The sequence below is a fragment of the Crassostrea angulata genome, chromosome 5 (assembly GCF_025612915.1).
Source record: "Crassostrea angulata isolate pt1a10 chromosome 5, ASM2561291v2, whole genome shotgun sequence".
NCBI classification, from domain to species: Eukaryota; Metazoa; Mollusca; class Bivalvia; order Ostreida; family Ostreidae; genus Magallana; species Magallana angulata.
The window spans coordinates 10,957,656-11,095,008 of NC_069115.1; the positions used below are offsets into that span (position 1 = coordinate 10,957,656).

The 137,353-nt window shown below is 33.4% G+C and overlaps 6 protein-coding genes and 1 pseudogene across 6 annotated transcripts; all 7 read left to right on the top strand.

The window, feature by feature from the left end:
* The first annotated feature begins 46,474 nt into the window (after positions 1-46,474).
* LOC128185019 (uncharacterized) lies at positions 46,475-47,221 on the top strand. Its single transcript, XM_052854688.1, has 2 exons — positions 46,475-46,529; positions 46,719-47,221. Exons 1-2 carry the CDS (start codon positions 46,475-46,477, stop codon positions 47,219-47,221), a joined length of 558 nt encoding a protein of 185 aa, XP_052710648.1.
* A 1,853-nt stretch (positions 47,222-49,074) lies between these two features.
* On the top strand, positions 49,075-63,604 carry LOC128183808 (uncharacterized). Its single transcript, XM_052852964.1, has 13 exons — positions 49,075-49,209; positions 49,432-49,630; positions 52,077-52,393; positions 56,674-56,767; positions 59,191-59,280; positions 59,313-59,580; positions 59,756-59,952; positions 60,165-60,335; positions 60,677-60,964; positions 61,454-61,624; positions 61,852-62,118; positions 62,416-62,574; positions 63,204-63,604. The coding sequence occupies exons 1-13, from the start codon at positions 49,075-49,077 to the stop codon at positions 63,446-63,448; spliced, it is 2,601 nt and encodes an 866-aa protein (XP_052708924.1). The 3' UTR covers positions 63,449-63,604.
* Positions 63,605-65,265: 1,661 nt separating this feature from the next.
* Positions 65,266-76,722, top strand: LOC128185000 (uncharacterized). The gene is made up of 5 exons (XM_052854673.1): positions 65,266-65,719; positions 71,403-71,499; positions 72,572-72,742; positions 73,547-74,335; positions 76,042-76,722. Exons 1-5 carry the CDS (start codon positions 65,393-65,395, stop codon positions 76,266-76,268), a joined length of 1,611 nt encoding a protein of 536 aa, XP_052710633.1. The 5' UTR covers positions 65,266-65,392; the 3' UTR covers positions 76,269-76,722.
* An 8,742-nt stretch (positions 76,723-85,464) lies between these two features.
* LOC128185031 (lymphocyte antigen 75-like) lies at positions 85,465-98,204 on the top strand. The gene is made up of 10 exons (XM_052854700.1): positions 85,465-85,884; positions 90,620-90,713; positions 90,845-90,919; positions 91,074-91,238; positions 91,415-91,654; positions 92,226-92,264; positions 92,853-93,017; positions 93,736-93,975; positions 96,678-96,842; positions 97,444-98,204. Exons 1-10 carry the CDS (start codon positions 85,537-85,539, stop codon positions 97,680-97,682), a joined length of 1,770 nt encoding a protein of 589 aa, XP_052710660.1. The 5' UTR covers positions 85,465-85,536; the 3' UTR covers positions 97,683-98,204.
* Positions 98,205-102,943: 4,739 nt separating this feature from the next.
* LOC128185003 (uncharacterized) lies at positions 102,944-113,692 on the top strand. Its single transcript, XM_052854676.1, has 7 exons — positions 102,944-103,122; positions 103,836-104,135; positions 105,035-105,160; positions 106,562-106,660; positions 110,022-110,117; positions 111,981-112,198; positions 113,186-113,692. The coding sequence occupies exons 1-7, from the start codon at positions 103,065-103,067 to the stop codon at positions 113,444-113,446; spliced, it is 1,158 nt and encodes a 385-aa protein (XP_052710636.1). The 5' UTR covers positions 102,944-103,064; the 3' UTR covers positions 113,447-113,692.
* A 494-nt stretch (positions 113,693-114,186) lies between these two features.
* On the top strand, positions 114,187-120,299 carry LOC128185010 (sushi, von Willebrand factor type A, EGF and pentraxin domain-containing protein 1-like). Its single transcript, XM_052854681.1, has 6 exons — positions 114,187-114,253; positions 115,315-115,482; positions 116,347-116,508; positions 118,143-118,301; positions 118,567-118,728; positions 119,149-120,299. The coding sequence occupies exons 2-6, from the start codon at positions 115,386-115,388 to the stop codon at positions 119,433-119,435; spliced, it is 867 nt and encodes a 288-aa protein (XP_052710641.1). The 5' UTR covers positions 114,187-114,253; positions 115,315-115,385; the 3' UTR covers positions 119,436-120,299.
* A 14,677-nt stretch (positions 120,300-134,976) lies between these two features.
* The window catches only part of LOC128183811 (uncharacterized), a 3,452-nt pseudogene continuing 1,075 nt past the window's right edge, over positions 134,977-137,353 (top strand).

The following is a 137,353-nucleotide window of genomic DNA, read 5'->3' on the forward strand; positions in this document are numbered from 1 at the left end:
AAACGTTTTCAAATTTAAGTCTCCTTAGAATAGCAAGGTAAAAAACAAAGGCAAGTCAACACAAACTGTATTTTCAGGCTCACTCATAAATAACACTAGCTGTATTAGATATAACAAAGATTTGATTGTCAAAATTAAAAGTTCACTAAAATTTTTTACCCAAACACATTTTATCAGAACAATTTAAGCTCAAACGTCTAATGTCGTAGTGCTGAGCTTTGGGATTCGACTTATCTGCTGCTTTTCATGGGTGCTTATGTGAAATGTTCTCAAGAATTGATCAAAGGAGCTGCTCAAGAAATATTTAACAGAATTACTTGAAAATGAATAGGGTTCGTCCGTTTAACGTGCTAAATAAGTGTTCAAAGTTTGATAACGTGTGTGGGAATTTTCTTTGAATCTTGCCCATAAGGATGTAATAGACACATACACACACATGCACATATGCTATATCCTCTTCGCAACAAGTTGCGCGAGGGGTTAATAAAAAGATACAAACTTAGTAACTTTTCTTTTCATTTTAAAACCTAATTTTTTAACAATGATACCATTTGTTTACGTAGCCATCACTTTTTCGTTTTTAACCGGGTTTTCCAACGGAAAAATCCGGTTATTAAAATGGTGAAAATGGCGGGCGGGCGGCTGCCAAAAGGGTACCCTCATTGTACGGATAACTCCTCCTACAGTTTTCAAGATAGGAAATTGTTCTTTTGCAGATCAATTGTACATATATCAGAGGTGTGCATATTGCTAGGATTTTGATTTCCGATAATTTATCGAAAAAATACCAGCTTTTGAACTTAGTCATTTTTTGGCAAAATGTTGCATAAAGGGTACCCTCATTGTACGGATAACTCCTCCTACAGTTCTCAAGATAGGAAATTGTTCTTCTGCAGATCAATTGTACATATATCAGAGGTGTGCATATTGCTAGGATTTTGATTTCCGATAATTTATCGAAAAAATACCAGCTTTTGAACTTAGTCATTTTTTGGCAAAATGTTGCATATAGGGTACCCTCATTGTACGGATAACTCCTCCTACAGTTCTCAAGATAGGAAGTTGTTCTTCTGCAGATCAATTGTACATATATCAGAGGTGTGCATATTGCTAGGATTTTGATTTCCAATAATATGTCGAAAAAATACCAGCTTTTGAACTTAGTCATTTTTTGGCAAAATGTTGCATATAGGGTACCCTCATTGTACGGATAACTCCTCCTACAGTTCTCAAGATAGGAAGTTTTTCTTCTGCAGATCAATTGTACATATATCAGAAATATGCATATTGCTAGGATTTTGATTTCCGATAATTTATCGAAAAAATACCAGCTTTTGAACTTAGTCATTTTTGGCAAAATGTTGCATATAGGGAACCCTCATTGTACGGATAACTCCTCCTACAGTTCTCAAGATAGGACGTTGTTCTTTTGCAGATCAATTGTACTTATAATAGAGGTGTGCATATTGCTAGGATTTTGATTTCCGATAATTTATCGAAAAAATACCAGCTTTTGAACTTAGTCATTTTTTGGCAAAATATTGCATATAGGGTACCCTCATTGTACGGATAACTTGTCCTACAGTTCTCAAGATAGGAAGTTGTTCTTTTGCAGATCAATTGTACATATATCAGAGGTGTGCACATTGCTAGGACTTTGATTTCCGATAATTTATGAAAAAAATACTAGCTTTTGAACTTAGTCATTTTTTGGCAAAATGTTGCATAAACATGTAGGGTACTCCATTTCACTGGATAAGGGTTGACATGGATTATGGATACAGTTTACATAAAAGAAAACCCGGTTTGTTGTCACATTGACAGCTTTTCACTTGTTTATATATTTGAATCCGATTATTGCTATATTAATGCTATGCTATATTATACCTACTTATGACATTGACATGCAGATCATCTAAATAAAAAAAATATGAAAATATTTTTGGCATATCTAGTTTGATGGTTTTCTCTCAGTTTTATTTTAGAGCTATTTCCCTTATACCCGACCTGGCGTGTATGCGCGTGCCGGGACTATATAGTCACGGTGTATTCAGTCAGTCTTTAACTTTCTTAGATCAGATACAGACGTACTTTCGGGGATCGGGGCTAAATTTCATATTCAACTTTTATTAACGGTATATATCACACTCCCTTGGATTTTTATATGATACTGTTCATACCAGTTACGTTTATATTTTATGTCTTTTGCTTATTATAAAGTATAATTATTTTCAAACACTGAATATACTCGCTATCCTTTTGAACTAGGATCACACAGATGTACGGAACTTAACCCCTAGATGGTCCCAGTACAATACTCTTGAACACAAAGGCAGTGCAAACAACGAATACCGCACCGTGCGTTAGCCAGGTCGAATAATTTGTCCGAAAAGCTAAGGTGTTGTCAACATGTAGGACCGACGCTGTCTAGAAATAAGCATTCAATACACATACTCATATTCTGCTGAAAAAATCACAGGAACGATAACACATTTCTTATGGAGATATTGGGAATGTTAACATCTTTTCTCCATTCGAAAGTCAATCTGAATACCTCGCTCGTTCAATTTTTCAACGAATTCATTCTGGTACTTGCATCCCATTTGTAATGAAACATACTCGTATACCTTTTATTTTAAGTCCTGTAATAAAATCTGACAATCTAGGGGGTGCATTTTAAAGGGGACATCTAAGATTGTTCATACTAATTAATGAACTTTGTTGGAACCTAGAGGTATTTAATATTTATCAATATCGAATAATTTTACATGTACACTAGACTTGACATTGCATATCGGACATTTAAAAAATTGATACATGAACAGATTTATATTGTAAGGTACTTTTGAAATAAGCAATGAATGCGAGTATAATTCTTGTATTTTTGTTTTTTTTAATTTGAAAAATTGTTGCGTAACGGCTTGGCGCAGAATCGGTTTGATCCCCCAGTTAGCTATAAATCAAGTCATGAGTTCGCATCACGCCCCAGCTTAATTTAAGTAAGCTCTAAAGACTGCACACTAAAGAGTTTGTTAGACTACTTTACGGTAGTTGTATGCACTTAGATTGATCTGCCCTTAGATAAAGATAGAAAAAAATTGTTATTTACAGTTGCATGTAATTACACAATTTATTATAGATTCAAATATTCTAAGAATTATATATTTGACTAAAAATAATTAATTAAATTCATTATTTTCCCCAAAGTAAGTGAACACCAGTGATTTCTGATCATGGGTAGTCCAATGTCTGAACATTTTTCCTGCACAAATGAGGCAGGTACCTCATGTTGAAAATGAATTATAAGACACAATATGCACATATTTATGCGATATAATTTTCTTCAAATCAAAAAAGCACTTTTTGTTAGTGTTTACAGCTTCCTTAATTTCACTTTTCCAAAAAAATTTAAAAAAAGAAATCAGGATATTTATTGAAAATATGACAACAACAACAAAGAGTTGGGCACTGCTGATGCATATCAAGAAAGTAATGGAAATGAAAAAATGTGCTATGCTGCATAGGCGTCGGAACCAGGGGGGCTGGGGGGGGGGGGGCTTAGCCCCCCCCCCCCCCCACTTTTTTTGCAAAGTAAACATAAATTTTAGAAACATAGCATGATAGAGGGTTCAGCCCCCCCCCCCCACTTATTCTCGCAGGAAAGATTATTGTTCCTTAATTTACATTGAATTGAAAGATTGATAAGTTGGATTCAGAAGCATACTAGCTCCCCCCCCCTCCCATAGCTTTTAGAGCTCTCTATTTCGATTGTATCATGTCCCATATGATTACCCCGTTTCACAACCCGTTTTTGGTAGGTCTGAGATCCAAAGCTGGTATTTGTACAAAATCAGTTATTCAAAGGAATATGAGCTGTATTTTTTAGAATTTTATTTTGCAGCAAAAACCTGCAAGTATGATAAGTCTGACTATAACTTAAATTTTAATGATAAATAAGATTTGAAAAATTATTAATTTTTGTCAAAGGAAATATTTCTCTTCTATTAAAGGAGTATATAGCAAATCAATTTTTGTACAGGACGACAAAAATTCAAATCTGCTCCAAATAAGGCTTCTTAACGGCCTTTTCCACAAAAATATTGCTAACAGATATTTAAAAACCATGATATTTTTGTCATTTTAGTAGAAAAGAACATTTTAGTAAAAAAAAAAAATTCAACATGAAAATTGCAGCTCATATTGCTTTAAGTGAAGGTGTAAAAAAAATTGTAAGTCTAAACTTGTAGGGCTAAACTTGTTAAACACATGACATAACCAAACAAAAGAGTTAAGCACTTCTAGTACATACAATTTATATGTACATAGGTAATAGACATGCATAAAATCTGTAAAAGCAGAAATGGAAATGGATGAATGTGCTATACTGACTCTATAGTGGTATTTTTAAATAAATAGCAGATGTGAAACAGAACAAATTATCTTGCAAATCCCCCCCCCCCCCAAAAGGGCATTCAACAGATCATTATTAAAATGAAGAATATCAAATGTACTTAATACATGTTATAAGAACATTCTCTCATGACTGTCCAACTCTCCGTTTTGTTAGAAAGTAATGTAATATCCTTGAATTAGTACATATAGATATTAGATAAAAAAGTAATAAAAAACAGAAATAGTAACATATTTCTGGTTCAAAACTTTCTTGTAAACAATGTTTTGAATAGTGCATTGTCCATTGCAAGATGATCTCTTTGTTAAAAGAATTGTGACTGCCTTGAAGGAATGAACCCTCGACAAAGCTACATACACCTGACCATGTGAAAAAACCGGGTCTGAAATATCTAGTCCCATGTAGTCAAGAGTTTGGCTTTGGGCTTTGTTATTGGTCATAGCAAAAGCAGGACGAACTGGAAATCGTCTACGTTTAAGATCAAAAGGTAATCCATGATTCTTGGTTGAAAAACAGAATTTCCTGTATGCAGACCTGTTACAATTTTGGCTTGAATTATTTGCCTTCCCAAGTGAATAATGGACAGTCTGGTTCCATTCAGTAGTCCTTCTATTGGATTAATATTACATAAAAAGAATTACTGATTACTGGAGCATTCGTTTTCAAGTGCAGTCTGTGTGGTGGTATTCCAGAAGTTGATAGTGAGTTTAGAAAATTAATTGGGTGTAAGCCTTGTTGTTCTTCATCACTACACTATCAGCACTTCAATATGTTCTTGTATTTTCTGGCAAATCAGGAAGTCTGTCCATTACCAATTTGTTTATTTTGTCAACATGTTCATTTGTTGTTGTTAATATTGCTCTTCCGAAGTAGGACTCGTCTTGCTCATTAAACGTATTAACTGTTGAAGTCCATCTTCATTGGGTCCAAGCAAATTTCTTCAGGAAGTTTAATAACGGACATTCCATTTCCAACATCCAAAACAAATTTTTCAAACATATCATTTGTATGTGATGCACGATTGGTACCCGCATGTTAATTGTTAAATGTAAAGTTTTCACAAAGAATGATAGCGGGTTGCCCACCATGTCTTATCACTGGCAGAACCTGTCTGAAGTCACCACCTAGTAAGATGACTTTACCTCCGAAGGGATCTTCACAGTCCATGATATCAAAAAGAGTTCTATTAACACATTCTAAAACATATTTGTAAACCATAGGAATTTCATCCCAAATGATAATAGATGTATCATGTATCAACTTTGCAGCAATACTTTGCTTTCCTACATTACATGTACTCGTTTCCTGTATTGGAATAGGTATCTTAAACATTGAATGTGCAGTTCTCCTACCAGCTAGCAATTCTGCAGCTATTCCAGAAGATGCCACTGCTACTGATATATTTATTTGAGAGCGAATACGTGCTAAAATTGTGTTATACAAAATGTTTTTTCAGAGCCACCTGGCCCATCAACAAAAAATGTCCTTTGTTTTAAAAATCCACGGACTGCATTAATTATGGTGTTGTAAACAAAAAATTGGTCTTTAATTAAAGTGACTCATTTTTTCTGTTGACTGAAACCGCTCATCGAGATTGAATTGTACATGACAGGAAAGGGTAGATGTATGTGACGGTTGCGGTATTCCAGGGGAGTCGATTTTCTATGATGATGTAGTTGTTCATCTAAACTATAGAGGAGCAGATTAGTAACATATCCTTCTTTAAAATGGTCAGGAATGCCTTTTGCTTGATACTTCTGACATGTATGTATTGAATTTTCCCCAAAGTAGAACATGATTGGCTTGCTCACATAAATATAAGTATAGTTATAAAGAGAGATCGCAGCTGTGATGGTGTGGCAGTACAGGTTGCTTCCTGTAGACAGTCTATCCATTCTTGGTCATCGTGTATGAATTCACGTTTTAGGGCCGCTTCCATAAATGATGTGCAAATTGTACCGTTATTTTAAGTTCTCAGATCTTCAAAAGATTTACATCCAGGTATATGGTGCAAAGGAAGTCTCAAGTAAAATCTTTCTCCTTCAGTGGGATTAACTTGGTAATGTCTACCTATAACATTCCCCTTTTCCATTTCGATACAATTGAATCCCATGTAAAGTGTTCAGAAAAACTATGCTATAAGATTTCTCTTGCAGATGGGTCATGTGTATTTATTTCGAACCAATACTCTCGAGAAAAAATAAAGCTGATTTCTAGTTATGAAAATAGCATGAGCTTTGATGACAAAAAACGTAAAATTGTATTACAACGAACACATCAAACAATCAGAATTTACGGCAGTATTTAAACATTTTTAGATTTTTCTCTTATTCATTTATCATCTCTACATTCTCATATACTAAATGTTTCTAATAGATTTCTATTGAAAAAGACACCTAGTGCTTCATTTAAATCAAACTCATTGATATCAGGATTATTCATTACTTTGTGCATCAATCACATTGCACCATCGTTGTTCACCAATCGCAACTTCTCGAGCCTTTCCGGCAAGCTCGGAAAAACACCTCGAATGTATTACCTAGGCGTCCATGACAACCCCCTTTTTCATAAAACTTGATATAAATACAACACATTTTCCGATCTGTTGAGATGTGAGCTAGATTTCATTAAAGTAAACGATATACACTAAATTATAACACAGAAGCGACATACAACACTGTCTAGCCGATACTTATTTTAATGGGTAGCGACTCCATTTTGTATAAAATATTAACATCCGGTGATGTTAATACATTCGAGGTGTTTTTCCTAGCCTGCCGGAAAGGCCCGAGAAGTTGCGATTGCGTTGTTAACTTCTCATTCTGGCAGAGTGAAACATCGTGCCCGATGAAAATAAAATCGTATAATCGATAATCTAATTTACAAACAAAATCTGTTGCGCGAGGTCCGCACCGAAGACAGTTAGCCTAGATATGTATCTTGCATCACTAAAATTACTGATTTCATTTATTGTGGTGTTAGATGCATCTTGTACAATACCGGCAATGACTCGATCAGGCGACCGTTTCACTAACAATTCGTAGATCGTAAACGTACGAGTACACTTACGATTTCCGGGCATGCACGTATCCGAGCGTTTCACTATACATATCATAAACGTAGCAGTTACGTCGAACATAGCGGAACTCTTCAGTCAACAGAGGTATTTTCGATTTGTTTACATTGGATTCAACGCGAAGATGGAGAAAAAAGCTAATTGGACAGAGGGCGAAGTAGAGCTTCTTGTCGATCTCGTGACAGATGAGGAGCGTTGGTCGGTGATTAGAGGGAAGTCCGGCCCCATGCTCAAGAAGAATGATCACCTTAAAGAAGCATCAGCAATCACGTGTACGTTCATAGCGTGGACGCCCTTCCGACAGACGTACTCTGGTTCATTGTCTTTGGGTGCTATGATAGGAATTAAAGTCCCATCAACGGCGCCGAGGACGTTTGGAAATCCCGCAATCTGATAAAATTCGTGTTTTGTACAAATTTTATCATTGCCTACAACAGTAAACATGCTGATTTTAAAGAGCGTCCCATTCATATAGATGTATATATACAAAGATGTACTAAAATTCAATAGATGTACTGTAATAATTATATTTAATACATCCAAAATCAGTGGTACATGTGCTAGAAATTTTAACTTGTACACACCAGTTGGAAAATTGATGTTATGGAGCCTAATGCAAATGCTTTTGGTCACGTTATCAATTGCTCTAGAAACACTAGCTCTAGAAATCCCGTGTAGGTCGCCGCACTCTGAGGAAAAACCTTCGACAAGTATCTTACTGTCACTAGAACCTGAAAAAAATGTACGTACCATAAATAATTGAACCTCTATTTCATACGTGTCTGAGAGAGAGAGAGAGAGAGAGAGAGAGAGAGAGAGAGAGAGAGAGAACTTGCCATACAATTACATGTAGATAGGAGTGGGGTGTTGGAAGAGAATCGAGACCTCGGTTTCGTTGTAATTACTATTCAAACATAGATTCACTTACAGCAAATATTCATATATATATATATATATATATATATATATATATATATATATGCGTATGTATCTTTCTATTGTATTTAAACACATGAAGATGCCGAGTTATTGCTGTCGTTTTATACTATTTTTTTTTTTTTAAAGCAAGTTACTTTTTAGAGTTACCGGTGTTATTTGCATTTTACGTGATATATATTTACGAAAGTTTGCATAATATTAAAATGTTCTTATATTTAAAAAGATGCTATATCGTTTGTGAAATCGTACCTAGGCCTACTTAAACTCTCTCTCTCTCTCTTTACTGCATACCTAATCCTAGAGCGAATATGTGTCAATGTGTAATTTAATAAAAAAAGGTGAACAAAGTTAAAGGTATATAGATTTTTTGGTGAGTAATGTCTTTGTATCATAGTAATTGACACTAATACATTTCTGTGTCTGCATGTTGTATTTTCCCTCCGTGTGTACATGTACCATTCATTAAATGAAATATATAACGGCAGATAACTCTAAATAAACATAGTTCAAGTAGGACTCGGTCTTCGGTAAATTTATTCTCCTGTGTGCAAGCTAATCCTGTGATTGTCCGGCTCAACGTCCTCTCTGACAATATCTATGAGGCGGAAAAGAAATTCCCTTGGTAGACGATACCGCTCGATCACCTCCATGTCATTCAGAAAGTCTAAGGGGTTTGTTCTATCTCGAAAAACACGTTCTCTTCTTATTAGTTTTCTCTGCTCGTCGTCTGCTAATAAAAACACGGCGTCCATTTTTATTTGTTTACGTGCACGTAAAGCAATTTAAGAGTGCCCCTGACTGCTCGTAGACTTGAGAGCAACTTCCATCGTAACTCGCAACTCGTAACTCTTAGTGAAACGCACTTACGTGCTACGTTCACGTTTACGATCTACGATACGTTAGTGAAACGGTCGCCTGGTCCTATATAAATATATTTATAAAGATATTTATCAGCAGGAACGCTGGTATCTCGGGACAGGCTATAGATTTGAGGCATTGTGAAAATAATATCATTTTTGGAAAGTAAAACTGAAAAATTTCTACGTTGCAAGGAGACTCCAAATTATTAATATACATTTTAGGAACATGAACAATTACATATATTCCTAAGAGTTGTTATAACAAATCATCTTAAAGACTCGCTGTAATAATAATTCGTTATCATAATTCATTATACTGTAAGCCTCGTATTTGCACGACAAAATCTATTTAAAAAAACTATTACACTAGTAACAGCGTCGCGACAATGTATGCACTGGCACGATAAAGGTCCCTGAATGATTGGTTTGGATCTATTAATACATGCACTTCGTCAACATAGCTCTCTGACGTCAATGATGACGAATATTAATAAGAACGCAGTGTAGGTCGGTTCTTCATCATGATCAAAACAGGGTTGATACCGTAATTTCGGATGCACATGTCAAAGCTAGCACTTAATTCAACATACATTTCTCACGAAAGCGATATGAATCTTAACAAGTTACATTTCAGGTCCCGAGAAATCCAGAGAATTTCGATAATTAATGAAATGAAAGAATATTGTATAACAGGAAACTCGCGGAGTCAATTTCGCTATATTCGTTGTTATATTTATAAAAATTCCGCAAATTTAAAGCTGCTTGGTCCGATTTTATATCAAATTTTATGCACGCTTTTAAACGATGGCTATGCTTAGTATATGTATAATAATAGACATTGCAGTAGTTTTACCCGTCATTAATGCTAAAGTTCAATGAAGAAAAATACGTACAAAATTTGCTAACAAAACAAAACGACATTAAAGGTACCGCGTTATTTCGCCTCATGTTAAATTTCACCCCTGACGACGAAACGGGTATGGTTGTATTACGAATTTGACATCGCTTTAAATAAAGGTCGAAATGATTAGACAAATTACAAATAAACATGTGTATGTTTTGTTAGCCAATATTTCTAAAGTGTGCTTTCTTTACAATCGATGCATAGTATGCGGGTTGAATAACCCCAATCATTCGGGGGACGAAACCATCCGGTTTCCTTTTCTAAACATTCCCGTGATGCATTTTGGTTTGTTTTTTCGTTTGCCCAAAGAGAAATTATTTTTATTTACTTTGAATATTTCTAACTTTGAAAGGAGACTGATTCTGCTGGTGTAAATAGGAGAAAGTTCATAACTTTGTAACATAAATGATTTGTATGAAAAAAAAATTGATACTGTAATTACAAAAAAATCGGACCAAGCAGCTTTAAAATCTAGTAAATAATTGTTTGATTATAATGAAGAGGAAAAATAAGAACTCTTCATCATTGGAGGTTCAAATGAATGTGGAGATGAATAGAAAAATAAACAAAATCATATTTAGTTAATTGGATTTAAATCTTTTAACGGTAGGAAACTAACATTTTATTTGGGAGTTTGAAGGATGTGCAAAGTAAAAAGTTGAAGCGGGCCGTTGATTTAATTCGGCGTATTTCTATCGTAGCAACCGGTCGAAGTTACGGCAAATTTTCCCGAATCACTTCGTGTGCATTAGAAAGAGACGTCCGTCGTAAATTTTTAGTCCCGACGAATCTGGCTGAGATAAGGTTTTTGCCGAAGGCTGGCGGCCAAGGGACATACCTTTTGGAATGTGTCACAGGGGTAGATGAACAGGCGAGGAAGTCGCAGATATTATTATTGACGACGTCGTATCCGGGCAACTTTAATTTTCCGGATTGCTCGTGATCAGCGATGTAGGCACTGCATAATTTACCATCCGAGGTTATCAAACTAAGCACTATTGTGTAAATATTTTTTAAGTTGTGATAAGTTTCTGCATTGTAATAAAGGCATCTTTTCTAATCATTTGGTGGCCTTGTACAAGTCCGTTTTGACTGGATGATGTGGTCAACAGCAAAGGTCAGCTAACAGGAAACCTATCTGTACCCATCTGAACAGAAAGGAGGCAGCTGTGCGTCAAAGGATCAACTGATGGGCTGAAAAAATGCTGTGATAGAAATAACTGTTTCCATTATCATTGAGGTGAACTTCATCACTGTAAAAGTGTTTCTCTCTAAAGAATCTGTGGGAGAAGAAAAAGACTATTCCCCTGCTCGAAAGCATCCAATTCTTTAAGAAGAAATTTATTGACCCGTTTCATTTTTCGGTCAAAGATCCCTGGGTCGCCTTCGACCAAAGATGGAGGTCACTACATGTATGATGGTGGAATCCGGGTGTTTCTCCCTCAGCACGGTAATCAGCCACTTTAGCTTCACCAGGACATCAGTGGCGCAGGTCGTGTCGTTGATGTCACCCCCCTCCCCCAAGCTGAAGCACAATAACGTCAGGACTGATCCTCTCTACCATGTCAAGGTGGCACACCTTGCAAATAAACATCCAGGTTTCCATGCATCATCACTCTGCCGTTCATCCTCATCCAGTCTCGGTCGCCTGATAAAGCTATGCCCACGAACAAGTGCTCTCATAGTCTTATAGTGGCAGCTTCTCTAAAAGCCGAAGAGCGGCGGGCGTCTGCGAATGCAGTTATGGAGTCAACACACTAGACAAGTAGTTGTGCCCCTTGGAGATGAGCCGATATGCTTTTGTGTTTCTTTGAATAAAATTTTTTTGAGTAAAGTTTAGTGTTTCCTCTATTAATTAAAGATTGTAAAACACTCTGTACATAAGAAGTATCACACAATGTACCGAATATACCGAATACTTATTATAGATTATTACATGCATGCAACAGAGAGTTATTTCAAGGGATCCACTTTGATGACATTAAAATATATTTTTTTTAGTGAATAAACGATAAAATTTATTAAGTCGTTTCGACTTTAAATTGTTTACATTTGTTTTCGAGCGACTTATAAATCGTAACAATTTCTTCTCTCCTACAATAAATTATTTTTAATTTTTTTTTAGTTATATTTACAAATAAATTGTGCTTTTTCCTGATGTATATATATATAAGTAGAACTAAATCGGAAAAATAAAACGTAGTCGGAAACGCTTTCCGGGTCGCATGTAAATCTCGCGCGATCACAGCTTCTGTTCATCTGCCCTTGTGACACATTCTTTAATAAACAAAACACACGTGTTGTAACTTTTCTTTACTTATTTACTATCTACTTATAGAAGCATGAAAAGTAAACGATATTCATTATATTTGTTGAAGCAAATGGTCTGTTTGAATATTTGCATCAATATACATGTAAGCATCTTACTGATACTTTCCTTTAGACGACAAAATTAAATAACAATTGTGGAAAGAATAGTTGTAAAGTGGTAGCAACTGTTTCCGCGTCTATGTATGCACTGGCACGATAAAGATCTGAAGCATTGGATTTTGTGGCTCTCGTCAACAAAGAAGTGTCTATGACGTCAATGATGACTGTTTTTGAACGTAGTGTAAGGTTGATAGTTCTTTATCAATGATGTTTGGAATTATAGGCACCTGACGTTATACCGAGCGTATATCACTCCTGTTGAATGGTATGAAACACCACCAGCAGGAGAATAGGCATTTGTCAGAATTTCTGTATGAAAATGTAAAGAGGAATCCATCTTTATTATGAAAAAAAAAATACATTAGATAATGGTATTCTACGAAGATCACTTTCAGTTACATAACACCACCAATATATATATAATAGACCTCATATCTCTGATGTCGGTGTGCTAAGCTCTTGGATCGGATCCTGAGATATATAGTTTTGTCCAAAAAAGACTTTCATAATCAATCTTATAAAACATCTATCATAGTAACATTTGTAAAAAGTGATGTAACAACACATGAATTTTATATTAAAACCAACTCCGCTATGTAAAGTAGCACAAGAATAAAAAATGTGTAAAATAGCTATTCTACCTGAAAGTATTTCACCTTCTAACTTAACGAAATGCCACTTGGTACTTTCGTGTCATATGACAGAGATTTGACAGCATACAACTCGCTTAACATAGAAAAAATGATAAATTAAGACCACCCAAAACAAACAAACAATAATTGGAGGGAATATAAAAACCAGCACTTGACTGTAAGTGTAAGAATTGGATACGTTTCAGACAAATTTTGTTACTTGCATCATTTTCTTCAACAACAAATGATATTCTACACAACTTGCATAAGTGACAAAACAGCTGATTTGCAAGATACCCCAATTCCACAATGCGCCGGCCTTCTCTCCACTCCGTCTCGGTTTCAACGCATACATCTTCCTCATCAGCAGGTTCAGAAGGCAATGTTTTAAAATAATTGTGGCCATTCGAAGTTACCGGTATTTATTTGCTTCCGAAAATGTGCGTCTCGATTGGAAATTTTCCTTGTTTGCACCTCCTGGAACCTCCCATGGAAGTCTCGCAGACGTAGCATAATTACAACTCATTTACATGTATTCTTACAGCAGATGAATAGTTATCGGCTGCACTTCTTTACCAACAGCGTCGTTTAAGCGCTTGAAAATTTGCATCTCGTAAACGTTTGACTTACGCGAGGATTTCCGAAGTATTTGTTTTTCGTTTACTGTTTTGTACTACCTAAACTTGTTTTTTGCATGTCATTTTGTCTAAAGAATGGTAATTCTCTACATTACGTATTTGGTAAATAACTAAGTCTCGAGCTTTAATTGTTTACATAACAATCAATTTTACCTCTGTATCTCGCTCGTAACTTGACTTTAACATTCAATATTTTGGTCAATCATTTAAAATGCACAAGTAAACCATTTTATATATATATATATAAATAAAAAAAAGTTGATCCCAAATCGTGTCCGAAACTAACATTTTATTTGGGAGTTTCAAGGATGTTCAAAGTAAAAAGTTGAAGCGGGCCGTTGATTAATTCAGTGTATTTCTATCATAGCAACCGGTCGAAGTGACGGCAAATTTTCCCGAATCACTTTGTGTGTACTCGGAAGAGACGTCCGTCGAAAATTTTCTGTCTCGACGAATCTCCCTGAGATTAGGTTTTCCCCCAAAGATGACGGCCAAGGGACATACCTTTTGGAATGTGTCACAGGGGATGATGAACAGAAGGAAGTCGCAGATATTTTTATTGACGAAGTCGTATCCGGCCAACTTTAATTTTCCGGATTGCTCGTGATCAGCTATGTAGGCACTGCATAATTTACCATCCGAGGTTATCAAACTAGGAACTATTGTGTAAATATTTTTTTTATATGTAATAATTTTCTGAATTGTAATAGAGGCCATCTTTTCTAATCATTTGGTGGCCTTGAAAAAGGCCGTTTTGACTGGATGATGGGGTCAACAGCAAAGGTCAGCTAACAGGAAACCTATCTGTACCCATCTGAACAGAAAATATCTAACATCCGTGCCAACGAGAGATATTAATATAAGTTGTAGAACTTGCTTATCAATCGTTGTAAAATAAATAAAGTTCAGTTTTTTTAAAACAGAAAATAGGCAACTTTGCATCACAGGACCAACTGATGGGCTGAAAAAATAATGTGATAGAAATAACTGTTTCCATCATCATTGAGGTGAACTTCATCACTGTAAAAGTGTTTCTCCCTAAAGAATCTGTGGGAGAAGAAAAAGATTTTCTTCCTTGCTCGAAAGCACCAAATTCTTTAAGAAGAAATTTATTGACCCGTTTCATTTTACGGTCAAAGATCCCTGGGTCGCCTTCGACAAAAGATGGAGGCCACAATGATGGTTCGCCAAAAGATAAAGGCCACAATGACGGTGGAATCCTGGTGTTTATCCCTCAGCACGGTAATCAGCCTCTTCAGCTTCAGCAGGACATCAATGTCGCTGGTCGTGTCTTTCATGCCATTTCCACTACGCTGAAGCAAAATAACGCCAGGACTGATCCTCTCTACCATGTCAAGAAGGCACACCTTACAGGTAATCATCCAGGTTGCCATGTCTCATCAATCTGCCGTTCACCCTCATTCAGTCTCAGTCGCCTGATAAAGCTATGCCCACGAACAAGTGCTTTCATAGTCTTATAGTGGCAGCTTCTTTAAATGACCGAGTGTCACGTTTATATAGCCGAAGAGCGGACGTCTGCGAAAGCTGTTATGGAAGGAGTCAACACACTAGACAAGGAGTTGTGCCCCTTTCAGATGAGCTGATATACCAAGCGTATATTATCACACCTGTTGAATGATATGAAACACCGACAGCAGGAGAATCGGCTTATGTCAGAATTTCTGTATGAAAATGTTTAGAAGAATCCATCTTTATGATGAAAAAAAAATACAGTTGATAATGGTATTCTACGAAGATCACTTTCAGTTATATAACACCACCATTATATATAATATACCTCTGATGTCGTTGTGGCGGTGTGCTAAGCTCTTGGATCGGATCCTGATATATATAGTTTTGTACAAAAAAGACTTTCATAATCAATCTTATAATAAATCTATCATAGTAACATTTGTAAAAAGTGATGTACCAACACATGAATTTTTACATGAAAACCAACTCTGCTATGTAAAATAGCACAAGAATAAAAAATGTGTAAAGTAGCTATTCTACCTGAAAGTATTTCACCTTCTAATTTTCTTATCGAAATGCCACTTGGTACTTTCGTGTCATTTGACAGTGACTTAACATAGAAAAAAATGATAAATTAAGACCACCCAAAACAAACAAACAATAATTGGAGGGAATATAAAAACCAGCACTTGACTGTAAGCGTAAGAATTGGATACGTTTCAGACAAATTTCGTTACTTGCATCATTGTCAACAAATGATATTCTACACAACTTGTTGGACACACTCCACGTGCTCTCTTGCCCCCTCCTGGAACCATTTAAATATAAATATGTATATAACTATTAATGGGTAAATAAACATGTCCGTCTGGTGGAAAGTAATTTATTCCGTCAGCTACTGCACTCTTTCTTGTATTTCTTCTCGAGGGATTTGTCGCGCTTAAGGACTGAATTGTTCGCAAAAACTCATCCTGCACTGTAAATGAGACAAGAACGAAAGCATGATCTTTAATTCGGCATTAACAAACATGAAAATGTTTATAAGAATCCATGTTCATTATTAAGAAAAATACATTTGATAATGGTATTCTACGAAGATCACTTTCAGTTATATTACACCATCAATTAAATATAAAATAGACCTCAAACCTCTGGTTGCGATGTGCTAAGCTCTTGGATCAGATCCGGAAATATAAAGTTTTGTCTTTAAAAATCTTCACAATCAATGTCATAAAACATCTATCATTGGTTCCGTTTGTAAAAAGTGAGGTACCAACACATGAATTTCTATTTGAAAATCAACTCCGCTAAGTGAAATAGCACAAGAATAAAAAAATATATGTATCGGAGCGACCGATTTTACCTGTAAGAATTTCACCTTCTACTTTTCTTATTGAAATGCCACCTGGTGGTTGAATGATTTTCGTGTCATATGACCTGACACCATACAACTCGTTCAACATAGAAAAAGTTGATAAATTAAGACCTCCCAAAACAAACAAACAAACAATTGTTGGAGAGAATACAAAAAACAGCGCTTGACTGTAAGTGTAGGAATTGGCTACCTGAAAGTTTAGTTTCGGACAAATTTCTTTACTTGCATCATTGTCTTCAACAACAAATGATATTCTACACAATTTGTTGGACACACTCCACGTGCTCTCTTGCCCTCTCCTGGCACCATTTAAATATAAATATGTTTATAACTATATTTCTTCTCGAGGGATTTGTCGCTTAGGCACGGAATTGTTCGTAAAAATCATCATGCACTGTTAATGAGACAATAATGAAAGCACAATCTTTAATTCGAAATTAACAAACATGGAAATGAACAAATTTATCTACCTAGGGACCCGTCACCAAGTATACTTGTATATAAATACTGTTATGAAAATAAATCCTTATATACAATTGAACTACATTTTTTAGTTGGTTCGTGAGGGTGTGTGCATGTGTGAGCTTTTATATATATATTGTTTTCCTTGTGTGTACATTAAGAACTCACCTTAATTTAAATTACAAAATAATTAAGAACTAGAATGCAACTCGCCTACATGTTGGTTGATAAATCACTTGTTCATAGTTCATGTTTATAGAAGTGAAGTATTTGTTTTCTACAAAAATAAATTTTAAGAATCTAAACTTAGATAAATAATAAAACAGATATCATTTGAAATGATATTCTATCCAGCTCTATGTAACTACGAAGTACATTGATGCAAGTTAATGTTTAAATAATATTCTGTTATTATAGTGAATGTGTGCTGGTTTTATATATCTGTTCATACAAATTATGGACCTGTGTTATGGACTAAAAATACATTTCTTGCATGAAACAATCTAATAAAAAAATACATTATCATTAACACTTATACAAATAACTAAAAAAAATACTATTTATACGAATATGGACCAGTGTTATGGATTAAAAATACATTTCTTACATGAAAAAATCTAATAAAAATAAATATTATCATAAACACTTTCATAAAGGACAAAATATAATTTACCTTGAAGATAGAGACGAAACTCATCCTGATTTGTCCGGGGAAGCCAGGATGTGATTTTATCAATAATGTTCGTAATTGATTTTTATGCTTTTTATAAAAAAAACAACGTAAATATAAATAACTGATGAAAACCAGGATTTTTTTTATTTAGCTACATTCATCCATACCCATTTAGGCACAAAAGAAAGCTTTAATTTAATTTTCAAATAGCTTCCCACTTGTAAATCGGATTAGTCTGTCCCAGTTCTCCCATTCTCTTTAAAGATCAAAGATGCTTCATGCCTAAACGCATAAATTAAATTAATTACCAATAAATAACTAAAACATATCAATACTTGTATATCTATTCATTTCAATAAGTTAATATATAATTTATCTGAAAGAATCTTTGCCTGATTAGTTGGTTCCTGGCTCTTTTACCATCATTGTGCGGGCCCTGGTATACAGCTTCTTCGTTATCGTTTTCAGGCTGTTCTTCCGGATTCTCTAGACTGTTCTTCCAGATTCTCTATCACTAGAAGACACCTGTCTATGTCCTTCTTTGACCTATTCACAATAACATCTGTTACCCAGATGCATTAGCTCTTTCTTTTTCTGCAATGATTGCTACCTTCCTAGCCAACATAAATCACCAGAGAGAGCTTTTATTTTTTTGTTTATGCGTATATATGGTATCAAATGATATATGGGTGTAGTTTTGTTTGAAAACCCAGGCTCGTGTCCCGTTTTTATTTACATAGGATCAATATACCAGTAAAAATCTGTTACCAGCTTATTTGTCTATCTTTTATTTTAAGCATAGATAAACAGTTCCTAACGTTGAACACATTCGTTTTAGGTTTAAAATTGAAATTGTTACTTCAACGTTCAAAATGTAAACAAACGCTTTGTTTACATAGTGAAGAATTGCATGCTTTGTAACTCGCCTATAACTCAACAGATGAAACTCAAATTTTAGTTGCCTTTTTAAAATGCCTTTCTGAAGTATTGTAAAGATCAAAATCGGAAATATAATTTTTGACCAAAATCGTAACCATGCCCCTTAAAAGGTATTAACGTATGTTTGTTTGCACATGTATACGTTCAAGGCATGTTCTGTTCTTCATATAGCTATTTTACAAATGCATTAATATATATATTTTGGCTATCAAAAGCAATTCCCTACTATTGAAGCACAAAGTGAAAAAGTAACAAATGACATTAACTTGATGTATTGATGGATTAGAACACTTACCTTAAATGTATTAATTTAACAAAACGTCTTATCTATGAGTTACCAAAATAATTCTTTTGTCATTTATAGTGCTCACAACTAACGTTAAACAATTGCTCTTGATCAACTATGTAGGCAATCGCATGATTTACCATCCGAGGTGATCAAACTAGCTTAATTGTGTAAATATTTTTTAAATGTGATAAGTTTCTGTATTGTAATATAGGCATCTTTTCTAATCATTTGCAGGCACGTAGCATCGTTTTTGAAAGTGGGGGGGGGGGGGGGGAAGGGAATTTAAAGTTTTCAAAAATCTTCAAAATCCTAATCCGTGGTGTGTGTGTGTGTGTGTGGGGGGGGGGGGGGGGGGGGTAGACTAAACTATACTTCCAAAAATAAAATTCTTCTCTACCAAAATTGTTTACCCTCCAAATCATGAAATTCCTAATCCGTGGGGGGGGGGGGGGGGGGGGGGGGGGGAAGACAGCTTACTTCAATTTAACTCCTCATTTCCTTATTTTCATATCAATTTTTTACTTACTTCCAAAAAAGTGGGGGGGGGGGGGGGCAACTCCATTATAATTCATTTCTTTATATGTAAATTTTAAAAAAATTGTTGCACGAAAAAGTGGGGGGGGGGGGGGGGCAGGCCCCCCCCCCCCCTGATGCTACGTGCCTGATTTGGTTGCCTTGAAAATGGCCGTTTTGACTTGATGGTGGGGTCACAGCAAAGGTCAGCTAACAGGAAACCTATCTACCCATTTGAACAGAAAGGAGGCAGCTGTGCATCACAGGATCGGCTGAAGGGCTGAAAAATTCTGTGTTTAAAAACAACTGTTTCATCATCACTGTAAAAGTGTTTCTCCTTGAAGAATCTGTGGGAGAATAAAAAGACTTTCTTTCCCTGCTCATAAGCACCAAATTCTTTCAAAGATATTTATTGACCCGTTTCATCTTACGGTCATAAGACCGTGAAGAAAGGTCCCAGTGTCACCTTCGACAAAAGATAGAGGCCACTATGGGGGTGGGATCCGGGTGTTTCTTCCTCAGCACGGTAATCAGCCTTTTCAGCTTCACCAGGACATCAGTGGCACAGGTCGTGTCGTTGAAGTCATCCCCTCCCCCCAGGCTGAAGCAAAATAACGTCAGGACTGATCCTTTCTACCAACTGCATGTCAAGGTGGTACACCTAAGGGACAGATCTGCCTCCAACACCATGCAGATGGGCATCCAGGTTGCCATGCCTCAAGGACATCAGTGGCGCAGGTCGTGTTGTTGATGTCATTTCCCCCCTCCCACCAGGCTGAAGCAAAATAACGTCAGGACTGATCCTCTCTACCAACTGCATGTCAAGGTGGTACACCTAAGGGACAGTTCTGCCTCCAACACCATGCAGATGGGCATCCAGGTTGCCATGCTCATCTCTCTGCCGTTCAACCTCCAGTCTCTCGCCTGAAATAGCGATGCCCAAGAACAAGTGCTCTAAATGACCGAGTGTCACGTTTATATACCGAAAGCAGTTATGGAGTCAACACACTAGACAAGGAGTTGCGCTCCTTTCCAATTGGCTGATTTGCCTTTGTATTTTTGTTTAGTGTATTATCTCTAAATTGAAGGTTGTAAAACACTCTGTACCTATAACAGTATCACACAATGTACCGAATACTTTAAAAATAGATTATTACATGTATGCAATGGGGAATTATGTTCAAGGGATTCACTTTCATGAGCAAAAATATTCTATGTTTTGATTAATTACTTCCCCTTTCCATGAATTTTACATGAGATACACATCCTCAATTTTACACAAACATATTGCATCACCTTCACATTTTGATACAGATCCTTCGAAAGTAATTAGGTTTCTAAAAGTCACCTACATTAACCCTTGGATGTCATGGGATGGATAAAAAGGATATGTTGACATTTGAATAGAAAGAACGCCGAAAGTACACATGTGACTTAATTGAGGCGGGGGATGAGATCGATAGAAAAAAGTCGCTTTTGATCATGTCACAGTGACTAAGATAGGTCTTACTAATTTAAAAGCTGCGACCTGTTCCTTTCTGTTTTGGCATACGCAGCTCTGTTTAGGCTTTCAGACTTACCTCGTGGTCACACCGACCAAAACGTACGGGAAGTTTCAACTATGACAGTACACATAAGAAGTCTTCGAAAATGCTTAAAAATAATATAATCCCTGATTGTTAAGGGTACGAACACTTTAAACTACATTAAAATTCCTCTGTTTGCAATTTTGTAGTCGAATGATTCCAACAATGGTAAATATCACAACTGACTGTGACGTCATCCTGTCAATTTTGACGCATATTATATGTATAGAGAGGCAAATCAATCAATTATTTAGCACTGGAAAATGCATTTTATAGATAAATGGAACATCAATATTAAACAATTATAACACCATTAAATCGACTTGATTATGCTTGTTTTGATCCAATCATTTTTAAACGGGTTTTCTAACGGAAAAATCCGGTTATTAAAATGGTGAAAATGGCGGGCGGGCGGCTGCCAAAAGGGTACCCTCATTGTACGGATAACTCCTCCAACAGTTCTCAAGATAGGAAGTTGTTCTCTTGCAGATCAATTGTACATATATCAGAAGTGTGCATATTGCTAAGATTTTGATTTCTGATAATTTATGAAAAAAAAACCCAGCTTTTGAACTCAGTCATTTTTTGGAAAAATATTGCATATAGGGTACCCTTATTGTACGGATAACTTCTCCTACAGTTCTCAAGATAGGAAGTTGTTCTTTTGCAGATCAATTGTACATATATCAGAGGTGTGCATTTTGCTAGGATTTTGATTTCTGATTATAAATGAAAAAAATACCAGCTTTTGAACTCGGTCATTTTTTGTCCCCCGCCGCAACGCGGAGCGGGGACATAGAAATGCCGGGCGTCCGTCCGTGTGTCCGTCCGTCACACTTTTTTTGTAAGCGCTCTCATGCCTACAAATTTTGACGAATATTTATTAAATTTATACCAAATGTTTATACCACTAATACCTTGGTCAAGTTCGAAAATATAGCATTGGTCGATACTTTTTGTTGGAGTTATTGGACTTTGACAACAATAAAGACTCCGTTTTATCCAAAAATTGACCTTGTAAGCGCTCTCATGCCTACAAATTTTGATGAATTTTCATTAAATTTATACCAAATGTTTTATACTACTAATACATTGGTCAAGTTCGAAAATCAGCATTGGTCGATACTTTTTGTTGGAGTTATTGGACTTTGACCACAATAAAGACTCCGTTTTATCCAACATTTGACCGTGTAAGCGCTCTCATGCCTACAAATTTTGACGGATTTTCATTAAATTTATACCAAATGCTTATACCACTAATACTTTGGTCGAGTTCAAAAATCAGCCTTGGTCGATACTAGTATACTGCTTGACCGGCGGGGGGCCCAGGAATTCTATTCTTGTTGGCAAAATATTGCATATAGGGTACCCTTATTGTACGGTAACTACTCCTACAGTTCTCAAGGTAGGAAGTTGTTCTTTTGCTAATCAATTGTACTTATATTAGAGGTGTGCATATTGCTAGGATTTTGCAGTGTTTTTTCTCACCAATTTGGGACTAGGGGCTGGGGCCCTTTCAATTGGGAAAAATAGCGACAAAACAGGAAAATTGGGAAAATCCATATTCATTGATAATAATTAAATTTAATGGTTTCTATGACTATAATTTATTTAAAATGAAATACAAATTAAGGCACAATGCTTCTTTTTCCATTGTTTTTAAAGTTTTCTATTATTCTGTTCAGTCTTTCTTGAGATATAACTTCTTCTTCAAGACAAATTCTCATAACTGCATCCAAGGATGCTTGGCTAATGCGATTCCTCTTGGGGGTGCAGAGAGAATTCATAAGACTGAATATCATCTCATAACTGCATCTAAGGATGCTTGGCTAATGCGATTCCTGTTGGGGGTGCAGAGAGAATTCATAAGACTGAATATCCTCTCTACACTAGCTGTTCTTGATGGAATAATTGAAGCTAAATGGACAAGGCCCTCCATGGAAGGGTATGTGCTGGCTAGGATATTTTCTTGTAATAGTAACTGGTTTCTTGTAATAGTAACTGGAGAGCCTGAGATGACGGAACTTGGTTTCCATGAAATTGTCTGCCTGAAAATTATTTTTTGAATATCCTAATATTTTAAATTAATAATTACATAATTAAATAAATGTTAATTTCAAGTCTCACCCTTTTAATTTGTTATGACATTGGGTCTAATTCATCAATCAAAAAACTACTTGTTAAGATTCTACTAGCATTCATTAAACCATCCAAAAAATAAAACAAGAGGCCCATGGGCCACATCGCTCACCTGAGGAACAATAGGTATGATAAAATCAGCTTAATGGAGTCATAATACAAACTATCTGGACAATGTACAATAATACATGTTGATCCTGTATAAATAAAATCCATTTTCCCCTGGATATTCTTATGTTTATAATCATTAGTCCCTTTTCTAACAGGACGATTTTATAGTCATATCATATGTTGAGTATTGCAGTTCTCAAAAAGATCCTTAACAATTGTTTATATATGGGATATAAACGTACATAAACTCTGAACCTTCTTGTGAGGCCAAAGAATTGTCCTGGGGCCAAAGTCTTAACAATTATAAAGAATCATCTGGCTGATCAGTTTCTGAGAAGAAGATTTTTAAAGATTAACCATATATATTCCTTTGTTAAACTTTGAACCCCCATTATGGCCCCACCCTACCCCTGGGGATCATGATTTTCACAACTTTGAATTTACACTACCTGAGGACGCTTCCACACAAGTTTAAGCTTTCCTAGCTGATTAGTTTCTGAGAAGAAGATTTTTAAAGATTTACCATATATATTCCTATGTAAAACTTTGACCTTCCATTGTGGCCCCACCCTACCCCCGGGGGTCATGATTTTCACAACTATGAATCTACACTACCTGATGATGCTTCCATACAAGTGTCAGCTTTCCTGGCTGATTAGTTTCTGAGAAGAAGATTTTTAAAGATTTACTCTATATATTCCTATGTAAAACTTCGATCCCCCATTGTGGCCCCACCCTACCCCCGGGGGTCATGATTTTCACAACTTTGAATCTACACTACCTGAGGATGCTTCCACACAAGTGTCAGCTTTCCTGGCTGATTAGTTTCTGAGAAGAAGATTTTTAAAGATTTACTCTATATATTCCTATGTAATAAAACTTCGACACCTCATTGTGGCCCCACCCTACCCCCGGGGGTCATGATTTTAACAACTGTGAATATACACTACCTGAGAATGCTTCCACACAAGTTTCAGCTTTCCTGGTCTTATGGTTCATGAGAAGAAGATTTTTAAAGATTTACTCTATATATTCCTATGTTAAATTTCGACCCCCAATTGTGGCCCCACCCTACCCCCGGGGGTCATGATTTTCACAAATTAGAATTTACACTACCTGAGGATGCTTCCACACAAGTTTCAGCTTTCCTGGTCTTATGGTTCATGAGAAGAAGATTTTTAAAGATTTACTCTATATATTCCTATGTAAAACTTTGACCCCCCATTGTGGCCCCATCCTACCCTCGAGGGTCATGATTTTCACAAATTAGAATTTACACTACCTGAGGATGCTTCCACACAAGTTTCAGCTTTCCTGGTCTTATGGTTCATGAGAAGAAGATTTTTAAAGATTTACCCTATATATTCCTATGTTAAATTTCGACCCCCCATTGTGGCCCCACCCTACCCTCGGGGGTCATGATTTTCACAAATTAGAATTTACACTACCTGAGGATGCTTCCACACAAGTTTCAGCTTTCCTGGTCTTATGGTTCATGAGAAGAAGATTTTCAAAGATTTACTCTGTATATTCCTATGTAAAACTTCGACCCCCCATTGTGGCCCCACCCTACCCCCGGGGTCATGATTTTCACAAATTAGAATCTACACTACCAGATGATGCTTCCACACAAGTTTCAGCTTTTCTGGTCTTATGGTTCATGAGAAGAAGATTTTTGAAAAATTCTCGAAAATTTTCATAAATTCCTAATTATCTCCCTTTGCAAAAGGGCGTGATCCTTAATTTTCACAAATTTAAATCCCCTTAGGCTAAGGATGCTTTGTGCCAAGTTTGGTTGAAATTGGCCCAGTGGTTCTTGAGAAGATGTTGAAAATGTGAAAAGTTTACAGACAGACGGACAGACGGACGGACAGACAGACGGACGACAGACAAAATGTGATCAGAATAGCTCACTTGAGCTTTCAGCTCGGTGAGCTAAAAAATAGATAAACAAGATACATTTATGATTATATTTTAAAAATGCTTAATTCATATTGTTTTGATAAAAATTCAAACAGCACAGACCTGAATTTAGGACAAAGAGCATCTGAATATCCATAATTTCAAGAATAAGATCTGGTGCCCTACAGCTTAAAACTAAAATAAAATAATAATGAACATTGTGATAAGTTAAGTAACAAAAGGCGTTAAGCTCAAAACAACTAAATTTTGAAACAAAATTTTAAAATGATGACTGAATTAATTGAAAATCAAATCATTAATATTTGATAATGAAAGTTAAACAGTAACTATATAATATATTTTAAATTCAAAACACCAACTCATGAATCACTTACTTGAGTAGAAACATTTGATGCATAAAGGCATCAAACTCGGCTAATATTGCGTCATACTGAAATAGGACATGGGCTTCCTGTCTATGGCCAGAAAATGTATATATTTTTGATCTTCCATAATGAAAAGAGATACCAGGTCACGTGATAGCTTTATGATGCGACCTCTAAATATAGACTGACTCTCTGCTTGTCGGAGATGTACGGAACCAGCCGATGGTTGAACGAGACTATTGAACTCTGGCGTAGGAATACATACGACTGCAAAAAACTTTTTAAAATCTGACAATTTATTAGGTATTTATAAATAAGTTTCCTTTTAAAAAAAATGCTTCAGCAGAATTTATCGATTATTTTCAAGAACTAACTCTTGTCAGCGGCGATGATTTGTGCTTAGGTCCAAACATTGTTTTAGTTTTGGTTTGCCAGAGTAACTGCATAGGAGAGTTAATTAAAATCAACTTTGTAGGCAATCATTCCTTCGTCGATAGTCTGATGTTTGCGAGGTTTGTATACTTTGCTTATGTTATGCGTAAGATGGCTCATGACTGGACGGATTTTACACAGAGGGTCATCAAAATCGTCCGAGCCGCAGTGAATATACTGTCAGTGAGTTATCTTCTCATACCTCCTTACGGGCATGACGTCTTGGAAGCCAGCATTGACAAGAAATTTGTTCTTGGACCAATGTAACTTATAGTCAGGAAGTCTATTGACCCCCATGAAAATAAGAATACCTATATAGGCCATTATTTCGTCAGGAGTACAGTTGTACCACAAGGCATCATGACCTGAATTAATAAAAGTGCTCATCGGTCACCAGAAAATTGGGGTGAACATGTTTGAATAATAAATCACATGCGCGGGTATAGCGGAGTGGGGGGGGGGGGGCGGGGGGGGGGGGGTTTGTTAAGTGTTACCAAAGTAGGACCCATCCCCGGCTATTTCTCTCCTGCAAACACATTAAACCATCAGACATCCACCTATCCTCCCCCCCCTCCCCCCAACATACACACGGATATTTTCTTGCATGATTCGTGCATTAATTAGCCAATGTGAAAGAAATAGTATTTGATAATTGTTTTTGATACACATATTTGTATAATACATTAACAGACCTAAATGCTATGATTACTTTGTTTAACTATTCATTTATTTTTTTTTAGCACGGAGGGGTGGGGGGGGGGTGGGGCGCGATATGGTGGCAAAAATAGCCGTCATCGATCAATTTGTATAAACCCAAATTTTGCCAACAATTGAAGGATACAAATTCGATTTAAAATTCAGTACTGAAATTTAAAAAAAAATCTTTTTGTGTGTTCGTATGCATGCGTTAATGTTCTCACTCACTATGAGTAAAAATTAAATGTAAAGGCTGGAGTCTGAAACTGCAGCATAAAGGGGAGATGTTATCATTATGAATTAATTTTCCTTTCTAAAGATTTTCACAGCAAAATTGATTAAGAAAATATTAGTGAAGCCAAATCAGTGTTTTATTCCTAAGACTGTAACATATAGTTTAAATGCGGTAAACACAGGTGCGTGTATTAAAATCAGTGTGATTATAATCTAAAAAAAAAACTAAAACAATTTATGTTTATAAACAATAATTAGTGTTTATTTGTTTATATATATATATATATATATATATATATATATATATATATATATATATATATATATATATATATATGAGAGAAAGAGAGAGAGAGAATTATTACATGTGCAAAACCATGTCTTAATTTTATAGTCAAAATATGACGGTTTTTTCTATAGTGTTTCTAGTTTTTGCCATTTTTACAAAAGAAAAAAATTGAGATCTGTTTTATGGTAATATCTTTACGTAAAATAAACATTTTTTTTTCAAAAATTGGATTTCATTTGAAAAAAAACCCCAGTTTTTCTTCATAGATCCATAGATCGCTTTACGATTATACTGTTTGTTTCGCTTTCAAATTCACGAATATGTTACCATTTAATCATTTTTAGTCTAGGAGAAATGTCTTCAAATGTTTTGTTTTTGAACCGTGTGCTTATATTGATATGTGCGGTGTTTTGATTTTACAACGTGTATACATGTGCGGTGTTTACTCACAGATCCCTTCTATCTCACTTCCTTCCTTTTCTTTCGTTTTTTATCAATATTGATGCTTGTTCTTAATAAAATCTGTTATCTTCATAACTAATACTATTTTTATCAAACAACCGATTTATTTTACCGATACATTTCTAAATCCTTAAATGCCATATTTCCGCGATCTTAATAAAACGTTAATACACGTGTACACAAAGTATTTTCTAAAGATATTGATACATGTACATGTATATATCAATAAGTCAGAAATTAATATTATTTCAAATTAAAATTTAAGAATAATTTTGCGGCATTTAACAGCAGCTCTTAAATACAAACTATGTCCACAATGCCTCAAACATTTTCACTGGCCTGTCTTATACTTTTTTATGTGACAAAATAAATCAAATCAATTAAAATGCTTTAATTCCCTTTAAATGTAGCTCAATCATTATACGTACCGAAAAAGAAAATGATGTTTCTATTTCAAAAGGATAAGCATAATTCATTAATCAGCTGTTAATGTTGGAGCGTTTCTTTCGTCATCGTCGGAACCCACGGGTTTTCTATCCGTTACACTGGATAGAAAACCCGTGGGTTCCGACGATGTTAATTCCACTGCAGTACGGGATCTTCATCATGAAAGCTTATTCATTAACGGCCTATTAAAACTAAGTCATCTGTAGGCTACTACGAAATCAAATTATCTCATTTGATCAGAAAAACACGTTCATATATGCAAAAATTACTAAAATATAATCAATAAACTTCTTTAAAATTACACTAGTTTTAAAGCATTGTTTACATCGGTGGCTCTGTGTGACATCATAAATCCACAAAATCAAGAACGATAAGCGGGGAAGAATTTTTTGAAGTGCTCAGTTTTCACGGTTATTTCTCAGTAATGCAAAGACAACAAAATCTTACATCACGTATTTTAACATTTGTTTATACCAAGCTTTATATCTATAAAAGAAAGTCATAGCGTTAAAAATCGTTTCATATGACCTTTAAGGCAGAAAAAAATAAATAATTAAAAAATAAAATAGTGAAAAAGGATATCTTAATATGTATCTTGATTTTAGAATTCAATAAAATTATCATAAATCATTGTGTACGATATTTTAACCAAAATAAAATATGAATATTATATTTCAAATCCATATTTCAAAGAATGTACACAATACTATAAATCATTCAAAATTGACCTTAACTTAAAAACAAAGTTCATTTGCAGACACAGGCAGTGCAGTAATTAATCTCAATGTGACAGATAAAGATAAAACTTAGGATTTTCTTCCTGTGGAAGGTAAATTAATCCCAAAGGACAAATATTGCACAGCCTTCCATGTACATTCTCAGCAGTTATCTCTCTTTGCCCATTCATTCTCAACAAGAAATTTGTGGACGGAAGAGTGACAGACGGACGGACAGAGTGATTACTATAGGGCACCCGCAAATCCTTGTGGGGCCCTAATAAGTGTCAACTTTTTCATTCCATATGATTCCTGAACCTGTTTGAAAAGAGCAAACTTCTTTGGCGAGTAATGGAACATTTTTCACGCACCAATCAGCACGATATCTACCTTGTCAAAAACATGATATTTGTTGATCAGATGTTTTACACACAAAGCTAGCTTGTGATTTCGACAATTGATATAAATTTGATGGGGAACCAAATGTTTGAATCTTCTTTAAAGACCGACAAAAGATTTTAAAGAGTACATGGAAAGTTTCAAACTGAAAGACTTTAAGTTAACAAAAATTAGGATCAAATTATTTTACGTGTGGAATGAGGAATGGTAAAACTTTCAAAATTAAAATTGTTGTGATCAGTTCAGACTTCTCATTAATTACCTTTGTTCTGCCCACTCGTTGTCAAATCGTCAAATCCAACAAACATGGCATTTTCCATTCTGATACCTTTAGCAATAAGAAATTTCTCTATTTCTTTCATCAGGCTTTCTGTATCAGTGCGCTGAACTTCTATAAGTCCGAGATAGTGGTCTCCAACTTTTCCATTCCGTCTAAACCGTGCCAATATGGCAAACTCTTCCCTGCGACTCTAATCTGAGGACTCGTCAGCTAGCAAGGCATTACACTTTGCCTCATTTAGACATTTCAAGAGATCTTCCTCCAAAACTGTATTAAGGTAGTCCATCCATAACTATCATATTTCATATCTAATAGATTGCAAGTCTGATCACTAAAATCTTAGTGTGATTTTAAGGAGTTTATTCAATAATAAAGTTTCACCTTTGAAATCTTTTTTAAAAAATTAATTTTAATAAATTTATCATATGTTGAAGTTAACATTGAAGTCTATGGGAAAAATGCATTTTTAAATATATTTCTTTAGTACAAGTAATTTTCTCAAATTTCTCTTGGTAAAAAGTTGCAAAAGCTTTCTATGTCTTCGAATATGCTAAAATAATTCATAGTTTACCATACATATTTTCAGAAAATGATTTTTTAAATTTTCTTAAAGGACAGACAACTCTTAAAAAAGTTTTAAGTGCAAAAAGTTCATTTAATTGACTACATACATGCACCCACGTTTGGTTTATGTCAGCCTCATAATAGCTTCAAAATATGTATTTGATGTAGTATAGATCAATCAAAATTGTTAAATTTACCTTAGTTATGGATGGACTACCTTAATGCTACTAAGAACATCTAATACAAAAAACGATGAGGTGTATGTCAAATCATAATGTTTCTGCATGAAGTTTACAACATCCTGTGAATTGGTTTCTTTCAGAAACACTACAAGAGATGATACACTATCCAATGCCCACCTGTCTTTCACTGTGAAAACAACTGTTTTTATTACTGTTTCCATGTACTTTGTGTTAATAATTTTTTCCTCTGATAGGTTTCTTTCTGCTGCCTTTTGCAACATGATGATAACTGATCCCCCACTTGTTGCATTTGTGGACACATATTTTTCGACTGATTTGCAATGCGTTTTAGATTTTTCATGTTTCAGAAGTATTCGGATATGACGAGAACTCAGTGATTATACTCCCTCAACAAAATGTCCAATCTCACAGTCAAACAGTTCACAGAGTATGCAGCAGTACCCCCTTTTGCAACTCTGAAGTTAAGCCATTTAAATCTCTGTTCATATTTCATGTGAGTAAACAAGCGAGAATCCGGTACAGGCACAAGTTTTTTCAGAATTATCCGATTTACACTTAGTGTCACTTTCATAATTAATATCCGAGTCACACACTTGATTATTTGAATCATGTTGAACATTATCATCTGAACTACATTTATCAGGATCTATACTCACAGTTGCACTAGTACGAGTGGTTGTAGATTCATTATCAACCGGAATTTTCTCTGTGTCGCGTTGTACTTCTGTCGATTCGTGAACTTCGTCGTTTACTTTACGGAAGAAAGTCGATATATTTTGGCTTGATTTTAGTGTTTTTTGTTAAGTTTTTTTAACATTATATTTGTTGTTGTGAGACATGTCACATGTTGATTACAAAGTGGTCGTAGTTAAGATGTAAACACGAGGTATTCATTAGACTGGTTCCCCGTCATTGATTACGAGCGTGTATAATCATTTTAATTCCTAGCGGCAGCGTTTGAAATCAAGGGCAGGTTATTCAGTATTCGTTACCGTAACCGGAACATGCTAGATAAGACGTACGTAAAATTTTGACAACTCGTACAAAGATTTTTTAAAAATTACAATTGGGAATTTTCGGTCCGAAATTGGGAAAATATTTGAAAATTTCCGATTGGGACTGGGGCCGAATTTCGGCCCCAAATCAGCCCCCTCCCCCTAAAAACCCACTATTTTGATTTCCGATAATTAATGGAATTTTTTTTATGGATTATGGATACAGTTCACATAAAAGAAACCCGGTTTGCTGTCACATTGACAGCTTTTCACTTGTTACAGTGTGTATTATTTCTTTTCTAGAGTGTTTCATGGACAAGCTTTATGTTTGACATCGGGAAGCCTATCTAAATCCGCTTTTTACAAGGGCATAGACTTAACAGATCTTTACAATCCTGTAGGTATAAATTGAGATATCTCTTAACTCATGGCCACTTTGAGCGGAATTCAAAATGCATTCATGTTGTATTCCGATGAAATTATCGGCAGTTACGAAGTTATTTCAACGGAAAAAATGACAGTACCAAACCGTGAACCATCTCAAATATCCATAAAACGAAATACAAATTCAAAGCAGAGCAGCACGGAATTTCAAATAGATAGAGGTGTGATCAGGTGCCTCTGCTGACCGGTCTCACCCGCCGTGTGCTCTTTGTCGTAATCGGGGGAAAAATCGGAAAAGTCCGTAGACAGTTAAGTGATAAATTATGGTCTAACAATTAGTATGAAAAACGTAAGTCAGCATGCGACCGAGTGCACGTGTAAGATTGTATTTGCTGACATGTATCGACCATAGAACTTACGAAAAGATGACTTCAAGCGAGACTGTTGATGGTCCTGTTTTATCAACTTGTATTTCAGTAGCTTGCTTCGTCTCAGAAACTGTTCATACGAAGAGCATGCCCTTGCGTATCGAATCAACTGAGAGTCAAAAACACCATATGCAGGTTTTATTGCTACATAAGTAAGGAAGGAAGGCAGGAAGCTGCCTGTGCGAAAAGTGTGTTAACGTGCAACTTAAGGGGTACCTGCAGTGCCGGGCAATTTTTGATATAATGGAGATCTATGTGTAAAAACATCATCCTGAAAATTTTACAGCAATCGCATATGTAGTTTTCGAGATATTTGGGGAAAACCCGATTTCACACCTGAACGAGTTTTGAATCAAGCCGATTTGGCGCGAGATGAACTGTGACGTCACGGGGTCAACGCCGCTGTATGAGAAACAGGGATATCGTAAGAAAACTGTATTGTTTTATCGATATATGAATATTTTATTCTGTTGTTTTATTTCCTTATCAACCCTGGATGACTTATTATGCTGTTGTTTGAGTTTAATCCGTATTGTATCGAACAAAAATGCCGAATTCGGACAACTGTTTGCTACATGAATTTCGTCAAATGTGTAACACATTTTACATATAAATGCACACCATATGTAGCAAAATGACAATTAATCAAAGCATTATTGATATAAGAAACATATTTTGTTAATATTGTCATTCTTTCGAATGATTTCTCAGTGACATTATTAACTGATTAATAAAATTGATAATACATAATGATATTTCGTAAAAGGTAACTCGGGGTCTATTCCTCGTATAAGGCATAAAATTAAAAATGATGTCGCCCGATTATTCAAAAATATTGATATCGAACCAATAACAATCAAAATAGTATGCATTCTTAAACAAACAAACACGGGATTATAAACGGATCAAGGCGAAAGTCCAAGATGGCTGCATGATTAAGTCTGTCTCGTATTCTTTTAAAAATACGATAATGGAATTTAAATTTACATTTATTTACATCCTCCGCAAAATGTTCCAGTTTATTCAGATTTCATAATGATTTGTTTTCATTATTACAATTTAAGCTATACGGAGTTATAAAGCATTTATATAATTGCTGGCCATAGCGCACGAAAGAAAGTTGCACTTTATTAAATAATAAATGATAAAGACCAATGTAATTACTTCCGACATAATTACTTGATCACATAAAAAAGGTTTCAATTGCTAAATTGTAAATTTAGTCATTATTTAAAGCTATACACGCTATAATTTGCGTCAATTTTGAATAAAGGGGAAAATCTATGTGTTTGATTACTAATAAAAGTTACCTTTATTCTGTTAATTATAATGCTCATTTCGATCACGTAACAAATATATCAAATATCAAACAATAAAAAATATTTATTTTCCTGCCAGGAAAGTAATGCCTCCTCGTGAATATCAATCTATCACGTGATATCGACAGCTAAATTTAGCCTATCATACCAAAACTGGTGATGGGTCAACATCTTCATAATTGTGATAGTTTCACAAAGGAAAGGATATTTTTAGTAAAGCATAAATTTGTCCTATATACGAGTATAAACAAAAGAAAAAAATACAAGCCTGTGAGTAGATATGAATACTTCCTTTAAAAAAATGACGTAGACCTGTGTTTTTCCCCTATGTGCTATTTATAGATCCTATAAGTGTTAATGCAGAAGTAAGGGTATCGTGAATGACAAACAGAAGTAAGGGTATCGTGAATGACAAACGTATTTTACTCATTATACATGTATGTATTTCAAATTAACAACTGTTAAGCATATTAAAAATCAAGTTGGATATTTAATTAGGCAAACAATAACGACCACCTAATTCTCCGCGGACATGCGCAATGAGGTCGGTTTGCTCTTTCTTCATCAATATTCATGAAAAGGTATATTTTCCTGGCAGGAAAATAAACAATTAAAAATCTATATCTTTGTAACGAGATGGAATTCACCATTGTAATTTACAGATTAAGGATAACTTTTATAAGTAGACAAACACATGCGTTTTCACTGTAATTCAAAATTGACGTAAATTATAGCGTGTATAGCTTTAAGTGATTAGATAAGTAACAAAAAAGGCATTTACTTCGAACATTAGTTTTACTCTTTAATAGTATCATGCATGATTCTTTAATCACTGATTGACGGAATATATACATGTTTAAGCTGACGAATGGTTGATTTTACACAGTCTAATTTATTTTTCTGTTTTATCTTTTGACAATTGAGTAGCTAAGTATACACAAATCAATTTACCTGTCAAGAGGTGTGAAACCCTCTCTTCGTTCACCAGACTCGTGTACCTTGTGTATACATACCCCAGATACACGTGTGTCTGGAGCAGTGGCTTCGTTAGTTTACCTATGTCATTGTCTCGGATCACTCGTGTGTGAAAGGATATTATGTAATCAAAAAATGAATAATTAACATAAATTTGCCAATGTAAGCGTTTTAAGATATCGTATTCATCGGTAAAAAGGCGACGAGAATAACAAATTTTGAAATCCTTTAAAAAGAAATCTGATTCTAATAAAAAAAATAACGGATACAAATTTCTAGATCTACAATACTTAAAATAACAAGTTAAGTCAAAACATCAGACCTTTATCAATAATTTTGGCTGAAAAATCGAAATTAAGTTGTATAGCTTTGTAAGAAATTTTCCCTCCTGTTAACCTCGTGACGTCACTTCCGCTGAAGCCTCGTAATCGCCTAATTCTGTTTTCTCTTGATTAGATTTCCCAAAGCAGGTAAAAATAGCCACTTTGAAGAGGCGTAACTCCGTTATTTTTGCACCGATTTCGATGCGTTTTTTTGCATTAAATTTTGGTAAATAAACTCTTTAACATATGTTTCACATCGGCTGGGCTGCAGGTACCCTTTAAATTAAAACCTTCGAACAAGTTTTAGTCAGGAATCAAAAACAAATAGCAACTAAACAAAATCAGTCTTTGTAAATATGAAAGTGGAACAGAAGCAAGGCTAGAATGCATCAGGCGTCAATGTAACAGTTGTGGACCTGAGAAACTGCATGAACATCTTGATGCCCAAATCATAGAAAGTAGTGCGCAGGACAGGTAAGGCAACATTTTGCTTTAAAACAGCAGTAAAAGGAGGTCGTTTTTTTCTTTTGTCTATTCATTTCTGCATAATGAATAGTTCTAAACTATTTTGGGTGTTATTGTAAAGATATGGGTCTCCTTTACTTGACCATGTCAAAATTTGACGGTCACGTGACTTTTTAGGGTCACATGGGCGTCTTTTAGACAAAAATCGTCAATGCTAAATTGAAACAAAAAGTTCAAGGGCAAGGCAAAGAAATTTAAGAGTAAGTAATATGGCAACATATTCAAAATTATCCATACATCATAGAAATCAATGCTTATTCAGTTGTAAAGTTTACTAGTTATGTAAATTTCTTTAAAAACTGGCTTCTTGTTCCTAAAATAGTGCATTTTTGTATATTTTCATTAAAATTACAAAGTAAACCTTCATCTCTCAACAAATGAGCATCAGTTTTTATAAAGAACTCGTAAAAAAAAAGAAAATCACACCAAGTTTAATAATATCTATAGCCGTCTTGCACTTGAACTTTTGCATTTAATTTTTTCAATCTAGAAGTCCTCTCAAATCAATACACATTTCAAACGCACAAGTGATCCCAAAAGGGTAAGTAACTCTTTGAGCGATAACTCTTCTGATATAGGCGCGATGTCATTTTATCACATAATCCGAATTAATTTTAAGATATGTTTCAACAGTACATTATGTAAATGGTTATTTAAACATAGTGCTTCTGTTTTATTTATTTTAAAAGAGACAAGGCGGTTACGATGAATCGTCCGCATTTCCTCTGTCGTATCATGGATGTAAACTAAACACTGTTGTGTATCATGTCTCTTAGTTAACCGCATTCGCGGAGTTATTGGTTTCTTAATATTTTTTTTAGTAATGGGAGAAAAATATGTGAGCTAATTGTACACAATTATTTGAGGGATTAGATGTCAACAGAGACAAAAGAAGCCCCTGATATTAATATACTAACTAAATTGTTCTCATAATATATATTAAAAAATAAGATATGGAGTATTTTTTCATTATATATGATTTAATGTCAGATGAATGCATGTGCAGCCTTTGCCCAATGACTGCATATTCTATAGCACTGCTTGGGTCTGTTAATATTATTCTGGGGAGGGGGTTCAAAGGGATAACTTTATTCTGTTTGCCAGGGGCCAGGTACCATGGTGTTTTACTATGTAAATTGTGAATTGAATTAGAATTTGCTACGGGGACTATACATGTTGATCTGCCCATGTATGAGGCCTTTTCCCATCCCCCATAAGCAAACAACAGTATTCACCTTTGTATTACACATGTTACACTTGTAATTTAAACACTCATTAAAATTGACTTTTATTTTTATTAAACAATTGCAGAATGATTAAGATTAAGGAGAGGGGGGAGGATTAGCATATCTATTCATTCACAAAATAAATTCTAAACGCTCATTTCTCATTACCGAGACAGGAAAGAGAGTGTGTAAATCCTGCAACAAGGCGATCAAAAGCCATTTTTGGTTCACATCAATATATTGAATTTAAATAAGTCTGAATATTCACCTATATGAGTGACTCTCTCTCCCGCCCATTTACATACCATCCCCTTTCCACTTCTCAAACAAAATTATATATATAGAAACAATTATATTTGGTTCATTTGTTTTATTAATTCAAGAAGATAAAGGGACTTTCTGAAAAAAAATTATGTGACAACATTTAAACCTGACATATGCATGCAAACTCAAAATTGCAATTTATTTATATGATGTCAATGTGTTTATTGTATGACTTCTTAGTTCTGCTCCTCTTCTCTCTTCAAAAACACAGTCTTCCTGTTCCTAAAGTACAGGATTTTCTTTCCATCATTTCATCTTGTATATGACACCAGGATAAGGGTGCGGGTAAATGATCTCCAATAAGAACATCATTTATGTAAATCTCAAGACAAAGCAGGTACCAGCTAAAATGAAAATTATATGTATTTCAGTAAGTTTAACTTGTTATCAAAATGGCTGAAAGACTGAAATGGAGGATTTTCTACAATTTGATATTCAATGGAATTTATTTATCTTAATAAACATTTCATTATGTTTAGATGTGCATTTAATTTTGCACAAATTCAAATACAGCTTTTCGGTTTGATCGATTTGAAATTATTCGCATCCTCATCCCTGATATGTGCATGATATTAGTTTAATTGCACGTCTTTATTTTACCCGGCCTGACCTTAAAAATGCACCTCTCTCTCTCTCACACACACACACAACTGATTTGATTGATTGATAGTATATAATGCTGGTGCAGTCAGTGTGAATTAAAACATACCATGTATTGTTGATTTGTTGATGAGCAATATTCAAAATTGTAGATTAATAAATAATATAGGTTTATATCAATCATTTTAAAACATTAAATGAAACCATTCGTACCTGAAAATACTTTTTCTAATTGAATTGTCTCATAGAATAATCTGATTATTGAACTTGTACATGTATGTTATTTACTTACATTTTCTTCGAGCCTTTTTTTTCAAATTAGTGTGACACTTTTCAAATTACTCTGCAAATAACAAAATATAATTATGAGAAGTCATACAATTTAATTAACATTCATATAAGGACATATCAACAGTAATTTAAACATTTTTGTGAAAGGTCTACATATATTATGCGTGGATGGGTAAAATGACCAACACTTCAAATTTTATTTGAAAGTTACATATACACATTCTACACAAAGAAAATCTGATGGAGACATGCAGTCATTTGTTTATTATTATTTGGGGTTTTTTTTATTACCAATAGTACAGCATCATAAGTATGAACCCAGGTGACAAGATTTCAAACAGTGTTCTGGTATTAATATACTGAGTTCTAAAAACTAACTAGTAATAATTAAGAATTAATGTGCATAATTTACATCTTATATCAACTGGATAAATGTGTAAAAAATATAAATGAACTGTCATGGAAGAATTTTGAACACAGTACAAAGGTGTTATTGATCAGCTGTTCATCAATTTCCAGAAAATGAAATCAGAGCCTGCACTGTACTGATTTTCAGAAAATCAAATCAGCTGTTTTCACACAGTCTTTGTATTGTTTACTTACAAATTGAAAAAAAACCCAAACAGCTTTGTAAAGCCAAATATTGTCAGTACAAGTACTATAAACTGATTCGTGTCGATCGGTGAAAATGATCAACAATTTAACGGACTGGCAATTAAGCTACATGTACAATGTACATTTTATAGGCCTAAATGTAAACAATGCAGTCTCTCCTCATGTTTTGAACGAAACAACACATTAAGTCGATCAGAAATGCATCAACAGTATAAAATTACAATAAAATAGTTATTGAGCTATCTGGTACATAGCACATACACTGTATATCTATTCTACATACCTGATAAATCTTCAAAAGATCGCCATCATCGGGAATACCAGCTACACGTGTTTACATCGTCCGACGAGCACTTTTGGGACGCAGATTCACACCCATACGACAGATGCGTTATGGAAATTTTTCGTATATTCTGATTGTTGTAAACTTATAAAAACACACATGAGTGATTCGTAGTTATTTTTTTCTTATGAAGAATTAAATCAGCCGTATTTTATGCTTAAACTGCTGTTTTCAGTATATTTTCTATATATGGTAATACAGAGGTGGGGCGTATATTATGACGTCATAACTCATTATCCCTTCATTAGCATATCAAAACGATGTGTTGCCTTATCTGTCCTGCGTGGTCAGACGGTGCAATGGAATAGATGGGAAAATACAAAAATAAATGGGAAGCATCGAGATATTTTGGCATCACATCATAGCACGGTCAAAGACCTGATTGCAGAAATCGAGAAGGATCTCAAGACTCCACATCTGTTCTATGATACTTAGCAGTATAGACAATTAGCCAACCTGAAGTCTAACCTACCAAATTGAAACATGCTAAGTGTTATGGACTTCACTGAAACTTCACTTTTAGACAACAGGATGAATGTCAGAGTGCACACTGGTTTGCACAACAAGTTACCATTCATCCTGTTGTCTGTTATTACCATCAAGAAGACAAATCAGAACTTGTGACAAATAAGCTTGTTCATATATCAGCAAATCTGCTATATGATTCACACTTTGTTCAACGTTGCTTTAAAGATTCATTAAATTACCTTGAAAATCAAGGTAAAAGCTTTGGGAAGATCATTCAATATAGGGATGTGTGCTCTGCTCAAATAAATTAAAAAAAAACTTCATAGACTTAAGTTGTGCTGAAAAAAACTTGTAAAAATGTAAAGAAATTTCTTTGGACATGGAAAAGGGCCTGCTGATGGATGCAGTGGTGCAGTTAAATCGGCTGTTCACAGAGCAATGATCGCTTGTACAGTCATAACAGTGTCACATATTTCTTTGATTATTTTAAGGCTTATCTTACAAAGAATGAAAGCCACTTTAAAAGAATTTTTAAATTTTGTCCAAGGAGTAGACAGAACAAGACCAGATAAAACTGCTGCAAAGACTCTATAGGGAACTTCATAGTGTAAGAGGGGTTTCACGTGGTTTGCTTGAAGTTAGAAATTACACTTGTACCTGTCTAACTTGCTTGAATCCTGGACATGGAAGTTGTGTAAATGATGCAAATATTGAGTCCTGGGGAATTTGTAATATTGTAGTGCAGAAAAAGAAAGATCAAAAGATGACAAAAGCAGATGAAAAAAAGAAACCTAAAGACAAAGAAAAGATGAAAAGAAGTTCTACTAAGAAGAAAAGAGATGTAGTAAACAAGCTTAAAAACAAGTAGAACTAGACAGATCAAGAGAAGATAGGCGATGAAGACAGGGGTTCATCCGACCAAGAGAAAGTGACAGGTCGTAAGAGGCAAAAGAGAGATAAATTGGAGGAGTTAACAGACAAGGGAAAGTTGTCAGATCAAAAGAAGAAGGGAGATGAAGTGAGGAAGTCAACAGAGCAAGAAAAAGCGTCTGGTCTAAAAAAAAAAAAGGCCAAAAGAAGAAGTAGTGGAGTCCACAGAGAAGGAAGACATTGCTATGAGTTGAACTAAAATATTGTAAAACTGAAGGAATTCAAGATAAGTTGTTACTTGTTTAGACTGTTTTCCACTTCAAAAGCTGAAAAAGGTTACATTTGTCTCATGTGGAGAAGTGAAAGACAACAATGCTCTGGATTTGGTCCCTAGTGCAATGAATCCCAAGCCCTATATCCAGCCATTGTGTATGGAGATGGGAAATGTTTGCCAAAAGCTGCCAGTGTTCTTTTTTATGGTACAGAAGAACATCACTTTGAGATGAGGGCCAGGAGCCAGTTTTACTAAAGGTCGTATCTTACGTTTTGGCGTAGATTTACGCCAAAGTCTACGGGTGGCGTGCAGCAGACGTAGGAACGTACGTAGCGTAATAAAAATGGCGACGTACCTACTAATGCAACGCGCTCTTAGAAGAGAAAGGGTTTTACGGGATAGGAGTCAGCCGCTAGACTCTCTGGATGACGTGGATTTGATCTCACGGTATAGATTTCCGAGGAGAGTTCTTTTAGAACTTATTGATGCCGTTGATGCCACATGTAGACCGGCAACGAATAGATCCCACTCTATCCCAACACAACTGCAGGTATAATTTAAACAAAACGAAAGTTGATGAATTGTTGTCTCCCATTGGAGAGCTCCCTAATAAAGTTGTGCACCCGTTCATGAAATTATTCGTTCTCTGAAAGTTGCAAGTTGAGATGTTTAAACATATACTTTTTCCAAACTGACAGTAGTAACATCATTGAGTGACCAAACATGAACTGTATGGTAATATGAAAGAGATATACTATAGCAGAGAGAGAGAGAGAGAGAGGAGAGAGAGAGAGAGAGAGAGAGAGAGTTTCTTTTCGCATCAATATAGCCCTTTGCATTAAATTGAAATACATATAGATATAAACCATAAAAACAAAAAACGGATCAGTCTGAAAAATAAAACCTATTATACATATCATGTAATAAAGAGTGTACGCTTGAACTGCGGCTTACTCATTGAAACGATCGAGGATCCAAATTTTCATTTAATTGTGCGGGAAAACTTAATTATAATACATCATGCATAATATGTGCGTTGATGATGTTTTCTATAGAATTATGGGTTTGTTAATTATAATACATCATGCATAATATGTGCGTTGATGATGTTTTCTATAGAATTATGGGTTTGTTTTTTTTTTTACAAGAAAACACGAAAGTCCCAGTTTTTTTTCGGGGGTGGATCCGAGAGATATTTTTATCTGTCATATTATAGATCTAGCAGACGATAATGGGCTAAGCGAAAGTATGCAATACGCATGCGTAGCATTCGTTGTTAGGATAGTTTTTGTACCTCCTTCGAAAGAGTTCCAGACGTAAACTACGGCAGTCTACGTTTGTATCTAGGTTTACGTGTGTAGTTACTATCTTAAGTAAAACGCAATCTACGCACACGTACATTCGGACGTAAAGTGTACGTTTACGTCTTCCCAAAATTTAACGACTTTTAGTAAAACTTGACCCGGGGTTCTAAAAGAACTGGTAGAAAATGAAGACAGATACTTGAGCGATTTCCACAAGGAACTACTTATAATTCATGTACGCAACATGGAATAGTTAAACAGTTTGCTATGTTTTCAGAACAGTTTTCAGGAGAAAACTTACACCATTAGCTATAAGAAGAATTTATCGAGCTGAAGTTCAGAGCTTGCGTCAAAGATGTTCATACAAGGGGGTAATGGCAAGTTGCTGCACTATATAATGTTCTCCAAAAAGAATTTTTTTTCGCGGCTATATGTTAAGGCTGCCCGATTAATTTCACAGCGATATGTAGAAAGTCAATTGTCTGTACTTCATAAGATATAACGTCATAGTTAACTTTGACGTCACGATCTTCATTCCTTCCGATCGATCTTATGAAATGTATCGTAACATAATATAAAGTGATATTCATTGTGCATTATAAAACTGCGTCATTCCTTTACATAGTCACTGATGTTAATAATAGCGATACTAAATTCAATATCACCGATATGGAGTATAAAAAAATCAACAGTTTTAAAGCTTCGTAATAGGTAAATTACTATTCATAAAGTAATCGTTTTGAGACGCCCCCAGCTACGTGTAATCTAATGAATGGTGATATGTATATGCATATAAAAACGGCTTGGCGCAAGTGGAAGATAAAAACAATCTTAGTATATTTTACGTGAAATCGGGGGAGAAAATAAGTACCAATGTGAATCTTGCTGGGGGAAACCTACCGATTGACCCGATTTTGTGTAAAGAACTAGGTACGGTTGTAATAGTACACAGGCCTAAAAATTCGGACAATTTTTATGTTGCTTACAAGAAGAAAACTCTTATATAATAACAATAAAGAAGTCAAGTGCAAACTTTTTATCCGTATAAATTACCTTGAGAGCCGTTGCTAAGCAACGGTAACTTTACCTATATGCACCTTATTTACCGGAAATTCACATTTTCCTAATAAATTTGAGCATAAAACTTCAAATAAAATACAAAGCGCAGGCCTCGAGCAAAACCAAACATGATTTAAACAAATATACTAATAAAGAGAAACAAATCAAACATATATTCATTTTGCTCAAGGCCTGCGCTGGTAGTACAATTTCCCGTTTTGTGACGAGTTTTTGTTGCGGATTCAGTCGGGGTGTACCACGAGATGCAATTTTATTAGCCAAGTAATGATATATCGAGGAAGAAATCTTGTCCAGGTAAGATAAATGTATCTCCAGTATTTTTCACAAGTTTCTATAACATTTTTGGCAAAAATAAACATGTATATAATCATTTAAATATAACATTAACACTGATTAATATGCACGTCTTGATAACATATAATAATACAGCAACTTATACTATAGCAAACATGAATTGATTAAAACTGTTTTAATAAGCGTGTTCGAAGTACATGAATACATCCTATTAATTAAGGTGTAAATATGTAGCAATTATCGACTCTTTTGCAGGCAAAATATGTGCAGCTTTCAGAAAATAATTAATCGTCTGCACCGATTGATGGTTAGGTCATTTACGGATATCAAATTGGAAGTTTATACATAGAAATCTATAAATATATTATAATTATGGTGCTTTATTCCTAAAAATTATAAAATTGGTGAAAAATAAGCAGCGTGTGACCGTCTGCTGAGCAGTATAATGTTTTGTTTAGTTATCACTTGGGTTTGACTGGTTCCCATTTTTACATTGCGAACCTACACAACCAGTTTAAGAAAAGACAACTAAAGCTTACATATATCTCCCTAGTCCCTATCAAATTACATAAAACCACACAATTCCTCAAGTATCGATCTAATTTAAAATGTATGGTATGAAAAAAAAATGAATTTCTATTGTAACCTAAAAATTGGGGGGGGGGGGGTTACCGTAACATCGCTTGATAATAAATGAAGAAATCTCCCAATATAATGCTTTTCATTAGAATATTGTTAATACTTAATACTTAAAGCACAATTTAAAAGTATTGACTTACTAAGCTTACCTCACAGAAGTAGCTAGGTCATTTAGTCCACAGCAGAATCCTTTTTTTTATGTATGTGTACACGACACATTATTTCAACACCACAAATCATTGTAAACGGCATAAAAACAACAAACTGTTACTTCAACATCATAAATCAGATATCCTTTCACAAAACTTCTCAGATATTATATCAGAAACACTTAATCCATGTGCAATTTTTTTTATTAAAATACATGTGCTTGGAAAAGTTTGTTAGCATGACGTCATATATGTCGAGTAAGGCGGAGCAAACTTGTCAGTAATGTTAAGAATTTAGTGCTGTTATGGAATTCAATCAAGTAATGAATTCAATTTCATTTTTGCGTAAAATGTAAAATAATGTATTAAGGCATTTTATATCCATGTATTGCCGTATACATATGCACAGAGAGAGAGAGAGAGAGAGAGAGAGAGAGAGAGAGAGAGAGAGAGAGAGAGAGAGAGAGAGATGTTATGGAGTTCAATCAAGGAAAGAATTCAATTTAGATTTCAATTCAGAAAGAGAGAGAGAGATGTTATGGAGTCCAATCAAGGAAATAATTCAATTTAGATTTCAATTCAGAGAGAGAGAGAGAGAGAGAGAGAGAGAATATCTACACTGACTGTCTAGTATATTATCATTAAATATTATTATAAAGAAAATTAGAGAGAGAGAAAGAGAGAGAGAGAATTTCCCTTATATGTCTTGATTTTAAACTTTTTCTTAAATACACATGACTGTATTGATTTCTCTAATGCTGAATTATTTCAGAATGAATGAATCCAAACATTATAGTTGTGTACTGTGCAAAAGACGTCATACCCAAAAGGAAAGGAAAAAAGTTAATGATGAAACAAGAAGGCTCTTAGAAAATTTTTTTGCAATTTTTGATTTCTCGGAATCAGCAGTGATATGTAACAAATGCTCCCATCTTTGCTACAAGAAGAAGCAAAATATAAACACAATAGCACAAAGTCAAAGATCTGTCTCAGATGTTTATAATCCGCCGTGAAGGTACCAAGGCCTCAGAATCCAGACATAAGTCCACCGTCGGTGACACTAGCCATTCCAAGCACAAGTACAAGTCATTCATACTGTTTTGTTTGTAAGAAGCCTGACCGAAGTTAATTGTTGCTTCAACATATGCTAGATTTAGGGCCTATATTCAATGTGAATTATTTGTCCAATCCGGGTCAAGATGCTGTCCATGTCATATTGAAGATGGAATTCTTTCAAGAAATGCCTTAGAAAAATTAAAAGCCACCAAAAGTTCTTGTCATCTGAACAGAACATCGATACTTGAGCTTCTACAGCAGGCCAGAGAGGAAGTCCTTAAAAAGGAGGGTAAGCGAGTTGACTTCGATGATCCCACATTTTTGAGTGACTCTGACTACCACAACTTAACTGGACTCACTAAGGAGCAGTTTGATGACGTCCTCACTCATGTGAACAACATTAGGCCCACAAAGACGAGGTCAATCCGTACCTGCTTAGCCATCCTTCTGACAAAACTACGCTGTGGAGTGGACAACCAAATGCTCGTAACTATCTTTAATATGACAAAATATCAGGTTAACATTTCAATAAAGTTTTACATGTATTTGCAAATGGTGATATTTTCTCACAATACTGAGTATACAAATAATGAAAATATGATTTGTATCAATTAAGATATATTTTGCAGATTCGCAGGGCAGTAAGTCTGCAAGGAAGGCTCTTATGTCAGACTTCGTCCCGAGGAACATTGGATTTCCCCACATCACCAGAGAGGAGATTATTAAGACCCATACAAGGCCACTTGCACAACATCTACTTTCAGACATAACAACTGCCCCCGCAATACTGGTGCTGGACGGAACTTATATATATATCCAAAAAAGTGGAAACTACACCTTCTCCAGACGTTCCTTCAGTATGCATAAGCGCCGGCCGCTTTTGAAGCCGATGATGATGGTTTCAACGACAGGATATATCGTCAGTGTCCTTGGCCCATACCTAGCGGATCCAAAGAATAACGACTCCTCTATTCTGAACCATTCCATTCTTTTGAATACCGAGGAAATACAGAGATGGATCAAGGAGGAGGACATCTTTGTGGTATATAGAGGATTCCGTGACTCAGAATCAGTTTTAAACGACCTTGGTATTCGGATGGAGATGCCAGCGTTTATCCCGAAAGGCCAAAAAAACAACTATCAACGGAAGAGGCAAACAACTCCAGGCTCGAACAAAAGTAAATGAATGAGTAGTCTTAATGTTTTATTACTATCACTATTATAATATTATAAAAATACTTACAAAGTACATACCGGGTATGTTGAAAGATTATATCGATATGAGCATAAGCTTTTGTTTCACAGGGAAAAAATTGAAATGTTTAACTAGAGTTTGTTTATTATAGGTCAGATGGGTTGTTGAATCTGTTAACGGTCGGGTGAAAACATGGAAATATCTTGGCAAGACGCTTCCAAACAGTCAAATTCCATATATCGGACACTACGTCAGGATTGTTTGCAGTCTTTGCAACAAATATAGGCCTCCGATCACCTCAGGAACATTTGACGCTGATATTGCAGTCGCTTCTAAAATGACAATGTTGGCCAAGAAAACAAACGAACTCCAACAGTTTGTTCTTGAAAATGGTATGTTGAAAAAAAAAAAAAAAAAATAAAATATATATATATATATATATATATATATATATATATATATATATGCGGTTTTTTTTCTTATACTTGCAAATACTTATTTATAAGACATGTATACATGTATATACTATATACAGATATGTTCATATGCGTTTTGAAGATCGAAACATTTGAATACTGTAGGGCTGGATAAAAGATCGATGAAATGGACTTCCATCGATGCCGACAGCAACATCGTAAAGGATTTCCCCAGACTTGCTGAAGAGGACATTAGAGAACTCACCATCGGCGTGTATCAGTTAAAAACGGCGAAGTCTTATGCAGCAGAGCTCCTCACATATGATGGAATGTTTGAAATTCTGGTGAGCAATGACGTTCCCAATATCGTTTGTGCTAAAATTCAAAGCCGCCACACATCAGCAAAAAAGTACTCACTGTGGATTAAATACTGTGAAACTATCGTGTCCTGGTACTGTACTTGTAAAAATGGAGCACGAGTCGTTGGAATGTGTGGGCATATATCCTGCATTATTTGGTACCTGGCCTTTGCCGGACATCTTAGTAATGCAGGAGATGAGTCTCTTGGTATTCGGGATTGGACAGAGGATGTGGATGATGCAGCTCGAGCCATTGACAGCTCCGAAGAAGATGAATACGCTCTGGATAATCAGGGTCAGGAAGACTAGCAGACTTACACGTAGTTTGTGCGGTATATGTAATGTTTACAGTATGAACCTGATCAGATTTATGAAAGAAAATACGTTTCCATCAATTAAACTTAATTTTATAATTCAATTAAAAATGTAAATGCATGATTTAGATGATTTGATTTTGCTGATTTATTGATGTTGTGTTTATTAAAGACTTGTTTGTTTGTTGAATTAGAATGGATTTCCTTATTAATCTTTTCAGAAAAAATACGAAATATTAGGACTTTTATGTACTTTGAATTTATACTTGTATACATATATACATGATTAAATGACATAAATGCCACAATTTTACCTCATTTGGTCGTTAGGTTATTTTTAAAGCGCAATGCAGCCATGGATTACAATTATTATGTTATACATGTATATAATTCTTTTTTTAAAACCACAAATGACGTTGCACTGGTTCAAACGACGTCACTAAAACGTTATTAAAAGGACCCTACGTTGGAGTAGTGGTACAGATAAAAATAATGGTCTCATTATCAAAACCTTTCTATTTTATGAAATTACATAGTTGTGTCTACCTTTTGGTACAATATTGTTTAATTTGGGGATAGGGCCGTTTTTGGTGTTTACCGTACCTAGTTCTTTAACCTAAAAGGTAAAAATGTGCTTAATTTCGATGGCAGTGCGAAATGTTTTGACAATATTTCAAATAAACGAAATAGTTATATGAACCCCCAGCAAGAACTGAAAAATAGATTACTTATCGAAGGATTTATCATAAAAATATTTATGATTTAATGTCATTATTCACTTGCGCCAATGCGATTTTCATAGATTATTTACCTGTTAGAATACACCCGTCACGTGCTTAAGAAAAATATATGACGTCACAAAAATACATCAAATATAGTGTTGGGTGTCACTGTTAAGTTATGTAATAAAAGTTTTAAGAAACTCGCTCGGTTAAAGTATTTTTCGATAATTAAAATAGTATCATTTTTCGATATATATTTAGCTTCCGACTGCGTTAACATAGCCGCGTTTTGTTTACCCCAAATATGAAGGCCAATCTGTCCGCAAAGATCTAAACAGAAAATTCAACCATTTGATGAAAAATCAGGAAATGCTACTGTGTACATTTTATGGAGCAACAATAGGGGCATTAACATCCCAGAAAGAGAATGGCGTCTAAACCATTTTGTTACATTTTTCCAACATATGAACAAAATGATAGTTCCTCTGACATTGATCTTGATTCATTAAAAAAAACCCAAAATAATAGATATTTCTGACAGTCCCCTCCTGCCCAATGCAGGCATTCCTCTGACATTGATCTTAGTGATTCATCAAATAACAACATAGATATTTCTAACATCATTCAAAGTTTAGACGAATTTTCTGACAGTCCCCTCCTGCCCAATTCAGGCAGTCCCGTACAGATAAAGAAGTTGAATTCCGTAGTTGTTGGGCCAGGTCAAAATTTCAGGTACTTAAAAATGTTGAAACTAAAGAATTTAAATGTTGTAGCAGTGTAGAGTTTAAGCTATGCATGTGTATAAATGTTTAATATAATGTATGTTTGCATAAATTTCTTCAGCTCTTAAATAGCTCAGATGTTAGCAGAAGACTCGTCTCCAAATGATTCTTTCCTGCTATCTGGTAGTCCATTTGCAGAATTATCAAGAATGCTTCTTTCTGAAGATGGATCATCCTTCTACTAACAAGCTTTTTACCAGAAACGCCTGCGACACAAGATTCTGAGGGTGTTACTTGGCCAGATGAGGACCACATGTATAATTTTTAGGAGATTTTGATATTGCAAAGCTTTAAAGATAAATAAGTTAAAATAATATGTTTATTTCTTGAAGGTAAACAGGAGTATGGATTTATGGTTTGTTGCATTTCTTCAGATCTCCAGTAGCCTTACTGCCAAGCACAGGGCATATCTCCAGAGGACTAACCTCATGGCACTCCTTGTCCTGTGTTGTCCAGGAGGGAACTTCTCTCTGGGTTTGGTGATACATGTATTAGCTCTAAAGGACTGGGAAGAAGTTCAGAACCGGATATGTTAGAGTTTCATGTGTCCGAATGTGTTAGTAAACCAGATAAGGACCACAGGTTTTTAAATATAAAATTTTGAATTTTGCACTGTTAAAAATAGTAAAAAAGCACATTTTTTTCTTAACCGAAAGCAGATAAACAGGAGTATGGATTTATGATTTGCTTCATTTCTTCAGATCTCCAGTAGCCTGGCTGCCAGCACAGGACATATCTCCAGACGACCAACTTCCTGGCATTTTTTTCTGTGTTGTCCAGGGGACAGCTTCTCTCTGGGTTTGATGATAGTAGCTCTGAAGGACTGGGAAGAAGTTCAGAACCGGATATGTCAGAGTCACTTGTGTCGGAATGTGTTAGTAAACCAGATGAGGACCACAGGTATTTAATTTGAACGAATTATTGGGATCAAAACAAATTTCTAGAAAGTTTGATTAAAGCATGTGTATAGATCTATAATTACAAATTCTGTGAGGTGTGGATGGTTGGACATCTTACCTTGGGAATTTTTAAAGTTATTCTTCAAGAACATACCTTGCTGTTTAACATGGTTTAAATGTGATTCCGGCAGTTGTAAGTACAGAAATAGAAATCAAAATTTTACTGTTTATTTCAGTTTGTTTTTTGAGTGTTGCTCTATTTCCTTTAAAATTAATTAATTTGAAAGTTTCAATTTTATTCAGCATTTGGTTTTTGTTGCTCAAATAATGTATGGATAAGACTTAAGTTTTGAATTTTTACTGTTAATTGAATTATATTTATATATAATTATATTGTTCCCGGGCGTTAAAATACTGTATATATTGCTAACATATACATGTATTATAAGTAAATGAATGGTACGGGTCGATAAAATGCATCACATTATTGACATGTTGATCATTGGCCATATGTTAGATTCATAGAGTTTAAGATGCCTTTAAGGAAGGAGCAGTACTCCACACTTTGATCCCTTCAGATGTTATGAGGCCCATCTCTGCCGAGATAAAGGGATTCCGTGTATATAATCGTATGTCTACAAAATATATATACATTGTAGAACTTTTTATGTGTAGTGTCTAGCAAAATCGAATGCATTTTAAATTGATAACTCCTGATTCTTTTTAAATAAAACAGATTCAATATCTTAAATGACTTCTTTTTTACAGGATTTTCCAAAGAGACAGAGAAGATCATGAATGAAAATCATAGTTAATACATTGTATATGCTAATAATTATCTATTGAATCATTTTTTGGTGTTTTCCTTGCAGTTATATAAACGCACACAAACACTTAAACACAATGGTACCATAGGATAAAGTTCTCTAAATATCGTCGGTGTCTGTCCAGGTTTTTCCAACATATGTCTTTCGTTTGTCCAACATTAAATATGAAATTTCAAATTTTCATCTGTTTTCTGTAGCATTTTTCACATGTTTTTTTTTATTTAGTGATCATAAACTTCAAATTTTACCTGTTCCTGTTCATCCAACACTTTTATTTTACAATTTTTATGAGTTTTAATGATTTTGTACAGGAAGTTGGGGTTTGATTCAGAATATTTCAATAGAATGCAGTATATGAAGTGTAGATTTACAAACTGTGTTAGAATATATGGAAGATTCTAGTGTTTTGTCTGTCCTTTTTTATATATATAAAAACACATTTTTCCTTAGAAAGTTATCTTTTTAATGGTATAGTAAGAGAATATAAATTTATAATTTATACCATACCAAAAATAATGCTAATATTTAGTTAAAAAATTGTTCTGATATCCGTCACAGAAATTTAACACAGTACTGAAAAAGTAGCCAATTACTCATGACCTTTGACCTCAAAAGAGCTGTCAGGTCAACTTTCTATAACTACCCAACGAGATATCTTACACTACTTTAGCTCCAATCTTTTTTTCTGAAATATTGATTGGGTTATATAATTTTGTTTTATGTATAGAAAATGGTTTTTCTGCTTCCATTGCTTTGTCTGTGCCTTACAATTTGATTGAAATCCACAACTAATGGTATTTTGCTGTGACAAATTAGACATCATAGGTTGTACTGAATTAAAGTGTAGGATTTATTATAACATTTCATCGTTTAAATTTTAAAACATGTTATATGTTAAATGAAAATTAATATTTTAAAAATTACGTTGTCTTTAACTGATTTTTTAAAATGAATAACAGACTATGACTGTGTTCTTCTTATTCACAGAAAATAACAAATTCAAAAGAAAATGTACAAAATATATTGTATTTATTTGGAGATGAAATGCACTATAATGCCACATAAAAATAACAAAATTCAGTGATAATATTCTTTCTCAAACTCTACAAAATTAAGCCGACTTAAAATATATATTTATTACTTGAAAATCTACTACATTCATCATTTTGATGGTTTACACATTGATTGACTTTTCTTCATGCATACTATAAAAAAAAATTCAATGTAAATGCAATTGTTGTAACAGTTACAGAAAATTAAGGTTACTAATCTGCGTCATAAAAGTTTGTAGCCCTAGAAGAACTATATCTTGGACTGAATTGTCTAAATATGTAAACAAGTAAACTGTATTTGACCATCTGTATCGATGCTTTGTTTTTATCAGAATCTATTTGTTAACCTCTAATAACAATTCAAAAGACCGTCTTACAAACGATCGAGTGATTACGCAAACAATTGACTTCCTCATACATACCTAATACGGGACGTGAGTTTGAAACCCTCTATTAAATCTATTTGAATTAACTTTATATCAAATTTACTTTAGAAAGACGAAATAAAAATCAATAAACTAATTTTCTTAATAAATATAAAGTCATTTTGTTTCAACTGTTTTTGTAGAAATGGGGTCAAAATTACAAGGATGTATAGTTTTCTTATTTAATGTTGCTTTTTTAATGCTTTTATTTCATAAAAGCGACAGTGTTGTTTTGATAATATCTGATGCGGGAAAAAGTTTGAACACATCAGGAGAAATTTTGAACACCATTGGAAAGCAACAGTGTGTACGAGAATGCATGCGGCGGGGGGATTGTCTCTCAGTCAATTACTGGAGAAGCGAGCTACGATGTCAGCTGAACCCCTCCACAGTGGGCCCGGGGGCTGTCTTAGTACCGGACGTTAATAGTGTGTATATGGAGAAGGCATCACAGCCCCAGGTTGGTATTGCAATAAAAAAACCTTCCGTTTTAGGCATGAAATATTAATCCCAAATATAACTGAACATTTATAAGCTGAACGACTTGCAGTTCTTTATGTTAATTACGGCAAAGATAATAAAAAGAAATGTTATAGTGACTGTGGGAGTTTAATTTTCGCTCAAATTTGAAGATCGAATCAAGACTGGGATTCTTTTTACCTTTTTCTTCATGACGATAAAAGCTCGATATTGATTTTTAGTCAGAGAACTATTAACAATTATGATTATCAACTAGCCCTTATTAATTGGTACAGGATATTAAGATTTACAACACACTTATTGATACCGGTATCTCATTACTTTTTGCTTGGTTTCTCTAAAGTAACAATAAATAAAAATTCCTTTAAAAACCATAAACCATTTTTTTAATTATTAAAAGTGTTTCATTCTATGAAAATTCATTATGCAATAACATAACAATTCTAGTTCAACGGAATATATCAAACAACAGAACGAAATGGTTGATCATAAAATGGTTTATAACGGTTGATTAGGTGCGCGTCTTCTTTGAAATTTAAGTTAAGATCATTAAACATATGGAACCCTTCACGAATTTGCGTCATCCTATACAAAAGTTGCAATTTTTATATCGATTGAAGCATACCGCATAATGGGTATTTTTTGCGTGTCGAATTTTTGGCAATATAACCCTTAAAAGGTATAAAATTTTATCGTCTGCGTCTTCAGTTTCTCCGGCTTCATTAGACCGAACATAATTCAAAATTAAAAAAAATACATATTATTAAAATTACCAGATATGCTTTATGGAACAGAATATATGAAACCGAACTCACACAATGGTAGTGTTTTTATTTCCTTATTAAAAATTCAAAATACTGTTGTAAAATATAAGTATTCATACAAGTATGCAGACTGCCAAATAACTTTTAAAATGTCACAAGAGAAACAACACACATCAGTTGCTTATTCCCTTTGGAAATGAAAACAGTTTATGCACGAAAAACATGTATCTATAGTCACCGGTCACTATATCGCATACTGATTGTAACGTGTATACGACCACCTCAGCGATCCTGGTTTTCTCAAACCATTGAAGGTAATTTTTGACGGATTGAATGTCAGCGTGTACTTGCTCTTTCCACTACACAGACAACGGCTTTCGAAAAAAGTTGAGGATCAACGTTTTTCAATTTCGCCAGCTGTTATGACGTTTTGATTTTGCATACAAGTTTTGGAAACGGTCATTTAATTTGCCCTTGATGATGTTTAAGAACGTCAAATTTATTTGCTGTAGCCAGTCGGTACAGCTTGGAGGTACGTACACAATGCAGATACCCTACACTGTCAACATTTTATTTGTTGGCTGCTTTCTGTCTTAAAGTTTCGTTGTAGATGTACATCTCTATGCTATGTCATTTTAAATACAAAGAATTAAACACTCTCAGAACATTACATAAATAATACATGTTCCCTACCGGAATTATTCATCAATTTTAGAATATATGTCGTTTGAGTGGGTATAATAAATCATGAAAAGTCGATCTGGAAAAAAATAGGTGAAGTATTTTGTCTTTAAATGGACGAACCCATTAGTAATTAAATTCATGTCGTTTAAATATAATTTTCTGTTATCTGTTGATTAGTCCATTTAGGTAAATCGAGATACCGGTGTAGCACTACATTTAACCCGTAATGATAAATGAAAAAAAATTGTGGAACTTGAAGCGATAATTGCTATATTATATCCAAATCGGATGGGTGCTCGGTCAACTCTGCTCTCCATAAAACCTTGACAGGCCCCACTACAAAAAACAAGAGAATGGGCTCTGTAACATGATTGATCGTTGCTGCGAATATCTGATCCAATCGCAACGTTAGTAAATGCGCACATGGGACTATGTCCTGTCTGTATATGAAAGAAGAAGCATAATTAATTGCTTGAGTACAGTGCCTTCCCAACGATGACTTTTCAAAAAACATTGTATAATAGTGGATATTTAAGTTGCTTTACGTAGCGCGGTGAAGCTGCAATCGAGATTAATAATTGTTTGGTTTTCTTACTTCGTTTTGCATTTTCTATTAGGACGATACCTGACAAATCAACGCCTCCCGACATGCGGTGCAGGTCGCAACAAACACATTACAGTCTTGTTTATAACACCAAATACGTTCGGCTAACAGTTTGTTCTTGTCATTTTTCATTTGATCAGATAATTTGTTAATTTCTTTAATTCTACATTTAAAGTAGAACGTATCGTAAATGTTTCAGAAAGTTATTACAGTCGACATGCTTTTATTGTTATGCCATAGCGATTGCGTGTACAAGTAAACCGCATTATTTAATTTAAACCGCATTATTTAATTGGATAAAAATAGGAACTTGCAAGGGACGCAGCTCTTGGTTTTCTCGCTAGATCGTGCCAGCTCACCCCTGAATTTTGTTTTTGCTATGTGGGGTATAATTATAATGGAACATTATGATCTATACGATAAAGTCAAGTTTTCCCTTTTTTACCTTCATTCATTGCAATTGGAACCAACCTAAATAAACATTACCGCAGAATAAACATTTACAAAGACTTCAAAACTAGTTCAAAAGATAAACATATTTTAAGACGTTGACCTCTCTCGAAAGAACGGGACCTGAACCAATTTAATTTGAACTGAATAAAAAGAGGCTCCTCTAAAATATAAAAAGGAAAGTTCCATTGTATCTTCAGTTTGACGTGGAATTGGCAATGATGTCGATCATATAATTGTTTAGAACTTTAAGGCCAGTCATTGTTTATTTAGCAGGGGTTCAAGTGTTTGCAGACTTTGAAATGCAAACAACTTCATGGAAAAACGGTATCCTTGTTTATACAGAAGCGTATTAAGTATTTGCCGTTTGTTTTTCTTCACATGGGTGTTCTTGACTTTGATATCGATTCCTAGTAATCGAACTATAGAGAACATTGATCGAAAACCAGCTCCATATAGTGTCATTCTTCGTGACTTGAATCGGGGATAACAATATGCTATTCAATTAGAATACGGATGACCCGTTCTTTAAATAGGTTATATGTATTAGGAAAAATCAAGTAACAACAAAATTGGATCTGTATGATAAAGTAATAACATTTATAAATTGAACAGAAAACTAATACAAGTACATACATTATTTCGTGAAATTGTTTTCACTTAGTTATATTGAACTTAAGTTAAACGTTTTCGCTTGTTAGATGTAAAGAAGATATAAAAAAAAAACCTTAAAAAAACCCCATGAAATGTAAATGTTGAAAGCTGCCTAATGCGTTTTTGTGATCACGCATTAATGCATTTAAGATATTTTTAAGCAAAACAATTATATAACTGAAAGTTGTACAAAAACTTTTAATCAATTTCACCGGTGCATTCACATACGTTTGAAAATAAAATCGCAATTAAATAAAAGAAAAGTTGTTTGTTTACATCATAAAGAAGAAAAAAAGATTAAAATAGATAGCATGCTTTATGAAAAATTTAGAATATAAAATGTGTTTAATATCGTCATCGTGCAGGTTGGGTCATACTTACACACACAAAAGTGTACAGTTATTACTGTTTACACATACATGTAACTTATAAACTTAAAATTAAAAGATTTGTTCAAAAAGTGTTTACGTTGGTTTGTCAAAACTATTTAATAAAATATTTTAAAAGTCAGTCTAATCGACAGTCCTGTCTTTGTTTAAGTAGCCTATAAAACGGGACGAATCCTTAGAAAGAGTGACAAAAATATATATATTTTTTAAATATTTATAAGTTCTTCACGGTAAAGTTTGTTCAACAAAATAGTTTGTAAATATTTAGTTCATAAAAATATCACATACTGATTTATTCATTAACGTCTTTGCAAATGAAGATATAATTTTGTATCCATATACTTGTTTGACTTTATACATTAATCATAATCAGTATTCGATCGGATCAACGTTTTTATACATCCTAAAGTAAATTCTCCTTTAACTAAATAAATCAAAAAATAACTTGATTAAAAAATAGTTTTTATTTCATAGCTTACGAAACATTTTCCCCCATGGAATGGATGTATATTAATTTGAAGTGAAGGAATAACTTCAAAATGTGATTAACTGATGCAATAATAATGTGCAAGTTTATATATTTAAAATGAATTAAATAAATCTCTAATTTTTAAATTGATTTTTTAAACTTTTAAATCTGCTTATTATATCATACTTATTCGTTTTCATTTTCCCGCATATCGAAATGCTTATTAAGGCTTTGATTGTTTCCTAGGACTTACTTTCTGGACTTTGTTCTTCATACGCATGCGCAGACAAGTGTACAGAGTTGTCTAGTGGAACGACGTCCTGCATGGCTGTGTACAGCGGTATGAACCACATGTGTTTGTTCATGTAGACGTTTTTGTTGTGTTAGAAAAAAAAGAATTAAAATGTCCGATGATAAGGTTATAGTTATAAAAATCTATTTAACATATTTTGCTTTCACAGCTTATTATCAGAGCGCTATGGGTATACTCATATTACCGTTTGAAAAAATATGAGTATAATATATGTTTACTAAGTACTGTACTATCGATGATAATGAGTAGTACGAAATTGAAACATGGTAATATTGTCATGATAGACAATTTATAATATTCAGGTTATATATTTGATACAGATACATGTATAGGGGTTCCGGCACGTAAAGTCACCAACTCTCTCTCTATATATTTACATTTTCCAGTGTCTTTGCCAGTGATAACACTACGTATCGATTTTGTACTATATAACTCATAAAGCCAAATTGAGGCACCATCGGGGTTTGCTTATATTTATTTAAATATTTAATCGTACGATGGTTTAAAATTATATAAATATAAGTAATAAGGAATCATTCTTTGAATATTATGAGGTGATAATTTCGGTCAGGGAGTGATCAAATCTATCATAAAGCCCTTCGGGCTTTATTGGATTTGATCACGGCCCGACCAAAATTATCACCTCATAATACTCAAAAAATGATTCCTTATTCCTTATGTTATACCTTTATTTGTTCTGATTTAAAAAGTAGCAATATTTTAAGAAGATAACCATTGACATTTTAACGGAGACTAAAGATAGAAAAATAGCAAATTTTGGAATTTTAAAATAATAAAGAATGTAATTGCAGTTCATTTCAAGTAATAAAACGTACTATATGAAACATTTTGCTAATGTTTCCATTACGAAAAAAACACATTGATTTGCAAATTAATACCACATTCTGATATTCTTAGCGGCATAAGCGTAAACGCAATGGTCTTTTCTATTGCTGAAGTACAGCTTCAATTAATATACATGAAAGTTCAGGACGTGCCGGGTTATTCGGATATTTTGAAGTATCATGATAAAGTAATGAATATTCGGAGGTACCTTAGAATATGTGAATTTTCGTGATTTGTAGTACTGTTATCATAACAACGAACTTTATTCATTATATACAGTACCGATCAGACCCAACCTAATAGAAACTAAACCCTAACTAAACATTGGTTTTACTTTCGGGGGTTACTCTGGGTTTAGTCCGATTTTACTAGAGTGGACCAAGAGTAAACCAACAGTGGACACAGAGAGTGAACCCGGTCAGAGGTATACCACTGAAAGTAGACACTACATGTGTATTTGGAATAAACAAGGGGCGGGAATTACAGGCAGTAGGATGGTAAGATAAAATACGGATCTGCTTCACACTTCAGTACGTACAGTTTAGCTCAAAAGCAATTTCCAAGTTAACCCAAAGTAAACCTAAAGAAAACCCCGAGTGGACCAAATTTTTCAAAAGGTTAACCCCAAAAGTAAACCCGGGTTTAGTTGGGGTTTACTCTGGTGCTACATAGGCGTCGGAACCGGAGGGCTAAGGGGGCTTAGCCTCCCCACTTTTTTTGCAAAGTTAGACCTAACCATTAGGCATATAGCATCATAGAGGGTTCAGCCCCCCCCCCTCCCCCCCCCCCCCCCACTTTTTGTCGCAAAAATAATTGTTCCAAAATTTACCTTGAAAGGATGGGAAAAAAATGAAAAGTTGGAGTCGTAGGTATTATGGTATAATACTAGTAAGAATTATTTTTGGAACAATAAGTATACTACCCCCCCCCCCCCCCCCACCCCACGGAGATTAGGAATTTCATGATTTTGGGGAGGAAAACCTTTGGTACGAAAGAATTTTTTTTTGAACAATACGTATACCCCCCTCCCGCGGATAAGGATTTTCATGATTTTGGGAAATATTTTTTTTTTGTGTGTGCTTATCAAGATTTCTGAGGATTAGTTTAGCCCCCCCAACCCCCCCCCCCCCCACCCCCCCACACACACTTTCAATTTGCTTCCGACGCCACTGTGTTTGGGTTTGATCGGTACAATGTATTGTCATTGTGACCAAGTCAAACAGATAAATATTCATCCATTAAAACTTAAAGTATTTGAATTCATTGAAAAAATATTGTTTTTATATAAAGTTAACTTACCATTGTAATCTGCTTACAAAAAAGTTTGTATAATTTGAAGATTCATAATGTGATTATTTTATTTTATGTAACTGAAACTGATGCAAACACTTTCCAAATGTCTTAAAAATTGCTTCTGTTACTGGTAGCAAGGCTAACGATCCCTATATCAACTGCGTAGGGTGGTATACATACAACTGTATTAACCAAATACCAAATACTATGAAAAAGTTTGGTTTCTATGCGCGGACATCGACTTTTAATGATTTTTACATGGAACTGATTTTAACATTTTAAACCTTTTCATATAATTGGTTTCTTAAAAGCACCATCAATAGTATCGTCATCTACAACAACAAGTCAAACAACGACAACAAGTCCAACTACAACAATAAGTCCAACAACAACGACTACAAGTCCAACAACAACGACTACAAGTCCAACAACAACGACAACAAGTCCAACAACAACAAGTCCAACAACAACGACAACAAGTCCACCTACAACAAGTCCAACAACAACAACAAGTCCAACTACAACAAGTCCAACAACAACGACAACAAGTCCAACAACAACGACAACAAGTCCAACTACAACAACAAGTCCAACAACAACGACAACAAGTCCACCTACAACGACAACAAGTCCAACTACAACAAGTCCAACAACAACGACAACAAGTCCAACGACAACAAGTCCAACAACAACGACAACAAGTCCAACAACAACGACAACAAGTCCAACAACAACAACAACAACAAGTCCAACAACAACAACAAGTCCAACTACATCAAGTCCAACAACAACGACAACAAGTCCAACGACAACAAGTCCAACAACAACGACAACAAGTCCAAAAACGACTACAAGTCTAACAACAACGACAACAAGCCCAACAACGACAACAAGCCCAACAACGACAACAAGCCCGACAACGACTATAAGTCCAACAACAACGACAACAAGTCCAACAACAACGACTACAAGTCTAACAACAACGACAACAAGTCCAACAACAACAACTTCTACAACAACGACAACTTCAGCCCCATCAACAACTTCTACAACATTACCGACAACAACAATAGGTTTGGCATGTCTTTAAAATGTTTTTATTGCAATTTTATCATGGAGGAAAAAACGTATGTGCTCGTATTGTTAAATTAATTCCCCAAAATCGTGCAGTTTAATGTTTAAAAAAAGTTAAGGTTCAAAATCAGTATAAATTTTGATATATTTACCTACACAAGTTCCGCACTGGGCACAGAAAGTTATACACTTCAGATGCTTCTTTTTTTAGGAAGCACTATAAGTTGTCCATCAATTTTTGTTTGGAATCCCTCCGTCGGTTTGTGCTACAAAGTAGAGGAGGTTCCATTGCTTTGGCAAGATGCTAAAGTTCATTGTGAATCTAAAGGGGCACGATTGGCAGTTCTAGATATCCCGCCAAAACTTGATGTGCTCGCTGGAGGTATGTAAATTAATTAAAAAAACGTGGTCTACTTATGGGAGTAATTAGCAAAGTAATTCCACATATTTATGTACGTTTTAGTTCCTAAATTAAGCTACAACCCCAACCCCATCCCCTCATTCATACGCGGAATCTACGTACAGTGCATGAGCTTTTCTAACAAAACAACAATTTTTAAAACAGAAAAGTCTATGAAGATTCATCTGAAATTCTGACGACGATGAAGTAAAACAAGTAGTGATTGTTATTGTAAATGATTAAAAAAAATAGGCATTTACTATGAATTTATCAAACTGCATTGCAAAAAAATACATTACAGTTCCGTTAAATAACTTTTACAGATTACACCGCAGGACTTTTGTTGAACTACCAATACTATATAGGAGCATCGTACGATGCTTACCTCAGCGACTGGAAATGGGTTGATGGCCTGATAGTGGACCCCGTGTTCTTGATGAACTATCTGGTGACTGGAGGTTCCGGCAACTGTCTGGTTTGGGATGACACGTACGGTCTGTCTGACGTTCCGTGTTCCACGACTATGTCTTTCATCTGTGAAGTTCCTGTAACCACATCATCACCTCCAACGTCACTTCCGCCAATGACGCCAAGTACAGCATTAACCACAAGTAAAGTATAGTTAACATGTTCAAAATGTACTAAATGTCAACAACAGCAGGTTAAGTTTCAATATATGTATCAAAGGATAAATGAAAACCATAAGTTAAAGAGAGAAAAAAATACCAATAGTTGTTTATGTGGCATTTAACATGAAATTACACTTGCACAGCCTAATCATTTGCGTATTTTGTCTTTAATATATAAACATTTGAAGATGATACAATATTATAATGTTCTCTCAATTGTTTCTAGGAAGGTTGTCATTTTAAAGTAAAAAATCATAATACATGTAGGCATTTTCTGCAAGTTAATTACCGCCATATTCTGCGCTTAATTACATTAGGTCTAAGTCTCTCGACATACCTTGATACTTTTTAATATTGACACCATCTGCGTGCTATGATTTATCAGCGAAGTAACTTCAATACACTTTATCTTAAAAAGCCTGGTAGAAAACACAATTTACATCGTTAAATATGAAATACTATTTACTTTAGATCCAGGCTCTACTTGTCCAACGACCTTCACCTTGAACCCATCTATCAATCTCTGTTATCAGGTGGTTGAAATTGCAATGTTGTGGCTAGATGCAAAAGTGCATTGTGAGGCCAAGGGAGCCAGACTCGCGGTTCTGGACACACCAGGAAAACTTGACGCCATTTTTATTGGTTATTTTTGCTCTCTAATATTCATTGAATAAGTATGCCATTTCTTTCACTCTAAAAAAGGGAAGTCTTATCTATGCCGTTAATAGATTTTTTTTATTAATCATGATAAACAATAAAAATGTATACGAATTTTCTGCTCTTGTTCTGGATCTAGCTTTTAGAAAAAATTATGCTCGCAAAAATCATGCTTGCAGAAGGAAAATTAATTTTTGAAAAAAAAATTGCAGATTACACTGGCGGACTATTATTACATTACAACTATTTTATCGGAGCGGATTTCGACGACACTGCTGTTGAATATAAATGGGTCACCAATGCCTTGGTAGACTCCAGTGGATTTCTGTCTAATTATCCGGTTACCAGGGTAACAGGTCACTGTCTGATGTGGAGCGACCTGGATCTGCTGCGAGACTACCCCTGTAGCAGTCCCCTACCCTCGATTTGTGAGATCCCAATGGGAGCGCCGACGGGAGCGCCGACAGCCCCAACTGCTGGTAGACTAACGTTTTAACTTAAATAGTTGTGCCTATTAGAATGTTAATTCATTCAATTCAATTTTATTAAAAATATTTTTCAGTCTAGTAAAAGGTCAAACATTTAAGCAAATTTATCAACGTCTTATGAACTCATTGAAAGATTTGGTGAAAAATAAAAACCCACGATATTCATCGTTTTTATAGATATCTTCAATTGTTACTTAGTCTGGCAAATTTCATTTTTGTTTTATTTTAGTATGTATATGTAAAAAAGTAACTTAAAATAAACAAATCTTAATTATCAATCTGCTGCAGCGCCGTCTTGTCCGTTCATATGGAAACCGGAAGTATCATTGTGTTACAACAATGTAGAGGAGACTCATAAATGGTTTGAGGGCAACACAACGTGTATCAATAGCGGAGGACGTCTAGCCATTTTGAACACTCATGAAAAACTTACAGCCGTACTAAACGGTAAAAAATATATACACTTGCTTTTTGTATGCATTATTATAAAGCTCTTTTTCCTTTTGTATGCTTTTAGTCTGCTTAAATATTTGTTAACTATTTCTTTTTCAATACATCGAAGGACAATTTTACCTCAAAGATTATTTCTAAACAAATATCAATTCAAGTTGTGTTTTATCAGCATGAAGTAGATGACCAAGGTCGGGAATTTATTATTGATTATTGAATATAGCAATTTTCTCACTCGTTTGTTTCTCTTCTCTATGTGTATTTTCACTTTTATAAGATATTAAGATCTTTGAAACTGAAAGACATTAATACACTTATTGCTGTTTTTTTTAAGGAACTGTTTATTACACTAGATGATACTCAAGTTTCACACTAAATGATTTCTGAAATTAATCATTGTTAGATAGATTAAAAATCTTAGGCAATCTTGAAAAAAAATTTTCGAATGAAAATACTAGCATTATTTCGGCATTAGACGTTGATTTAAAAAAACGTCGAAAACAAAGTAACCGATGTTGAAAAGAAGTGTCGCTAAATGTAAAACTTAAATACTGATCAAACTTTTTTGTCCTACATCTAAATACAGTTGCATTTTTATGCATAACACATTGGAATTTGTCTTCCAGATTACGATTTTGGAGAAATTCTTTTTTCGAATCAGTACCATATTGGTGGTCAGTACGTTTCTGGGATCGGCTGGGAATGGGTTGACGGTTCACTGGTGGATCCAACATTGTTGGCATACTACGGCATCATTGGTGTGGATGGGGAATGTTTGATATGGGACTCGATGAATCTTCTAGCTCAAGATAAATGCGACAGTTCCTTACGGGTTCTGTGTGAAACTGTTGTGGCAATGGATTTCTCATAATAAGGACATCCATATACATGCCTTCTGAAGAAATTACTTGAAATTAAGGCTTAAATGATGAGCCTTTTGATTAAAATATTGCGTTTGCCTTCAACACTGATTTTTAACATACTTTTATTCCTTTCGGGAGAAATGGGGGGGGGGACTTTTATTCCTTTCGGGAGAATTGGGGGGGGGGGGGGGGGGGTTGTTCCCAGTTTTACCAAAGTATGGACCGATGTTCCAACGCAACAACCACTTTTTTATGCATGTTTTATTCTTATGCTAATTTTGGAACTAAGTCAACGCACTTTGAACGAACTTTTTTTTCAAATTGCGTTCATATGGTTCCAATATATTACACATAATTAAAAAACCCAGCTTAGATATAAAAAAAAACTTAAGACAATTACATATGACTAATACGTTTGATCAATTATTGTTGACATATATTTCATATAGCAATAATAAACGGGAAGTTAAAGATTTTGTTCACCTTTTAAACACTTTTTAAATCAATTAATTTATTTTAAAATTTAAATATTTATTCTTACTTAGCAGCAAATTCTTTTTGTTTTTTGACATTTTTGAATAGGACTTTGTTGTTTTTTTCTGAATATCAATGCAAGAAAGTATATAACTTTATTTGTCAGTGCTATTATGGCTATACAATCTACTCTCTTTTCATTTCTAATGAAATAATTTACGTGGTTTGAAGTTGAGAAGAGAACAGAACAGAAGAAACGAGTTTGTCAAGACGGTTTTCTAAATCACTTATTTACAGGAAATCTTATCTCTACAGTTCTTTTTACTCAAGATTGCTGAATATCTTATGTTAGGGGCATTAAATTGGGGGATAAGGGAGTTTATTCCTTTTAAAAATCAATTTAGATTATGTAAACAGGGTGTATCGTCGATTTTCCCTTCCCGGTTTCAACGACGGTAGGTCATATTAATCGGTGTTAACAAGTACATTCATACTGTAATTTAATTCTAAAAAAGCACAAGTTATTTTTTTTTCAAAGTACGTTGCCACATGTCACGCTTTCTGATATTTAACAAGAAAACAAAACTTTCAAAGAAATGTCATGATTCACAGATTTTTTACCTTTTTTTTCAAAGATGACGTTGTCGGATGGCATTTTATTCTCACAATAGAATCGTAAGGCTTGTTAAACGAAATGAACAATTTGTATTATTTGACTCGGCTTTTTTTTATATTGCTATGATGTAGAAACAGAATTAATGATAAACATTTATTTAATGCCTATCTGCGTTGTTTTGTATTAAAAAAGTCCTTTATTATACCAACAATAGAATTTTCGACAAAGAGTTTATACTTCAAAAAGAAAATCGTTATCTGGTTATTAACAAAATGCTGATCAGTCTCTACTCGGATAAATCGAATAAGTAGTCCAAATGGAAATGCAATACATCATTTTATATTATAGCAAAGAGTTAAATTTAAATCAATAGATCTTAAACTTCACATTATCCAGCAATGAACGCCGATCAAAATCGGTTTTACTCTTAGATCAAAGTCATTAGTTATTCCTAATCATATAAATTCACAGAAACACGGCGTCTTTGATCTAAGTTAAATACAATACGGTGCCGTTATAGTGGTCAACTATTAAATATTTTTGCAAATAGAAATACAGATACATAGAAAATAAAAGGAAAAACTTTGTTCTTCAGTAACAAAATGTTTTGTTTAATTCGATAGGATACCTCCTTAATAGTGCTTCATTTATTTAAAGTATTGATAATATTTTTGTTATTAATTGACGTTCTTAATTTAAATAACAATTGTAAAAACTTTATATCCAATGAACGTCTACAACCTTTCGCTTCGAAATGAGTTAAACTTTGTTCCAGCAGCGTTATGAATTTAAACAAAAGTATTAAGTACACTTAGACTTAAAAAAACAGACGCTTAAACTTTTTTACTCGTCCGAAGCTAATATGGAGACCCTTATGGTCTATCAGAGATACAGATGGATATTTCTGTTTATCAAGGTTATCTTTCTAATGGATAAATTGCTCAATTGCGATGGGGTTATGGTAAACATAAGCCAGGTAGGACATAAATTAGATGTTCCAGGACAAATATTAACTGCTACGGGAAAGAAACAGTGTGTACGAGAATGTATGCGGCGGGGGGATTGCCTATCGGTCAATTATTGGAGGAGCGACTTACGATGTCAGCTGAACCCCTCCATAGTGGGCCCGGGTGTTGTTCTAGTCCCGGATGTTTTGTGTGATTACATGGAGAAAAATGACCAACCTCAGGTACGTCTTATCACCGGAATAGAAATTTTAAAATTAAAATTTCCATAATTTTAAAAATCGTTGTTTCTTAGCTTTATTGTAAAATTAAAATATACTTCAGTTATATTCGCTTAGAAAGCTTATGAACTTCTAGTTATCTAATGGGTGATGAAATGAACGTAAAAAATATCATTTTGAACAGATAGCACAATCTCCATCTGCAACAGATAAATTTTATTATACATTATCTAATGTCGAGTCATGTTTTTTTTATGAATTGTTTTAATTTTCTAGTAGTAAAGAAGGTGATTAGATCACCGCTATATTAAGTTTATTATATTATAAAGAATAAAAAAAATAATATGAAGAAAGAAAAGCCATATGAAGTTTTGATTTAAAATACTGTAAAAGTGGTTATTAACGCGCGGGCAAATTTACATTAGTTACGCGGTACGCTAAAATCCGCCTAAAATACGTATGGTAAAAAATAAAACATTTGGTATAGAAAATCAGGCATCCGCGTATATAATACCCACGCGTATTGTTTGACAATAGAAATGCGTACATAACCACTTTTACAGTAGTGATACTAAATGCAGTTGAAAGGTTACTGTTGATGCTAGAAAAACGCGGGTAAATTTAAATTACAATTGTTTTGGAGATAATTAGAAATGTTAAGGTGGTTTATTCATACTGGCCATCTTAACTTATTAATGTACGTACAAGTAAAGTTATATTCTAAATATAATCAGTTTATAAACTCTTAAAATTACACAATGCATTTATAATATTCTTATAAAAGATAGTTAGATGCCGCGTTAGCCAGTAACAGCACACACATGGGATTAATGGACAATGCCATACCGGTACACGAGAAGACATTGTTATTGAAATAAAACGATGTTTTTATTATAATACTGATATGATTGTAAAATCACAAACAAGCAATAATACTGAAAATATGTTGATCTCTGATGATTAAAGAATAGAATTTTATTTGAGTAATGAATTCAATATTTATTTGTTTTATACAATATACTGTGGAATCATTTAAATTAATGGGGGCCAATTTTCGTGGATTATTCATGCGGATGTTATATTGCGAAAAAAAAAAGAACTGTTTCAAAAATTGTTTTCACTGAGGATGTAAATTCGTGGGTGAGGGCTACCCACGATTACCACGAAAATTGAGCCATTACGAATTCTAATGATTTCACAGTAAAATGGTTTGAAACAGTTTACGCGTTATAAACTGTTCAACTTTTTACCAACCTTTTAATATCGTATAAAACTAATAAAGATTGAATTTATTACCTATAATTTAATTTTTGGCTATAAATTGTAGATATAAACAGTCACATGACCCTTAAAATGACATCAATTTGTACAAATGTCAAACGTAAAGTCAGGTGGATTGATACGTTTTAAATTTGATGTTAGTCTCACTATGATGTAGCAAACCTTATTATTCGATATAAACAAACTTCAGCCAATGAGAAAGCGCGTTACCACCAGAATTATATTATAACCATTAACCCATCAGATCCGCTTTGAAAGAAAAATTATGATTTTCCTTGTTTAATAAACAATTGCTCTAAAATACGAACACGATTTAATGTAATTTTCAAAAAATATGTCTTGGTTTTTTAACGTTAATGTTGACCTTCTGCAGCGAGATTACACTTTTCATTCTTACGAAAGTTTGCAATGTTTGAATATAATTATATATAGACTTTGTTTGGGATATGCGTATCTTTAATTTTATCTTCAATAGTTTTGTTGTTATTATTCATTGACTTCAATTAGTTATTTACAAAAATTAAATTGCAATGTTTGAATATAATTATATATAGACTTTGTTTGGGATATGCGTATCTTTAATTTTATCTTCAATAGTTTTGTTGTTATTATTCATTGACTTCAATTAGTTATTTACAAAAATTAAAAACATATCGTTGAAATAATCAAGGTCTGTACTCCATTTGATCGATACAATGTACATGTAGGTCATTAAACATTGTTCATAGAATAAATAGTTGTTTAGTGAAATCTAGGTGGTCATATTGACTTGTAAATAGTAATTATATAAGATCAGACGCAAATATATTTAAATTAGAAAAGTTAATGTTAGAAAATGGTTAAGGAAACCAATAGGTCGGATGCTAAATTGATGTTCAAACCTATTTATCGATGGAATGGCGTTCCATCCGTATTTAATCATTGTATATGAAGAGCCGTATTAAATACCGACAGTTTTATTAATAATCTTGCAATGTTGATACCCCACATCGAAAAAAAGTTTTTGCTTTAAACATTCTTAATCCATTCAAAGTCAATAGAGCTTTAACTAAAATAACTAATATTTGTTCAAAAATGTTTTTATCTGATTGTGTATCATTAGGTCTTTACTTTAGTATTTTTTTTTCTTTCCGGTGCTTAAGATGACAAGGATATCAACACAATACATATTATACGATACTCAATTGAAAGACGGTGGCCATTTTATTTTTACTAGGTAAATTTTTTTTAAAATCGAAAAGCTCTTCATATAGATAAAGATAAAATTATAATTCGGATTTTTCATCATTTAAAACGTTTATGGCCAAAATATCACGATCATATGAAATATGATATGGTATGGGAAATCTGTCGATATTAATGTTGATTGAAGTAAATGAAAAGTTGAATTCTTTAACCGGTTTAGGATTATCAAATTTTCCAATATTTGACCAAAATACGTTTGAAAAAAATGTAGGAAAGGTAAACATTGTAAAAGCCTCAAGCGGTATTCGTACTCATGAGTTACAGATCCGTTGTGAACCCTCTAGCCTACTTCGCTACGCTGTTAGATGGCAATTTGGGAAAGGAAAACTTAAAAATTATACTTACATATTTTATAGTTTGTTTCGATAAATAATAAATTCGTCACAACATGGAAGTGTCTTATACCATCTTAAAGGCCTAACTGATGTGTAGTATGTTCACAATTCAGTCTCCTTAGCATTTAAAAGCTTTTGTTTATTTTTACCAGTATCTTCAGAAAAAATTTTCACACTTAATTGGATTTATCAATTTAAAAAAATTAATTAACAGGACTTGATAAGTATCATGGAAATTAAAAAAAAAATGATTTGAAACACAAATTCTATACACTTAAAATATTTGTATTACATATTTCAGTGATTTTCAAAACAAGTCAGATAGTTCACTCTCTTTTCTTGTATGCTTTAAAAGTCGGTGAATTGATTTACCTTTTTGTAAACTTCACAAGTGATGACAAGTTACATTAAATGTAGGCTTACAGTACCGATCAGACCAAACCTATCACCAGAGTAAATTCCAACCTGGTGATTTAACTGATTTTACTTGCTATTTGCTTTTGAGGTTCTCTTTAAACACTGAAATGTGAAGCAGAACCTTGTATATTCCAAATACACATGTAGCGTGTGCCTCAGGGGTCTACTTCTGATCTGGTATAAAGTTCTTGGTTTTATGTGGGTTTACTCTGCATAAATACCGTAAGTAAACCCATTATTTGCGATCGGTATGTAGGTTCTCTTGTATAGGGTATTTATTTCAAAGTTTTTTCTGAAACAATATATATCCAATTATTTTGAAATAATAAAGTAAACTTTGGAACTAAAATGAAATCAAATATTTGTAAAAAGTATACAATTCCACATATTCTGCCTTATTTAAAAAAAATAAAAAACCTTAGCACTGCATTTTTTTTGGAAAGCAATGTAAACAGAACTACAAATAGTGAAGAAACCCCTAGTGTAACATGTTTGATACCAAATATCAAGTGTTTGTAGTTACCTAGCTAAATTCTTAAAAAAAATCAAGAAACGCAATGTCAACAATTTCTATAATTTCGCTTCGAATAATATAGACTGGTGGTTTGAAAAGTTGGTCAAAATTTGAGAATGTGACTTCATTTGATGATATTAACGTAATGTATTTACATATAATATATGTAGTGCTATATACTGTTCAATAGAGCAGTTGATAAAAGATTTTTTAATCAAATTTAACAAAGAATAAAAATCACTTTAAAAATGTATAATTATGTGCTGCTGTCAGTGACATAAATGCAAGAACAAATTCAGAAGATAAAATCTCAGACTTTTGATTGAATTTTTATTGAAATTTAAGTTTTTTCTCACATTTAAGAAAACTCAAATTCTGTATTTTTAAGGAAATGTTTTTTACCATAATTTGAAAAAAAACCCTTAATTTAACCCTGTGCAAACTTTAGTTAAATCTTGATAATGAATATGACATTAATTGCATGAATTGTTAATAAGTGTATGTTGTATTGATAAATTAGATTAATAGTCAGCGAATATATAGTATGTTGTGAAAAAAAGCCAATTTTTCTATTCCTGAAAAAAAGAAAGAAAGGTGGATTTGTTACCAAAGGGAAACTATTAAAATTCATGTGTTAAATTGAGTTATTGCACATTTATTTTACTTTTGGTAACCATGATGTGATTTTTAAAATATGTTACATTTTTTTTAGTATGTTAACGTTGTATGAGAAGAAGAATTGTCATCTTTATTTAATAAAGCAAATCTTAAACAATCATGACCATTCAAAACTTAAAAATTATAAATTTAATTTGATTTTTTTCTGATTAAAAAATAATGGGGTCACTTTGACAAGTTGTAACGATAAAAAATTCTCGACTCAGATTAGAACTGAGATAGATGAAATATGCTTAAAGAAAAAATGCAATTTGAGAAAACATCAGCTTTGGAATTGTAAATAGTTTAAAATAAAACTAAGGTAAAACAGTTCTAGATTTTTAGAAAAAAGAAACTAGACTAGATTAACGAAAAACAATTAAAAAGTTGTTCAAACCAGGTTTTCCAAAGGAAAAAAAATCCGGTTATTGAAATATGAAAATGGTGGGCGGGTGGTACCCCGTATAACTCAATCTACATTTTAAAAAATAGGACGTTTTTGTTCTGCAGATCAATTGTACATCAGATGTACTTAGATTTTGATATTTGAACTATTTCTACAGTTTCAAAGTTGCACGTGGGAAGTTGTTGTTTAGCAGGTATATATATCAGGAATGAGCATGTTACTTAGTCTAAGAGTTTGATTTTCTGATAATTTATAAAAAAAAAAAAAAAACACCTGTTGAACATAGTTATACTTTAGCAAAATATTGCATATCGAGGAAGCCATTTCCCTGGATAGGTTTCGTAGTGTTTTTTTTCCAATTCAGTGTTGAAAAATTAATGACAGATTCTGTTCACACAAAAGGAAACCCTGTTTTCTGTCATATTGACTGTTTTTCTCTTGTTTTTATTTAGGAAATGATGTAAGGTCGCCTGATTCAGTCTATTGAACTTTTCTCATTGGTCTTTGTCTGTCGTTGTGGACCATCCGTTAATAATTTTCAATTTTGTTTTACGTCTTATTGCATTGAAAAGTTACGAATTTTTGTTTTAAGCATTTCTAGGATTAAAGGAAACTAAATTCATGTCTATATCAATTTTTACCTTATTTGGATTGATTTTTTTATACATTAAATACATAAAATAAAAATGGGTAACTGTCAGAAGAGTCTGGTTTTAGGGGGGGGGGGGTCAGACTCCAAAATAAAAGTTAAAAGGCATAACAAAATTCTGAAGCAGGTTCAACTATCGGCTAAGGTATTCTCAAGGTCTTGGGGCATTTTGTATCTTCTAGGAACTCATTCCTGCTGCCTGTCCGTCCGCATCATGCTCTTTAAGATGTACGGTGTTATCCAGTGGGGCTCCAACTTGTGTATCTGATCCAATCACACGTACGTATTTTTACTTAAAAATGCATACAGGTTTTCGTAGCAGTTAGAGATAGTTGACGCTTTAGACGTGTCGTTATACACAATCGATTTAGTCGACAGATCAATTCAAATTCTTATCTCCAACAAGAAAAAAACCCAAAATCGACCAGTTTCTAGCATCAACATATATGATAAACAAATTACTCAAACAACTGTTTTGTTTTGTTTGTATTGTCAATATATATACTATGCTACGTTTTATGGAATTATTTTTGGACACATTTTAAAATTAGATTTTTCAGTATGCTTGTCTGCCACTTATTTGAAATTATACACTTATAAAATACATATAATGTTACGAAAGAACTCACAGCCTTTAGTTTTGGATATTTGCGAAAGATTCAACGAGAAAAAATGAGGAAATGACCGAAATTTGTTTTGTATTAAAATTTATCTTCCAATGTTATTACACATTTTCCTAAAACAATCAAAACATAAATATCATAATAGACATTTAACTGTTAACTATAATGGCGGTCAATGTTGGCGGGTAATACTTTCCATCATTTTTAGTCATGTCCTAAGAGGTTTGTTCATGTTATTTCATTTCACGTTATTCAATCTCCTTTTTTGAAATTCAAAAGAAATCATGATAATTTTGATAAAAAGATTCAAAAATTTATGTTCGTTCTGCATTAAGTCATATTAATCTATATTCTTTGCATTTTGTGTGGATTCTTTTGACGTTAGTTGCCGATTGATGTCTGCTCTACCGACCTGACGACACAACATATAAATGTAGACTTAGCACGCCACCATTTATTTAGTGTAATGAATAAATAGATGGACGAATCAAACTTTGTACGTTTACAATGAATGTAGTGAAATAGTAAATAAACATATATCACAATCATTGGCTTTGCCCTTCAAAAGGTCACACAGTAAAACATATATCATTCATGCTACCCACTCTCGAAGATATTTTCTTTGTTTACATCTTTTTATTCGTTAATCTTCTAATAATATAACACCTTAAAGAGATGCTTATTTTAGATTTGAGATCCTCTTTCTCACTCTCTCCCTCTCTCTGCAGCCACCGCTGTGGAGTGTCCTTCGGATTTCACCTGGAATCCCTCAGTCAGCCTATGCTATAAGGTCATCGAGACCCCTATGCTGTGGCAGGGCTGCAAGACACACTGTGAGGCTCTAGGAGCGAGGCTAGCCATCCTAGACACGCCTGCCAAACTCGACGCTCTCTTAAATGGTTTGCATTGGTTCACATTTCATTCCTTGTTTTAGAGTGAATATGATTGTAATGTTTGATAAATAAAAGATACTGAATATTTTCATATTTTCTTGCATAAGATAAGGAGTTTATGCAAAGCTGTTTATCCAAATGCATAAATTGTCAAATATACATGTTACATGTAGTTTGTCAGGATACAAACTTAAAAGAAACTCATTTCTTTTTATAGTTTATATCTTTAAGTTTCTGTATGTGTTGCTTTGATATACATTATATTGCAGTAACTCTTCGTCTGATATCGTACCATTTAGTGGCCCAATAGTCTTGGCCAATTTTTGACTGCATTGATGTTAAGGAAAAAACTTTTTATAAAAAATAAGTAAATTAACAGATGACTGTCAACCTTAATCAAATTAAATTAAATCAAATTTAATTAAAAAAAAAAACGTGTTTTACTTCTGCAAAAAAACAACAACAACAACTTAACCTGCCTTTAATACATACCACACTGATTCAGTTAACCTAGCAGCATCGATGAAACTGGAATTTTTTTCTGGCCAGTTGAATAATAAGTGTTTGAGAGTAAACATGTTGCTAAAAATTAAAAGTGTACATGTAGTTAAAAATTGAATTATATTTGTAGTGGAAGCAATTTAGAATTCTTTTCAAATGATGAAAGGCTCCTTGACAAAAAATATTCAGCTAAACTTAATACATGACTATACATCATAAATGAAACAACTACAATGTGGCAATCAAAATGTAGCACAAAAACGGGCCTTTTAAAGAACCTGCTAAAAAGATGTCACTATTTCTTTTTAGATTATAATTCAGGATCTTTATTCAGTGTTCAATACTTTATCGGAGCATCATATAACAACATCACCTTGGACTGGAGGTGGGTGGATGGCCTCGCTATCGACCCTTGGTTCCTGACGTCATATCCTGTGACTGGCTCATCTGGAGTCTGTCTGGTGTGGAACGATGTTGACCTGCTCAATCAATATTCTTGTACCTTAACGCAACCTTTCATATGTGAAAAGGCGGGTGTTACACAGGGACCAATAACAACAACTTCTGTGATTCCAACAACAACAACAACACTGATTTCAACAACAATGAATACGACATCAACGGTATCAACAACTATATTCCCATCAACAACTACGACTCCAGCCACAACATTAACAACACCAATTTTATCAACAACGGTTCTAACAACAACACCGATTTCAACAACAATTCCAACAACAACAATTCCAATAACAACGATTACAACAACAATTCCAACAACAACGATAACAACAACAATTCCAACAACAACGATAACAACAACAAGTCCAACAACAACGATAACAACAAGTCCAACAACAATGAGTCCAACAATAACGACATCAACAATGCCTACAACAACAGTGGTACCAACAACGACCCTTGCACCAACGTCATCGCCATGCCCTAGTCCATATACATGGAAACCTGCTGTCTCCTTGTGCTACAAGAACTATGAGGACACTGAAAAATGGCTGGATGCAAAAACCATGTGCACTGGATATGGTGCACGTTTGGCCATCCTGGATACTGCTGCTAAGTTGAACAGCGTTCTTGATGGTAAGTGTAGTAAAATTCTTCCTTCAAATGATTTAAAAACAGTAACACTGGGCTGGATAATTATGACAGTGCCAAGGTGGCATTTTTGCACCCGCTTAAGATGCAGTTTCGGAGAAATCCATATATACATGTACCAAATGATAGATCATTGTCTAGAGAGTATATAACCACTTTTGTCTTTAGTGTGTTTCACCTGACAGGTGAGATATTAACCTTTACAAATTAATATCCCAAAGGAAAATGATAATTCCCAAAGGAGAATTGATTCTCCTACAGGAAATATTAACAATCCTATAGGATTTTTTAAAAAGTCCTATATGAATTATATTTCCTATAGAAGAATGGTATTTCCTGTAGGAATTTGATTCAGACATGTAGTTTTCCTAAAGGATATTAAGTTTTCCTATCGGATTTTATCAAATCCTATCGGAATTAAAATTCCTGTAGGAAGTTCTTGTATTCCTATAGGAAATTTTAAATTACCGATAGGAATATTGTTTTTCTTATGGGAAAAATTATTTTCCTACAGGAATTCATTTTTGAAAGGTAAATATCTCACCTGACAGGTGAGATACAATGATAACAAAGATGGTTGTTAACTCTTTAAGCAATGGTCTATCATATGACATTTTTGAATTTTTCGGTTTATGCTGCTTAGACGGGTGCAAAAATGCCACTTTTGCACTGGCATAATTATCCGGCACAGTGTTCAGTATAATATGAACTCTTACTTTAGGTATATTTATTAGAATCTTATTTTCAACTAAACCAACTACATTTATTTTTTTAAAAGTACCGAGATGCATTCATCTTGCTTCTGCGGTTCAATAGAAACTTCGTTTAAGGGTAATTTGACTTGGATATTAAATGTTTCATTCCAAGTATTAAACACAGATCGATGTTCATAAGCAGTCATTGAAGATTACAAACCTTTTTACGTCATAAAAAGCCTCAGTGCATAAATGCGTATAATTCTCTTTATCTCCGACTAACGCTATATTTGTTTTCGATTTATTTTGATACTCTCACTGCTACACACACTAAATAAAACCATAAAAAATATTAATGCCTCACAGCATTCAGATAACTCATTCACCCGAATACGCTATATTTAACGAAAAGATTTGTTTCAAAATGCGATTTCGAAGAAAATATGACAAGCACTTCACTAAAAATGCATATTCAGTGAAAAAAACATATTTAAATCTAGGCAAATTCAAGTATATGTATCCTGCAGTGGCGTCGGAAAAATTTGAAAGTGGGGGGGGGGGGGGGGGGGGGCTAGACTAATCAAAGGAAGCTTGACAAGCAACAACAACAAACAACCCTTTTTCCCGAAATCATAATACAAATCATGAAATTCCTTTTCGGTGGAGTGGGGGGGGGGGGGTAATATACCTATGACTCCAATTTTCAATATCACTTTTAATATTTAAATCTTTTTTATTTAATGCAAGAAAAAGTGGGGGTGGGGGCTGGCCCCTTCCTGATGCTATGTGCCTTATGGCTAGGACTACCTTAGGACTTACCCCCTCCCCCGAACCCCCCTCCCGGTTTCCGACGCCTATGTCCGGGTAGCAAGTTTTAACCGATCAAAAGTAATATGGCAACTAAAAGACTTATGGGTTTTCTTAAATATATAATGTATTATGCTATCATTTATACAAACATACAATACATCATAAATTTACCATTCTCCCTTTCAGATTATGATGCATCTTTGCTTAATAACACGGAATACCACATCGGCGCTCAGTATGTATATGGGTCAGGCTGGCAATGGGTAGATGGCACCGCCGTGGATCCGACATTTTTGTCGAACTACGGCATTACCAACGTCTCAGGCGATTGTCTTGTTTGGACTTACGCATCACTTGTTATTCAGGACAAGTGCGATGCTTCGGGGAAATTCCTTTGTGACATTAGTGTTTAAAAAATCAAATGAAAGACAAGGTTTAAATATATTTTCTGGGACATCAGTGCACAGGCAATCATTTAATATATTCGGTGAAAAGTAGAAAATCAAAATTGTCATTGATCAAATTATTATGTGACTGATTATAGACAATAAAATGCCATCAGTGTATTTGATTTTATTACTTGTTACATGTAGGTTTGCTACTGACTGATTAAGAAAAAATATCGGGTAGGTGGATTTCATAGGCGGCGGCAGAAGTCAAGCTGAGCAGTTGGTTCTGAGATTGATCAACCCGATGTATTTATTTTCGTAGGAAGTCAGTAACAAAACTAATAAGAATTTTATTTTCATTAGAGCTTTCAAGTAACACATTGACTCGCAAAAAGCTATCATCTACGCAAGTGCACATAAAAGGTGTCCTACACTTCGTCCGCTTTTTTTAGCTCACCGAGACGAAGTCAGGGGGAGCTTATGCTATATCCTCGGCGTCGGTGTCGGCGTCCGGACCTGGTTAAAGTTTTTGTTGCAGGTCCTGTATCTAAGCTATTACTTGTCCTATCCTCACCAAACTTGCATTGATGATGCATCTGGACCTACTTATGGACTTGAAAGACTTGGATGCTGAATCTGAGTCCTAAATTTCAGATGCTGGAGGAGGTTAAGGTTGTTGGACCAGGTTAAAGTTTTTGTTGCAGGTGCCCTTTGATAGCAATATCTAAGTTACCGCAGGTCTGTACTTCACCAAACTTGCATGGATGGTGTGTCTTATGATACTGATGCACCAGACAGACTTCAGTGCTGAATCTGAGCTATAGGTTTCGGATGCTGGAGGAGGTTAAGGTTTTTGGAGCAAGTTAAAGTTTTTGTTGCAGATGCCCTTTGAGAGCAATATCTAAGTTACTGCAGGTCTGTACTTCACCAAACTTGCATGGATGGTGTGTCTTTTGATACTGATGCACCAGACAGACTTCAATGCTGAATCTGAGCTATAGGTTTCGGATGCTGGAGGAGGTTAAGGTTTTTGGAGCAAGTTAAAGTTTTTGTTGCAGGTGCCAATTGATAGCAATATCTAAGTTACTGTTGGTCCGTACTTCACCAAACTTTCATTGATGTTGTGTCTTATGATACTGATGCACCAGGCAGGCTTGAATGCTGAATCTGAACCATAGGTTTCGGATGCTGGAGGAGGTAAAGGTTTTTAGAGCTGGTTAAAAATTTTGAAACAGGTGCCCTCTGATGATTATATCTTAGTTATTACTTGTCCTAACTACAACAGACTTCCATGGATGGTGCTTCGTATGATACTGATGCACCTGACGGGCTTGAATGCTGAGTTTGAGCTATAGGTTTCAGATGCTGGATATGGTTTAGTTTTTTGGAACAGGTCACATGTTTAATATATAATAGTACCATTTCAAACTTGCATAGTTGATTAAACTGTAATATGAATGAATCACAGAGGAAGCTTCAGATGCAGAGCTTGATCTCCATTATCAAGGATGCTAAAAATATATTTTAGTTATTACAGGTCCTAACTTCACCAAACTTGAATGGATGGTGTGTCTTATGATACAGATGCACCTGACAGGCATAGATATTGAATCTGAGCTATAGGTTGCGGATGCTGAAGCAGGTTAAGGTTTTAATTGCGAGTGCCCTCTGATGATGATATCTTAGTTATTACTGGTCTGAACTTCACCAAACTTGCATGGAGATACGTCTTATGTAGACTGATGCACCTGACAGGCTTGAATGCTGAATCTGAGCCAAAGGTTTCGGATGCTGGATGAGGTTTATTTTTTTGGAACAGATCACATGTTTTATAGATGATAGCTTGCATAATTGATTTAACTATATTATAAATGAAACGCAGAGGTTGCTTCAGATGCAGAGCCTGATCTCCATTATCAAGGATGCTAAAGAAATATCCTACCTCACTCAAACCTGCTCGATAGATAGATGTGTTTGTTGATAAATGATATAACATGATTCCTTTGATATAGTATTGTATGGTATGAAACAATATTGTTTAATATGATACAATATAATATCATATGTAATATTAAAAAAAAATATGATACGATATGATATTGTATCATTTTTTTTTTATATTTCATGTTATGATATTGTAACATGATATCGTTATGTATAGTATTGTATATTATGATAGAATATTGTATAATATTATATTGTATTATTAATTTATTATTTTACCACATGATACTATTACATAAGATATTGCAAAATATGATATTGTATCCTATGATACAATATTGTATATTCTATATAATATTGTATCATACGATATTGTATAATATGATATTAGTTTCGGTAATATAGAATTATATCACATGAAATTGTATAATATGATATGATATTGGTTTATAATATGATATATTATCACATCACATGAATTGTATTGCATGATATTGTAAAATATATCATTGTATCATATGATACAATATGTATAATATAATGTTGTATTATATATTATATTACTCTATCACATAATATTGTATCATTTGATATGATACAATGTTGTATAAATTTATATCAGATGATACAATATCATATAATGTTTCAAAAATGATACAGTATCATACAATATCATACTATATTATACATTATCATATCATATGTTTCAATGTTATGATGTATTATGTAATATGATACTGTAATGTAATACTATATTGTTTTGTATATTATGATATTGTATTATGTGATCAAATACAATAACACAATACAATGTCATATCATACGTTACAATACCATATCTCATCATTGTTTATTATGGTATTTTATTGTATTATATGATATATGTTGTAAATATGATAGGATGCAATATTTAATTTTATATTATTGTATTGATTAACATATGAACATATGATTATCATACAATTTTTTAACAGATGATATACGATATTTTGTCAAAACAGAATCCATGAATATCCAAAATCATAAAGAATGATTTTCATTTAATATGATAAAGGTGGTCTCATAAAGGTGAAGTCTCATAAAAGTGATGTCTCGTCTCGGTGAGCTTTGTAATCTGTGATTACCTATGTTTTTCTTTTACAGTCGAGCTCTTAACAATTATCTTTCTCACTTTTCAAACAGTCTTTGAAAATCTTTGCTGCACTACTTGTTGACCTTTAATGATTTGTTGCTATTAAATTTTAAACGTTTTCTCTTTTTCCTTCGCAGAGGTTTTAACAAATCTTGAGGCATTAGATACAACAAAGTGACGTAGCTTAAAAGGACAGTAACTCTAATTTAAAAGAACGTATACGCTAAGCAGTTTGTATATATTTATTAATAAAAAAAATATCGAGATCAGTAAGCGAAGCATTGCATATTGGCGAATAATATATCCTACTAGTCGGACATAGAAATATATTCGACAGTCACGCGCCATGATTTTAACAATAAAAGTGTGTCTTTTCAGTTCGAAGGAACCAATTAATTGTAGACAGACTCCATAATATGTGACAAATATAAAACTATGTGATAAATAAAAAAAATATTTTGTGACTGTATAGACATTAAAATTAAAATTAAAGATAAAAACATATTTCATATATCTGTGTATTATAAAAAACATTCATAAGATGGAAAAAATTGCTTTATTTGTGTAAAGATAAATAATGATAGATGATAAACGGATACTAATAAGCAGACGATTGGAAATAGTATATAGATGATGTTGGTACACCGACAATGAAATAATAGAAAAATTACACACTCCGTGACTCTGAGAAAAGACAATCAATTTTCAGCTACTATTAACTCTATTATTTATTTGTTTATTTATAACTATTAGGACCAAATTTTTAAAAATGATAAAGATTAATGTATTTTATTCATAGTCGTACAGCGCATGGCTTACAATACCATTTAAATCAGTAAACAGTCGTCGCTTCTTAAAAAAAGAATAGAAAAAAGACTATTATAGAAACATTTGATATACTGCAGTAGTTTTGTGCCCTTCTGCTTTCTGTTCTAAACGATACCAAAAAAAAAAAAATGAATTTTGGGCTTTTTAGTTGATGATCATTATTTCATTTTTAAGATCCTTAAAGTTTCCATTGTCCTAATAGTTTACTCCTTAGAATGGTCAATTACAGATCCGTAAAAATACCGTATTTTTTCATGTTGTACATGTACATGTAAAATAAGTAATAAATATTGAAAAAGAGTAGATTAAAACAAAATCAGGATTTTACACCGGAGTCGAGTAATTTTAAAAACTTCGGGCATCAGAATATATATGTATTAATATCAAATAACCATGTATGTACAGTCAAAAGGACTCCTGAACGCAAAAAGAAAGATAATGCAGGTTTTAAATTAAGAGGGCTCGGTAATCATGACCATTTTTAGACTCTATTGACCTTTTTCAGAAAAAAAAACCCATACAAAAATATAGAAAAATATCAAATTTAAAAGGTATAATATATGGAATTTTTCTTTACTTAAAAAAGTCAATAGCTAATTGAATCATATCTTGAAATGGTAGGCAGATCTGATGTTTAAATTGTTGACCATCCAGCCTCCTTAAGTAAGACTACCCAAGGCTTTACTGTTTATACACAATCTTTAAACAACAACAAGTGAACAAATTAACCATAAGATCTACCAAAAACTTTCAAAATTAATAGGATTTGTTTACCTAAAATAAATGTTTATTATAGAAAAAATCGATACAATTTTACAGTTTTAATTTGGATTTTTTCTTATATATTTAAGGATATCAACATAATCTAAAAATGACCTCAACAACAGAGCCCTTTTAAACTCTGTTTTGAGCTTTCGAACCCAATTCACGTAGATCCTCCGTAATTTACAAAAAAATAGTAAATGTTTTCCCAATATAATCCCCTTTTTTTGCTACACGTTTTATCTTTTATTTAAGGACTTTTGATAAAAAAGTTTTAATTTTCTTATTCTACAATAAAATTGAAATCTGTCAATAAAAATGCACATTGTCAGTAGAAACGTTAACGGAGGGGGAGGGGGGTAAAATGTTCCGTAGTTTGTTTATTTGTACAAAGTTTTTCTCCTAATATTTACCTAGGTGAATATCGCACTTTTAACAGATTCATCTTTAAGCTTCTTTAATACATGTTCTCTCGGCATATTATTTGTCAGTAAATATTTATTGTATTATGTTGTTTGTTTGTTAAGAAAATTCAAAATAGTTATTAGCTCAAAATTTAATCACAATATTTGTCTGTGCATGCTTTCGTAAATAATAAGTCGTTTAAAAAAAAGCCGAAATGGTGCGGTTGTCAAGGCTCAAGGACCAATTTTTGGGAGTTGATTTTAATCAACTCTCCTATGCAGTTATTCAGACAAACCGAAAGTGAAACAGTGTTTGGACCTCAGCACAAATCATCACCGCTGACAAGATTTAGTTCTTGAAAAAAATTGATAAATTCGATGTAATATATGATAAAGCATTGGGTTTTTTTTCAAGGAAACTTATTAATGCATGTAAATACCTTGAAAATACTCAGATTTTAAATGGTACGAACAATCTAAATATTTTTTGTAGTCGTATGTATTCCTATGCAAGAGTTCAATATAGTCTCGTTCAACTCGACGCTCGGCTGTCTCCGTAAATCATTGTCGGAGATTTACGGTGTCAGCCGAGCGTTTGGTTGAACGAGACAAGAGTTCAATATTGCTTGGATCCATGCAATTTTCGAGAAATATTTCTATCACTGATACATAGTTTAATTGAATTAATTTTATCTTTAAATATTATTTAACATGATTCATATGGAGGTTTCTCGACATTCTTGTCGAAAAAGTCCAAAAATTCATATTGTAAAAATGTGCGTAATTCAAATTAGAAACTACATGAACTTGTCATGCAAAATAGCATATCATTGATTTTTTTTTTAAATAAATAAACATCGACAAAATCAACTCCCGTCAGTTCGTCAGTACTTTGATTATTGATACAGCCTCTCGATGTAGAATAATGATAATGATTTTCTAAGTATTAAGACTAAGTATTAATTGATTTCTTCTTAAATGCGCATGGTACATATGTGTATTATTTGTAAAGTAATGATCTGTTTAACATTGATGTGTGCATGGTTGTATTTAATTAGATTGGCCAAGGTATAAAGTAACTATTCATTTAATACAGTGACAGACTACAGCCTTCTTTTTAAATCTATTGAATCATTCGAGAAACAAATAAGAAAACATGTCTTGTTGTTTGTAGGGATTGTGTAATGCTGGTTTGTAATAGTAATTGAATGTTATAAAAGGTTACAAATTTTAATGCAATTAAAAGTAATGTGTAATAGGCTTAATTGTTAATTACGGTATATTTAATTTTTTTTAATAAAAAGTATATAATTTTAATTACTCTTATATTACTTTTAATAAAACACTAGTACACATGCGAAAAAGAAATCTGACTACACACTGTCCATATCCTATCAAGGAGTCATTTCAAACAAATAATTTTGCTTTATTTATTTTTCCTCTACATATCTGGATTGAAGTAATTGATGTTTCTGACCATTATAATTGTTTGTTGAGAGCTGAATCGCTTGATTATAAAAACAAAATAATTTTTGTAAGACTGTGGTACTTTTTCTTAAGTACATGTATTACTACCAATAAACAAATTGAAAGTGTACTATTAACATCAGCACTGAGATGTTGCTTTTCACAAGAATATATTTACATCCGGTGTATATTTTTCCTAATTTTTTAATCGAAATATGATACAATTTTTATAACATATGCCACATAACGGCGTATGAACACAAGTACATGTAAACTTAATCACGCGATTTAAATAGATTTTTTTTGTTGGTAAGATTAAATGAAACATTCAAACTTTCATTACCGATATGATGTGTATTTGTACTTTTGAAAAATCAATATATTTTTTTATCTAAAAAAAAGCGTTCTAATTGATACCATTTGGTTGGGTTTCCAAACTTTAACGCCGGTGCAATTAAAGGATTGCAAGCATATTTAACCAAAGAAAATACTACACACGTGTCGGTTAGCAAACCTTTCTATAATTCCGCAAGGACAGAAAATGGATCTATATGATGATAACAGACTGTTAAAATTATTGACTATGATGTGTTGTACCACGACCTTTCTTGGCTCATTCGCGCATGCACGTGTTGTTTCTACTACACGCGCTTTACCTATCTATACTGTTACCTGAGTACATTTGTACGCTACTTTAAAATAACATTTTTTGTTTACTAATTAACGAATTTAGTGTATTTACTTGCTCACAATACTCTTTGTTTGCGTATTCCCTTTATACGTATCTCCTTTTCATATATATACAAATGTAGCACATTTATTTCGGAACAAAGAAAAATGAATGCTCAATCGATTCTTTTTAATGAGACAAAGAAAAGAGACCCCATTATTGAATTTTGTTTAAATATCCCGAGGACCAACTTCCACTGTATTGGTACACCTTGACTTTTTGATAGAAGTTCTTTTACTCTAAACATGCAATTTAATTTATTGAAAGAACTATCTTTAAGTTATTCAGTTAGGTTACTACAAGGTCGACTTGTTAAAAATGATGAGTCTATTGTTTGTAAACAAGTTCGAATAACTTATATGAGAAAAATACCGAAAAAAATAATTATATATATTTATCGTCATTTTAAACTGACTATGACCATAACATCGAGAAACCAAATGCACGATCAACGGTTACACATGTATATATCGGAAGCTGACCGGCAAAATTTGAAGAGATCTCTAACTCTCGTATACCTAGAGCGATATGAAGTTATCAATATTGTATCAGACAACTATGTACAGGATCTAAAGGAAAGGTAAAGGTGAAGTGAGGTCTCAGATTCTTCTCCGAATTAGCCAAGGTTATATTTGCAAAATTAACAAAACACCGAAACCAAGAGCGACCACTTCAGAAATGATCCAAAATGTCAAACAAACAACGTTTCTTGTGAAATAAATGAGGATAACATAAAAACAATCAATGGTATCGCACATCTGTTATTGTTGCATGATGAACACACATACCAGTGACATCATTAAAAAAAAAACAAGCGCAAAGAGTCGTCGGGTGTCGCTCCTTCGATTTTTGCGTCATTATGTTCGCACTTTCACTTAGAAATTGTTTTCTTTCTGATAATTACAGGTATTTATGCACAAGACTTTAATTGTCTAGATCTATTTGTCGGTGATAAACTAAAGTTTCGTTGCCTGCTGTTTGAACTGATATAATTCATATAAACTATTAGGTTATGATGCTATATTGGAAAATAGCATAAATCTAGATAATTACAAATATATAATCATGCATGGATAATGCCCAAGGTAATTTCATTGACACATGATCATCTTTCACTTGGAAAAATTCACAGGAACGAAAAAACATTCCTTACGGAGATTTATAATGGGGAATGTTTACATCTTTTTTCCATTTGGAATAAACTCGGAATACATCGCGCAGTTTACAACGTTATCATCCGGGCTTACTGCAAACAAAATCCCCGTAGACATAAAATGTTTTCGCATTGTATTGAAACCTGATAAGCTTACAGGGGCGTTTTAACTGAGAAATTTTGGAAAGTTTTCATACTTTTGAATGAACATCGTTTTAACCCTGAGGTATTTATAAATATCATGCAATTAAGCAAAAAGTAGTTCCCGGATATCTTGGGAAAGAGTATAGTGTAAATTTCCCCCAAGCATAAATAACCACTTTAGAGCCAATTAAACTTATACATAGACTGTATGAAAATGGTTTTGAGTGTATTGATATACACATGTATTATATCGACATGTAGAAAAAAGATTTACTTGTAACTCTTTTTATATCCAAAAAAAATGAACGAAGAAGAATTACTGAGATTTACACGTAATATTAAGACTTTCATAGAGTAGAAGAAATAAGAAGAAATACTACAAAACATCTCTATTTAATTATCTTATAAAACGTGCGTCATAATTCCTTATATTATAAAAAATCGTTACGAATTAAAGTTTTTGAATGCTTCGAAGTGTTCCATATGTTGCTGAATGTTTGAGAAGTTTTTTGAGGGTAAATGTTAAACTTTGATCCAGTTTTCCCTGCGTTTTCTTGTTTATTCAAACGCATTGGTCGATATAAGTATTTGCCCTGTGCCAAGTTACAGATATGTTTCTCGATTAAGTTTAAAAACATAAATACACAAACTTGCAATAGTTTGGTTGATAAAAAGTATTGTAACATTAATTGCAAGCAGACTTTCCAAATCTTGAAAGCAAACAGGAAATGAAATGTTTTAAGTCTTTAAACGATTTAAAAATGGGATTACAGTCACGAAAAAGGATTCATTCGTTGTCCATTTTGGCATTTTTCATAAACTTTTTTGACAAAAGCGCCAGTGTTATTTTGACTGTTGATCACGCGGGACAGAGCTTGAATTCATCTGGGCCAATTCTGTCCGACACGGGACAGAAACAGTGTGTACGAGAATGTATGCGGCGGGGGGATTGCCTATCTGTCAATTACTGGAGGAGAGACCTACGATGTCAGCTGAACCCTTCTACAATGGGCCCGGGGGTGGTCTTAGTCCCGGATCCCGCCTGTGTGTATATGGTCAAGTCTACTCAGCCCCCGGTAGGATGCATTTTGTTGTTAATAAGCTTCAGGTCTGTAGCTCTCGGTCGGTAAAGAAAATCGGAGGGATGACTTGTGATCTACATATTAATTAGTCCAAAACTAGCGCAATTTTTTTTTGCGTGTCGTACATTGGATCTTTTGAAAATGTACGGAACTGCATCCGAGATTTTTTTTAAAACTTGGAGCTACGGAGCAGCAATTTGTGCGTATAAATTTTTTTGTTTAAATTAAAAGTAATGTAAATAAATAAGATTGATTACAGGTGAAACTAAATTTTTTGTTTCAGGATTAGTTGTAAATGAACTGTTTTAATGTAATTTGATTTTAGATTAATTGTCTTTTTTTTCTTTGTTTATTTTTTTAAAATGAATATATATTATTTTTCAATTTTTCTTAGATAAATGAAATGAATTGAACAGAATTGAAGTTAATTTTAATTCAAGCAGTATAAGCAAGAAGGTGGAGATCGCTAGAATTTAAAGTATTTCACATTTGAAAGAAATTTTTTACGACCTAGTACAAAACCTGGATAAAATTATCAGAAGCCTCGGTCACAACTGGCCGTACGTGCTTGATGATCGTGTGTGTGTGCTACATGTTAGGGTTTGCCAGTAATATTACGGGGCGCTCTCTCCAATCAATTTAAGAACAGCTATTAACTAGTGACATTTTAGCAAAATGTACATAAAAGGATTAATAAGATGTCAATAAAACATAAACAGACATCAATTAAAAGATTAGCTGTCCATCACTGATTGTGCCTCAGGTGGGATTGATGCTGAGCGAAATTTAAAACGTTTTTAAAACAGTTGTTGAAATAGAGGAAAAGTTTTTGTACCAATTAACACAGGGTCCGAAATAGTTAATTTACACAATAATTAAAAATAGTCCGAAAGATTGAATTTACACCGTGACAGTAGCATTATAAGTCCCGTTGGAATAATTGAGAGTGCATCGTAAAACAAACGAACGTTTGATGTGAAGGTGATAGGAGTCACGTACAAATTTGTTTAAAGACGAATTGGCACTCGCACGTGCAATGCCCGTGAGTACCACACGTCCGTCTTAGGTTGTAGTCAACTCATATGATAAGCACGCAAAATACATGCTTACAAAATAATAATTGTGGTTATTTTAAAAACTTTGAACAACTATTACTTTGGAGAAGTAGAAAAGACATATTTTTTATCAACAAACATGTACTGGAGAATCTTCGCGAGCCCTGCATGTGTTTTGTTTACAGTAAATACGCATGCGTAATACTATAGAAGGCTGACCCCGTAACACATTGCGATATATTTATGTGATAAGTTATACGTAATTATTAATTTTATTGAAATACTTTAATTTATTTTTAATGGAGAACTTTGTAATTTTCCGAAAGTTTATACATTCATGAGTAGTAAAAAAATACCGAACCCCATCGGAGAATTTTTTCAAGTCGGTTTTTTGATAAGATGCGCCGTACTGTCTCTTTAATACTGGACGACACAAATAAATAATATTTTGAAAACAAATTAATTTGGGAATCTAATACCATAAAATATTGAAAACTTCTTTTAAATCTAGAGAAGTTTGTGCAAAAATATGACAAATTGTAATAAATGATATGATCGATGCATGAAAATGTCTTTCTTCCTTTCATTTACTTTCACACAATAGAGAAATAAAGATTAATTGCTGGAGTCAAGTTTTTGACGAAAGAAAAGAGCCCATGTTAGGCATAAAATCGATTTGAACAAGCATTCTGAGAGTATTGCATAAGCAATACACGTCCCCTACCGGTTTGTAGAAATTTGTGAAAACAATGCATTGTTATGCAGAATATCATTTCTTTCTTACCGTCTTCTTTACCCCGAATCAACAGATCAACCCGATAACGAACCCGATTGTAAAAATACAAAAACCGCTGTCGACTTAATTTACAACACAATGCTTGACACTATTTTACAGAACTTATTTGTTAGCAACAATAAAAGGAATGGTCCAAGTAATGCACGTTATTATTACTGACTACATACTGGCCTCGTTTATTCAATGCACATCGAACCCGATAACGAACCCGAACAGTAAAAAATTGGAATATAAAAAATTAATTTTCTCGAAAATATGTCAATCAGACGCTACAAAAGTGTAAACTTGATCTGTAGTTTGACATTTTAAAGCTGTTCAGCAAATTTCATATTATTCCTCAAACGCATAAAGAAAAAAAGTGTGGAAAACTGAAGTGGGACAGAGAGACCGACGGACAGACAGACAGACGGACGGACTGACGGACGCAGAGGAAAGCTGTAGACCCCTCCGGTGAAAACCGGTAGGGGACTAATAACAGGTTTATGTAGATCAAATAATAAATAAACGTTACAAGCTTCAATAATCGAACACGCATGGTGTCCACATTCCGTTTCAATTTGTTGGGGTCAAAAAAGAGTGTAGAAGACAAAACTCGCCCTATACATTGTAAGACACAAAAAAGCTGTCACTTGACAACAAACTGGGTTGTTGGTTTTTTTTTTAAGTTTCTGTAATCCATTTGTCGACCATATGCATGAATGAAACACCACAGAATCAAAAGCCGCGACCCCGACCAGAAATAAATTGTGCTACAATTCGTTTCAGTTTCTTTTCATTTAAAAAAAATTGAGGAATGATTTTTAGATCCATGGGTATAAATGTTCAATAGAATTGCAAATAGTTCCCTTTTTTAAAAACTTCAGGAGGAGTTTTCTAGCAAATGATGCCCCTTGTGTGCAATACTATGGAAAAAGTACCAAGTTCAATAACTGGCATTTAAAAAAAAAATCTCAGACAGAATATTCACGTGTTATACAACCTTGCAAATATGTACAGTTGAACTGCAAAGAAAAACAGTTAATCTTAGGAGCTATTCGGGGAAATCGGGTACTCAATATGCAACATTTCAATGAAAAACAAACAAGTTGAATATTTACAATTATATTTAATTAAAAAGTAAAATCCAAGTAATATTCACATCTTACAATTGTAAACAACAGATATGTAAAATAAAAAAATGCTATCTTAAAAACTGTAGGAAGAGTTATCCGGCCATGCAGTACCGTGTATATGCAACTCAAGGCATAAATAACAAGCATTCTGAGAGTATTGCAGAAGCAATACACGTCCCCTACCGGTTTGTATTATTCTATGAAAGCTTCCAAGCACACAACTATTTCAGAGCTATTGTAAACGTGATGTCATGCTAAATAATCAGAGATAAAAGAACAGAGGAAATTAAAACTAAATAGTTGATATAGAAATTAAATACAAAATAGGTAAACTAGTACTCTTTATTTCTGTAATTTCGCCAAGTCTATTCTGTATTCGCTGGTGAAAATTTGTGAAAACAATGCACTGTTATGCACAATATGATTTCTTACCGTCTTCTGTACCCCGAATCAAACCAAACAGTTAAACAGCCCAACCCGACAACGAACCCGATTGTAATAATACCAAAAAACCCTGCCGATTAAATTTACAACACAATGCTTGACACTATTTTACAGAATTTATTTGTTTGTTAGAAATGATAAAAGGAATGGTACAAGTAACGCACGATATTATTACTGACTACATACTGGCCTCGTTTATTCACACCGAACCCGATAACGAACCCGAACATTAAAAAATTGGAATATAAAAAAATAATTTTCTCGAAAATATGTCAATCGACGCTACAAAAGTGTAAACTTGATCTGTAGTTTGACATTTGAAGCTGTTCGGCAAGTTTTATATTATTCCTCAAATGCATAAAGAAAAAAAGTGTGGAAAACTGAAGTGGGACAGACAGACGGACGGACGGACAGACAGACGGACGGACATACAGACGGACTGATGGACGCAGAGGAAAGCTATAGTCCCCTCCGGTGAAACGTCCGTCTGTCCGTCCGTCCGTCTGTCTGTCACACTTCAGTTTTCCACACTTTTTTCTTTAGGCGTCAGGTTGACATATTTTCGAGAAAATTAAATTTTTCATATTCCAATTTTTTAATGTTCGGGTTCGATATTCTGCATAACAGTGCATTGTTTTCACAATTTCCACAAACAGGTAGGGGACGTGTATTGCTTATGCAATACTCTCAGAATGTTTGTTTGAATATGTTATCGTAAACAAATGATTTTTTAATTCAGCATAAAATTATGATTTTCTTAAATCCAGAAAATACGGGCGAGAGGCCCAAGAGAATTTTAACTCAAGATCTGTGGTTTACAAGTCCGATATTTTAATCGCTGGGGTGTAATATTCATGATATACAACCAAGTTGATTGATAAAATTTATATAAACCATTCAAAATCTGTTAAAGTGCCACCTTGGATCTAAAAATGTAATATAAGTCTCGGTGTAGTGTATCCATACAGATGTCATTTCATACATGTAATGTTTATGACTTTATAAACAAAACAAATAATTATACATACACATGTGATTACAGAATTCAATAAGTTTTCTTACAAAAATAATATGTAAAACACTCTATTCCTTTGCCCACGGTATGAACAACAAACTTTCAAGCATCATTATGATTGAAGAATTATTAAGTGAGATAAAATCTGTACAATGAACTGTAAGAAAACATATCTGAATTTCAAACTACACGTGGTGGACCTTTAAAAAACAACATAATTATACATGTATTATTTGGGAGTTGGGACTAATGTGATTTGGTCCTTCGCAATATAATACTTATGAATTCTAGTTTTAAAACTTTGCAGGAAATACTGTCTGGACCATGTTTTTCAACTTCCTGTTCTATGAGGTGCACGGACTTATCAAGCGGAAGTAGTTACTGTGGACCCGTTATCAGTGGTATGTATGAACTGTAACTTCAACCGCACACATTTACATATTAATCATTTCTCTGCATGAAATAAACTATGTTTCATTTCAATACACGATATTTAAAATTTCATTTTTTACTAATTTAGAACAAATCTTAGCTTTGCCGACAACAACTCAGCCACCACCAACCTCGCCATTAACAACAACAACAGCGCAGACGACCACAACTATAGGTAGTATATCGTGTCAAGAGTATTCTAAATAACATGTTTAATCTTTGAGCGGTGTCATGACATCACTACCGCTACTGTTATACATCAATATCCTCAGAGAAGCAATTTTTGGTGAAAAAAAACCCCGTTCACTTTATGTTTTGTGTCTTTTAAGCAACAACCTGTCCGTCAAACTTTAAATGGGATGCCTTCACCAATCTGTGTTATTTTGTGGAAGAGAATCACATGACCTGGCAAGATGCCAATAACTATTGCCAATCATTAGGGGCGAGGCTTGCAATTCTTGACACCCCGGCAAAACTTGACCTAATATCGAACGGTCTGTTTACAAACTTCTTGAATGTTCGCTAATTTTTTTGTTTTTATTTTTACAACAATCTGTGAACAAATGTATATCTGTTGAAAGTGATTTATCATCATGATTTTCCGCTACAAAATGCATCAAAAATAGAAATATTTTGGTAATGAAATAAATAAACAAAACTTGTTTTTTAGACTACATGTCGGCCCAGATAATGTACTTTGAATATTTCATTGGCGGTTCATTTGATGACATGGTCTTGGACTGGAAGTGGGTCAACGGTTCTATCATTGACCCGAACTATCTAATGAACTACCCCGTGTCCGGAGGCCCAGGGGCGTGTCTTATTTGGAGTGACATATATTACCTGTACGACTATCCTTGTTCAATAACAATACCTGCAATCTGTGATATTCCTTTGACAACAAGTTCAGGTGAGACCAGGAATGTAATTTCTCTGTGTTTTTATCAAAACCAAAGTTTCAATGATGATTACGGTTATTTTATTGGATTTAAATTTAAAAAAATTAAAATTTTACGCTGTATCAATCAAATATACAGATGTATTAAATGGTTTCGAGGACGAAATACCTAAGTATTTGCACCGAAGTGACAGGAAAGTGCTATATTGCCCTATAATGAAGGCACCTAGGTATTGTAGCCCGAGAGGACATGCAATTTTTAATATATATGTATATATATATATATATATATATATATATATATATATATATATATATATATATATATATATATATATATATATATATATATATATATATATATATATATTACATTTCTTATATTATCAAAACGTTGTTTAATTGATTTACTGGCAGTGTTTGAGATACGTAGTGGTGAACTGGAAGAGCTTGACGGCTCAAATATTACTATAAATTATTATTACTATATCAAAATTATATTAGTATTCATGAACCTTCTTCTTAAATTCCATTTTTACGAAATGATATTCTGCATTGCCGCCACAAACCTCACCGCTAACAGCAATGCCAGCAGTAACAGCGCCGACAACAACAACCATAGGTATTATATCTTGTCAACAATATTCTTATTAACATGTTCATTACTGTTCACTAAAAACATGTAAATTGGATAAGTTTCTTTAATGTACAACAAGATAGATGTACTATATGCAGGGAAATATTCGCCCCTTTTAATTTTTGCCTCTTTTGCCCTCGCTGTAGCGCATTAATTTAAAACTGGACGTATTCCAATTTCTTAATTATCTCTCTTACAACACAGAGATGTTTTAGCGAATTCAAGACGGGGCGTTTGAAACCGAAGAACAAATATAAAACGGGGCGAAAATAACCCTGTATACAGTAATCAAAATTGAAAGAAATTGTATAATTATGTCAATAAAACAAAATCTATAAGGCATGTAAGGAAAGCTTGCGTTAATCTTAAACCTTTGTTGAACCAATTTTCCAGTTCTTTTTAAGTTTTTCGACAATACTTTTCTGATGCTTTGAAGTTTTAAAGTAACAGTATTGAAATTAATCTATTTCATTAAAATTATTAACGCTACTTCTTTGCATTAAAATTTTTTGAGATACACTTTTGGAATGAAACAAAAAAAAGTTCAATCTTTTTTGTTTTGTGTGTTTGAAGCACCAGCATGTCCGTCAAACTTCAGATGGGATGCCTCCACCAATCTGTGCTATTTTGTAGAAGAGAATCCAATGACTTGGCAAAATGCCAATACTCACTGCCAATCATTAGGGGCGAGGCTTGCAATTCTCGACACCCAGGCAAAACTAAACTTAATATTGAACGGTCTGTATACCAACTTCTTGAATTACATGCAAATGTTATTCATATTACCCTTTTTAAGAAGACCGGGTAGTCAATTTTCAAACAAGTTAACCATCATATCATCCAAAAATAATTCAATGATATTTTGTATTGATATTTATTATCATTAAATAAAGATAAATCCAAATATGTTTTCATTAAAATTTGAATATTTTGCTATTTTTAAACATAATTTCTCTTCTTAGGAAATTGATATAGTAAAAAAATGGCCACGGCCATACAATCCTTTTAGGTACTTTAGTACACCTAGACTAATACTTTTTAAGAAACTATGTCACAAGATGGCAGTTTCAATGCCCTGTTCAATGTTTTGTTTCAATTGATTCGGTTGAATACCTTCATGGCTCAGTGGTTAAAGTTTCAGGTTTGTGAACCAAAGATCATGTGTTTGAATCCGCCTGTGGTTTTTGTTCATTTGTACTGAATTACATGTTTGAAAATACAAATTTTTAAATATAAATTTGGACATTTTTTTCGCCTGTTTGACTCATGTACTTTTTTTCTATCATGCTAACTATCATAATCAAGTAATTTTCTGCTGGTTTATAAACTGTTAAAAGGTGTAGTGGGTCACCTTAAATATAACACTATTAAACATGTGTATTTATATCTGTTATGTGTGACATTGTTTTTGTTACCTTAAAAAATATATTAAACGTATATACATCTATCATTTTAGATTACATGTCGGCCCAGATAATGTACTTTGAATATTTTATTGGCGGTTCATTTGATGATATGGTCTTGGACTGGAAGTGGGTCAACGGTTCGATTATTGACTCAAATTATCTAATGAACTACCCCGTGTCCGGAGGCCCAGGGGCGTGTCTTATTTGGAGTGAAATACACTACCTGTACGACTATCCTTGTTCAATATCAATACCTGCAATCTGTGATATTCCAATGACAACAAGTTCTGGTGAGATCAGGAAAGTAATATTTTGGTTTGTTCATCAAAACCAAAGCTACAATGATGATCGCATGTATATTCTATTGAATTAAAACAATTATCAATTCTACCTTGTGCCTAAAGGATATCATATACCTTTTAGCTCTTTGGATTTCGAACCCGATGTAAATTAAAGGCAGATTCATTGCACGCGAGACTAGTATAAAACTAGGGAAAGCATCGTCGCAAACCACGGCCAAATAAGTACAATCAGTGTTAGTTAAGAGAAAACTATTGAATTATTTCATTAGCAGCATAAAGAGAGATATTATGTTGAACAATATATTTAGATAAACGTGTCAGATATTAAAGGAAATGAGCAAATACTATGCCTTTATAATTACTTATCTAGTGTCAACAATGTAATTTTCTAAAAAGTGATTTAGACGCGGTTATTCCCTTTTATTTTTTAAGTAACAACGTGCCCATCTAATTTCAAATGGGATGTAACCAATAAACTATGCTATTTCGTGGAGGAGACTCTTAAGACTTGGCAAGATGCCAGTACACAGTGTCATTCACTTGGAGCTAGACTAGCAATCCTGGACACTCCGGAAAAGCTGGATCTTATATTTAATGAGCACGCTGGTTTAATTTTTCTCATTTGGGGTTGGCCAACCACTTTTCTTGGGGGTCAAAAGGTCGTGGGGTCTAACATTGAACCTTAGGGGAAAAATCGTAGACTCTATTGTAAGTGGTTATAACTTGAAAACGGACAAAGATAATAATATAGGGTTTTCAGAATCATATACTCACTGTTACAGGCAATATATAGGGTTTATCAGATCTGACCCTTGGGTCTCCCCCCCCCCGGAATTGGAAATGACCATATATATCAGAAACTGTTAAAATCCTGACCCCTAAACCATAAATATTCTTGTTCCATGTCTTAAGGGGAATCAAATGGTATGTAGGTCATGGGTCCAGGGGGTGGTCCTGACTCCCCTCAAGCAGGAAGTGCCCAAATATCTTGAAAAGGGTTAAGAACCCCACTCCTTAAGCATACATATTCTTGTTCCTTGAGTTAAGTAGCATCAAATGATATGTAGGTCAAGGGCCCCGGGGGTGGTACTGACCCCCCTCAAACAGGAAGTGCAAAAATAACTTAAAAATGGTTAAGAGCCCAACCCAAAAACCCAAAATATTCTTGTTCCTTGTGTCAAGGGGTATCAAATGGTATATAGGTCATGGTCCCCGGGGGTGGTCCTGACCCCCCCTAAAATAGGAAGTGCCAAAATATCTTAAAAACGGTTAAGATTCCCAACCCTAAACCATATATATTTTTGTTACATGTCTTAAGGGGCATCAATTCGTATGAAGGTCATTGGCCCTTGGGGTAGTCCTGACCACCTCAAACAGGAAGTGCCCAAATATCTTGAAAACGGTTGAGATCCCCACCCCTAAACCATATATATTCTTGTTCCTTGTGTTATGGGGCATCAAATGGTATGTAGTTCATGGGCTCCGGGGGTGTTCCTGACCCACCTCAAACAGGAAGTGCACAAAAAACTTGAAAATGGTTAAGAACCAAACCCCAAAACCATAAATATTCTTGTTCCTTGTGTCTAGGTGTATCCCGGGGGTGGTCCTGACCCCCCTCAAACAGGAAGTGCCCAAATATCTTAAGAATGATTAAGAATCCCATCCCTAAACATTTATATTCTTGTTCCATATGTTAGAGGCATCAAATGGTATGTAGGTCATGGACCCTGGGGGTAGTCCTGACTCCTCTCAAACAGGAAGTGCCCAAATATCCTAAGTATGGTTAAGAATCCCATCCCTTAACATTTATATTCTTGTTCCATATGTTAGAGGCATCAAATGGTATGTAGGTCATGGACCCTGGGGGTAGTCCTGACTCCCCAAAATAGGAAGTGCCCAAATATGTTAGAAACAGTCGAGATTCCCACCTCTAAACAATATATTCTTGTTCCTTGTGTTAGGGGGAATCAAACGGTATGTAGGTCATGGGCCCCAAGGGTGGTCATGACCCCTTTCAAACAGGAAGTGCCCGAATATGTTGAAAAGGGTTAAGAGCCCCACCCCTATACCATATATATTCTCGTGCCTTGGGTCATGTTGGTTCACCTGATATATAGTAAGGAAATCCTGGAGAACATTATGAAACTTCAGAAATAAAAAAAAATATTAGATCTTGTCTGTAAAGTTTGACATCCCTACTCTCAATGAAGGCCACGTTTGTTTGGGAGACTTTATAATCGCCCCAATTATAATTACATCTTGTTTTATACAACTTTTTACCGAATCTATTCTTAGTATTTTACTTTTTTATTTTCAAAAACTTGCTTGTCACTATTGACATCAATGAAAACTTCATTAATTAATTATAGCTTAGAGGATGATTTTTTTTTAAAGAAAATTTCTTGGAAAATCTTTTTTAACTTTGAAATGCTTCGAATAAACATCAAAGTATTTAATACATGATAGTCAATGTTGAAAAATTAGGTCCTAATATGGATTGCATACCTGAGCTTCAGTCTTTCTCTAAAGGACATGTAGGATCAATCTTCAATGAGTTTAAGGAGACCTTAAATTGTCACTTTTCACCTGCATATTTTTATGAATAAATTGTATTTGTGTCTGTCATTAACTGATTATGAACACGTAATTATCGAAAAATGTCTTCCTCACAGAGAGTTTGTATATTTTAGTCAGCACATGTCCATCAAACTACAGATGGGATTCCACTGTTTATTTGTGCTATCTAGTTGAGGAGAGTCCAAGGATTTGGCAAGATGCCAAGGCATACTGCGAGTCAATAGGAGCTAGACTTGCCATATTGGACACATCTTCAAAACTGGATCTCATTTTAAGCGGTAATATTCTGTTAAGGAGATTTGAAGGTCAACAAATTAACATTTTGATTTACCTTAACATTTTTCATCAATATATATTTATAACGTAAATAAAATTCTTTATATTTCACCCCTTTACCTTTTAAAATTTGAATATTCATAACGTAAATAAAACTCTCTATATTGCACATTTTAACCTATAAATTTTGAATATTTCCATAATTACATTTATCCTTCTACGATATTTTTCAATAAAAATGTATATTGCTCTAAAAAAAGTTAAAACTACCCTGTATTCTTTAAATATCCTTGTGTTTATTGATCCTTAAGCTTATGGTTCATTATCGAAATGATATTAAGTTATAAAGGTGAAAATTCACTATCTCACACGAGTAGGTAATGAATGATTTTTTTTCGATTTTTGACAACACATGTAAAGTGATAGGTAAGAATAGATATTGCGTATCATTCTTCTATTCTACAATTCTTCGATGCTAAAGGTATCATGATAGTGTCAATACTATCCACATTCTACAAGTATTCTATCGAGTTTTAATTTCGATTAGCAGCTATAAATATACATATGGTTATAATATAAGAGTGATATTAATGAATATTGTAGATTATATTTCGGGTACTCTTATGCATTTGGATTACTTCATTGGAGCGTCGTTCGACACCGGCATAATGGATTGGAGGTGGGTAAATGGCTCCGCCGTGGATTCCGGATTTCTCATGAACTATCCAGTCGCCGGGGGCGGAAGTGACGACTGTCTGGTTTGGAGCGACGTTGCGTATCTAGTCGATTTCCCCTGTTCGTTATCCCAGCCGTTTATTTGCGAAATTCAAGTCTCACCTTAGGCGGAATCTGTTAATTAAACATATGTAATATTACTACATGTACATAAACAAAGTCCAGTTTTGCACTATTCTTTTTTAATTTAAGATCCTTAGATTATTAGTTTAATTTTCAATGATGTCTTGTTTGAGCTTGTCTTAGAAAATGAATGTGTTTATAATATAAAAATTTTAAATGTTATGCTATTTTAAAGATATAATTAATATTATATATGTGTTATATAGCAATTTTGCTTTTGAGCCAATATATTTTTTTTTCTCCGGTTCGAGTCTCGGAGACAACAATAATGCAACTTCTTACGGATGGTCAATTCATTATTTATGCTTTAACTCCCTTGCCTTTTCAGAAAATTGTTAGTTTCTTACCGAAACTTTTTCTTGAAATTATTTTTTAAATGTCATAGAATAAAAATAACCCCAAACACTCTTTGCTATAGAGTTATGATTAATATTATAAATAATATTATGGCTATTTTGCTTATGAACCAAAATGAATTTTTTTTTGTCCTATAAACGATGGTTCGAGCCTCGGGAACAGCAGTCATACTATTACCAATAAATGATCAATACAATATTATTGGTTTAACTTTTCTGCCTTTTTAGTAAATTTGTAATTTATTCACACAATTTCTCTTTAGAATTTTTTTTTAAAAAGTTATAATATTAAAAAAAACAACAATTTTTTTTTTGATATCGAGTTTAAATCAAAGAAACAATTTCTTGTGAACATTCTTAGATGTAGCAGCACTATGTAGAATAAGATAATTTAAAAGCTTATTCAGCGATTGTTTATACACGGAAATAACATCAATGACAAGAAAAGAAAACAATTTCTGTTTATTAAACAACTGATATTTATTAGTGATAATAATAGTTTGTTGGTATATCATAATTTTGTATTTTAAAAACATATGTATTTATGGTATTCATCAAAGTAATGAAACTACTTAAGGGATATTATATTTTGTAAAAAGATTGTTTGACCATTTTTTACAAAAACGTCCGAGTATTGTTCATTTCGTGACACTTGTTAAACCTTACATGGATCTGAAGCATAAATACAAATTTACGTGTGTATCTTGGATACGCTCGTCAAATTTTAGTCACACTGTGAAATCAATAACTAATGATTTGGTTTGTCTGACAGTGCCTCAAACATCATGTTGTACTGGCCCCTCCTTTTTTTTGTTTCAAGGAATTCTATCACACAGTATACTTTACATATTATACCATTGAACTAAATCAACCTGTTTTGAAGAGGAAGAAGGAGGGGGAATAAAACATATTTTATTTTTATTAATAAAGTGGTTTAAATTATCACAAGTGGTCATGCTGTTTTGAAAATAAACTACAATTTAGGAATTATATTTACGTGAGGATGACATGATGTAGACCTCGTTTGTATTAAAAAAATAATAATAATTTTGACGTCACCATCTATTAGGGTTTGGTTTGCATATACAATGTATAGAGTGCTCTGAATTAAACAGGGATTTATGCCTTTCTGTTACAAAATTGATAATGTTTAGGTTCACGAAGTCGAGTTCTTCGATAACTAAAAAGTATGTTAATTGTAATCCGGGTGTTTAAAATACATTCCTTTAAGTCGGAATAATCTTGTCAAAATAACGATTAAAAAAATGATTTAATGCTTATATTTACTTTTTTAAAACCTTGCCTTGTCTGCAATTGTAAAAAAATACCATAAAATTCCTATTTTATGCTAAAGAAAGATTCATATTAAAGAGTTCCTACAGAGCCACAGGCATGAACTTTGATTCTCGCTTGCGTACCTTGTGTGTTACAGTGTTATAACTGCCGTAGCTTTCAACAAACTTTACATATAAAAGCAAAATATATGTGGAATGTAAATATAACCATATACACATTGCGTTTTAGAAGTAGGGTAACGAGCTGGCGAGAACAATAATTGCCACCTATGAAAATTGCACAGATTTGATTTAGTAACAATGTAAAGTTTATTAAATAAACTGCATATACGTGTTTCATCAAGCTGCCTTTTCCACAAGATGATTAAAGTTAATCAAAGTACTTAGGTACTTACGGGAGTTGATTTTATTGATTATTATTTATTTTAAAATCAACGATGTGTTAATTTGCATAATACGAAAGCAGACGGATGAGATGTGCTGAAAAGTATGTGTGAAGCGATTGACTTACTCGATACATATCTAGGGTCGATGTGGAATTTGGGGACAGCTGAAAGGTAATTATTTTTTTTCATGTTTAAAAACACATAATGTAAAACATTTCTTTATTAAGATATTTCATTTTTGTTAGTAATTTGTAGGCGTGAATATACATGATTGCATGCCAAGCTAGATATACAACAATAATTAATGAATGTATTCTTAAAAAATATTCTAGAAAATTGATTGCAGTCTTTTGATGTACTCATTAAGTGCATTATATAAAGAGCATTATGATATCAAAAGTTAATGAAAATATAAATTCTTTAGTTCACCAAAAAAAAAGATATACAACTACAAAATAGGAACTTTGCTAATCAATAAAGCAGGTTCAAAAGCAACATTTATGTATAATTGACATACAAAATTGAGCAATTCAGCACAGATGAAATGTGGTGATTACGAACAGTGTTCAAAATCAAAAGTCCATTAAAAAATGCACAGAGCAGAAATGGACCTTAACAGGGAGGAGTGAGCATCCTCTGCTGACCGGTGACACCCGCCATGAGCTCTTAGATGTAATCGGAAACACAGAAAAACAGTAGAAAATTCGGTGATTTATAATGGCCTAACAATAACTATGAAAAACGTCAGTAAGCATAAATTCTAATAAAATATATATTTCATCTTTGTTTTCTTCAACACGTTTTAAATTTGATATTAATTTTTTTTTATATTAAAATTTTCTCTTTAAAATGCACTTAATAAAAGGAAAAATGTGTGTATATATATATATATATATATATATATATATATATATATATATATATATATATATATATATATATATATATATATATATTAAATCAATAGGAATTATGTCTTTTATCTATATCTTATCATAAGGGGTACTAGTAACCTTATAAGGGAAATCGTTATCACTTAAGCATTAATCAAAAAAATAAATAAATAAGAAATGGTTAAAGGAAGTGAACATGAAAAAATTATCAAGGGCTCAAATTTGTCTGTTTGATGTGTATAATGATATCTGAAAACCGTTTAGACAGAGCTTTCCTCAGTAAAAAGATATACCACTTAGAGTAACTAATTCTTGCAATCCATGAGCGCTGCCATATTGTTAAAATCATTACCTCCCTGCTGTGTTATCTCTAAGCATCTAAGAGAGGGCAGCACTGATGCTGCCGTCAGTGAGACACATTGCATTTTTACACACGTTTAGTAACAGAGATAAAATGCCATCATCAAAATGTGAATGGAAACTTGAGAGGAATGTAAAGAGTTGTCATTTTAAACAGTGCTTATGGAGGAAGTTTTTGGATCTCAGAATAATGCATTCCCACCAGCAGTTAATGTGACATGTAACTAGAATGGAATGTCTGTGGATCAGTGTTATTGTGACCTATTTTTTCTTGCACTCGGGAATTTCTTGTTTATGAGTTTGAACATTATGTGTGCTACATAAATGAGCACACAAGGTGCATTGCACAGCATCCTGACTTTTAAAAAGTGTCTTAGTCCTGTTATTCTTCTGACAGCATAAACAGAACCGGCGTACTATCATCAAGATCTTATGTATAAAAAAAAAACAAACCAGAAAAATTTCCAGGGCATTTAAATAAAAAGTAACGGTAAGAAACCCCACAAAGAAAATGGAATTACAATTTTATATTAATTTAAATTGAAATCTAAAAACAGCATTTTATTTATGTAAACACTGACTGCCACATGCATCTCCGTAGTACAAAACATCTGGAATGTGATGGTCTTATATTTCACAAATTAATTTATCTATATTCAATTTTTGTACAAATCATAAATTTTATTATAGTTATCTGAGGTTCATTTATAGAAATATACTAAATCCTTGTCTTCTCATGACAGTACACAAAATTTTTCTTCACATCAAGGCATATTTTTTCTTCGTAACTTTTATCAACTCTGTACATAAACACTGGCCTAGTTCCAACATTGACCCAGTCACCAGCAGCAATGTGGCTTATCTACGTCAGAGAACAGATGCATGCTGGGGAATAATGGATTACCTCCATAAACCTTTCACTGAGAGTGTTAAATTGATAAAATCTTTTGATAGAAATAAACAAAAAGGTAACAGACCTCATTTTTAAGTTTCAAAAGGCTTTTAAAATTTATTAAGCAACAATTATATTTTTCATGTTCACTTCCTTTAAAAATATGTTCAAATAAGACTATATATGTCTCTCTCATAGATTTTAAAAAATACAGAAGAAGAAAAATCAAATGCGTGCTGAATTTTATCTTTGAGAAAAAATAATATTGGCAGGTTTTACAGTGCGTCATCGAAAATAGCAAGCCTTTACGTCGTTATCAAATCCTTCACGTGCAAGCCAATGTAGTCATGTGAAGATTCACATTCTATTTCCGAAAAGTGGAAAACTATTACTTTATTTGAAAATGTACGCTGAGTGCACATTTACTTTGCATTTCTCGTAAGAACAAACGATCCGCCGACTGCCATATATAATTGCTTGTTGCCTAACAAAAAGTGTCGTTCAGCATATTGTCTTTTATCTCTATTAGTTGGGGTTACTTTACATTTCACTTCCATCAATTTCATCATGATCATATGAACATTTCCGATGCTGCTAAATAGTGTATTTACATTTTTGCGATTTTGTTAATGTTATACACTTTAAACAACGATACAGGATTTGTGTTAAGGTCTTTAATATATCTAATTAGTTATCGATGCGCCGCCTTAAACGCTGAGGTCTTTTTATTACTTCTTCTCTCATTATAACGAGATAATTAACTCGTAATAAAGATCTCTTCTCGTATGTACGCGAAAAAAATTTTTGGGACAACAGTCGCAAATGCAAAATAGTTTAGAGTGAAACTAAACTGGTTCATGAATAAATTTAAAGTTGTATGTTCAGCTTTAAGATCATAATAAAGTAAATAAAGGTTCATGTGAAGCATTTCATGCAAGAACAATATAAACCATTCAATTTGAGCAGTCATCGTTATAATTACCAAATACAATAGCCCACGTTTCCTTTTTTCAGAATCGATAATATATCACTGAAAGTGTTATGCATCACATATTATAAGGGCGAGAACACGATCAATAACCATCACACAATAAGTATATAGATAAACTCTGTTCGAAGCTACAACGAAATAAAAACTATGTATTAAAGTCTCACGCTAAAGCAATCATAACGTGTTAATTGTGATGGCTTTTGGAACTTGGAAAATGAGTCTAAATGAATGGATTTACGTATTCGTAGCAGGTTAGGTTTATTCAACATTGCTTTATTCAGAAAACTGAAAATTTAGATAACTACATATTATTTTTACTATTACTTGAACAATTCAAAGGATCGCTTTACCAAATTTGAAAATGATCATATTATATCACAAAAGCCTAAATTTGAAAACATCTTGTTCACCCCACAAAATCTCTAGAATCTAGGAGCTTCCGGGGGCTTCACCGCCTGTACCCCACCAGAGCTTTGCCCTGGACTCTAGACCTCATTTCTAAAACTGGTGCCCCTGTAAATTAAAATTCAGGACCTGCCTATGATTTTTTTTTTAAATTGTAATGGCTTTGGCTGCTTAGGTATTTTAGCTGTTTTGAATTATTCATAATAAGTTTAGGTTTGTTTAGAGTTCAATGATGTGCGTAAAATATAAAACCTAACTTTTTCATAGCTATCACTTAAACTTAAATAAAGTAAAACGTTGTATTAACAGTCTGAGAATTATATCAAAAAACAAAAAAATCACCGAGAAAAAGATTTTTTTTAGGGTTTGCTGATAAAAAAAATGCTTGCTCATAATTATCAATATAAATAGCGTTTAATTTTCATATCATTTGATATAAACACTATAAACACTTGATATGCACACTTTTTGTTTGTTACCTAAAGAATTATCTTGCAATAAGATAACGCATGATTAAAAAAAGGTTGCAAGTATTGCTTATATATTTTTTTATATCCAGTCATTCTAAGATGTACAAATTCGCTACATATAAGCGAGTGGTATCCTATTGAAGCTCAGAAATCTAGTCCTCTAATGATTCCACATCCCTTACAAGACAAACCCGCCAAGGTAGAGGTGCAAGTCAAAGTTAGAGAAAACGGAAATGACGTCATATTCCCTGCATCGGGATCCGCACAACGTGACGATGACTCAGACAACGTTTACGGGGGTGTTGTTTACTTTTACAACGAACGCCACGTGAAGATCTTCGTTCCTGTTCGTGACGAAAATACAAATAAGGGAGGCATTATCTACTCAGGTATACATCCATTTAAAATGAAATAAAAGATTGAAAAGAATAACTATCTTAATTATACACAGAACTATAAGTTATCAAAACGATACTTTGTTTAACTATTTGATCAGACATAGACCAAACAATTCGTTAATTCGTTGGCTTTTGTTTTATAAACATTGCATTTAGGGTTCAAGAAATTTGATGAGACCACAATTTGTTATACAACTAATGAACTGAATTTAAAAACCATATGAGTAATATAAATATTGATAACAGCAACAAGGGCATTTGGATGCTGTATGCAATAAGGATTTAGATAAGACAATTTGTTATTTAAAAGAAGAGTTTGAAAATTCAATAGATTTTTATAGTATGTCCCAAGTTATTGCTTCTATAGCTTTTTGATGAATTTTTAAAAATACACATACCTGTGAAAGAAATACTGTTGAAATCAATAAAAGGGAAAATACCCACGATATCTTCATCGACAAATTATAATTTTTCACTCAAAAGTTCACAGCAACGAAAACGAATTTCTTACGGAGAACTATAAGGGAAATGTTTACATCTTTTCTCCACTCGGAAGTACTCGGGATACCTCGCGCGATTTTCAAACGTTATCACCTAGGTAATTAATGGCTGATGCAATGCAAAATCCCCGTAGACTTTCTACTCTGGGATGTGTATTGAAACCTGAAGAGTATCAAAACATATCATCTGTACATTTTTCATATTTGAGGATGAACGTAGTTTGAGCACAAAGGTATTTATAATCGAAATATCAAGCAGAAAGTGATGGAAGCAAAAATTCGGGGCAAAGTATAAAAGAACTACATATAATAAAAAAAAAAATAGAATTTAAACTGTGGTCCGGACATTTTGACATTTTGAAATACATCATCTGTTTATCCATGTAATAGGTGGAAATTTATTTACTGGACCATTTTCTGCTCACTACGTAATGGGTGAAGTCAGAGTTAAAGTTTGGGGCATATGTGATCTTCCACAAGCTAACTTTACTTCATCAGGAACTACCATTTCATCGAGTAAGTGACGGTAAAAATTCTCTTTAATATTTTAACTGTTTGCTTGGGCCGCTTATTTTGACCCAAAAGACCATTAAAAATTTATTTTGAAATAAGAAACACACATGTCCGTGGCAAGCTTTATTTGAGTTTTAATGTTTTAAACTTCACATCAGAACATGTATCAATTTTAACAAGAATTCATCATATAACGGCGATGTTAAGTTTTGTCTTTCAGTTACACAATGACATCAATATGTTGCCTGCAAACGATACTTTTTTCAGCAATTCTCACTTTTTTTAATTTTAAAAGCTTAATGTTAACATATATTACACACAAACAACCATTTTAATTTTCGCTCGAACCAGATCAAAAACAGACGGTTTTACAATAATTATGGTTCATTGACTTCTCAAAATGTTCTTTCTTTCACACAACTCTTAGCTTTAATTGAAAATATGAATAAAATATGTTTCAATTCATTATGAATAGACACTTCATACCCTGTTGAACAGTTTATCATGAACAAGACCCCGGAACAAAGCGTTCTGTGATTTTACTTTAACTGAAATATAATATTGATTATGACCGTGAAATTAAGGTGGTATGAGACACTTCCATATTGTGACGTGCTTCATATCGTACAAGTACAATAAAATCAAATATAATTTTATAAATATTTTCTTTTCCAACATTGTTAGATCATGTTTACTTGTCAAGTATTGTAAATCAGAAATTAGAAATTCTTGCCCAATGAGTTGTATTTTAATGATAATGTCCTTTTATCCCCATCAATATTCTATATATCAATGTCCCATACAACCTTAAAGGGAAAACAATACTTAATAGTGCATGAAACCAAAACCACATCTTGTATAATAAAGAACGAACATTAAGAAAACGAAATTAATTCCAGGGAGACTTATTTCATCAATATTATATATATATATATATATTAGAAACAGTAATATGGATTTACAAATTATTGGGATAATGACTCATTTCATTTCAGTGCTTAGATACATATTCTTTAATCAAGTTAAAATTCTGAAAGTTTTTTAAATATAATTTTCATGATAATTTCACCCTTACTTTTATATTTTATACAAAAGAACGATTATTAATTTCCAGAACAATATACATTAAGTGTGGCATTTTAGGACAGTGCTTTAATTCCTGTTCCAAAATAACACATTGTTATCAAAAATATATTTTTCAAGAGATCAAAGGGGCATGGTAACGATTTTAAGTGAAAATATTTTAGATATTTTTCACTTTTTTGTAACCATTTGAAATACGTTGTTGATGCATTGTAACATTAAAAATAGAAACACAACATTCAAGTTCTCTCAGCTCAGATGACAATTGTGCCTTAAAGCGTACAAAAGTTTGAATTGAGATATTCTCTTTTTCTTTAATAGGTCTTAATTTCAAGACAATCAGCCATGGACTGGGAACAGTACCCGATCTGGTTGTGGTGCAAGTGGTGATGACAAACGGTTACATTTCCGATGCGGGAGGTATAAGTCAATGAAATCATTGTAATATATAGTAACAAATCATTGTAATATATAGTAACAAATCATTGTAATATATAGTAACAAATCGAACATGGGAAGCATAAGGTAGTCAATGACAAATTTTACTTTAACGTTCAAAATGTAAATAAACGCTTTGTTTATATAGCGAAGAATTTCAAGCTCTGTAACTCGCTTATAACTCAACACATGACACTCAAATTTCGGTTGACTATTAAAAATGCCTTTCTGAAGCATCGTAAGTATCAAAATTGGGAAACGATTTTAGACCAAAATCGTGTTCATGCCCCTTTGAAAATGCTAAGAGGTCTGCAGCTTATATAGGGGTTGTAGGAATAACGGTGGTGAGAGAGAAATACATGTATGGCAGACAGTGCCTATTTTCGAACGGTGTTCAGCTTTAAGTCAAATTGACAGTGCTGAAACAGTCCGGGATTGAATATCAATAATTCAACCCTTTTTACGTACATTGATTAGTAAAACTCTAATATAAATTTTTCATTATTTTCAGTTTTTTTAGCAGTAGCTTTTTAAAATAATGAATAATGATATTTTTAATTATATGAGGATAACAACAAGCTACGAAAAGTTCATTACACTATAATTTACATTCAAAGTACTTTCACCCTTATGTTTGCATTGGAAATCTGTGACTTTCAATTTTCTATGAATACGCTTTGCTAATTCATGCGCCATGAGCTGAAATACAAAAGGCTCTACGTGTTTTGAGTATGTTCATTTTTGTAAGAATAAATGAAACTTTCAATCTTGCATAACCAATTTAATATGTACTTTTGAAAGCAACCATTATCATATATCTACTCCTTGATAAAAAAAAAATTTCACAAAGTTTCTTGCACTATATCTTTTGTCGCGGAAGCTAACTAAATAATAAGTAAATATGGCTGTTCCATCTCTGTTTCATATCCCCGACTAAGAGCGTAAGTGATGGCTTTATAGCGACAATACACACTATTTTATATAAATATTAATATTCTTGGGGGAAATACTATAAATATGATAATACATGTAAATGTACACAATGGGCACGACCTTATTCTTTTATATCAAATTTTTTGTTTTATAATATTCAAGGGCAATCCATTAGGTGATCACAAAGTACATTGTTCCTCTCTGTAAACATAAACAATCAACATTAAATCAACTTTCAGCTTGTCATGACTGCAAGCATATTTTATTAAACAAGTAGACAAGATATTTTTATCTACGTTTGGCTGCTCGCGTAAAACACGTTGAATGGTTTAAAAACAAATAGGATATTAAATCAGAATAAAAAGAAAAAAAGATACTTTTTAACAAATTTAACCTTTACTCTCTTGTTAAACGTTTGTGTCTAAATAACAATTGGTATATTGCATTTTAAAAAAAATATAATTTTCATTGAAAAAAGACGGTCACTTAACAAAAACACCCCTTCCCCCACCCCCACCCCCCCCCCAAAAAAAAACAAAAAAAAAACAAAAACAAAACAAACAAACCTGGTCAGGGCTTTTTCATCAAGCATTTCTAAGAAACTCCTTTATTTCTTTATCAGGATTAGAGTCTGTCCTTATCCCATCAATATCTCTTCAGTGTCTTGGGGCTTCAGATGTCCCAATTTAATCTTTATACCAGCATGTGGTCTTGAAAATGCCAACATATACAAGAATGACTAGGCAAAGACTCATTTTTTTCGAAGGAGTATACTTTAATCTACAGTATATTGATTTTTGTAACATTCTTCCTATCCTTAATTAAGATAAATTACATGTAAGATGTGCTGATTAAGTTGCTTTTTTAATTGCATTGAAATATTAGATTCAGATCGGTTAGCTGATTTTACTTTAGAAGTTTTTAGCATGTTAATAACGTTATATATAACTAATCTGAATTGCCGATTTAGCTAAACTCGGGTTTTTAGTCTTCTGGTTTCCACAATTTTCTATCTAAAATTTTAAACAGTTTTGTTCACGAAGATTAGAGACTAAATTCAAATAAACCTACTTCTAATTTACTTAAATACGTTTTGATGTGATAAAAAACAAGAACTCCTCCTATAGTTTTTTGGATGTGAAGTTGCTGTTTTGCAAATCAGATCAATTCTGCATGTGTCAGAGATGTGCATATTATTTGGATTTTGGGGGGAAAAACAGCTGTTGACCTTCATTTTGTCCGTATAATATTGCACATAGAGTTTCCTTATTGTACGGATAACTCCTCCTACAGTTTTCAAAATAGAAATCGTTGTTTTGCAGACCAATTATGAATATATCAGATATGTGAATTTTACTTGACTTTAATTTGATGTTTGATAACTTTTGAAAGGAATACCTGCAGTGAACTTGGTTAATCTCCACATAAAATTGCGTATAGGGTACCCCTATTGTGATGTATATCTGCTTTATTACTTCCAGACCTCGTGAGAGGGTGAAAAACTGAAAAGTACAATAATAAAAGTCAAAATCTGTCTAATATAACAATTTCCAAAAATATGGCAGTAATTAAGCTTTGACAATACTGAATGTTATATGACTAACCTTTACCCGACGACATATACACAGATAAATGGGTGACTAGAACGTGCTAGCTAAACAGGCCTATGCCTATCCTACATTGCGAACACGCGCTTACACAAAACAACGCAGTTGCAGAATTTAAACAAAGTAAGAGATATTGCATGACATCGTTAGATACACAAGATCATAATGGACATAAATTGACATGAATAAAATAAAACTTACTCCTTAGATAGGCCGAATTCCACAAAAGATGCGAACAAAAACAGCAGGCCAAGCACATGGCTGCCATTACCGATAAAACAAAAAAACCAAACCGGACGGAACATATTATTCCGTTACGAGAGCAGCACACCTATTATATGGATAACTCCTCAATATTTACAAAAAAGGAAGTTGGTGTTTTTTGCAGATCAATTGTGCATATATCAGAGATGCGCATATTACTTGGATTTTGATATTTAATAACTTTTGATAATTTTTGAGAAAAAAATACCAGCCTTTGAACAATTCTGCTTATATAAAAAATGAGCACATTTCTCTGGTTTTAATGTTTGATAATCTTTTTTTTTAAATATCACCTGTTGAACTTGGGTATTTATTTGCAAAATAGTGCATACAGATAACCCCATTTCTGCAAATAGGTAGTTTTTATCAACTTAAGGTTGATAATGGATTATGAATATTGTTTCAGAAAACGCTTTCCTATTGTTGAGACTGTTTTGAAAATATGTGCAGTGCTTTGATTTTTTCCTTACAATTTTGATGTTTTTTTTAAAAGGGAAAGCTACATGCAAAACTGACTCTCACTGATATTGCTTTTGTAGGTGTTACCTTCAGTTCAGTGAGAGAAACACATCAATCTATTTGCGGAACGATATTTGCAGTTAATAACAATGCTATTAAGATTTGGGCTATGTCAGGTAAGATTTTTCTCTGATTTGTGTACGTTTGAATGAAAGTTATCTGAAGAATGATTATTAAAAGAAAAGTTCTATTGTTGTATTGAACTTGAAATAAATGTTTTTATTAAAACGGATCTAAATCAATAATCATTTAAATGATAATATTTTTAATTTTCAATGTGCTTATTATACGTATATGCCTTTGCAATGTGTATCGTTCAAATTCTCTCAAATTTGTCGTTTAGCCTGTATCCCAGCGACGCGCTAGCTAGGTTACATACGTTATCAAAAACACGATTTTTCGTCTTGCTTAGATGGCTAAGTGGTTAGCGCGGTGGGCGCTTACTGCTAGGAGAGTTGGTTCCAAAGGTCGTTGGTTAAGCCCCGGGCTATGCGGAGGTAGAGCTCCAATAAATTGAATTTCCCAGTGCTGTATAATAAGAGTATTGATAGGGGTTTCTGGCAATATTGATCATATTAAATTCCTTGAGGGACGCAAGCAATAAATTCGTCCCAAGAGGGATAATATTACCAATGTTGCCCGAAAAAAATGGTCTACATTTGTTTTGTACTATGAAGACAAACAAACAAAAAGACAACAACGGATCGTCATAATTTTCTCAGCTCAACAAAGAATTCACTAATTGAATTTTAGCAAAATCCTTTTCCAAAATATCGTCGGCATTAAATGGTCGTTGTTGATCATCCGACGGCCGCCTATAGGAATTAAGCTACAAATCACCCCTGCGAATGTTATTGTCATTTCAATTTAAATCACGTGGTTTTATTTGACCCTTTCAGTTTCGCAGTAAAAAATCGTGCCTCGTGTTTATAGTCTATTTAGAGAATCTAGGTACTTGTAGTCAAATATAAATTCTATAGGTTTATTGATTTTAAACTTTATCTTTATTAATTGGTGGGTAAAATGTGTCCTAGAAATAAATGTGACAATACAAATACATTTTTTTCTGCTGTTGCGACAATTAACATGCGTAGTAGACACCCCCCTAAGAATTAATTTTCGATCCGCGCCTGACTTAGTAATAACACTAATAGTGAAACAGACTGTACTATTTTATGCAGAATGTTCCTTGAAAATGGCTTTTTTATGCAAATTATTCACCCATTATTTTTTAAAAGAACATGGTATTGCACACCACACGCATCAAACATGTGTATGATTTTATTAAGCAACCCAATGTTTATATTATCAACCACTCTACACGTGGTTGAACACGAACGATAACTCTGTTTCGAGTATCATCGTTTAATTTAAAAAACCGCTTGATGGTGAAATAAGACATACATCTTAAAAGATGTTGATGTTTTAACATAAATCAAAGTAGGATATGATATGAAAATCGACCAGTACTTACGTATTTTGAGAATATTATCCGAACACTTATACTTCCGCTCGAAATTTCACAGGAACTGAACAAATCTCGGTGAAGTCTCGTGACCTTTCATTCGAGCACCTCTGGATTTATTACATACTTAGCAACATTCCGAACACATTCGCAGGGGTGAAATGTTGTACTTGATTTTTCCTTACAATAATTTGCAAATCCTTATATCCGTTTTGATAACAAACCGTGGCATTGCGCGTCCATAGTTTACTTGCTTTTTTTGGAGTTGCGAGGATATATTTACGTCACCGTTTACGAATCAACAAATCAGAAGGAATTAATTAAGAAGGACTATTCTCTAGATATAATTTCTAGCCGGTGAACATTAAAATCGGTGAATATTTTCTGGTCGAGATATTATTGCAATTATTGACTCTCCGTCTATGTAGAGTTATACAGTGAGAATGTACTACTGAATATGACACTCGATTATATAGCATTTATGTAAATAAGATTAAATATAGCTTTTATTTAGACTATGTGGCGTGTGCACGTGATGGTTGGGGGTCTGAAGAGATCGGTGACACATCTGGTACCTTACACATACAAGCCTGGCTACTTGATTCCTGTAAAAAGAAATTTTCAAGAACCTTCATGATGGATAAAGACAACATCAATACAATGTTTCCAACGGTGGACAATGTTCAGTTTGATTCACCATACAGCCTGACTTCAACGATAGTCTCTGTACAGGTGCACTTCAATTTGATGAAAGAAATTTGTACAAATTTTAAAAGAAATATTAATCTACACGGTTTAGAAGTGAAGTGAAGTTTTAAAGCGCAGGTTTTTTCAAATGTAATTAGAAAGGAGAACTTCGACAGAAGAATATTTCCTGTAGGCATATAAATTATTCCGGCTATTGTTTTTAAAAATAAAAAAGATAACAATTCACCTCAAATTTTTTGTATACACCAGTCCATTGATTTTGAAAATAAATAAAATACAATACTATTTATTAAACTATTCAATTATACACAGGTGTGTCCATATGAGGCAACTGGCAAATATTTGTGCACGCATTGCACCTTGCACTTCTATGTTAACTATGCAAGGCAATGTCGGGTAAATTTTTGATTACAGATTGTAGATGACTAGATATTATATATCATTTATATAGTTACACAATGATTCAAATTACGTTTTTTTTGCAAGCGTAAGAATTTCAGGCGGAAGCTCACTATGCTACTTATAGTAAAGCTTATTCATTGTTATTTCGAAAATCAACAAAACAGTGAGATACATCCGTTTTACTATGTTTAATACATGTAATGTAAGGCTTCTGCATAACATGAACACGACGCTGACCGGTGATATCATATGCCTATCATTACTTTAAAGTGAATAGAAGTCTTGTTTCATAATTAGTCTTGTTAAGCCCCCCCCCCCTCTCTGGATAAGCTGTGTTCCCGAGACAAAGAGTTAACCTAGATACGCCCCTTCCCCTTCCCCCTTCCAAAAAAATTAAGAAAAAAAACTGCATATTACACCCTTTTGTTCTTTCCTTCTGGCGTATTTTATTTTTTTTGAATTTTCAAGGCTCAGGGGACTTTGTGTCATTTATTAAAACTTAAATAGCAATTACATTTGTGTCCATCAGTGTGACAGTTGAGTGTATCCGTTTGGATATATTTATTAATTATAGACCAGAAATTCGTTTGTCGTCTGCTGTTTTTGTAGGTGAAAGTTTTCACACCAAACAATGCCGGGTTCGTGTTCTACGCCGGTGGAAGTGCGATGATTGACACATCATCAGACCGATACGGCGCCATTATATACGGTTACACAGAAACAGAAGTGTTTCTATGGAGGCCGGACAAAGACACATCTAATGTTTTTTTGGTCTATGTTGGCGGGGAATGGGGAAATGGAGAAAGCAGCCAGCAGGGTTCTATTGTAGAGGTCACTGTTAAGGTCCTAGAGGTCGATGGTGTGTACTGACTCTGTGTAAAATGATATACAATTAGGTATTCATTTCATATGCGTATCTTAAAAAAAGCAGCAAAACATTTTAAAACTCATCCTAAATTGTAATATGATATTTTTGTTTAATATTTGGCTGTGTAATCAATTAAAAGAAAAGATTGTTTTTAAATTAATGGCTTTTTGGAACTAAAGACAAACGAGTACTGTACTTTCTGTAGTCTTTTTATCATTTTAACGATAAATTTTTTTAACATGATCGGTGTTTTTAATTAATAATATTTTAGCGCCATTTAGTTGTATATTTCTTAACATCAGCCTAAAAATGTATTTTAAACTAAAAGAAATCATGCATTTTCAAAATAAAAATTATTGCTAGATTTATAACTCGTTACGCTCAAATAATGTTCAAAAGAAATTTATTAACATGTCACATAACGAAAATGTCAATTTTTCTAGATCTGTGTTGATGGCGGCATGTACCTATTGGCTCAATTTTAAAGTATTTACTTTATCACAACTATTACTTTTCTTGAACAATTAAACAGCAAAGGGGATAACGGCTGTCGTCCTTATCGCATGGTTTCGTTTTGTTTGCAATATCTTGGGATTTTCTAGCACTAAATAGCTTTCCTAAAAAATAGACAGTATGATTAAATAAATAGTACCTATTTGGAAATTTGCATAAGCATTAATTGCTGATAAAATCATTGGCTATAGGACATCTGAAAATCATGTGACTTCATTTAAAAGGTTCACCCTGCTCCAGAACAGACAACTGTGTCTCGACGTGGTCGTCTTTGACGAGCGTTTGCTCACCCACAGGTCAGTCAGAATGTTGTATGGTTTTTTTTTTTATTATCTTATTACACTTTTATGTTAAATACTAAAATTCTGATTGGTTTAGAAGCGGTTTATAATCCGTTCTATTACCCTCAGCTTTAGCAACACACTTGGCAACAGGTACACAACGGATTGTTTCATGCGCGTATATTTGCGCGTACAGTTCGCTGTAGAATTCACGTCATTCCTAGAGAAGTCAGTATTGTTTTCCTAAAAAATAGACAGTATGATTAAATAAATAGTACCTATTTGGAAAGGTAACAATTGAAATTGACACCCAAGTTAACCGACGCGAAGCGAGGTTGACAATGGCTTACTTGGGGGTGTCTTTTTCAACTGTTAGTCTTACACTCCCAAACAGGCACCATTTATATAATATTTCATGAAAATTCTTCAGTTATCTTTTAACGGGAAATGATCAAAGACATTTGTATTGATCTATCGTATCACTTACTTTTGATCTATTGCCAAACCTTGTTGTTGAAAAGTATTAATACAAGAATATCGTATGAATTTTTGAAACACATTGCATTTAAATGTTACAAGATTTCAAACATGAATTCAAACAACTGTATTCTGCATTTTATCTTTTCATCAAATTAACTTTTCTATCAATTAAAGAAACATCAATCTCTTCCTTTGCTTTGCGTTGGTAATGATGTTTTTCAGATTCATATTATTAATATTACATGTGAAAATAAGTTATTATAAAAAGTGTAAGTATTAAATATGGAGCTTTTACCAAATAATGTCATCTTTTTTAACATTGTTTAAGTGGTATGAGACACTCTTCATTGTGACGTATTTCCTATTAAAAAAAAAATCATACAAAAATTTAAAAATTGTTTCTTTTCCTAAATTTTCATCCAACTGCATACATGTAGTTCGATAGCTTAAAGCGTGAACTGTGAAAGTCATCAGTTCGATTCTTGCTGGGACGTTTATGGTTTTGTACTTTTATTCACATTAATATCGACAGGTGTCCCTTACGCCTTAATAACATGAAACAAATCATCTTTTTTAGTTTGACTTTTTTCTTACAGATTGTCCCATTCCTGATGACATTCCCAATGCACATAAGCTTCACACCGGACTTACCAATGGTAGTACCACCATGTACGCCTGCATGCAAGGATACGCTTCAAGTTCCTATAACTCGGTGATACACTGCATCTCTGGCGTATGGTCGTCATCAGACATGAACTGTAATGGTAAGCGTTTTTGATTATTTTGGTTAAGATATAATTTCTCTGTCAAATATCGGGAAATGATTGTGAAAAAAGGCGACAGAGCACGTTCCAGTGGGGTTAAAAAAAAGTATATCACGGCTAGTGTTTTAAAAAGTGTTATTGTAACGGACACGGTTCGTACTACAACGGTTAACAAACGTAGTTTGCAGTTGAAATGACGAAAAGAAACACATGAAAAAAAGTTTATTAATTGTGAACAGAGCACATATCAATCATGTTCGTTTTTTCTATTATTAAAGTTCAGTATCTTATTTATACAGCCAGTTGTTGTCAAATGTCACCTTTTTGGTCTAATGATTAAAACAAAAAACCCAACTGGTTGAGTACAGGAAAACAAACGCCTGTGTTCCGCAAAAACGAGTGAAAACGTTAAACCATGTGTACGGTACGTATGCACCTTGGTCTAAATACGCGAAACGGTCTGAACACGATGAACATAATTTGCAAGCATATGGGAATGTACCAAGTACATTTTTAGTCAATTGTTACCGTCAATATTCGTCATTTTATTGATTAACATGATGTTTTTTAAATTAAATTGTTCAAGTTTTCATACAATTGTCTTAAAAATAAATGTTTAAGAACCTTTACGTTCAATTTAAGGTGTAATAATGCTAAAATTTCAAAATTACCGTATTGTTTACAGCTTAAAACGTTAATTTTTTAAACATAAAACTAATTGCTTTGCATTTAATTGCAAATATTAAGTTATAGATAACTCAAAATTTTTAATGTGCATTGTTCGTACATTTATATGTAGTTAGTTTCTGTGCAAATATTACATATAGTAAAGACCAAAATTTACATGTACAGAATTATGTTTAGTTGTGTGTCCATCACCACCAGGCATTACAAACGCAGAAGTGACGGTTGAGAACAACACGGCTAGATATTTCTGTAATCCAGGGTATTATCAGCTGGAGAATACAGATGACTTCATTTCCTGTCGCGGCAACATTTGGCAACCTACGAACTTTGAATGCATACGTAAGAAAATGTAAAATCAAATATTCATATTCCAATTACAAACCATTCGTCATCATTTTCAAATTAAAGAGCTGACATATCAGTAGAATACAGATGACGTCATTGTCTGTGACAGTAATTATATGAAACACACGATCTTTGATTGCATACTTGAGGAAGTGTCAAATTCAATTACCAACCATTCGTCATTCCTTTTTAATTAATGAGCTTAAATATCGAGATTGTTTCTGAAACACCCTATATGTGTCAAATTCAATATTTATATTCCAATTACCTACCATTCGTCATCCATTTTAAATTCATGACCTATAATATAAGTATTGTTTTTAAAGAACCCTACTTTAATGGGTTATATAACTTTTTTCAATGCTACAAACGGTCAATTCTTAGATTGATTGCTACATGGGCTATATAAAATAGCTTTCTTTGGTTTCGGTCTCGGAAATTATTAAACATGATGAACATTTTATACATCTATGAAAAGCAAATAGTTTGATGCACTTAATTTTGGTAAATGAGAATCATTTTACTCCTTATTGCTGTTTTGCATTCATAACTCTACTTTACATTCTTGCAGACGATGACCTATATACGATTCCCATATACAGTTCATTAATATAACATAAAATGTTCTTGTGAAAATCATATTATCTACATTTGATACATTATGATACATTACGATGATACTTTGTGATAAAGTTGTCTGTGTGAACTCACAAGTTCCTGGAGAACAGCAAAAAATCCCTTATAAACAAAATAAGGACATAATGCCAAGTGGCTGAATAAAAATATATTGCATCGAAAAATATGTGCAAAACTGGAAAACTTAGAATAATATATTTGTATATATTGATATGTAGCTCTCTTTTAATTGTAACTAAAAGTACTCAGAGGAATTATTACATGTAAATAAGAGAAAGCAAAACAATGAATTTAAATCAAATTACACGCTAACGGATTCATCTAAAAATGATATCACTACTTTATAAGCAAATGTCTTGCGTGTCACGTTCATTTTTGTTGATAATTAAACAATAAAATGCTTTCTTTGGTGATTCATTCGGGATATGAAGGTAGTGACATTGCAGAAAAAATACATAACCCGCGTTAGCAGGTTATGTAATTTTTTTCTGCAATGATCACTACCTTCATAACCCGAATGAATCATCAAAGAAAGCATTTTATTGTTTATATTAACATCTTTCTTTAAGCTAATCGATAAATTGATTAGGAAAAGTAAGTAAAATTCACTAAATTACGTAATGTACGTAAGTAAATTAGCTAAAATAAACTGCCAAATCATCTCCTGTGGGACCTTGAGTCTGACATCGTCATGATTATTTCGTGCAGTCTGTGATTTTTCCTAGGTCGCTATAGGTTTGGACTAATCGATAAACAGGGCTTGTCGATATCTGTCCTGTCATTTTCTTGTCAGTTTCAGCCGCTGTAGATTTCGACCAATCGATAACTGTGGCGTGCAGATTTCAGTCTGGCTGTTTCTATAGAGCTATGAACTAACTATAAGTTTCCGTAAGAAATAGAGGGAATAATACTTGGGAGACGTAAATATTATATAATGTTTGAAACATATCTATGCCGTGTATCTTTCTTACACTTTAATGTTTTTACCATAGAAATCTGTGGAGCCCCGCCCACCATAGCAAACGCCGAAGTGATGAGATTTAACAACAGAGCAATGTACTCTTGTCGGGAAGGTTATCGCTCGATGTCTGGAAGTAACAGGATTAACTGTACCATGTCTGTTTGGCAAACGACGACATTTTCATGCTATGGTAAGATATACGTTTATAAACTCTATAAAAATGAAAATAATTCAAAAGTATTTCTGAAGAGATATTTGATAAAAAGAGGATGAACATCTGCCAATCAGTCAACTGAAATGTGACTGAATGGCATAGCTAAGCCATTCATTCACCTTTCCAGACCATTCAGTTATCATTTAGTTGACTAACCCTGAATGGCAGAGCTTCAACCTGTGAAAGATGTACGAGAAGGTATCAATTCCAGATATATAAAAATTAATATATTCAAATTTAGCATTATCCTGTGGGCCGGCACCAAACATAACAAATGCAGATGTACTTGTAAACGATGATGGGGCTATGTATGCTTGTCACTATGGATTCTCTCCAAGTAACATAAACAACAGGCTACTCTGTCAAGCTGGTTCTTGGTCACTCACGGATTTCCAGTGTTTAAGTACTTATTGTAATCATACATGTATAATCGTATTGTACTATACAAGCTTATTATCAGGCTACTTTTCTATTTCTTGTTCTTTGATAACAATTAAAGCTTCTCAAGGCAAGAAATTTCTCAATTAAATGTATCATATGATAAACAGAATATCATTAATTATAAAGCAATGACAGTTTAATTTAAAAAAAAAATCACTATGCAATATGCAGTTATTTGTTTTAAACTTCATATTGATGTAACATACTACGTGCCAATGGTAATTTGCAAAATAGTCAGTCTGCAAAAAGTGCAAAAATCCTTTCTACTGCTCCATGCAATTTTGAACATTAAAATTAGCAAATTTTGCATTCACACTGTTGTTGTTGTAGTCATTTAGACACTTTGAAGAAAATGAAAACTTTACGTTATGATGTTTTACAGATACCTCAGGCAGTGTCGGAAGTATTATTGACAACAAGACCTTACAACGATGGATCAAGCAAATCAAGCACGATCTTTTGATTGATAAAAAAACCACAAATGCCTACCTGCGCACCCTGAGTAGTGTTTATGATCCGCGCCCTGCCTCAATTGCCATTGGTGGATCAGGTGTTGCTCTTTTATGTATTGCAATACTCATTATTGTTTTGCCGGATGTGTTAAGGATTTGTAAATACGTTTTCGGGAAAATTCCGCAAGTAACTAAATCAAAACCCCGAAATGAGTGAATTTTTTTTAAAAGAGCTCTCATAAGCTTCAATTTATGAAATGCATAAAGCGATACAAGTGAAAATACAATTAAACTAATATTGAACTTAAACTGCGATACACGATGAATGTCATCTGGTCTGGTCTGACAATAATGGGGATATAAGAAAATGAAATGGACAAAATAACGAGTTATTTTAGATATTATTTTCCCCTTTTAAAAGCAAAACATGGTGCACTTAGAAATAAAAGACAATACAAATGACACAATAACAGGTAATTTTAGATATGATTATTTTCCCCGTTTAAAAGCAATAAATGGTGTACTAATATTGCTTTCGTCATTTTGTCTTTAATACATTTTTTCTTGTTTGGTGTTAACAATCTAAACCAATTTTATGGCTGGCACATTTCAGCTTTTAATCGACAGGGAATATTGTTCAAAGCAATTCTAAATAAATCATCATATTCATACTGGTCGATCACTATCGCTGCCACAATTTCTGTCCATATAATAGTAACATTGTTTTAATTAAAATTTTCTCTGCGGGTGAGAAAACTTACAAAAAGTTAGACATTTAAAATACATTTTTTGGAAAAGTAAATTTTCCTTATTAATATCAAATAAATGTTCTTTCACACAATGCTATTACTGGTGTAATTAGCGTAGTTATTTTTTCTGGCTTGTATGTTAGGTAAGCGCTGGTTTTGATTGATTTTTTTTTCAAGTTAGCTGTTATAAAAAGGTAACGTTCCTTCTTGTTTCTTTATAATTTAATTTTATAATTTCTTGGTTCTAATGTATCTGGATTATTTTGCAAAATGTATTCTGTAATAAATGTGTATGACCTGTATGATTGATGTTTCATTAAAAATAATATTTATTTAGTTTGTTTAAAACAAAATTGAAACTTTTCAAGAGATTTTAAGGTCACTTGAGTCACTAAGATGACCTATTGCAATTGGTCTTCGTCCATCGTCGTGTGATGTGCGTTGACAATTTTACATTTTTAACATCTCTTGAAAACTACAAGGCGAATTGTTACCATTTATGATGTGAAGCATTTTTATTGGAAGGAAAATTGTAAAATTCAGGATCTACCACCCACGGGGCACCACGAGCAGGGCCAAATAAGCCAAAAAAAAAGAAAAAGCCAAATTTAAATAAAAAATATCAGGTCATACATTCTATTTAAGGTAGCTCCATACTCGTAAAATTCTCTGAGGAAAGTTGAAAAACCGAACTGATTTCGACTTAATAGACTTAAATGTCATCAATTGTTAGCAAAAATATGCATGTCATCACACTTTTTGAGATGCCAGATAAACATAAACTAAAGCATATTTTAGCATTAGAAAAATGTATTTTTTTGTTTTGTAAAAGTAAAATATTGTAGGCAGAAATTTGTTTTTCCTGTTTAATTTTAATGTCAACTTTATCAGAAAACTAAAATTACAAAACTATTTTAAAATTAATCGTTGGAATAAGAAAAACTATAGCATTTAGACGTACAACTGAGAGGAAAGTCAGAAAAAGAGTTATTTCCCCTTTGCATAGATAAAATATATAAACATTTGGAAATTTAGTATAAAATTAAGTGCGAAAATATCTTGAATCTACCAATAATTCTAATTACATCCACGTGATTATATTCATATAAAATAAATAAAACTATCTTGCACAATTTTTAAAGAATTCAAAGTTTTACAAAAAAGTGTGACGTCACAGAACACTGGATCTACTTTAATATCATCTTAACGTTTTTTGTTAAAGGTATAGGTTTCCTAGTCCTTTTTCGAAATATTTAAGGCAGGAAGGTGGTCGTCATTACAATATTATATATGTTTTTACTCCAGAATGAAAATTAATTAAACTAGAGGACATTGTTGACATTTATATAACCAAGCTGTAAGCCTACGATAATGCTTTTAATTTCACTATACTCTGCGTAGTTGGATTAATATATCCGTATCTCGCCACAGGCCTTAACCACAGATAAAATGCTTCCCATATTATCCGCTATGTAGCAAAAAATCGCAGAATCACTCCAAAACGATTTTGGAGAATTAAAATGAAGATGCATTGAAAATAACAGTCAAATTATTTATAACAAACTACTGTAAACCAACTTTAATTCGCGTGCGAGAAATTTTCGCGAAGTTAGCGAGAGCCTTGTTGTTGCGAATACTTCTCGCCGCGAACCAATCCTTTTCTACAGAAAACAGGTCTGGATAAGGCTTTGTCGCGAACATTAGTCGTCGCGAACCAGTTTATGGGCAGTTAATCGCGAAATAAAGTCGCTGCCAATTGTTACCATTTTTGATGTGAAGCATTTCTATTGGAAGGAAAATTGTAAAATTTAGGATTTACCACCCACGGGGCACCACGAGCAGGGCCAAATAAGGAAATAAAAAAAAAGAAAGCCCAATTTAAATAAAAAATATCAGGTCATACATTCTATTTAATATGATCTTAACGTTTTTCGTTAAAGGTATAGGTTTCCTAGTCCTTTTTCGAAATTTTAAAGGCAGGAAGACGGTCTTCATTACAATATTATATATGTTTTTACTCCAGAATGAAAATTAATTAAACCAGAGGACGAAATATATCGTCGACACACCGTATTGTTGACATTTATATAACCGAGCTTTAAGCCTACGATAATGCTATTAATTTCACTATACTCTGCGTAGTTAGAATAATATATCTGTGTCTCGCCACAGGCCTATCAAATAAATAGATGAAAAATATATTCTATATCAACTCTTCTATAAAATTAGTTTACATTTTATTGTACCCGAAACACTTAAAAAATGGCAAATTATGGGGGCCAAATTTAACTCTTATCATATATAGTTCTTTCTAATTTATTGGTTTTTGTTCTTAATGTGAGATGAGGTTAAAACCTCATTCCCTATGTTTCATATGGGCATCACAGAATGTTGTACATGTATTGGACATGTAATTGTGCAGACATAATCTGGAACACATATAAAGTTCACACCATACATGCTAAGGCTAAGTATAGTCAGTATGCAAAATATCTGTTTAGTAATCATTACTGTCACACTGGGTTTGAAATTTAGTTACTAGTTAGCAGTTATAAGCCAGTACCAGATCAGTTAATTTGTCAAAGTAACCACTAAAATAAATCAATATGTGCTATGCAGCAAGTACCATAAACAGTTTTTTGCCTAGATTCTTGGACCCATGCCAGATTTCGAAGGAATGTTTGATATCAGGATAGTTTTTTCTGAAAAAAAAACAATTATTTTTTCACTGAAAAATTAACTCATTAAAATTTAAAGTATCAGTATAATATAGCAGTATCTTATTACATATAAGTTAAAATCATTATACATGTGCTTACTCATCAAAAATTACATTTGTACATATGCATCGGTGACAACCTCTACAACATGTATCCCGCTCTGGAACTGTAAACCTTCTAGAAGCAAGCTTTTTCTAATGTACAACTATTTTTCCCTGTCATCCTCTTGTCCATGGTTAATATGCACAATATTTTCTTGCTTTCATTTTCCATGAAGGTGTATGTGCAATATTGCGCACAATGGCCCGGACTATCCATACGACCATCCCCTGGGACTTTAAATTATATTAAAGTATATTGATCTCTATAAAAAGGGTAAGATAAACTAAACAAGTTACATCTATACTATCTGTGATATAGTTTTGCTTAGACTTGCTCATAGTGAATAGTCTGAACTTTTCACAAAAAGCCTTTACATTGCACTTGGAACTTTTTAAATGTTGTTAAACTTTGTATGTTATGTTACATCTTTAACATGTATCTAGCAGATCTAGAGTTAGAAATAATGAAAATTGAAAAAAAAAATACAAACCTTAAACCGATTATCAAATTAAATCATGCATTTTTGGTTCATTATCTTTATTTTGTTTAATAACCGGATGAACTGAGAGAGAGAGAGATTTTTTTCACCGATTAATTTATAATAGGAAACAAACATACTTTAATTAGTTTTATGCACATATTAAGATACAGAGACTGTGCTCATCCCTACAATAATTTTGAAACCCCCCAAAAATTATAAAGAATTTTATAACGGCAATCTGTGTCCATCGGAGCGGTGCTGATGATAGCGATCTGTGTTTAATGGAGCGACGATTAAAACCGCCTGGAACACTCCCCCCCCCCTTCCTTGGAAATTATATTATCACTCGGATGACCCCCTCCCTTCTCTATAAAAGAGCTTTTGCATTTAATATATGTTTTTATTGTTCAGCTTGATCAAACGTTCAATTTTACATAAACAATTTGATATGAACTTTGGAAAAATACTGTAAATTCCTAATTAAACACGAGGAATTAATGTCCGCGTTAAATCGCCAGAAGCACATCTCGCGGATTTTACAATCTCATTAAGTTTTATATATGGGAGTAGAGAAGATTATTTTCTAAGATTCAATTCATTTTCCCTATATGGCCATATTGGCCCCACCCTAGACCCTGAACCCCTGACCCAGAGGTCATGAATTTCATAATTTTGATAGAAGGCTTAATGGACATCATAACCAGGCATTTAGTTTTCAACAAATATATATGGGAGTAGAGAAGAAGATTTTCTAAGATTTAAGACATTTTAACTATATGGCCATAATGGCCCCACCCTAGAGCCTGAACCCCTGACCCAGGGGTAATGAATTTCATAATTTTTGTAGAAGGCTTAATGGACATCATAACCAGGCATTTAGTTTTTAACTTTTTTATGGGAGTAGAGAAGGCAATGAATTTCCCAATTTTGGTAGAGGGCTTCGTGGACATCATAATCATGAATTTAGTTTTGAACAAATATATATTTGAGTAGAAAAGAAGATTTTCTAAGATTAAATACATTTTTACTTTATTGCCATATTGGCCCCACCCTAGAGCCATAACCCCTGACCCAGGGGCCATGAATATTACAATTTTAGTAGAAGGCTTCATGGACATCATAACCATGCAACCAGTTTTTTCCTCACATGTGTGAGAGTAGAGATGAAGATTTTTTTTTAAAACTTTGGGGTTTTTTGGGCATATTTGGCCCCACTTGTGGTGCCCCGGGGGTGGTAGAGCCACGAATTTCACAATTTGGATTCCTCTTACCATAAGGATGCCTCACACTAAAAATGGTATCAATATTGGCCTTGTAGTTTTCAAGAAGTTAAAAATTTAAAAGTTGTTCATGCACGCCGGACGACGCCGGATAGCAATAGTTCCCCTGAGTTTACTCAGGTGACCTAAAAAATGATATTTATAAAATTTAGAAAGTAAGGATTTGGTATAGTTTTAAACAAGAAAAAAGTCATATATTAAAAATAGAAAGATAAGTTTTGTAGTGCTTACCGATATCAGCCTCTCCAAAGTCGTGTAAAAAAGATTTGTGGTCAGCGTGCCCTTGTATTCCTTGCGCCAGCATCTCCAGTAGATTTTAACGTTAGTTGACTTGTTTTAATGATATCTAAATCCATTATAAACAAATACGGTACCTTTCCTTAGACCTGGCATGAAAATTCTGCATTACATATTAATTTTAGTAGTATATTTATATTTTACCTTGCCAAATAACCTTTATTGAATAAAATTGTTTTTAAAAAAATATATTTTTACAGAGTTTAGTAAGGAACTATATTTTGTGGCGGAAGGTTTTCAAGAAGGAAATGAACAATTTTCATAACTCACTAGTTTTAGAGTACTGTTACTTTAGCTTCCTAATTTTCAGCGCAGCCCAAACTTCTAGATAATGTATGTATTACGATATATTCATGATGTTCTAAAAAACAAACTAAAAAATATTTTGAAATTTCTATCGATATATTTTGGAATATTTACATGTAGCTTATATTTCATAATAGTTTAGAAAAGATTTACTCCAATCTTGGCCTAAAATTAGCTTATTTCATGCTGTATCTTAAATGTTTGAGATGTGACCCCTACTTGTTTTATTTTTAAATGAGACATTGTGTTTTCATTTTTAATGATGAAACATATGCAGATATTGACATGATCAATATTAAAGGGCAGCAGAATGATATAAAATCCATAAATGCCATGATCCTTATTTTGTGTTCAATGTGTTTAATGTCAATTTTTAATGAACATTCTAATTTTTTGTTCTATATCATTAACATATCATGTCAATAAATATAATGTTATAATTATACTCTGTTTGTGTCTTTTTTATTTGTTTTAAGTCTAATTATCATGAATATCTTAAAGTTAGAGGGAGGCAATTAAAAAAAAAACCTGCCATATTTTTAATTTCCTTCGGTAATGTTTTTTAACAAATCTGTAAATACATTCCTTCATAAAGTTTACTGATATTTTCGCAATATGGGTCGGATACCTTAAGGTGGAATAACACACCTGGAAAAAGTCACTCAAATTAACAGAAAATGTTTGATTATAAAAGATTTAATGATTAATAAACTGTACATATGTCAAAAAGGCGAAAATTTGCAGTTTTTTGTAAAAAATAAATATCTAAAAAATTCAATTCAGTAAGTAACAACAAAAGTGCCTGCGGGATTCGAACTCTGGATGTACGGACCACAAGCCCGACACTTTATCCACTCGGCTATGAAGTAAGTTACATGTTTTAAAAACCGAAATGGCGTTTCGATAAGAGGTCAGCCATTTAGTGATGATGTGTATTCCACCATAAGGTCATGCAGCATTCATACATCTAGTTGTTGCAAAAGTGTATACACTTAATATGAATGCTATGAATACAATAACTTTTTTTCATATACTTTTTTAAAATTAAACACTTTATTGTTTAAAAAATACTTTTTTAAAAATTAGACATTATTTTTAGAAAAATAATATAATTTTTTCCAATAGATAGCTTCTTTTTCTTATTTATTTTTTAAGAAATAATATCATTTTTTAGATAAATTTATTTTTTGAATACAAGAAAAACATTTTTGGTTTACAATTTTATTTATTTGAACAATAATCACAGTAACATGCAATAAACCCATATTTTTTTTGGATGAAACACAGTAACAATAAGCACAGAATCCTTGTGCATGTTATTAACTATCAGTGTTGATAAATACAAACAAGAGCAGTCCTTTGATGTACAAGTTTTACATTTTACCAATTTTTTTTTCTCTTCACACTTACATGCTGCCCACCATTTGAGCAAAATGACAATATCTGGACCAGCGTAGATGTTCTCGATAGGCGCCGTCCACTGGTTCCCATTCACTCAATGTCAATCCACAACATAAACAGGTCACTCTATCGCCATACTGGATGTAGATGAATCCTGCCCGCGCCAAGTCGGTTTTGCTGGGTCCCCTCAAGTATTTTGGCCAGTTTTGAAACGTTGCATACCTAGAGGCAAAGGTTCAGTACTCCGGATATTGCCAAAAATGTGGCATTGTAGGTGGTGATGGTATGTGTCTCACACCAAAAAGTGAGTAAAATGGCGAGTCCTTCTTATTTGACCGAGCATTTGGATAACTCATGCTAAAATTAGAAGCACCGGCAATTCTTTCATTGTCACTCCGCGCACGATTGGGACAGGAATCCGGTGCAGAAAAACCACCGGTACCAGCAATTCTTGTATTGTCAGTCCGCGGAGGATCGGGACAGGCATCCATATCTAGAGCATTGATCACACTGTCTACGGTCGAAGTTATCTTTGATATCTCTAGCGTTCAATGGTTGTCAAACTGACACAAAATGAATGTTACAAGCTTAATATACTGTAGGAGAGGCTGAGGTTCTAGATAATTCTAAATAGAATTGAGGCTCGTGCCTCATTTTCTAGAATAGAATATTCTAGCAATTGACTGATGTTCAAGAAAATTCTAGCAATTGACTGAGGTTCTGGAAAATAGAATTAAAGCACGTGCATTTTAGAATAGTGTTAAGCATTGAAGAACTCTCAAAATATCTTCTTTTTTCTTGACATATAATATTAAAGTGGCTCTATACACCCACAGATTATTCCAATTTCCAATAGAAGACCACAAAACATATACTTACCAAATATTAAAATGATGATAGGGATACTATAGGTATTTTTAAAGAATTTTTTAATGTATTTTCGTGTTTTTGTAAAATGTTTTTTAAAAAGACAGCTATTAACAAATTGGAAAAATGTTTTTGTCATATGATGGATATTTTCTTTGGACACATAAAAAAAATATAACACTTCTTAACATTCAAAAATGTTATTGTAATTTTTTTAAGTATTTCACCAAAACATAATTTTTCATATTTTCTTACTCTGTTGACAAATCATCAGAAAAAGTTGCTTGATGTTATAAGAAAATGTATTTTAATAAATGTGACATAACAAAATGAATGAAAATCATTGAAAATTAACACAAAAAATATTTTAAATTTTTTTTTGGTATGAAAGTTCCTCAAGTAAGGGTTATCGTTCCTAAGTCCCAAGGCCCAAACCCTTGGGGAATTTTAATTTCTGAGTTGAAGAAAATTCGCTAAATATAATGTTGGAATGATAAATACATACATATTTCATTATAGGCCTGTATATGTGAATTTATTCGCTTTAATGCAAAACTTAGTCAAATAAATAACTAAATTGACTAGGCTAAAAGGATTTATGTATCCCAAACTGAGAGAAATTCAAAGCAACCCTCCAATCCCCTTAAGGTGTCGATATTAATGTGCATTATAATTGAAATATTTTCACCGGTTTAGAATTTTTCTTGCACACTATTCAACCAAAAAATACGTTTTAGAAAATTTTGGAAAGTTAAAAAATTTATTGTTCGCGAGAGGAATCGAACTCATTACCTACAGGTTTGTAGTGAACACACTAACCCACTGCGCTACTGCGTAAGATATAGATGATGAGAAAGAAACACTTTAAAAAATTATACTTGATTTTATTGTTGAAGGTGTCACATACCACATTACTTTAATACTGTGCATACTAATAACTGTTTCATTTTTATTGCTATTATAACAGGCATTATCTATCGTTTGTTTTTTAACCCTCTGGCTGCGACGTAAGCGTACAAATACACTAACGTCACTGCGACAATTAAACGACGTCATAAAATTTTTGACGTTATTCAGCGGAAATAATTTTGCGCTCGATTGTATTACATAAAGTGCCCGTTTCAGTCATATCTTATCTCTTTTATTTTTTAATATTATTTATTTTAACGCTTTGTACTTTTTCTAACTATAGTTAGTATTTTGTGACCCTATCCTCTATTAATTTGAGAAATTTTAAGCGTCAGAACTGAAATAATGAAATCAATTTTAAATAAATCCTTTCGTTTCTTACTTATCTTGTGACCCTATCCTCTATTAATTTGAGAAATTTTAAGCGTCAGAACTGAAATAATGAAATCAATTTTAAATAAATCCTTTCGTTTCTTACTTATTAATTTAACGATATATAGAGACGGAAACCTGACGATCGTTAAGCATGAACAAATTGCTACATCAAGTCGGTATATTCTTATTAATAAATAATAAAAAAAAAAACAAGAAAAAAGATAACAGATTGATGTTTTTATTTATTCCTCAAATTGCGTAGTTGTATGAAATGTGATGAAACATTTCATACACAGGCCGACGCCGAAGGATGCGCACCACGTTCTAATTTTGCTCTTCCAGATGACGCATACTTTTCTTTTTATGCCTAGAAATCAGATGACAAAATGTTATTATGAAGTTTGTCGTTATTGACATGTAGTTGGTGCATGGACATACTTATACCAGATTATTATAATTAGTTATTTTTGATATCGATTCTAAGGGTGTTTACCATCAAGTTGTTCTATGAAGTGCCGCTCTGTCAGTCTTGCTTGAGCGGACAAACTTGGCCTTCTAGCAAGGCGCCTGGGTTGCCGAAAATTTCCAACAAGTCCTAAGCAAACTACCATTTGAAAGTCCATCCTGTTCATTTTAGTCCGTAGACCTCTATTTTGCCTGTATATGATGTACACATTGGCTGAAAAAATTCAGTAAGCTTTATTGCATTGTGATTTGTGATTATGAAAGTAAATGGCCGGGCTGGCAAGTTGCTGCAATAGAACTTAAATTTATCTGTATACATATAACTTTCGTGTGCGCCAACCATAGCATTATTTGTAATCTGTATAGCGAGTTTTTAAATCAATTTTTGTTTCCGTTAAATTTCTGTTAAATACTGCCGTTTAATCGCATACAATCAGAGACATAAATAACATGTCTCTGATGTAATATTAAAGTATACACAATAAATTAAAAGGATATTATAATAATATAAGGATGGTTATTGCAAAATTGAAAATCAGTAAATCTAAGTGAGTTTTGATCAATTATCTGGTTTGCCGCATCAATACGAAGATATGCATTTAAAATTTGTTTGCTTTGTTCATATTTAGTCTGCAATGTTTAAGTACTGAATCCATGCACATGTCGCCTGATTACTTTTGGCCCCCGTATTGATACGTGTAGGTAATGCCTTCAAGATTCTATTAGATTCACTGATTTTACGTCCCTACAACTGTTTGATTGATACGTACAATTTACCACATTCTAAAAATCTTTATCACTAAACTGTTCTTATAACAGCAGTTTGAGAACATGGGATAATGCTTAACTTATAATGGATATAGATACAGTGCATAGACTGTTGCGGGCTTTTAACTCGGGTGTTAGCCCGGTGATTCTTTATTTTGCTTTAAAAAGTTGATTTGTAGTATGAAACCTACAAATGACTCTCAAAAAAAGGTTTAACAGGATCCGTTTCCACATTTTGTTGGACCTAATGTCAGGATCATGGAGCTCCAAACTTTTGTCGGACAGGTCGACACCACCCATCTCGCAGCAATGTTAAGGCGTCCCGATTCTAAAATACGGCTGGAAAACGATATTATTTGAATCATCGCAAAAATACTTTGACCGGGTGTATTATTAAAATGCTTGTTACATTTATTGACACCGATGTTAAACATTATATTTTATGCATTTTTGTGACGTCATATGTTCTTTGTAATCATGTGACAGGCGAATCCTAATATTGCAAATGATCTATTTAAATCGCATCGGCGCAGGTGATTAATGACATTAAATCATACATATTTTTAAGAAAAATCCTTTGTTAAGTCATATACTTTGAAGTTCTTGCTTGGGAAAGAAATAGATATTTCGTTTATGGAAGATATTGCTGAAACATTTCACAAAATCATCAAAATAATGCATATTTTTACTAATCAAAAGCGATTTACAACAAAATGGGGGTAAATCCGTAGGTTTCCCAGGCACGATTTACATTGGTACCTATATTCTCTACCAATTTTACGTAAAATATTCTAAAATTGTGTTGATCTCAGGGGTGTGCAATTACAAAAATTAGCTACAAGCCCAGGGGCTATTGGCAGTAGCAAAGTTACTAGCCCAAAGTTAAAACTTACTAGCCCAACATTTTCTTCATATCAGTTGAATTAAAACTGTAAACATTGAATTTAACTGTAAACAATGTCAAATAGATAATAATGCAAACAATATCTATAGTAACTGTTATTTTATTTTTAATCAATTTTTTAGGCACCGTGTCTTCAACTTTGGCATCAGTTTTACCGACATTACGATCAGTAGTATCCAACTGCTGATTATTGTTGTCACCAAGGCGATCAAACGAACGTTTACGCTGACTTTTCGTCAGATACTTCTCCATGTTTGAAACAAAGCGTCATTGTCATGCGGACCTGCGATTAGTACGCACAATGCACATACATTAAAGCGAATGAGAGATCTTGATTTTGCATAACAGTTAAGTCGTACATAAAATCAGTCGACGCTATAATGAAACTTCCGGAAGTCTGATTTCGTTTATCATCGTTATTATTTACTAGCCCGACGGGCTACCACAGTGATGATTTCTGCTAGCCCGACCTCTAAAATCGGTAGCCCCGGGCGTCAGGCGATGGTAATTGCTCACCCCTGGATCTTTCACCTGCGCCAAGCTGGTTTTACATGTATTAAAATTTATTCATTAAGTTGTTTACACGTAGTAGGGAGAGTCTCCAAACCACTAGTTTATAAATAGCCTTTTACTTAAAACGAAGCTTTAAAACTGCAGATTATTTGATACTGGTTTTTAATATAAATGAATTCTGTACGTTTAGCATTAACGGTAGCATCTAGTATGTAAAAAAAACTTGCGGTTTTATAGTGGTTTGATATAATTCACTTCTAACGTTAAGATACATTCCCTGAGAACTATCGACAGGAAAGCAGATCATGACGTCAAAGTTAATGATGACGTCATATCGTATGAAGTACAGAAAAGTGACTTTCTCCACATCGCTGTAAAATCCATCGGGAAGCCTAAACATGCCCGCGCATTTGGTTGTACATGCAGTTGACTGCCGGTATTTGAATTTCAACTCCCCGGGCATTCTGTGTCGCAATTACGCTGTAATATATACTCACATAAATTTCCTTTATTTGAATAGTGTTGTGTATGAACGGAATGCGTATGAAGCTGTTTTATTATAAATTTGATGAATTATTTATTTTTTAAATCACCATAATCATCTAATGATTTATAGTATAAATTTAATTGAGCTGAGATAGCGTGGACAGAAATGTTACGGTTTTCCTGTCACCATAAAGTGCCATAATGGGTCCGCTTTGCTTTACTAGTGACTCTCCACGCTGCAACTTTAAATTCTTCAAAGACTTAGGCATCCCTTTTCTGTAGACCCTGACAGTGCCAGTCATGTAGGTGTTTTTATCAAAGAGGGTAGAGCAGAGAGCCGGGCTTGTGCTAAAGATAACATGAAAATGGAAAATTACTCTAATATTGTGCATACTTATGACTGTTTCAATTTCATTGCTATCATAACAGGCATTATCTAATGTTTGTTCTTTGAAATGTGTGGAAATTCAGTTTTGAAAACACATTAATATTACCTATTACTTTTATAATATAAGGTTAAATGAAATGACACATCTCGATTTACATAAACAACAAAACAATTTTGATTATATTCAATACAGTTCCTCGCAGTAATCCGTGTAGTGCTAGCGCATACATTGTTTGTTCTTTCCATTAAATTACATTTCCTATGAACTTGAAGGAAATGCGAGCTAATATTATCGCGATGAGACCAGTAAAAAGCTACAATTAGCCTGAATACTGAATACTCTTTAGGATCAAAATTAGCGAAACACAGAACATTGACATTGCCTGATGGAGTCACCTAACTGATGTTTAAACACAATATTACATGAAAAACAAATGTAAACAAGTAAACAAAATCAAAACCGAGGAATTTCGCTTCGTTCCTGTTTCGTCCCACAATAATTAAATTATATAAAACAATATTTAGGAGAAATACAGATAAATCCTACCTTGTTCAGTTGAATCCTATGTCGATTTCCGTCTCAGTTGGTTGTAAATGAGTTAAATCCCCAGATATATTACTAGATGTTTATTCTGATCACATCTACAAGCATCTAAGTGACGTAGTCAACCTGGACGCGTCATCAGACGACTTATAGTCTTATAGGAATTTCATGTTTTCGCAAGATATATAAAAAATAGTTGCTGTTTTTATTTCAGTACACCTTTCCTGAACCAATCAAACCCAATAATTAATCATATTCATTTTGTGAAAATAATGTATATTTTTTTCAATAGATGTTTTTTTTTTGTTTTTTTTTTAAATAATATGTTTTACGGTGCGACCGTTGGGGCGAGCGCAGCAGGTGATCAATATGAATTATGATAAATCAATAAAAATAAAAGTAGTGACGTAAAGTAAATGAATTTGAATGCAAAATAAAATAAATATACTTATTTTTCCAGTACATTTTCATTATTCATAATTCATAAGATTTTTTATTTATTTATATACCAATCTGATTAAAATCAGATCTTTGTAACGCTCCGAAATTCTGATAGTCGCTAACCAAAGTGTAGCGACATCAGAATTTGTCGGAACGGATCAAAGATCTGATTTTAATCAGATTGTTTATATACTGGTCGCACGCCAATATAGAATTTATCTCAGATAAAATGTTGTTGAATAATAAAGATTTTAACATAATGTACATTGCAATTTATTTCCTCTTTTCTTGCACCAGACATTTTTATTAAACTTACAAATAAAAATTGACTCATCACAGATTCCCCCCTTCCCCGTTTAAAAAAAAATCAAATTTACGTATAAAAAAATTTGTTGATCACATAAGGAAAATGGATCCCCCGGGAGCATGTATTATCGTAAATAGTAGTGAAAATAAAGACACTTTTGAGCAGCTAAAGAGCTAAAGGCATACCACGCACTCCCCATTCCCCACCCAGATTAGAATTTTCCTGATTTTGAGAATTTTATTTTTCTTTTTGCTTATGAAGATTTTTTGAATGATGTTGCCACGCCCCATTTAAAAAACGTTCCTGGAAATTACCGTAAATAAAGTGAATAAAATAATTGTGAGCATTCATTCAAATGAGAGCAAGTTACAGCTGTTTCCTATCTCTGAAGATATGTCCCGATTCGTTAGCTCTGCAAGATTTTGAGAAGATTTTGGTATTTATATTTCAGCAGATTTACAATAACTACTTAGAGTAGTTTCCCCTTATTTTGACGTCAAAGTTCACGTCAGTCAAGTGTAGTCTGTCTCTTTGAAAACACACTAGAAAAAACTACGCGAAAAATACTGTTTGGTTTACTTAAAAAGCATGATGTTCTGGAAATTACACAATTTATCTGTTTCTCAAAAGTTTTACTTTGATTCTCGCGAGATGGTATCCAGTCTAGTGAGATCGGCCGACATTGAGGAATTGCATTGTGGGTCGAAATTTACTGACTCCGAAAAATTCTGTCGGATCAATGTGTAAGAAATCCATTGTGACGTCACTCGAAAGGACGATAACTCCAGAAATTGGCGTTGTTTCAGTGCATGTACGTAGTCTTTTATCTTGTTCTCGTGAGAGTGTGAAATGGGAAACCATAATTACAGGGAACTACTGGGACGATTAAAACAAGGCATTACTGGTCCGATTTACTGACGCCAAAAAAATCCATTGAATGAATGTGCAAATAGTCCGAATTTTCTATTCACACACGCCTTGCCGGTAGAGCTCGCTTCGCGCCGGCGAGCTGTGCTCGCTAATATGATTTTTTAGATAAATTATTTATTTTTGTAAATACAAAAGAAATGCATTATTTGAATACAATTTTATTTATTAAAACAATAATCACTGTAACAAGAAGTACAGAAACCCTGTGCATGTTATAAACAATTAGTGTTGATAAATACAAACAAGAGCAGTCCTTGGATGTACAATTTTTTTTTCTTCTCACACTTAAAGGCTGCCCACCGTTTGAGCAAATGCTTCTTTTGGAAAAGATCCATAGATAACAATAGCAAAGCTAATCACTATCGAGGGAAATTCCGAGTGTTCTTTAGGGTGTGTTTATATTGAAACGGAGATCATTTTGATTCTTACGGATTATAGTCCCTGCTTAAGAAATAAGAAAGTTTATAGCTATCAAAACTAAACATTGGACTTACAATCAGAATTGTTATCAGGATTATTCTACGGATGTCTGTGGACAATATTGTGTGTATTTTTTATGCCAACGCCATCGAAGACACAGGCGAGCGCTAGATTCGTTGTTTCCATTCCCAAGGACGTCGAGGTTATCTTCCCTTCAACGAGATCATTATATGACTCAATGGTTTAGAAAGACTCGCAAACCTAAAAGTAATCAAGGACAAACTTGCAAATGTTTCTGGCAAAATAAGTATTAATAGACCATTTCCGAGTTTCGTTTCGTCAAATCAATGAATCTCATTTTTATACGCGGAATCACGTGACTACGGACAAGAAGTTGCTTAGCGCACGTAAACAATCTCGTAAAAGCGAAAAAACAGTTCCACAATTGCACGAGTTTCTCAAAACAAAGGGAATTTCAGTTGCTGGGTATAAAAAGAATGAGTTGGTTAAAATAGCAGAATTTATTTTCAATTTTAAATGCCCTACAGATCCTGATTTTACTGGCGATAACACAGAGAAGGTCATCAAAGAGAGAAATAAAACAGCAGGCTGCGATGTAAACCCTTTCAAACTTACTGGCTTCACTTCAGACCTTTCCAATATTCCAAACTTTACTCTTTATGATATATTCAATTATCTGCTTTTACACCGGGCTGATTATGACAAGAAGAAGCTCAAAGATTTCAAAAGCGCAAAAGATTATAGACTGTACTATGACGGGCATGTTGAACATTTAGAATGTGTGCGTAATGGACAAACGTTTGTTTTCAAGACAAGAGTAAAACCTACTCAGAGGGACAAGACATTCGATCAAAAGAAATACTATGAATCTTGGTTTATCATTTTAAATGCCACTGGGGAAGTTTTGGCTGCATACTGTGAATGTCCCGGAGGGTAAGTTGAATAGCCTATGAGCTACTTGCATTTCGTATGTTTTTCTACTTTGCCTTGATATCAAATTCCACATTTTTGAAAGCAATTATTCTGCAGTTCAAGCTATTTATGAGTATTTATGTTAGCCGGTTTAATATATATAGCGCATGTAAAAAAAATATCATTTTTTATAACCACAAAAAAAGCAAACTTTAATATGCTATTGATCATGCAAATTTCAAAATGCTTTTAACCATCTACAGAAACAAATACACTGTCTATGGGTGTTTATAAAGCTTTGCAGTGATAAACCATTAATATTTTTAATTCCAAACTGCAAACATGTGGTTTATTACAGGCATGTAGCATCGTTTGTGAAAGGGGGGGGGGGAAGCAAATTCATGCAAAAATTCTTGAAAAAAAACAAACAAACAAACATGATGATTCCACAGTAATTTAAGAATCCCCCTTATGCTATGTGCCTGCAATATCTGCCCACACAATAAAGTTTTGTAAATTTTGGAATTAAGTATTTTATATCAGTTTTATAAACTTATTTTAGAGCAGACGGAGCTTGTAGACATATCGGTGCAAGGTTGTATGAACTGGAAAGTTATGATCAGAAATCCGTCACGGATGGTCCATGCCAATGGAAAAAAAGGCCACGAGCACATGATCAGCCAGTAGAAATAAGCAATCTAAAGATCCACAAGGCAAGCTACAGGTATAAACAATACAGTATTTAATCATAGAAACCTTGAACATGGAAATGCATGTACATGTACCAAAACAAGATATGTTATCAGATTTTACATTTAAAAATTGTAATTTAGTACAATTATTTTTACTTAACAGATATAAACCTCAATTTTGATTTGTAATGTTCTATTGATTGTCAATGAAATTAATTAATTGAAAGTATTTAACATATTGACAACATATATAACCATTTTATAAAAATAAATATATGTTGAAGCAATCTAATCATTAAGAGTTGAATAATATGTTATGTCAATTGTATTTCAGTGACAGGAATGCGCCAATTGAGGAAGTAAAAAATGCCTTCTTTGATCCTCGACATTTAAATGACAGAGCCCCCATTAGCGAGGAAGACAAAACTGACTTTGCCCGTAAACTCCATCAGGTAAAACATAAAATTTCCAGAATCTGCGATTGGTATATTATTAGTTGCTGAAAAATCTTTGACAAAATTTAGGCTAAAAAAATCAAAGTAGACATTTAATATAAGTTGATGTCCAATTGGTTAAAAAATTAATCCCTGAACAAAGAGTGTGTTAAAACTTCAAGTATCTGCAATTAATAGCTGCTGAAAAATCTTTGACAAAAATTTGTTTGAAAATTAAGGCTTTAGATATAAACAAAGTCGTCATTTAACATAGTGAAACAGGTACAAAAATGGATCCCATTTTATGGCATGCCTAAACAAAGAGTAGGTATGTTAAAAATTCAAGCACCTGCGATTTATAGTTTCTAAGAAAAATGTGACAGAAATTTTGTTTACAGACAGACGGACGGACAGACAAACACA

Excerpts from the sequence above, each read along its gene's own strand:
- LOC128185010 (XM_052854681.1), top strand. The coding sequence starts at position 115,386 with ATGTACGCCTGCATGCAAGGATACGCTTCAAGTTCCTATAACTCGGTG. Across the intron at positions 115,483-116,346 it reads ATCAGACATGAACTGTAATG|TTGTGTGTCCATCACCACCA; the intron begins GTAAGCGTTTTT and ends AATTATGTTTAG. Across the intron at positions 118,302-118,566 it reads GACGACATTTTCATGCTATG|CATTATCCTGTGGGCCGGCA; the intron begins GTAAGATATACG and ends ATTCAAATTTAG.
- LOC128185003 (XM_052854676.1), top strand. The coding sequence starts at position 103,065 with ATGGCTTTTGGAACTTGGAAAATGAGTCTAAATGAATGGATTTACGTA. Across the intron at positions 106,661-110,021 it reads TTACATTTCCGATGCGGGAG|GTGTTACCTTCAGTTCAGTG; the intron begins GTATAAGTCAAT and ends TTGCTTTTGTAG. Across the intron at positions 112,199-113,185 it reads CAACGATAGTCTCTGTACAG|GTGAAAGTTTTCACACCAAA; the intron begins GTGCACTTCAAT and ends CTGTTTTTGTAG.
- LOC128183808 (XM_052852964.1), top strand. The coding sequence starts at position 49,075 with ATGGATTTATGGTTTGTTGCATTTCTTCAGATCTCCAGTAGCCTTACT. Across the intron at positions 49,210-49,431 it reads GGAACTTCTCTCTGGGTTTG|ATCTCCAGTAGCCTGGCTGC; the intron begins GTGATACATGTA and ends TCATTTCTTCAG. Across the intron at positions 59,953-60,164 it reads ATTACCGACAACAACAATAG|GAAGCACTATAAGTTGTCCA; the intron begins GTTTGGCATGTC and ends TTCTTTTTTTAG.
- LOC128185031 (XM_052854700.1), top strand. The coding sequence starts at position 85,537 with ATGAAATGTTTTAAGTCTTTAAACGATTTAAAAATGGGATTACAGTCA. Across the intron at positions 91,239-91,414 it reads ACTTGACCTAATATCGAACG|ACTACATGTCGGCCCAGATA; the intron begins GTCTGTTTACAA and ends CTTGTTTTTTAG. Across the intron at positions 92,265-92,852 it reads GCCGACAACAACAACCATAG|CACCAGCATGTCCGTCAAAC; the intron begins GTATTATATCTT and ends GTGTGTTTGAAG.
- LOC128185019 (XM_052854688.1), top strand. The coding sequence starts at position 46,475 with ATGACAATGTTGGCCAAGAAAACAAACGAACTCCAACAGTTTGTTCTT. Across the intron at positions 46,530-46,718 it reads ACAGTTTGTTCTTGAAAATG|GGCTGGATAAAAGATCGATG; the intron begins GTATGTTGAAAA and ends TGAATACTGTAG.
- LOC128185000 (XM_052854673.1), top strand. The coding sequence starts at position 65,393 with ATGGAGACCCTTATGGTCTATCAGAGATACAGATGGATATTTCTGTTT. Across the intron at positions 72,743-73,546 it reads ACTCGACGCTCTCTTAAATG|ATTATAATTCAGGATCTTTA; the intron begins GTTTGCATTGGT and ends ATTTCTTTTTAG. Across the intron at positions 74,336-76,041 it reads GTTGAACAGCGTTCTTGATG|ATTATGATGCATCTTTGCTT; the intron begins GTAAGTGTAGTA and ends TCTCCCTTTCAG.